Below are 124,652 nucleotides of genomic sequence, written 5' to 3' on the forward strand. Positions count from 1 at the left end.
GTTTATGAAAAAAAGTTGGAGTTCACATGACCGATGTTTTCGGAATCCACACTGACTACCGCTGGTCCCGGCGGGGTTCGAGTCCTCCCTCGGGCATGGGTATGTGTGTGTGTCCTTAGGATAATTTAGGTGAAATAGTGTGTAAGCTTAGGGACTGATGACCTTAGCAGTTGAGTCCCATAAGATTTCACACACACACTGACTGGATTGGGGGAAGTGATTCTTTTCGATAGTGACCCTTACCCCCCCCCCCCCCCGCTTCCCCGACGAGGGGACTACTTTGGAGGAGATGGTGATAAATAAGATGCAGGTAAACTAAAATTTTATTTACTACTAGACTTCATCGACCCATGGCTGTCTAGACGTCATGTTTAAAAAAGCAGCAAGTTAGTATTCACAAGACCGATGTTTTCGGAATTCACACTGACTGGATTGGGAGAAATGATTCTTTTCTATATACCTCATCACGTTTTACCTCTTTACAGGGTTCTACAACAGATACGCATCAATTGCACGGTACTTTTGTGCATAATTTCTGTTGCCCTTCTCGTAGACGGGTGACACTTGTGCTTTTTTCTATTCACTGGGATCCGTTTTTGTTCAACCGATGGTTAAAATGAGAGCTAAAAATGGTTCAAATGGCTCTGAGCACTATGAGACTTAACATCTGAGGTCCTCAGTCCCCTAGAACTTAGAACTACTTAAACCAAACTAACCTAAGGACATCACACACATCCATGCCCGAGGCAGGATTCGAACCTGCGACCGAAGCGGTCACGCGGCTCCAGACTAAACCGCCTAGAACCGCACGGCCACATTGGCCGGCAAAATGAGAGCTAACTCGCCTATAAATACTTTATAGAATTAAGCATATGCAGACTTAAAATTGAAAATAATAAAAATGTTTAGGATTGTAAGTGCTTGATCCTGCAATTTTTAAAGCGCTGTAAATAATATATCATTGACATAAAACTGTGTATCTTTTCGGACGTCTGAAGAAAGCACTCGGCGTGATTCTGATTCAGTAAAGCATTGACTAATATATGCTATTTTTTTGCGAACTAATGCAACAATATACAGTACACTGACGAGAGAGATTATTTACATTTTCATTGATAACAAAGCCTACTTGAAAGTAATTTGTTGGTAAGCCCTCCCACCAGTCCATGTAGACCGAAATCTTCGGAGAACCTGAGTGCTCCCAAAGTATAACATTTATTTTTTTGAATAATTTTGATTATAACTGTTGTTTTTGCAATCTTATTTTATGTTCCTTTCACTAATTGTGAGTTTAGTCACAGTATAACTTTACAATATATTTGACTGTCACGCATCAACGCATTTAGCTGAATGTCTGAAGCATGCTGTAGTCTTTAATCAATTAAGAAACGGTATTATTCTCATTATTTCTTGCCAGACGTTGCAGAGTCATGTTTCCCCCTTCCATCACGAAGCACAACATAAATCAGGCTTTCTCAACCGATTATCACGAATTTTTTTCTGTCTATAGATCTAAGCTTTATAAGTTTATAATAAAATCTGTTTATTTTTTACAATCAGCAATAATAATTTATAATCAGTTTCGAGACGGTCTGCACGAACTAGCGCCTACAACGATGTGTAACTCTCACTTCTGTTTGCTGTTAACTCAAGCTACGGTAAAAGTACACTGATATCGAAAATTAAAACAAAATTTTACAAGGTTGCTTTTATTTTGCCACAAAACTGTATAATCAGGTGGTAGTAAAGTAAGAACAATACAAAGAATACAGGACTTAAACAACTGCAACATGCATAGCGGTAAACAAAAATGTTCTTGGATTTTTGCAACTTAACGAATTTGCAAACACATTCCAACAACTGGTTACTGCGCTCAGATAGCGTGTGACTACCTCTGGCTGCAATACAGGCCTGACATGCTGTGGATGATGTTCTCACTCTCATCTTGAGGCCATTCTCCCTGCAGTGCTGCTCGCAAGTCTTTGAGAGTGGTTGGCGAATGCTGACGTGATGCAACCCGTGTCCCCAGAGCATTCCAGACGTGCTCTATGAGATTCAAATCGGGAGAGCGAGAAGGTAACGCCATGTGTACAGTATCTTCCGTTTATAAGAAAACATCAACCATGTGTGCTCTATGAAGTCGAGCATTGTCGTTCAGCAATACGAAGTCTGGGCCCACAGCACCTCGCTACAAACGCACACGAGGTTCCAAGATCTCGTCACGATACATGACGGCTGTTAAACCTTGCCGATTCAACGGGACAATTTCATGAAGAGGTGTTTGGGTGGTCAACATAACCTTCCCACACCATTAGGGATCATCCTCGATAACAGTCTCTTTCGACAATGGTTGGGTTAAAAAAAAAATGGCTCTGAGCACTATGGGACTTAACATCTGAGGTCATCAGTCCCCTAGAACTTAGAACTACTTAAACCTAACTAACCTAAGGACATCACACACACCCGTTCCCGAGGCAGGGTTCGAACCTGCGACCGTAGTTGTCGCGCGGTTCCAGACTGAAGCGCCTAGAACCGCTCGGCCACATAGGCCGGCAATGGTTGGGTCCCGAAATCGTGTTCCACGTTCCCTCCAGATGTGAAACCGTCGAGAATCAATGTCCAGGCCAAATCAGGATCATATGTGAAAAGAACGTTGGCCCACTGTTCGAACATCCAGGTGGCATGTTGACGGTTCCACTCTATACGTTCCCGTCTGTGAAGACGCGTCTGAGGTACACATAAAGCAGGTCTCCGAAAATAAAGGCCACACTGCCGAAGCCTTCTGTACACCGTTTCCCTCACGTCCAGTGGATGCTGAGAGGTCAGATGCCAATTGCCGTGCAGTACTGAGGCGGTTCAGTCGTGCCCTTACAGCCAAATAACGGTTCTCTCTTTCTGATGTTGCACGTGGTCGTCCCCGCCCTGGTCTTCGGGTTGTTTCGATCTCCGTAAACTGTTGCCACATCCGAAAAGCAACAGAACGATTCACATTAAGCCAACGGGACTCATCAGTTTGCGACTGTCCCTTTCCGTGGTTATCCACCACAGAGAGTTTGATAGGTGTCTTCTCTGTGCCATACTGCACCGTCTGTGACCGTGTATACAGCGATTGTGGATGTGAGACTACCCGGAAAACACTATCCCGTTTGATAGGTGTTCTGACTTCATCGTTAAGGTGAAGTCAGTTTTCCGTTGACTAGAATGCCGTTTTCCCTGCAGAACACGATCGTATGGACGCCTGCCGTCAGTTTGTATGATTACATCGTGAATTAGACACAGGATGGGGAAACAGTGGTTTGTTGCTTTGATTTTGGACACCAATGTATTTGACAGAGATTGTCTTACTTTTCCCGCTTTTGGAAAACAAGAGTACGAGCACCCTGCTAACTTGCTCAGTTTTAACGTAAGCAGTATTGATTGTATAGCTGAGATGATAGTTCAAAAATCAATGTTCATGACATCATCAGTTAGTGCTAAATGTAGTGAAATAAAATTTTACTATACGTTACCTTATCATCATCATCATCATTATCATCATCATCATCTTCTTCTTCTTCTTCTTTTCATTGCCGTTCAACCCGTGTAGACAGGCTATGTTGTTCTTGATTTTTGCCAATTTTATTTAAATTTGCGGTGCAGATGGCCTTACTGTCTGTGAACTGTGTAAACTTTGCTCCGTTTGTGGCTGTGTGTTAAATGTTTGTGTGACGTATGCTCGTAGGCGGAAAGTGAAATCCTCGCAGTTCAGTGCTACAGGTCACGTGCTGTCTTCGTGGTTTCAAAAATTTGGTGTGATGTATTATTAATCTTCTAGCGACACCCTCAGCAAAAATCTCCACTTTGATTCAGTGTGTGCATGAAAGGCATACACTTGGAGGCTATGGCCGAACGGATGTCTTGAAAAACTGTTTCTCTCGCAGTGGTAATTTGCCATGTGCTGTGTCCAGCATGTTAATTTGCGGAACGTTAAGTGTACGATATTTACCAGCTGGTCTAGTTGTTACGTTTCATCAGAGTAGAGCATACTGTGGTCCTGTTCGTGATTAAGGGCAACTTCGTATTTTTTTTCTTTTTTTGCAGGTTCTTGGTGGACAGTTACGTCGTTACTGCCTATGTTAGCCTTTCTATCGGGCAAATTTCACTTTTTTACCCTAAGTTTGATCTCTGAGTAAAACAGTACTTCATAGTAAATATGTTTGTCTGAACTGAAATTATGGAGACAACATAAAACACTTTTGAGACAGCAGTGTATTTTTTTTATTTGTAGACCAGAAATAGCACTGACGTCGTTTAATATGCTTTTTCATCACGGAGTCTAAGATCGATGGTAACTAACGAAGGCATGCACAGATTTCACAGAAGAATGTCTTTCGAACACAAGACACAACAGCAGGTTCGTTGGCATACTGCGTTCCGTAATGTGTGTTTAAGTCTGTTTCTATAAAATGAGAATAGAAATCTCTAATCTATATTTTTGCAGGTGTGATCGAAACAATCGTATCTTGTATCTTACAAATTTTAAATTGAGAGAAGTAAGCACAGGTAAACTTTCATTAGTTCTTTTAATGTTCTTAATGGCAGCCTGTTTACGACACTAGAGATACTGACTTGAGTGAAGCATTGGGAGTTAGAGGTAATGATTCGCAAAGCTCATCCGGTCAGTTACATATTCTTCCCTTACTTGTTGATGATGCTTATACAGGTGAAGATTTTCCAGTAGTAGAGCAAGGCGAATGTATTTTGAGTCTCTGTTAATTTTCATGAAATTTCATGTATCTTTTGTTTCCAAAGTTTCATTTATCATTCTCTTAGAGAAGCTGTGAATCATTTCTCTGCAGGCAGCTACGTCTGGTCGAGTACAGTAATGCAGATGGAACTGCACAATAAACTTTCACACTTACCTTTGCAAATGAATCAGTGTTGCTGCCGGAAATTGAAGTATCACACCTGCCTCTCATAGCCTATATGTGAATGTTTAAAATCTGTACATCGCAGTTTTTCCCTACCTGTTATTATAAGAAATTTCACTATTTTACTTAGACATAAATTATAGTAGCCCATCGAAAGAACCCTGGGAGTATGTATTTTTGTGTTGTGGTTCTAACCCATAAAATAAAATACAGATGTTCAAATGAAAGAAAAGACTCTGTGAAACGTGGACTGGAGACAGAATCACAGATTTTTATGTTCAGTCTTTTGTTACCTCCTGGAAAACTGTCTAGGAATTACCTCAGAATATAAGCAGAAATTTAAAGTTGAAGTAAGAATCATGTGGACTGCAAATGTTCAATGTACAGTTTATTTGGTGACTGAATATCACAATTTTAATATAGATAAAAAGCGAAACAACAATAAACAATTTACTGCGTCAAAGTAGAACTTATTCTACAAACAATATTTACAATACAATAACATTATTTGTTGCTAAATATCATGAACAAGCAGGTATAATTGTCAGATAGTCTTTAGACTAAACTCAAACAATAACAGCAAAAATATTTACTCAGACTGGCCATAAGTCCCATAGTAACTTTCTTCACATAAGTAAATCTTTTCACCAGATTTGTGACATTAAAAAACTTTGATTATAACAAAACCCAGAAGTGTTTCACTTACGGCATTCCGATATCATAGAAATGAACAACATGTTATCACAAAATTTCACCAACCTCAGACATACCACAATGAGATCATTCCTTCACTGATTTTATTTGAAATGTTGGTCAGGTTCAGCTGTTTGGAAAAAAATAGTTTATAATGTTTCGATCTGTTAGATAAGTTATGAATTAGACCTTCCACTAGCAATGCTCAGAGACTAAAATGAAGTACTGAAAAATGAGACTGACTCGGACAGTGTTTACTGTGGCATGGGAAATATAAGAGGGTTGGGTTATAAACATAAATTTCAGTTGACATCTTAGTAAATTTCACTAATTAGTGCGGCGGAACCACCGTAAAACGAAAAAATGTTACATGCTTGTCTTCAGCTATCTTCCCTCAGGTAAAACAGTTCATTGGTGTCTTGCTTGATGCGTACAATTCAGTTTTCAACGATTTGTAACTTTTTGTAACTGACCGGAATGTAACAGGTGTGAGCAGAAGAACGCTGTTATGAGTAACATTGTAAGATTGCGTAAATTTTAAAGATAAAGAAGGTTAGACGAACCATACGATAATTAATTCGTGGGAAAGGTTACTGAATAATGACACTCGTTTTCTCATTTTCTTCGATGGACAAATTGTATGGAAGTAAACATAGTTGAAAAATTAAGATACACACGAGATTTGTGAAACCTTAACCATGACTAAGCATTTTCTTGTAACTAGCAATGTTCTTATGCTCAAAATTCAATCAACTGTGACGGTCAACGCTTAATTCCAAGTTCTGTACACTCTTTTGGTGTTTAGATTTATAATGAGTGAGTGTAAAATAAAAGTCTAAACAGCGAATTAGGTTGTGGGATCGACATGTTACAACGTAGTTATGTAATTCATCACTCAGTCCGTGTCTGCAGCTTCCAAGGGACAAAAAATGTTATAATTTTCTACACAGCTGCACTGTTTATTTCTGAGCTGTTTATCGCCACAACTAAGTGTGCCGATTTCCTATTCGTAAAGACGTACAGGTACATTTGTGTACAGGATGTAGGGACGTAAGTGTCGAAAAGAGGAATGATCTCATATCCTGGCTGTCTGCATCTCCTTTGGATTGAAACACGGTGCATAGAACACCTGAAGAGATGATCTGCGATTTACTTGATGTTCCTTATCGATAGTGACAGTGACGCTTCCGTAGCTTTTTCAGCTAAGACGAGTCTAGGACGGGAACTTTCGTTTTCGTTACGTATTCCGAAGTGCGACATCAAAAGACGTCTTCGTGTCGTCTGTTAGCTACAATGAGCAACAGTGGCTCCGTTCCAACTTGGAAGTGGCAACTACCGGTGAAGCTCTACAGACGATGAGAAATTAAAAATAATTGTCTTTGCAAGAGGTGGAAAGATAGTTTGTGCCACTAGTCCCTTGGCTTTAGATAACGCTTGCATATGAGGTCATACAGGAATTCACGAATTATTAGAGTGTGTGGACAACTCGAATCGTCTTTGGACATGAAGCTACTTTGTTTTCAGTGACAAGCAGCTGTATACAAAGGCATCTGAGACTGTGTACAGCCGTGGTACACAAACTCCTAAGGCAGGTTGTTCGGGGCTGTGCCGCGTCACGCTTTGGTCGTGAGATCGATGGGCGTGGCACGGTGCGCCAGCGAGGCGTGGCCCTCCGCGTCATCGACGTCTGCGCCGCAGCCGTGCGACAGCCCCGAGTCGGAGCGGTGGCCGTCGGCGTCGCCGTCTCCCTCGGCGTCGCCTTCGTCGTCGTCGTCGGCGCCGTCGGCGCCACTTCCCTTGCTGCCGCTGAACCCTCCCGGCGACAGCGACCGCCGCTCTTCGGCTCGTATGCGGCAGCCCTTCATCGACAAGTCCATCGGGTTCTCCTGCTCCTGATCGGAGAGCAGCAGCGAAGGAGAGTGGTGCGACGACGAGCCGTCGTCTTCGTTGCCGTCGTCGTCGGCGTCGACGTCACTGCCCGGGGCGCCTCTCGGCGTAGACGGCGGGGAGACCCTCTGGGACTGCAGGATGGCGTCCAGGAAGAACCTCTTGCCGGCCGCGGCGTCGATGGTGTTATTGTTGAGGGTGGAGGCGTGCGTCGTCGGCATTTTGGGCACTCCGGCGTGGTGGCCGTGCTGCTTGTGCGGGCCCGCCGGAGGGTACACGTATCCGCCGTGCGTCGGGAAGAGGAACGGCGCGCCTGCCGCTCCCGCACCGGCGAACGCCGACGGCTGCAAGAAGGCGGCGGCTGCCGCGGCGGCAGCGTGCGGGAACACCGAAGGCGCCAGAGACGCCAACGTCGCGAACGGCAGCGGAACGAACATTCCGTCCTTGTGCGCTGCCGGAGACGCCGACTCCTTGAAGAGGCTCGCTGTCCGCGAAGCCAGCCGCTGGTCGCTCACCTCCACCGACGAATCGGAGTTGTGTGACTCCGGGGAACTGATGGACGGCGACGTCGAATTCTTGTACTCGTCCAGACCCAGAAGCATGAGGTCTTCCTTGGCCCGCTGGTGGTGGTGGTGCGACATGGCTGCAGCCAGCTGGTGGTGTAATCGCGGGTCAAAATGAGGGTGGTTGCCGGGCTGGGCTTGATGGTGGCCGAGTATCCCCAGCGCAGACGGATGCGGGGGCGACCTCTGCTGCCTCCCCACCTGCTGCTGGTGGAGGTGGTTCTGCTGCTGCTGCTGTTGCTGTTGCTGCTGCTGCTGCTGTTCTTGCAGTAGGCAGTGTATCTTGAACCAGTTGGAGCGCCGGCCGTAGCGGGAGCCGCTCTTGGACATGCCCACCAGCAGGCACTTGCGCAGGCGACACGCCTTGCAGGATGTGCGGTTCTTCTTGTTGATCACGCACTCCCCGTTGTTCTTGCACTCGGAGATAGAGCCGAGGTTGTTGTATGACCGTCCAAAGAAAGACTGAAAAGAGAAATATCGAAATTAAAACTAAAGGAATAACTCAAAAGAAATAAATAGTAAATAGCGGTAAACTGAACTTGTTAAAACTGCAAACAGCTATTAACTGATGATTTATTCACAGTACTGGTTTAACTGCGTTAAACTAGCGCCTTCAGGTGATATATAACGTCAAACAGATTAGCACAAGGAGACACCCCCAACATTCGTAACCCAATGAAGAAGGTAAGTAGTCAGCAAATAATAAAGGGCAGGTCCAGAGTGAGATTTTCACTCTGCAGCGGAGTGTGCGCTGATATGAAACTTCCTGGCAGATTAAAACTGTGTGCCGGACAGAGACTCAAACTCGGGACCGAGTCTCGGACCAGCACACAGTTTTAATCTGCCGGGAAGTTTCAAACGGCAGGTCATTGGCGCAAAGAGTGTAGGGATGAGGCACAATAACAAACTATTCGGGACGCGGGAATAAACATATCAAATATTAGGAGACCCGACTAACAACTAAAAAGGCTGTATTTGATTGTTGTCAGGGTAAAGCAGTGGAGGCGGTCCGCAGTATGCTGGCGGGGATCGCCTTACGACCGGAGGCACTAGTGAACATCGATCACGGTGAAACAGGTGATCTGAATAAATTGTCAATTAACAGCTGTTTACGGTTTTATTCAAGTTCAGTTTAACATAAATGTCATCGTCTGTGGCTGACCATGCTGTAGAACTGGATGTAAAATAGTGAATAACGCATCTTACGAAATATCAAAGGCCTAAGCCATAATATATTAATAAGTGGATATTATAATCAAGATTAACAGTAGCTAGTTACATAAAAGCCTATTACTAAGTCTGTGTAAGATTTGAGAATTTCGATAGCCATAAAGAGTACTCTCGAAGATTTAATAACGTTCACCATTGCTAGTGTAGCTGACATACTTTGCCCCCAAGAAACAACAGCAGCCAATACGGCCTTGAGTAAATCTGTCACGCAGTTAACAGTTCTGGAATAGTTAACAACTTCGTCGATTGTGAACGTGTAGCCTCAGTTTCGAGCAGAATTCCAGAAGAGAGCACCTGTTTTCAATAATTTAAAATTACATCACGTAGGCTGTTTATATATAACTACACGGCTGAGTTACGGTGTACTGTGGTGGCATTCTTTATTAAAACGAGGCTTGGAGGCATTTGGATGACTTCACATGGGGAAGAATCTTCGGGAAACTGGAAGAAGGACGAAATGTGACGGGTGTAGCCCAGGAGTTTGGCATTGCTGACGGCATTGTTTCAAATGCATTGGTAGCATTCCGAACCAAAGGCACTGCTGCCCGAAGGAGAGGGGGCAGTCGATCACGGCCAACACCAGCACATGACCACAGCACTGTGCAGTAGGCAAGAAGGGACCCAGGTCAAACGGCGGTTGCAGTTGCAACTAACGGCGAGCAGCCTCACACTTTAAAGTGGCAAGGTGACTGCATCGTAGGGGCCTCTTTGTCTGGCGATCAGTACACGGTCTTCCGTTGACACCCGTTCATCGGCGGCACCGATTGCAACGGTACCAAGAGCATAGGAACCGGACCAACGAGGAGTGAATGTGCGTGCTCTTCTCGGGTGAGAGCAGATTCAGTCTGAGAAGTGATTCTGGACGTGCCCTCACATGACGAGAGGTGTACCCAGGGACATTGTCCAACTTGATCGTTTTGGTGGTCCAAGTGTTATGGTGTGAGAAGGCATAATCTTACATGGGGGTACTGACCTCCAAATCTATCAACACGACACACACACCAGCCAACGTTGTTGTGACACTGTGCTCCTTCCCCAAATGCGTCTTTTCAGGGTCATATTCGGTCCTTACTTAAATGGATGATAATGTCCGACTGCATCAAAAAATGTGGATGGAGGAGCTCTTGGAACGACACGATATTCAGCGAATGGACTGTCCTCTCCGCTCCCCGACTTAAATATCTTCAAGCACATGAAACATGCATTCGAAAGACGTCCAGCCGCACGTTTACATGTTCCAATGACGATCGAGCAGTTGTGAAACATACCTGTGGAGGTGTGGAACACTCTACCTCAATAATAAATATAAGTGTTATTTGTGTTCGTTTCACTGCATATTTCTTTCAGTTACCTTCTGTACTGTACTGTACTATACTGTAGCAATTCTTTCCATGTATGGTCCAAGTTTCATCGAGCCATGTTCCTTGCGAAAGTTACTTTCGTTCGTAAGTTTAGTAACTAGTCTCAAAAACACGTGTCCTGGCAAAGTGAATTAATGCAACACAGACTGATGTAGAACATCTTGAGTAGCGAAACACAACGGAACTGAATAGGGCTCAAGCAGCCATTTACGATATAAGGTGGAACTAATTGCAAAGTAACATTTACGTCATCCCGTCTGATCGGTTGCGTGTGAAGCAAACATAAAAAGGTAGAATCTCGCTGTGCTTACTAGGTGAATTGTTGAAGAACATGTGTTAGAAGAAAGACGGAAACAAAACAGCAGAGGACTGTTTTCATTGTGCATAGAACAGATTGGATAAGCGTAGGGGAATTGAAAATAAGCACAATGGATAAAAATTAGTCACACATCACGCTAACACCGTCTAACACCAACTCTGTCCTAGCTAATGGCTTCAGCTCGGCGAGGAAGAGACACCAGAAGTTTCTTCACGTACCAATGGGCGTGATATAAACTGAAGTGTTTCATCTGTTGTTTCAAATATCTGTAGATAGCTTTCCGGGGGTTAAATAATTAAATAGTCGTATAACGTGACTGTCTGGGAGTTCCTCAAGAGGGATGTCCAGCTGCCTGGTGGAAGTCTTTCAACTGGACCGTACTTCAGCGATTTGCATACACTATGTGATCAAAGTATCCGGACACCTGGCTTACAAGTTCGTGGCGTCCTCCATCGGCAATGGTGAAATTCAGTATGGTGTTGGCACACCATCACCCTTGATGACAACTTCCATTCTCGTAGGCTTACATTCAATCAGGTGCTGGAAGGGTTCTTGGGAAATGGCAGCCCATTCTTCACGGAGTGCTGTACTGAGGAGAGGTATCTATATCGGTCGGTGAGGCCTGGCACGAAGTCAGCGTTCCAAAACCTCCCAAGGGTGTTCTATAGGATTCAGGTCAGGACTCTGTGCAGGCCAGTCCATTACAGGGACGTTATTGTCGTGTAACCACTCTGCCACAGGCCGTGCATTATGAACAAGTGCTCGATGGTGTTGAAAGATGCAGTCGCCATCCCCGAATTGCTCTTCAGCAATGGGAAGCAAGAAGGTGCTTAAAACATCAGTGTAAGCCGGTCCTGTGATAGTGCCACGCAAAACAACAAAGGGTGCAAGCCCCCTCCATGAAAAACACGGCCACACCATAACACCACCGCCTCCGAATTTTACTGTTGGCGCTACACGCGGTGGCAGATGACATTCACCGGGCGTTCGCCATACCCACACCCTGCCATCGCATCCCCACATTGTGTACCGTGATTCGTCACTCCACACAACGCTTTTCCACTGTTCAACCGTCCAATGTTTACTGTCCTTACACCAAGCGAGGCGTCGTTTGGCATTTGCCGGTGTGATTTATGGATTATGAACAGCCGCTCGACCATGAAATACAAGTTTTCTCACCTCCTACCTAACTGTGATAGTACTTGCAGTGGGTCCTAAAACAGTTTGGAATTCTTTTTTTGTGGTCTGGATAGATGTCTGCCTATTACACATTACGACCCTCTTCAACTGTCGGCGGTCTCCGTCAGTCAACAGACGAGGACGGCCTGTACGCTTTTGTGCTGTACGTATTCCTTCACGTTTCCACTTCACTATCACATCGGAACCAGTGGACCTAATGATGTTTAGGAGTGTAGCAATCTCGCGTACAGGCGTATGACACAACTCACACCCAATCACCTGACCAAGTTCTAAGTCCGTGAGTTCCGCGGAGCGTCCCATTCAGCTCTCGCACGATGTCTAATGACTACTGAGGTCACTGATATGGACTACCTGGCAGTAGGTGGCAGCACAATGCACCTAATATAAAAAGCGTATGTTTTTGTGGTGTCTGCATACATTTGATCACATAGTGTATATCTAACCTACCCCAGTAATCTTACTGGGTCAAGTAGACCTACAGCTTAACGAGGAATCTAAATCACCTATTGTTCCTGATGCTGGAATTTGTTCACATCATTGAGAGGTGAAGACTAGGGTAAAGTCAAGCAGATTATCAAGGAGAGTTGTGGCGTAGGCAACTATCTTATTACATCAGATGTCAGGTTACACATCCGGTGCCACTTGGACAACTTATATTCAAGATCACCCCCCACTCTCCTCCCCGTGGGGAGCCACTTGTAATTGATAAAGGTCACCCAAAGGAACCCTCCCCACAAACATCTTAGGCAATCGTGAGAGTTATATCAAGGCAATGATGAAACTCGATACAGGTCACATGATATAAAAATGGCGGGAAACATCTCCCCATCTCTCTTAGCCAATGGAAGCACAATAATACGGGGGACTACTATCGAGCTACATGATAATCTTGAATAAAACTCGCACTATTACTTAAGATGTGTGGAGAGTTCCTCTGGATGACCTTGTTCATTTCCCAGTGGTTCCCTTGGGAGAGATCAGTGGAGTCTGACCTAGAATAAAGGTCGCCCAAGTTGGTACCCTAGCCCTGGATGTGTAACCTGACACCTTATGTGATAAGATCTTCATAACATACTAGAGTAGTATGAAGAATTTCGAGCTCTGGCAGGAATTCAGCCCATAGAGCTTTCGATGTTCAACATGCGCCCTAGCACTTGTTCACCAAGTCTGACTTTGTGGGGCTAAGATCACGTAACTGAACGAAGCAGTCGAAGCGTGATGGGTGCTTGAGTGTCTGTCATACCAGGAAGACGAAAATGACCACAGCGTAATTATGAATATGTGGAAGGAAGGGCACCACTTGGTCATGAAGAATACTGAGATCTTTCTTATGATCAAGGAACTTGAATCAGCGAGAGCAACTCATACTACAAAAAAGCTCGTAACACCTTACACACACTGCGAGTTAAAACGTTCATGCGACCGTCGCTGCACTATACGCTTTGCACTGTTTGAAACTGGCCAGTGTTGCTACAAGTTGGATCACTCTACACGCTTCCAGTCAGCTACTGTCAGTGTTGTTTACCACACCGAAGAAGTTCAGTTTTGTATGTTACTGTAAAGAAAGGCCTTTTACGATGTACCCACTCCGGATGTCCATCGAAAGTTGTTCCCTTCACAGAGTTTGCGCGGAAACTGGTTAGGTCACTGATACCAGTAACGTACAACGAATCAGAAAGCGATAGTCTCTGCTGATTAGAATCTTTACTACAACCACTATTCGCGCCGTGTTACGTGACTGCCGGTGGTGCAACACTCCTTTTAGACACGCTGGAGAGTCCACTTTCATACACCAACAAATCGGACAACTTTATTCTCTGTGTGGTCATGGTCAGGACCAGACACGATGGCTCCTATCAGCCAGTCTGTCACGCCTCCACGTCGAACAGTCTTATTGCACTGAACCCAAAACTTCACTGCCACAATTTAAGTCGACGGTGGTGGGTCACGTGGCTGGATGCTACCACTTAATAGCACCCACAGCGCTCCGAAGCGACCACTGTGTTCTTTTAAAGATGTTACAAATATTGCGTCCGGTCAGCTCAGCTTACTAAAGGTATTCCCGGAAGCTCCCATTTGAAGCCCTCTGGTAAGAGGAAGACCAGGTTGCGAAGAGACAAGGAGGGGCCCCGTGCGTGCCGCTGCAGCGGTAGAAAGCTACCGCTGGAGCAAGCAGCGCCTGCTTCGATGGGATGGGCTGGGCTAGGCTGGGTCTCACAGACCGGCCGCGTCTTTCGCAACGCCCGAGACAATACGGTAAGCCACGCGCCGGAAACGGCGCATCGCCGCTACGGCTTTTGTTCGGCGGCCCTTGCCCACTTTCGCGGGTCTGTAGCGATCTTAGGCCATAGTCGAGTTGTCCTCATTCTGAAAACTCCGCATTACCTGTGTGCCCGTAAAGGGTCATCAGATTTCATATCTGCTTTGTGAAGAACGTCAAAGGGCTCTGTATAAAGGTATACTGTTTCATATTCATACAAGCTGACCAGTCACCACCTGTCAATAGCCTGAATAACCGCACATTTTTGCAGTGCAGACCGCTGCAAGACGCACAGGAAGAGAGTCACTGTGGTGCTGGGAGGTACCGACAGGGATGTAGAGCCATGTGGACTCCTGTGCTGTGGCCAGCTGCGTCTCGGTTGAGGATCCATGGCGCGAACAGACCGATCGAGGTGGTCCCACAGATTAAATCTGGGTAGTTTGTTGACCAGGGGATACGGTAAACTGATCCTGTTTTCTTGAACAGAATCAATCGGGACCCCGAGTTAGGCAACATCATTCGACGGTTGAATCGAATCGTCACTTCGTTATGATTTAACTCCATAATATACCGGGTGATCAAAAAGTCAGTATAAATTAGAAAACTTAATAAACCACGGAATAATGTAGATAGAGAGGTAAAAATTGACATACATGCTAGGAATTACATGGGGTTTTATTAGAACCATCCCATATTGATAGACGCGTGAAAGCTCTCTTGCTCGCATTATTTGGTGATGATCATGTGCTCAGCCGCCAATTTCGTCATGCTTGGCCTCCCAGGTCCCCAGACTTCAGTCCGTGCGATTATTGGCTTTGGAGTTACCTGAAGTCGCAAGTGTATCGTGATCGACCGACATCTCTAGGGATGCTAAAACACAACATCCGACGCCAATGCCTCACCGTAACTCCGGACATGCTTTACAGTGCTGTTCACAACATTATTCCTCGACTACAGCTATTGTTGAGGAATGATGGTGGACATATTGAGCATTTCCTATAAACAACATCATCTTTGCTTTACTTTGTTATGCTAATTATTGCTATTCTGATCAGATGAAGCGCCATCTGTCGAATATTTTTTAAACTTTTGTATTTTTTTTTTGTTCTAATGAAACCCCATGTCATTCCAAGCATGTATGTCAATTTGTATCTCTCTATCTACATTATTCCGTGATTTATTCAGTTTTCAAATTCATACTCACTTTTTGATCACCCGGTACTACGGAGACTTCTGAATTTTATCTCAGAACATTGGTGCATGCTCTCGTGTTGGGGAACTGTTTTATGTTTGCTCTTCTCCTCTTCTCGGATAAATCCTACCTTAGGACTGATGCCACCCTGTTAACATGAATTTAGACACGAAGACGTGTTATTTGGCATAAAATCTGTTGTTTCTTATTACTTCTCAAATTAGTGTTTTCCGCTCTGTATACACTACCACACATCTTCTTAATTTATGAGTGAAATTGTTCCTTAGCATCCTGAATTTCAGTATACCAAATTACTTAGATATAAATGTTTACTTTTTAGTGCATCGGAGATTTTTCAGGAATTTCGTTTCTTAGGCATCGCTTCAACAACTGAGCCATCAGGTAAAATTCCATACTGGCACACATTTGTTGAAACTTGTAAGGTGAGTAACTGAACTGAACGTCTTATGTTTCGGACGGCCGCTCAGAGACGGTTCCATCCTCATAGAGCATGTATAATCGTGTGATACTACTGGAACTCGAACCACACAGCCACTCTCACTTGATGCCGTGAAGCATCGGTTCATTCGTGTTAAGAGTCATTACCGTGACGCATCACAATTGTCCTTAATAGGCCTGCTTTAACCCACTAAGGTAATTGGTTTCGTCAGATATAACTAGCAGCTTCGCCACTTTCTATAGTCCGTGGAAAAATTGCTATTACGTAGTGAAGTGTACTTGACACTTGTATTGAATAAGAAATATCGAGTGGCTCCCAGTCTAGCGCAAGTACGAGGACGTGCTGGAAAATAATGCCTCCCATTTTTATCTGAAAAGTCTTAAAGCTTTTTGAAAAAATCAAACGCTATTAACATTCTACATCTTTATTCTTCATCTGTACAAATTTCCAGCCCTCTACCGCTAGAGGGCTCCGAATTCTGGCATGTAGCATGGCAGTGTGTGACGTGACTGTGTCGGTGCGTGAGGAGCAGCAGGCTGTAATCGAGCTTCTGATTCGAAGAGTTCGCCCACACATGGAGAACCCTGTCCTTCAGCACGACAGGAACCAGACCAAACACGTGCGCTGCGACATCTGCAACCATCCGCCGCCTTGGGTTCCTTGGGTTCTCCACCACATAGTCCCGACTCGGCGCCAACTGATTTTTATCTGAAACTTCCTGGCAGATTAAAACTGTGTGCCCGACCGAGACTCGAACTCGGGACCTTTGCCTTTCGCGGGCAAGTGCTCTACCAACTGAGCTACCGAAGCACGACTCACACCCGGTACTCACAGCCTTACTTCTGCCAGTATCTCGTCTCCTACCTTCCAAACTTTACAGAAGCTCTCCTGCGAAACTGCAGAACTAGCACTCCTGAAAGAAAGGATATAGCGGAGACATGGCTTTGCCACAGCCTGGGGGATGTTTCCAGAATGAGATTTTCACTCTGCAGCGGAGTGTGCGCTGATATGAAACTTCCTGGCAGATTAAAACTGTGTGCCCGACCGACACTCGAACTCGGGACCTTTGCCTTTCGCGGGCAAGTGGTAGAGCACTTGCCCGCGAAAGGCAAAGGTCCCGAGTTCGAGTCTCGGTCGGGCACACAGTTTTAATCTGCCAGGAAGTTTCATATCAGCGCACACTCCGCTGCAGAGTGAAAATCTCATTCTGATTTTTATCTGTTTTCAAAACTTAAAGAACAGCTTAGATGATTATGAAGCGGTGCAAGCAGAAGTGAGGTTATTTCTCCGTCAAAAATATCAAACATTCTACAGTGACGGTATCAACAAAGCGCTCTCTCGTCGGGAGAAATGTGCTCTTTGCCAGGGTGACTATCTTGAGAAATAATTGTGTAGACATGAAGAATAAAACTGTGGAACGTTAATAAAGTTTGTTTTATTTAAAAAGTTTGAAGAGCTATCCACAAAGAAGTCGGAGGCATTACTTTTCAGCACGCTCTCTAGTTCGATTTGATGCCAATTCGGCAGCTTGCGTTTTAGTGTCGCTTCTTATTTACAAAAAATCTTATCATTTAACAGCATGAAGCTGAGTGGACCATGTTACATGTCTTGCATGACTTAATACGGTCATTGTTGACTGAACCCAGGACCTTCGTGTCAGGAACCTGTAGCTCACGGATCCCAGCAATGTGATAGACTGGTAATCGAACTTGGCCAAGTTCCACGGAAAAGATGTATTTTCTAGAAGTTATGAACCACGAAGCTTTTTTTTCCCCCCAGAAGCTTTCCTTTTGAGACGATTTACAATCGGTGTTTATTGTGTATACTAAGAACGCGGTACTCGAAACAGAGATGATGACATCGCAGCGGATTTGAGAATATTTGTGAGTTATGGATAGGGTATCATGAAACAGGCGCCATGTACGACTTCCGTATAACGTTCGTGTGCTGACTGGCAGGCACATTTGATAGCCGTTCGTTAGCGGCTTTCACGCGAGCTGATCGAACGACAGACTTTTCTGCTATACTGACGGGCAGTTGCATTGCTTTCCGTTTTTTATACGCGAATATTTTCAAGAAAATGTACCTTCTCTTTTGGTTTTATAGCGTAATTTGGTAGTGGTTAATAGCCTTGAGGGCATATATTTCCATGGCTAGCTGTAGGAATTAGAAGTACTTCCACTACGCACAGCCACTACTTAACAGCCTTGAGGGTGTATATTTCCATGGCCACTACTACGCACAGCCACTACTTAACAGCCTTGAGGGTGTATATTTCCATGGCCACTACTACGCACAGCCACTACTTAACAGCCTTGAGGGTGTATATTTCCATGGCCACTACTACGCACAGCCACTACTTAACAGCCTTGAGGGTGTATATTTCCATGGCCACTACTACGTACAGCCACTACTTAACAGCCTTGAGGGTGTATATTTCCATGGCCACTACTACGCACAGCCACTACTTAACAGCCTTGAGGGTGTATATTTCCATGGCCACTACTACGCACAGCCACTACTTAACAGCCTTGAGGGTGTATATTTCCATGGCCACTACTACGCACAGCCACTACTTAACAGCCTTGAGGGTGGATATTTCCATGGCCACTACTACGTACAGCCACTACTTAACAGCCTTGAGGGTGTATATTTCCATGGCCAGGTGTAGGAATTAGAAGTACTTCCACTACGTACAGGGAGCTCATAGTCTGAAAGAATAAGGGAGTGTTTTCGCTGCAAGGCTAACTCAGGTGCAAACTGTTTTTGAGAACTTGGCGTTGTATCCTGAATCGGGTTTTATGTTGTGTCTGTCATCCAATCCACAGTCAATTAGGTTCTCTGACATTTCGTTGTGGACTACTTGTCCAATCTTTCTATGACACGAGTAAGTTGTTCTTTCTTGCTTGTCTACACTATTATCAATCGGACAACAACGAAAGAGTAAAAATCTTCAACAAGGCCTTAGAAAAATTTTATAGGATTCATTTTTTTCACTCATAAACATTCCTGCTCATTTCCTTCTTCCAAAATAAGTTTCGGAAACTGTCCGGTATTGAGATCATTATTATTGGTAGATTTTGTTAAGATATAGGAACAAAACACTGTCGTGTTCTCTAAATAGTTTTCTGTACAAGGATTGGACTATGGAACAATCTCCCTCAAAAAAATCAGAGAATTAAATTCCTTCGAAGATTCAAAAGACAGTTAATGGCCCACTTTTTATCGCAATAGCCATATCTCCCATACAGTAGTCTACAATTCACTCTAGGCGATCCCCCTTTTCCCACATTTTTTCCTGCGCCTTGTTGGTAGAGTTCTTCATTTAAATTCTGTACTTTCCTGACAGTCACAGTCACTGTCATTTCATACATACTCGTGCTGTACTAGTGTATATCATTCTTAATGCCCTTCACGATTTTTATCATAATTATTATTATTAGTGTCACGTATTATTTTCATTATTATTATTATTACTGTAATTGTCAATTAATGTTGTCATTATTAATGTCAGTTATTATTATTGTATTATTATCATTAGTATTTCTGTGAATGTTTTTGTAATATCTTTGGTATGTGTTGTCCTTGATCAGGTGTAAGAGAGGGCCTAATCTGATTGGGCTAAATAAGCAGTAAATAAATAAATATAACAGAATGTAGTTACATTAAGGACACAACTGGCAGTAGAGAGATAAATCTTACTGAAAAGTGTACCATACTATAGCATTTATCAACATCAATACCAGTAATATAACATCCACAGCTGGGCTAAACCCCCTACAGACTTCAGTTACGGGTTTCCATGGGCATCTCCATGTTTCCTTCCGCTATACAACAATATTATCGTCTAGTAACATCAAATTAGACGCAATGTCCTATAGTCTTCGTATTATTTTCAAATATTTTAACTTAGCGATGTGCTGTGGAGAACATTGGAGAACAACAGGGTACAAATTTCCGTTCGCTATTCAGCTTTAAGTTTACTATCATTGCAGGCAGATCTCAGAATGATTCTTTCAACGAGGCGACAGCCAATTCTTCTTCCAGTTTTCTCCCATCTGAGTCAGCTCTTTCTTGTTAAGAGATTTTGATCATTGAGCTTAAGTTCTCAACAAACTTCCTTCGCATCTTTCAGCGATCATGCATTGACTCTTATGTTGTAGAATTATTTTTGTATCCCCTGTCTCTATATTTCATAATTAAGCATATCAATTTAATTTACAATTTAAGTAATCTAGGAATGAATTCTAGAAAGCCGAATAACGCAAATTCTTTAGATTTCGTTGTCTTTGTAATTGCCAGTTCTAAAAAGGTCACAGTTCATAATAAATGACGGGAAGCCATCCAGTAAAACAGAAATGATATCTGGCGTTCCCCAAGAAAGTGTTATAGGTCCTCTGTTGTTCCTGATCTACGTAGAAGATTTAGGAAACAATCTGAGCAGCTCTCTTAGGTTATTTGCAGATGATACTGTCATTTATCGTCTTGTTAAGTCATCAGTTGATAAAACCAGTTGCAAAATGACTTAGACAAGATATATGAACGTTGCGAAAATTGGCAGTTGACTAAATAATAAAAAGTGTAAAGTCATCCACGTGAATACTAAAAGCAATCCAATAAATTTGGGTTACACGATAAATCATACAAATCTAAAAGGAGGAATTCAACTAAATACTTAGGGATTACAATGACGAATAACTTAAATTGGAACAGTCAAATAGGTCATGTTGTGGGGAAAGCTAACCACAGTTTGCCATTTATTGGCAGAAAATTTAGAAAATGTAACATGTCTACTAAAGATACTGCCTGCATTACCCTTGCCCGTCCACTTCTGGAGTATTGCTGCATGGTATCGTATCCACATCAATTAGGACAGACGAAAGAGATCGAAAAAAAATCATAAGAGGGCAGATAGCTTTGAACTATCGCGAAACAAGGGAGAGAATGCCACGGATAAGATACACGAATTGGGGTGCGAATCAATAAAACAAAGGCATTTTTCGTTGCGGCAGCATCTTCTCGTGAAATTCCAATCACCAACTTTTTCCGCCGAATGCGAAAATAGTTTATTGTCGCCTACGTACACAGGGAGAAATTATGATCACAATAAAATAAGAGAAGTCAGAGCTCGCAGGAACGACTTAAATGTTCGTTTTTCCTGTGCGCTGTTCGAGAATTGGAACGGTGGACAAATAGCTTGAGGTGGTTCGACGAACCCTCTCCAGGCACATTATTGTGAATTACAGAGTAATCAATTTGATGTTGATGTAGATATAGATACTGTATCATCTATATCAGTGACGTTTGCATGAAGAATTCCAGATCCTTTAGAGGGCTCCAGACCTTTTATACGGGGTAGTCAAAGTTTTAATTATCAAAAATGGTTCAAATGGCTCTGAGCACTATGGGACTTAGCTGCTGAGGTCATCAGTCCCCTAGAATTTAGAACTACTTAAACCTAACCAACCTAAGGACGTCACACACATCCATGCCCGAGGCAGGATTCGAACCTGCGACCGTAGCGGTCGCGTGGCTCCAGACTGTAGCGCCCAGAATTTTAATTACCGCCTCGAATAAAATCAGACTGTGACTCTGGAACTAGGTGATGGATTTAGTTCTTCTCTAAGCATTCTTCATGCAATTTTTCCCAACCGTGTCTGTAGCGGAGGCCTGTCCAGGGAACATTTCACCCCGAAAAAACACATCACAGTCGCTCTGGAAACGGTTGCCCCGCAACTGTTTCTTCGCCCAAGGAAAGAGGAATAGATCAGTGAATGCCCTGTCAAGACAATACTGAGCGATGAGGCAAAATATGATAATGTCCCGCCGATATCGAGGTCATCAGAGACGGAGCATAAACTCGTAATGATTCGAGAATGGGGAAGCAAATCAAGGGTGCCCTTGCAGTGGAGCGATTTAGGGAAATCACTGAAAGCCTAAATCTGAATGGCCGAACGCGGAATTTAACCGTCGACCTCCCGAATGTGAGTCCACTGTGCTAACCACTGCGCCATCTTGCTCAAACCGTACTGGATGAGTGGGGGCGATGAGCAGTAGTGGAATCCAGTTGATGTCGACCTACTTCACGTTAAAAGAAAGTAGTGTTAGATGTTGAAAACTGATCCGCGACTGATTTTCACTTTTTACGTTATAGCCTCCATTCTGAAACGCCCATCTTGGAGCATCAAGATCTCCCATTGCGATTCCCGGGTCTTCACAGAGAGATGGTCTGTCATTATGTTCTTCGTCTTTCAGGTTTGTTTGACAACACTAGGCATTATTGCCGCACACAGCTACCAAAGCGTGGAATTTTGCAGCGTTGTTCCCTTTCTAATACAACAGACATTTACTGCGCGATACTTCACTTTACCTTTGGGACTGAGCGGCTTTGTTTTGGTTAAGCCGTCGGCACACAGGACGAGCTGCTTAAGGTGATTTTGGATTCTCAGCGCTCTGCAGCGGCATTTGTCGGCTTTATTTGGCTCTCAAGCCATAAAGTTCGTTCTCGGAAATGGACACATAAAATTCCTACGTTATCTCTATTAAAACGCGCGTTTCCTTCCTTGTCCGTATGATAGTCATGTTGGTCTGTCTGTGGTATACATAAATAAAAACTTCGATATCCGTGAACATGTAATACGAAAAAAAAGGAAGGAAACAAGTGTAGTCAATAAGTGCACCAGCTTGTTCACCAAGTCGAACAAACTCCTTCCTGGCAGTTATAGCTCTTTTATTTGACTTCATGAAGACATTTGACACCAACAGCACTGCACTTACCGAGTATAGAACCAGATTTGCGACTGGATTCAAGACATACGGATAGCACTCAACACATCTCTCTTAACTGCACAATATCGACGGATGTAAATGTAACGTACGGAGTACCCCAAGGAAGTATGACAAGACCGTTGCGGTTGCCAGTGAACTGGTATACAAACTATCTGGTAGAAAGTGTCGGAAGCTCTTTAAGACTATGTTCAGATTTGAGATTTTCACTCTGCAGCGGAGTGTGCGCTGATATGAAACTTCCTGGCAAATTAAAACTGTGTGCCGGACCGACACTCGAACTCGAGACCTTTGCCTTTCGCGGGCAAGTGCTCTACCATCTGAACTACTCAAGCACGACTCACGACCTGTCCTCACAGCTTCAATTCTGCCAGTGCCTCGTCTCCTACCTTCCAAACTTGACAGAAGCTCTTCTGCAGAACTAGCACTCCTGGAAGAAAGAATATTGCGGTGACATGGCTTAGCCACAGCCTTGCGGATGTTTCCAGACTAGCATTTTGACTACCCTCGCACACCGGGAATACATCGGACCGTCACGCGCTCGGTGAACTTGTTCAGTTACGGAAAGGGAGGGCCTTACACAAGCTGAGGGCAGTGCGGCGCTCACAGCGGATCGGACGTGCGGGTGGCACCTTGCTGCTCCCGGAAGGAAGAGCGTGACTCAGCGCCCGCGTTGCGACAGGCTGCGCGGCTCGGCGGCCAGATTGGTTTCTCTGGCGGGGCTGACCTTACCCCGTGGCCGGAGAAATCCCCGAGAATACGGCGCGCCATTCAGCCGGAGAGAGCCGCGCCACGCGTCAGCAACCACCGGCGCGGCACCACGTCCCACCCCACGTCGTATGCGGAGGCGCACATGTCTGATTTGCGAGTCCCTGTTATGCGTCAAAATCGTGTGTGAGCTGAAACGATAACTCTGGACGTGAGGGTTCGGTGCTACAGCGCGGAGTGCTTGCTGGGCCTGTGTTCTGAGGCATTGGAAGACATACACACTGTGGGAGGAGGCCCTTCTGGGCTCTGACGCACACCCTCAACTGGCAGGCATTTAGAACCATATCTACATTTCCACTCCGCAGGTGACCTTATTACATGTGGTACAGGGTGCTACAGTCACTTCCTCCATTGCTTTTCCAATAGTGTGGCATTTTCCATGCTTTCAGTATTCGTGAACCAATTTTCAATTGTAATTTTCTTCATTCTCCTGCCCTTCCTCATAGAATGCCACCTCTCTATCGATTTCAACTAAATTTGCCACAGAAACAAAAGCCTCAAGAGCATCAGCAATGTGGGGTCTATAATCTCCTAGTTTCAACAGAGACAAGATGTGAAAAATGTGTTTTACAGCCCCTTGCGTATAGGTTCCCCTGCACGTCAGTCATATTGTGTGGGAACTGCAACGGCCTACCAAATCAACCTGCTTTGCAGGGAAGCCTATACGTCAGGCGCAAGAAACGATCAGTCATATTGCGTGGAAACTGTATCGGCGTATCAAATCAACCTGCTTTCCAAGCAGCCTGCACGTCAGGCGCAAGAAACAGTTTCCTAGGCCCCAGCATGTAGGTTGCACCATGTGACAGGTATGTTGTGTTGGAGTACTATGGTCTGCTTTATGAACCAGCTTTGCACAGCAGCAGAGGCAAATACATAATTTTCAAGCGCTTGATGTGTATCCTGTCCCTAAATGACAAGCATGTAGTAGGACTAGTATCGGTCTTCATTATTAAACTGCATTGTATGGGCTACACATGCCAATGAGCATGGCTGGGGCCAGGTTAAGATGAATGGAGAAGGAGATGGACAGAGTGATGGCGAGGAAGAGATGGACAGAGAGAGAGAGGAGGAGTGGGAGATGCGTGAGGCAGATGGAAGATGTAGGTGGGTAGTGGGCAAGTGGAAAATGAAGAGAGGGAGGCGGAGATGGAAAGAGAGAGGTGGAGGATGACCTGGTTGGAAGGAGGGAGAGGAAGACACAATCAGAGAGAGCAAGTGGAGGAAATGGATAGATGGGGGAGGAGAAAATGAAGAGAGGGAGAATGGGAAGGAGCAAATACACAGACGAGGGACGATGAGGTGAACAAACTGATGGAGGAAGAGGTGGACACAAAGAGGAGGATTAGGAGATGCGCTCAATTTATGTGTCGAACTTACGGTAATACGGTTAGTACATATAACTAGAAAGTTGCAGGCCAGGTATAAGTAAATTTATTGCTATTTCGCAACAATGATCCGCTAAATGAGCAAAATCAAGATCGATGGCCTTCTATTGCTTTCTGTCTTACAGGTAGCTTACAAAAAGTTGTGGAGTTCCTCCTTTCAAAACAATTGGTCTGCAAGCCAGGCTCAAGGCAGCCACTAATAATTACTAAACTATTTTAAAAATTTAGCATTGAAAAGTTAATTATGAAATACTTTGTCAGCACTCATACATTCCTATCTGTTAGTGCATCATTTTGGTGTAAATGTGAATTTCACATTTTTATTGTGTCAGAATGTACTTTGCTTTGCTTTGCTTTCCTCCCAGTAAATTATTTTTGAATTCATATATATATATTATGTGGCTACGGAATATCGTATCAGTTGTGAGACTGGACTTGCGATATATATATATATATATATATATATATATATATATATATATATATATATATATATATATATATATGATTAGAAGCCGCTTATAAGGAACGGTGTCGAAAGATTTCTGGAAATTTGAAACTTTGGAAATTGTTTGACATTCCCGGTGAGAATAATGGGCTATTATTTTTAATTTACTAATTTATTTAACCGGATTAGGGCCATCAGGTCCTCTCTTACATCGGACCAGTGTTTCACACATACAGCATAATTTCCATAATACTTACCTAACAAATAACAATTTTAATATGACAGACAGTGCTGTGAATGTATACAGTGACAATGTGAATAAATAACACTGACTATGAACTAATAAAGTTAATACTAGCAGTACTTGTAATACTGCAGCAGTTGCTACTATTGGTAATTACAGTAATGATTAAAATTGACAATAATAATGGCAGTAATGACAATAACGATGGAGTCACATATAAGAAGAATTAATAGGTATACAAAATAGATTTTTTCTGAAGCAGTCAGTTCCGGGGAACGGAAATTTAAGGAGACTGCACCAGCTATGAAAGCTGGTAAATGAGAAAGATCTGGTTGGAAAGAAGGTTGTACAGAGGTAACGTGTGCGTAAAGGGGATTGTTACTTTAGTAGTTGTGCCATTAACTGCCTTCTGAAGCTGGAAATATTATTCAGTTCCCTAATTTAATGCGGGAGGTTATTCCAAGTCGGGTTCCTGCTACTGGGAAGGACTTCGAGAAAGTGGCTGAATGATGAAGTGAGACAGAAAGGATTTTGCTCTGATGGAAACGGATGTTTCTGCCATGTTGTTCAGACAAGAGTTTTAAGGTTGAGAAGAGATGTGAGGAACAGTGTATGTTGATAAGACAATACAGAAGACAAAGGGTATGGAAACCTCTGCTCTTGTATGCAAGCATCTAAGATAACCGTGCATATGAACGTGAAAAATGGGCAAAGAGTCGAACATCACAGATATAACGAACACAGGCATTAATAACTAGCTCCAGGCGGGGCGAGCTTTGCTGAGAAAGACCTTGCAGGACAACATCGCTGTAATCAGTAACTGGAAGTATGTTTGTACAAGTTTCTTTCTCAGATCAAGAGGGAAGAGCTGTTTATATTTTTCTGGGTCATGGAGAGATGCTGATGCCTTCTTGCTTAGTCCGATTTATAATGGGTGGGAGACAGGAAAAACGCTCGTTATTTAGTGACTCAGAACGGAGACATCCGGGTGTTCTGATTTAATATCAAGACCAAGGCAGCTAATTCGGTCTAGAAAGAACCAAAGAATAAAGATATTGTTTAAAATCGGTACAGCTATGTAATTGGTACTAAAGAGTGCATTTTCCCCCAAGAGTCTTGCATTTGCAGATCTGTTGACAGATCTGACAATACATAAGCTGATTACAATGTCCAGAAATGAACACGCTCCAGAAACTTCTTTTTCATTTTTTCCTATTCCGAAGAAGTGCGCATAGTAAGAATTGAGAACTGCCAACAGCTGCGCTCATCTTTACCGTAAGATACCTACCACGATTATAGCGCGGAGATAACATACAATATCCCCATTGCTTTCTAAAGAATGAGAACAAAAAATACAGAGGGTCGTAATGTTTGGCCTTCAGTCGCAAAATTACTAATGGGTGTCTTATCGTCGAAAGCATCTTGTCTTCTGTGTAGCTGAGACTTCTCCAAAATACCGGTGCAAACTTAATTACGTATATAGAAAGTTCATGCATTCCGGGAATCGCGAATCTTGACGATTTTTGCCTGTTATTACGCCCTCAAAGGGCTGAAGACCTTAGTATGTGACAAATTTCAACTTGATACTTCTACCTATCCCCCAGAAAGAAGGGTCTTAACAAACAGACGGACAGATAATCTACTAAAAAAATGACATAAAAGTTTGATAACAAATGACATTTTTTTCGTGTGATATAATTACAAATTAACAATTTCCGCACTTTTCCTTTGGTTGTATTGCGAAACCTCGCTTCTCGTCAAACTTCATGATTCTAGGTTAACGGGAAGTACCCTATAGGTTTTGATGAGTGAGTTAGCGAATATCAAAATATGTGACATCATTGGCCGTACCTTTCGACGGGATTGACTTAGAAGCTTACACTTATTGCGCAGTCAAAGATTCATAAACCTTCGTATGTGCCATAAATTTTAGCTTGATATGTCGATCCTTTCCTTAGAAAAAAGGGGTCTTAACAGACGAACAACACAGTTATCTTCTAAGGGTTCTGTTCTTATTGAGGTACGTCACCTTTAAAAGACATGAGCGAACGGACCAAGCATAAGGCTTAATGCCGAACTACTTAATAGAAGCTATAAAAGTAAAATTAAATTATCTGAAATATGTGGAGAAGTAGAGATGATATTTTCAAATGTTGTGGTTACCCACAATTTATTTCAGCTGTCGTATTACAGGTAGAGTAAACGGCGGGACGCATCAGTTTTACTTTCTTCTTCTCCATAATTAGTTTTAATTTATGCGTGGCAGTATTGATGTCGTGAAACTCACCTTGCAGCCCTCGCAGGTGAAGGCGCCGAAGTGGAAACCAGCCGCAGGCTCGCCGCACACCTTGCACTGCTGGTTCATCTGCAACAACACAGATGGCTCTGCGTTACACTCCGCGCAACAGCTGCCCTCTGCAGGCGGTCGGTGCTTGTAGGCACCAATCAAATGTCGGAAACACACACCTGCTCTCGTAGTTTTCGTTCCTTTTGCAAACGGCGCGTCTTTTATTTCGCAGTTGCTGATGACTACAGAAAGCACCATTTCGAGGAAGCATGTCGCTAGAGTTACAACTCAAGACGCTGTAGATTGCGAGGCATCCTCAACTCTTCCTCGTAGTTCGAGTTTTCCGTGACTGTAGTACAAACATATAGGACATGGGTTCACCTTGAATATAAAGCTCTTTTTTATTCCTGTCTGTCACCGATGTTTTTCCGCAATGACCTACGACCCGTATCTTCTGCAAGCGTAAACATGTCAGTCTCGAGCAGAATATACGCTTCCAACGCAATGAGAAACAATACGGACTTGGATGACAGGGGCACGAAAGCGTAGCTCTAGAAGAAAAGCATAGTACTGGAAGTGGCTAACATTCTGAGTAACAGCTCAATTCTTTTCCGTCGAAACAGTGCATCAAGTTATTCTCGTTTACGAATAGTACATTAATTGTACTTCCTACAATTCCGTTTCGCGCGTTTAAAGCAAAACTACATATTTTCTCTGAAAGACTTGAAAGGAAGGAAAAAAATTAACTTCCCGCCGACTGCGACGTCAGCAGAGACGCAGCACAATCTCGTACTGGGAAACGAAAGTAAATCGACCGTGTTCTCTCTGAAGGAACCATGTGTGGCACTTGCCTTGCACGGTTTTAGGGGAGCTATGATTATCGGCATGGCTGGACGGGGATATGAATCTCTGTCCTCCCAAATGCGAATCCAGTGTCTTCATCACTGCGTCATCCGACTCGATCATTTGGCGATGGAGCAAAATTATCGATGTGATGTGTGATTGTCTAATAATCTTATTTGTGCAATCACGAGAGATACATTGGAAGCAGATGTTCGTAAATATAGAAGAGCATTCTAGACACCAGCGTTCGGATGTAACGTCCAGGAATTATGAAACAAACTTCTTATTTATCAAAGAACTCTAGCAACGACTGACTGGGATTCTCCTAAAGCGTAGAGTGCCGAGCGTGACGGGAAATATTGCTTCTTCAGCAAACTCTATACTTGGGTTTGGTTGTCAGGCAGCTCATGGGGCATTATGCCTCTTCTTTGGCGCCAAGGCAGTTTCGTTGCTATACTATAGCCAAGGGAGATGAGAAGACTGACAGAGCATTCGCAAAATCTATTTAGTGTCCCTTCTTCGTGCAGCTTTCAAACTTACTTTCGTTGATTTCAAAAAGAGTTTTCTCAGTCGTTCTCTTCTTCTGTTTGATATTTTTAAGATTCAGTGTCTAGTAAAATTATTAATACAGGAACTAAACAATTTTCCTGACTACTCAGATTAAGTTCTGTAGATCCCCATGGTATGGTTAGTGATGCCGTAGGAGGAACGTTGGTGGAAGTTCAGTATAACGAGACAGACGAAAATGGATTTTCTATTGCTGTCACCTTAGACCACATCAATATGAGCTTTCATGTTACTGAGTGAATTTTTACTTGCTTTTAGGGTGCCTAGGGAGCATCGTGTAGATGGTTATTATAAGGTACTATAAAACGTTTCCTTTTGAGGGCGCTGCTGCAGCATACAGAGAGGTCCAAAAAAAGTATCCACTGCTTAAAAGTCCATAACTGGCAAACTAATTGACGGAGTTGTCTCATCTTTAGTAGTGTAATAGTTTGTAGTTCCGGCAATCGCCACACAAGCAGTGTATAGCTTTCTTTTGTTTTTTCAGATGACAGTCACCAGGTAGTCAGTGTTTTGTTCTTAGTTGCACCTAGTTACTCGAGTAAACATGGCTGGCGCAAGGCTTATATTCGATGAAAGGAAGTCAGTTTTGAAGTGGTATTTTAAGTACGAAAACATTAATGAGGTTCAACGGTAATGGCGAAATGAGTATCAAACATAGCCACCGACACGTTTAACGATTCGTCGCAATCGAGATAAATTTGAAGTCGAAGGCTTTGTTGAAGATGTACACAAACAACGATCTGGACGACCTGTAACAGTAACAAGTCCAGCTAACTCCCGTCGGTGTGTTACAACAATTCACTCGCTCACCACAGAAGCCTGTGGGACAGTGTGCCCGTGAAACTGGAGCGAGTCGCTCAAGTGTTCGGCGAATTTTGAAGACAGCAGAGTGGAAGTGCTACATCCCACGATTGCCACACGCAATGAACGAGGACGACCCAGATCGTAGAATGGAGTACTGCGAGTGATTTACTAACATGGTGCGCAACGATGAAGAGTTTGCAGAGATGATTGTGTGGTCTGATGAGGCACAGTTCAAACTCAATGGTGCAGTAAATCGCCACAATTGCATCTACTGGACCGCCGAAAATCCGAACGTCCATGTAGACAAAGCTGTGAATTTGCCAGCAGTAAATGTGTGGTGTGGGTTGTCTTACCGGGGCTTGACTGGGCCATTCTTCTTTGACGGCAAAGTTACCGGTGAGGTGTACCCTCAGAAGCTTCAGACATCCATTGTACCTGCCATCCGAAACTTGTATGGAGACGGAAGAGTTTACTTTCAACAAGATGGTGCCCCAGCCCACTACCAAAATCGTGTTAGGGCGTATCTCGACGAAAATTTACTAGGACGATGGATAGGCCGTAGAGGTGCTGTGGAGTATCCACCACGTTCCCCCGACCTAACTCCTCCGGACTTTTACCTGTGGGGAACACTAAAGGACGTAGTTTATCGACAAAAGCCACGCACATTGGATGAACTTCGAGAATCTATCGTACATTCATGTGCAAATATCCAACTGAACACGTTGCAGTCAGTAGTTCGTGCTGCAGTTCGGCGGCATCGTTTGTGTGTGGATGTTAGTGGTGACCATTTCGAACACCCACAGTGATATCTTTAAGTTGGACTTTAAGCTACACTTTCACCAAAAATGAGACAATTCCGTCAATTAGTTTGCAAGTTATGGACTTTTGAACAGCGGATACATTTTTTTGGACCCCTCTGTATATGCAACGTAACGCGACTCCGTTGGGGGTATACAAGCAGCGACATGTAGGTAAAAGATTCGTGTGGGATTCGTGCCCTTCCAGCGTGCGTGCAGTAAATGCGGAAACGTGGTCTATGGCAACGTTATTACCAAATGCTTCCAAACACAGCCAACGTGCTGTTATTCTTTCGTGGCTGCCGAAGGACAAACGCCAGTAGGAATCCGTCGCAGAATAAAGAATGTGCGTGGGGCAATATGTCTGTCTAAAAGCACCATTGTGGAATGGGTGCTGCTGCTTCGTGATAACGCGCGTCCCCATATCACAAATGTCGTAATGCAGAAGTTACGCCGATTCAAGTGGGAGTCACTCGAGCACCCGTCCTATAACCTTGATCTCTCCCCATGCGATTTTATCACGCTTTAAGTCCCTTAAAGAACGCCTTGTACGGTCGACGATTACTGTTGGAGGAGGATGTGCAGCAGGCAATTGCGGACTTCTTCACACAGCAGGACACGGTGGTTTACCATGAGGGTATCTTCAGCCGGGTGCATCGGTGGGATGATTGTGTGTTCACGGCGATTTCGCCTGATTGGCATACCGATTCGAGACCGCACTGCCTAAAAACGGGAACTTTATGATCGCCCCTACATGAAGTCATGAATAAATACACATTTTGGCCGGCCGGTGTGGCCGAGGGTTTCTAGGCGCTTCAGTCTGGAACCGCGCGACCGCTACGGTCGGAGGTTCGAATCCTGCCTCGGGCATGGATGTGTGTGATGTCCTTAGATTAGTTAGGTTTAAGTAGTTCTAAGTTCTAGGGAACTGATGACCTCAAAATATAAGTCCCACAGTGCTCAGAGACATTTGAACCATTTTTTTGAAATACGCATTTTGATGTGTAGTGCGATACAGACACGAGTGGCTGCTGACGCAACTACATAGGCTTGAAGACGATCCGGGGATATCTAAATCAGTCACGCTGTAAAAACGTACAACTGTGATTTGAAAACGAACGGTATACAAGAATTTTATAAACATAAAAACAATTTATGTTCTGTGACAAGACATACACAGAGAGTGTAGTATTCACGTAGCAAATTACATTCATTGCGTCTTTTATTTCAATGGTGGTCCGAATCTTGTTCCACTATTTCGACTGTGGTCAGCTTTGCGGGCTGTCACCTCATTAGGGGATTGGTTACAAAAGTAAAAACTGTCAGGACATAATACTTGGAAGCAATATGATATGGTACGAAAACGTGATGGTAGAGGTTAGGAAGCTGAATGGAATACTAGGTTTATTCGGTGGGTAGTGGGATAGTTATGGCGAACACATTGAAGCAGCCAGCTAGATTACTACCTCAGTATGTAGGGTACATATCAAGAAAGCTTGACAATAGTCAAATAAGTTGTTCTGGGGTGCATTACTACAATGGATATTCATTATACAGGTGTAACAGATGTACTTCGAGAAATTAAATAGTAATCGCTGGAAACATGAACAGATGTTGTTAGCAGGAAGCCTTGTTGGGTAAATTTAGAGAACTGGTATTCGAAATAGACAGTGCAACAATTCCACTGCCTCTGTCGTATCGGAAGCACTAGGACGTGGAAAGAGAGACTGGCGCGCATACCGAGACATTGTTCCTTGTGTCCTTGCGCGCGAATGAAATAGAACCGCAAATGACTCGTGTTGGTGGACAGTACCCCTGCCGCCTCCGCAGCATTGTGGTTAGCGTTTCTCACTCGTATCCTAGCTGTCTCCATTCCATTTCCCTGTGATTCTCTCAGAGTTTTCTCTGCGAATGGCAGGGGACAAGGCGAGTAGTTGTTGTCTCCGGTCACATTACTCTATTATTTACAACTGTGGGGCCGGTTAAATAGATAAGTTGTGACACCAAGATTCTTGTTGCCAAAGAAGCGTCCGGTAGAAATCAAGCACTGCGGTGTTACTCGAAGAAGATAATTCCCATGCTCTGTTTCTCTCTAAAGTTGGAGGTCCAGTTTTCCACGTGGGTCGATGACAACCCTGTGTCCGTGGGTGTCGAGTTCACCTCGGTCGTCACATGAGTGCGTTCCTCTGTTCACGCAACGCACGAGAGCAAAGAGAAATTTTCACAGCCTGGCAGTGGTAGAAAGTATTTGTTGTTGTTAAAAATACTAAATTCTCAACGTATTAACTTTTTATGTTTATGAATACAAAATAGCTGGCTCAAATGGCTCTGAGCACTATGGGACTTAACTTCTCAGGTCATCAGTCCCTAGAACTTAGAACTACTTAAACCTAACTAACCCAAGGACATCACACACATCCATGCCCGAGGCAGGATTCGAACCTGCGACCGTAGCGGTCGCGCAGTTCCACACTGTAGCGCCTAGAACCGATTGGCCACTCTGGACGGCTGTGAATACAGTCCGGTGTTTCTCCAGCGAGTAATTTCCATCAGTGATATGTGATTTTATCATGTACAGAAAATGGGTTTCTAAGGAGCCCCTAACTTATTCACTGAACAAGGCAAATTCCTGCCAAAAGTTTCCTTAGTCGTACGAATAACTGAACGCGTGGGAGCGTCATATTTGCTGTACAGGAAGGAAATTTGAACAATTAGTGCTTCAGCTTTCTTAGTTTTCCCACTGCGAAAGTAATTTTGTAGGCGGGTGCACTGATCTGTTCAAAGATGGTTTTCTTTTTATTTCGCAGTCCATTTGTGTCTACATGCTTTTCCTTCATTTTTCGTCCACTTGGCCCAAAATACTTGTGCAGTATACAGGATGGTCACAATTAAGCCTTCGATACCTGAGTGGACCCCAAATAAAAAAGAGTGATCGTAGGATGATGGAAGTTTTTGAGGATACTTGTAAGGACACACGGAACAGAAATAACGAAGAAACCATTGAAAGAAACACATTTCAATTTCCACATGAGAGGGTAACATTTTTTACTTGGTTACCATGTTTACGTTCCAGGTTGCAAACATTGCACATTGTTAGTACTTTATTTACCAGTTTGTGGGGCAATTGGCTGTCGGCTTCTCCCAGGAGCAATTGGCAAATCGCCAGTCAATCGAACTTCAGAAACATGTTCTTCATGTGCTATACGGAAAAAGGACCTCTACGTATCCTTTAATGTGTTGATACTCGCGAAGAGCAGCGGTGCTATTGCTGTTGTTTTGATAAAACAGGTTTACGAGTAAAGCCCTCCTCACTTTGCCCAGACCCTGTCGACTGTCTGCAGCTGTACTCCACACTGATTCTACTGCCTCAGACTGACGTCGCCTTACCAGAACCGGCGCCTAACGGCGCGTCATGACACTAACACTACCAACAATACAAATCCTTCAGCGCGCAGTCCGAACATCACTCCTATAAAGTTTCGTCTACATTTCTCGAGCAGCGAAAGTTTATTCACAGCCATCTTGTACATCTATTACTGCTTACTCTTTGCAAGGTAATCAAAAAGAATAATCCAAATAGCGCCCCAGTAAACGATTTCGTTATATAAAATTTGCTTCGGCCTTTTTGGTGTAGGAGCACCAAACTTTACTCACAATTTTGGTTGTTGTTGCATTCGTAGTAGACTCACGCCTCGTCAGAGTAATAGACTGGCACAGAAAATCAACCTTACTGTGATTAAAATGATCCAAGGGTTCCTGAGAAATTGGTCTTTCCACTTGCTCTTGGTTACCATTCAATACAAGGGACACCCAACTTCCACAAAACTTTGTCGTAGTTCATTACCCGGCGAAATGTATATTAATCTCTGTTCCCATGGCTATTTGGAGATATGGCTGAAGTTTCTACGACAGAAGCCACACCTATTGTGTCTGTTGGCCAGTTTGGGAACGACGTCTTAAATAGGTTTTAGCAGCCTTGTCCCTGGATGCCATCGGTATGCCGCACGGTGGGCCAACGCGCTTCTAAACCTGGACAAAATAGAAATGATTGGTGATTCGACTTCAGTCGCGCGAAATCTTATGTAGATTGCACTAGAAGGTATGTTTACGACTTTTTTAACACGTGTAATCACGTGTTACTGCTTAAAACTAAACTACTACCAATATTATCCGAAATCTTTGCATAATTTTGAGCGAATGTTTGCTCGTTTTTAGTGGACGGTCAATTTTATACCGTGCGGCAGTGCCACCCATTAAAAATGGGTCCCACATTATTGCAGTTACCTCATAAATCATTATTTGTACAAAAAAATATTAGAGTTTTCTGGAGAACTCTTGGGGAGCTATTCAGAACAGCTATCTTTTTTTGTGTGAAGAACTCTGAGAAAAGCGTATGTTTCTCGAAAGTCGGGTGTCTTCTTGACCGAGTTCACAATATTCTGCAGTATTCCCAATAACGACATCAGCCCTCATAGTTTTGGTGCACGGAAATTCTGTAATCGAAGCTGCACCGTTGCCGATTGGTCGGTTATCTGAAGATGTGTGAGAAGCTCGGAATGAGGATATCCGGCGCCTCCGAGATTTTACGCGCAGATATTCCCGTGAGGAAACGATGCATGACTCATCTTCGGATTCATTTATCTCGAGATCCCACAAAATGAGAATTGAAGATACGTATATAGACGTCACCTAAGGTAAAAGATCTGCTTTTCGAACCATATCCCAATGGACAACCAGACAGTGGCACTTCTGATAGAGATACTGGCGCAAGCGACGAATGTGTCTATGTTTCGATATAAAAAAGTAAAATAACGAATAAAACGTTTCAGTGCAATTTCGACTTTTAACTCGTCATGAGCGACCTCACAATACTTTATACCCGACGTTTTGAGGCGTGTACGCAGTAGGCCAACGAGGGCGAACTGGATTCGGCCGAACGTTGGTTGCCAATGCTTTGGCGTTAGGCTTCTCATCCACACGAAACGACGGCTTGAGTCCAAGGCATTGGGTCTTGTGGAATCACGCTGGCTCTGATAACTTGCCGACGTTTCCTCCTTTTATTATTGTCATAAAGTAGCATTTTAATTAGAATTTCACCGGCCGATATTATGAGGGAAGAAGAGGATTTAGCAGTCGTCACATGTGCAGCGTTTATTTTACTCCTTGTAGACCTGATAGTCAGAGAAATGAGATGAAGAAACGACGCTGGTGGACAACCTCTCTTTTAGAAAGTATGGACCAGTGTGGTGGGAGAAAATTAATACCTATATTGAAGCTGAACAGAAGCTGAACTGGAATATGGGCTGTTTCATAACTTTTTTCATAATGAATTTCGAATTGTTACTAAATTGTGTAGGTCCTAAAATTTCCTCTTTTAGGAGAGATGGGCCAGCAGCAGAAAGTTAATAATCATTCCCAATTTTGTTTGTTTCTCTTTGTGGTTCAAAGTGAAAAGACGTCAATAAAGACACCATTTCCTTTGTCGTATCGTGGATATCACTTTCTACTAGCTATTATTTCCCTCCAGGCCTCTGGTCTTTTCAGTTTGTTTTTATAACCACACTACCTAGGGGCCCACAGATATTCCCCTTCACGATAAAACTCTTTCTGCTTTAATGCTGCCTACATATTCCACTCTATACCCCAGTTTAGCGACAGCAGGCATTGTCTGCAGAGGAAACAACAACTGTTGAAATTAAGTTTTTCAGGACTGCCGCAAATTCGCAGTCATTATGTTTTGTTGACTAGTTTCGCTCTTTAATTTAAAAGGGAAGTACTCTATCTTAAACTGTAAATTGCAGAATTCCTTATGATGTTCTTGTTAAATTAAAGAGCAAACATATTAAGTGCGCCTTGTGCCTGTCCTGGAAAACTTAATGCAGACCCATGCTACACACAACAAATCGCTACTGAACCAACGAACATTCGACCTGGCGTCCAACGCTTTGATGTTACCGCCAAGAGACCGAACCGCAACGAAGGCAACTGTTTCGTTGGCTGCGATTTGTCGTCTGTACGCATCTTCACACACGGAGCAATTCTGCCGGCCGGAGTGGCCATGCGGTTCTAGGCACTTCAGTCTGGACCCGCGCGACCGCTACGGTCGCAGGTTCGAATCCTGCCTCGGGTATGGATGTGTGTGATGTCCATAGGTTAGTCAGGTTTAAGTAGTTCTAAGTTCAAGGGGCTGATGACCTCAGAAGTTAAGTCCTATAGTGCTCAGAGCCATTTGAACCATTTGAACGAAGCAAGTCTCGGTCGTCGAAGCGGTTGGCTGCGGTTCATTGGCCTATAGCGAACGCGCCTTTACTCAAATCAGGTAAACTTAAAATTTTTGATCCGCCATGTTCGAGCCGCCATTTTGAATTTTATAATTCTGGCACTGGATTCGTAATCAGCGGCATCAATGATCTTAGTAGCACACAGTTCTATAAAACATCTTATTAATTTTTCTGTTATATGCAGGTTTTGAAGCGAGTTGGCCCATTGTGCACAGGCCCGAACAATTTTCACATGCTCTCGAGCACACACACAGTAAGCGTAGCCTTCTAACTGTGCCGGATCACTACTAGAACCACCGCCGCCTCCGCGCAGGCTATCGCGCGCCCCGCATCCGTAACTAGACCAGGGGTGTCCAACTCGTGGCCCCAGAGCTGCATGCGGCCTAAACCAAGTATCAGTGCGGCTCAAGAAGTGAGCATCTATCACATGACAGGGGAAAAAAATCCATAAAATACCGTTTATGTAAAGTTACGATAAACTGAGTACTTTCAGATCTGAAAATCCCGTCACACGAAACTGTGCTCTCATGTTCTTTCACTGTTGCCCAGGTGAACTAAAAGTTTGGGAACCCCGAAAGTAGACTGTGCAACCCGGAGTTGGCGAACTTCTGCTGCTGCGCCTGCGCTGTGAGAACACGCGAAAACGCCGCGCCGGCCGCCCACGAAGCCTCGGCCGCCTCGCCTCGGTCATTGTTGTTATATAGTCCGCCCTGGCTGCCAGAACAGAGGACAGCAATTTCGCGGTTTCGTAACCGGGCACGGACGACGAGACAGCGGCGGCCGCCTTCTTCCCACGGTAATAGCGATGTGATTTACGTAACGCGGCGTCTGGGTGCTCAGCATCAGCGCGCATCATAAGCCGGTGAAAGCATTTAAATGTATTTTCTTGCGCATCCCCCCCGCGCTGCCCCCTCCGCCGCCCTCGACAGTCACCATTACGACCGTGCCGGGTAATGTGGTTTATAATTCCAGGCGGTGCGGCGCGGGCGGCGCGCGGCCAGGGCTCTGCGGCGCGTCGGATTATTTGAACGGGCTCGCGAGGTACCAGTTTTTGTGCTCGCGCCCGTAACATATTCGCTCGGCCGCTCTCCTGGGTTAGTCACAGCTAATCTTCACTCGCCGGACGCCGCGCATAAAAACAATTGAGGCTCACGGCGCCTCGCCGCGTGTTTATCCGGCGGGTGAGATATGGCAGGCGGCGGCGGAATTTATTCTCCGCTCTTCTCTTTCTCTCTCTCTCTCTCTCTTTCCCTGTCTCCCCTCCCTCGCCTCTGCTCACCTCACGCTCCTTATGCATGTAAAAATTATTCACGGGCGGCAACGAGCGCTCTTTAAAAATTATTTTTTGGGGACTCGTCGGTCGTAATGTCCTCGCGTTTATACTGCGTTTCTGTTCTCTCCGCCGGCGCCGTCGTCTCGCCGCCTCATTACGTATGCCAGTGCTGGTATGCGCGCCCCGACTCGAGATTAATGAATTCGAGCGGTCAGCGCGTGTACGACAGGGGCTGCCGAGGAGCACTCTCGCAGAAATAAGCTGAACGTGTACGTAATTGCTATCACCATCCGTAACTTGTCCGAGCTTCCGGAATCTAAAAATTTGTTAAACGTATGTTAGTAGTCACTGCTGGAACCTACATTATAAAGACGAGACTCCGTACTTATTAAAATACATATTTAAATTTCCCTTAACAGGCTTGTTACGGCTTAAATTCCAAAGCAAACAGTAGCCTGAATAATGGAATTGTACAAGCAGCAGTTTTAATGACTACTGGTCTGCTCTTCGCTTTACTATAATGTGTAAACATAGCGGTGCGCGCGAAGCTTACAATTTCTTAATATGGGGCGAGAGAGCACTGCTGGGCTGACTCATTTTCACGTCGCTGTGGGTTCTAGCTCTTGGTTCTGAAAAATTGTGTGTGTGTGCGTTTACAATATTTGTGACCGAGAAAGCTGGAATCTTCTGTGCTTGCACATCAATCTCGATAAATCTTATTTTATCCATAATGATTTGAGAACACGGCAGCCGGCCCGTGAATATCACTCAAGGAAAAACTGCAATCTGTCACACTTTTTCAATTAATGATCTATTTCACCGTACATAATTTCGGGCCTGGAGCCATCTGTAGGCGGCAGCGAGGATTTCTCAAACAGATTTCACACTAGTTGGTCTAACTCACGGTCAACATGTCACCTATGAATGATGCGGAGTCCTATGCTGTAATGTATGAAGCAAAATTCCTCGATCAAAAAAAAGTAACATTTGTGCGAGAAATCTGACGATGGGACCAGGCCTGAGTTACGGGAAAGAAATAATTCATTCCAAAAGTGTGACTGGTTGCAGTTTTTTCTTCTATAAAATCTTTCATTGTCCTGAGTTTGTCATGTCAAAGGTGTACATATTAGGGCAGATGGTTATAAAAGATGTACATATGAGAGATGTACATATCACGTCAAATACAGATTGCTTGCTTTATATTTGACAATTTGTTTGAAACGTTTAGCACTATGAACATCTTTGGGTGGATGAACAAATGATACGTCTTCTTTGGCTACCAGAGGTCGTAGCATTATTGAGTAGAGCTTGGGCGAACAAGGAAGTCGGAAGCAGTTGTCGCCCGGAGAGGAAGAGAGAGTGTTGTGTCATTGAAGAGATTGAGAATGGAGATGCTCCCTGACGGATAACTAGGACAGAGGATGATTTAAGAGGCATTTAGAGAGAGACGGCATATTTGGAATAAAAGTAATTTACTTTCAATTTATTGTGCTAAAAGCGTTAGGCGAGTAGTTATTGTAACATGAAGATTTCATTGCATCTAGCAATACATATATGTTGGTATCCAGGCCGGCCGCTGTGACCGAGCGGTCCTAGGCGCTTCAGTCTGGAACCGCGCGAACACTACGGTCGCAGGTTTGAATCCTGCCTTGGGCATGGATGTGTGTGATGTCCTTAGATTAGTTAGGTTTAAGTAGTTCTAAGTTCTAGGGGACTGATGACGTCTGATGCTAAGTCCCATAGTACTCAGAGCCATTTGTTGGTATCCAGGGCGAATTATCAGTAATACGTTCAGTATTATAATTAGCTTTCTCTCTCTATTGTTAGTTAAAGTACTTCTTTAAAAGGATTCAGTATAATTACGTCATATCGTCCTACTCATTTGTAAATATTTCATGAATCTATTAAGTAAGAGATGTAGGCCTATACACTGTGCTTGGCAAAATGGTGCAATCCAAAACTGTTGCCAAGGCAACTTTGATGCCCCACGGGCCATAGATGACATGGATGAGCGACGACTGCGAGAATGAGTTCGGGCGAACAGAACTGTTGAGTAACTGAGCACCCAGATGAACCACGGGGTTGCGAACAGTGTCTTGTCAAGCGACCGTTCAGCCAACGTCGATGCGTACGGGCCTCCGCAGCAGCCACCTGGTTCGTTGTGCACCCATGCCGACTGCTGTTCAACGGCGAAGAATGCTGGACTTTGCGCGCTAATTCCGTAACTAGAGGTCTACTGAGCGGTAACAGGTGGTGCTTCCAGTAAGAAATTTGGAGTTTTATGGGGTTGTTTGGTTAAGGAGACCGGACAGCGAGGTCATCGGTCTCATCGGATTAGGGAAGGACGGGGAAGGAAATCGGCCGTGCCCTTTCAAAGGAACCATCCCCGCATTTGCCTGGAGCGATTTAGGGAAATCAGGATGGCGGGACGCGGGATCAAACCGTCGTCCTCCCGAATGAGAGTCCAGTGTCCGAGCCACTGCGGGAATTTTATGGTGAGTTCCTATGGAACCAAATTGCTAAGGCCATCAGTCCCTAGACTTACACACTGCTTAATGTAATTTAAACTAACTTACGCTAAGGACAACACTCACATCCATGCCCGAGGGAAGACTCGAATCTCCGACGTGGGGGCCGCGTGAACCGTGGCAAGGCGCCCGAGACCGTGCGGCTATCGCGCGCGGCGGGGTTCCAGATTAATAACTTTTTATGCTCCATCGGACAGATGTCCATTAACGTGTACGGTCTGAAAGCAAACACGCTACAACAATCGTCGAAAGTGTCCAGGCCGGAGGATGGAGCGTTACGGATCTGGTAGGCACAATGGATCAACACAAGTATGAATCCATCCTTCGGGAGCACGCGGTTTAGTTTTTCCTTGGCAAGATGGCATCTACTGGCAGGAAAGTGCCGCCGGCGGGATGGCCGAGCGGTTCTAGGCGCTACAGTCTGGAACCACGCGACCGCTACGGTCGCAGGTTCGAATCCTGCCTCGGGCATGGATGTGTGTGTGATGTCCTTAGGTTAGTTAGGTTTAAGTAGTTCTAAGTTCTAGGCGACTGATGACCTCAGCAGTTAAGTTCCATAGTGCTCAGAGCCATTTGAACCATTGACCCAGGAAAGTGCAACGTGTCACACAGCTCACAATGCACATATATAGTCCGAAAGGCCCCAGGATGAGTTTACTTACTCCCCTGGCCACTAAACACACCAGACTGAAACCCAGTCAATGTGTGGGGCCACCTCGATCGGGCTGATCGCGCCATGAAACCTCAACAGATAAACCTAGCGCAGCTTGCCACGGCATTGGTGTGGCTCCACCGTCCGTGTCGGTACCTTCCGGTAGCTCATTGACTCTCTACTTGTATGCCTCACAGCGGTGCTGCAAAATATGGTTATTCAGATTTTTGACACGTGGTTACAATAGTTGGACTGTGCAGTGTAGCTATGGTGATGTACTGATGTGTAGCGTAGTTCTACGTATAGGTTAAGTTAAAAAGTGACAGTTTGTCATTTGGCGAATCCAATCGATTGAATGTCATGAAACTAAAATTAATTTTGCTACAGCGCGTATTCTACATTTGTATTAGATGTCGATGAGTGGTTTACGTCTGCCATTTCGATGCTCAACTTGAGTCAAAGCAGACGGGTAATACCAATAGGTTCAATATGTCCAGTGCTTATTTCACAATTTTAATGAAATTAATTTCAGAATTGACTGTGAACCAAACGGCGGCGCTCCAGAGACGTGGAAAGGTAGCGTGTTGCAGAAGTCGGTCTGTTTCCAAATGACGGCGTCGAAGTCGGTCTGTTTCCAAATGACGGCGTCGAAGGCCGGGAAACTGGAGCGTGAGGCGCCGGCGGAACGCCCGAGGCTGCCGTCGCAACCGGCGTTGCGCAAAGGGCGCAGGGCTGGCCCCAGCAGGCTGCCGCCTACCTGCTCATCACGACGTGTGCGCCACGGGGCGAGGGACCGTTCCTCGGTGGACCCTGCGGGACTGCAGTCTTACTGTACAGCACAAGACGCGAACGCGGGCGTGGACGTGCACGTGGTTTCCAACGCGGTTGGTGGGCGCGGTACGTGCTCGGCTAAGCGATCTGCGAACGGATCGCTCTCCGCTGGCACCTGTCGACGACCTGTGACGTACCACCCACTCAGATTTTGTTTCCGAAATGGATGCTTTAACTTCACTAGCTAACCTCGAAGATGGACAGAGAAGACACTGTGAAGTCCTCAATGGATTTAAAGGTGCTTGGCTTGTTGAAAACAGAGATTTGACAAAAATCTCATTTCTTACGAGACATTGTTTCTGGGACAAAGATTTTCGAGCTTTTACGAGGATTTTGAAGTCCAAGTGAAACATGGACGATAAATAGTTTGGACAAGAAGAGAATAGAAGCTTTCGAAATGTGGTGCTACAGAAGAATGCTGATGATTAGATGGGTAGATCACATAACTAATGAGGAGGTATTGAATAGAATTGGGGAGGAGTTTGTGGCATAACTTGACAAGAAGAAGGGACCGGTTGGTAGGACATGTTCTTAAGCATCAAGGGAACACAAATTTAGCATTGGAGGTCAGCATGGAGGGTAAAAATCGTAGAGGGAGACCAAGAGATGAATACACTAAGCAGATTCAGAAGGATGTAGGATGCAGTAAGTAAGGGGAGATGAAGGAGCTTGCACAGGATAGGGTAGCGTGGAGAGCTGCTTCAAACCAGTCTCAGGACTGAAGACCACAACAACAACAACAACGAGGATTTAAATTTTGACAAGGAATCAGAATCAGGCCTGTAAATTTCATGAACATACTCAGCAACATTATCCAATTTTGTAGTTCTAACTTACTTGGCTCTGACATCTTAGGGGTTTTATATCAAATTTTCGCTTATAACTGATAAGTGGAGATGCACTTATTTACTGATCGAATAATACGTCTGGAGAGATTTGTATTTGTATTCATATCTTTGCGCTTACATGGCAGCACGCTTAATCACAGGCATAGTATTTTCTTTCGTGTTATTATTGCTAATCGTATCAAAAACGAGGCCTTTTTTTCTTTTTAAAAAAATGAGTTTTGGTGTGACGGTACCTTGAAACATCAGTTTTGTAGCATGCAAACTCTTTTGTTCTCTCCCCCCCCCCCCCCATGCCCTTTCTGACGTCACAGTCGTCAACGCCACCTAAGGACCTAAGGGAGGGAAGTCGTGTGTACTGGCAAATTGTTAGTGAGGTGGAGGAAGACAGCAGCAAACGAGACTCACAAGGACCGCGTAGAAAGAACAGTATGGATTGGTCCCACGTTGTTCAAACGCTTTGGTACTTGTACAATAATTGAGACACTCCTGGCAAGATTGCAATGTCATTTATAAATTTTTCTACGTGCGTTCTCCTATAGAGAACTTTAGTGAAATTAAAGAACTTCAGCCTAAGAACTAATTCGTACGAATAGTAACCTATTTTCACAGAAACACATTGTGTACTCAAAGTTCTTGCAAGGACAACAGAGCAGTGCACTGGAAGGGCAGTGTTTAAAGGGTAAACAAAAAAGTATACTGACTAATTTCCAAAGGTTGTTCAGGGACAGTTTCGGAGTATTTTTGTAACAGGAAATTTGATCTCATTACCGAGTAATACTGTAATTATCTTTTATTCGTTTTTTTTTGCTGTGTAAACACCTTCATAACAGTGGTAAAAGCATGTCATGTTCAATCATCAAAACTTTCAACACAAATCACAGAGTAAAGCAACGATCCACAGGAGTAAATGTACTATGATGTAGCTGCCGTCGCTGAAGGAGTATTGTTATCATGCTGTTCCATTGCATTCAGTGAACCCATACTGAGGTCCACATCAGCCGGCCAGTTCTTCATCAGTACAGTGTACAGCTATCCACAGTGCTGAATATCACTGTTAACATAAAACCTGCACTAAGAGGAAAACCAACGCGAGAAGTACTGAACGCAAACTTGAGATCGAAGAGTGGACTGGACATTTCTACTGTCAATAGCAAGATCTGCGACTGAACAGAGCAATTTTGTTTCCATCGACATTTGCATTGTTGTATAGATATTTTTAGGCCAGTATGAAGATAATTGGGGGATAATAAATCATACAAAATGTAGTTCCTCTGTAAATAACAATGGAGACGGCGGGTCCCTTGTACAAAAATGTTCAGAAAATATCCCTAACAACAGTTAAAATTTTATCAGAGTCTGGGTACATTATGTATCCTATAGTGCAAAATCTAGTATTCTAAAATAATTAATGGTAGGTGTAACCGGCATGCCACTAGCATCGCATATCACAAGTAGGGTAAATTTCATAGATGTCTGTGTCTCATTAGAGAGACATATTAAGATGCGGCTGATGTTATTTAAAGATCAAAATTGCGCTGGACCAGGCAACGTAATACCCGCGTAACTGCCAAGGGATATTTCCATGGATCTCGTGTCACACATTCAGCGCTCGCAACGTCTTTTGGGAAACACAGGAAACGCGAAATGCATACGCCATGAAACAAACCGAGGAGAGAGATTCTCCTGGTGCTGTACGAAACCGGCATCAGACAATGGCTGGCGCAATTAAGTCGGGTTTGCGCCACCGATCACCGCGGAGGGGAAGCCTTCTTTATTATTTTTGCTCTTGCTCGCCAATAGGGGGAATAAGCAGCAGCAGCGGCGGCGCTGGCGGAGTCTTCCTTCCTGCGTTGCGTAAATAGGCGGACTGGCTAGCGGGCTGCGCAACTGCGGCGCTGTGGCCGGACGTGCTCCGGCGCACACCCAGCCCGCGCTGGTGGCTGAGTGACAGGCACCCTGCCCGAAAACCTACGAGGAGAGGGTGGGGGGGGGCCCTGTCAAATTCGACATAACCGCTTCAGCCTGGTGGGTAAAATTCACGGGAATGGTTGTCCCATCCGAAAATCTCCGCACGTCACGAGTTAACCGGCTTTGGCCGTGAAATGATAATCTGTGCAGGACCCACGGGCCATATCATATCGAAAATTACGCATGAATTCCGATGTCAACGATATGCAGTATCATAACACTGTTTTTACACGCACATAGGACGACCGCAAGTGTCTGGCGAAGCAGAGATCACGTAGCCACCGCTTACAGGGCGATCGACGGTCTATTGAGAGTCTGATCGTCGTCGATTTGAATGTGGGGCGTCAGAAACCCATTCCTACAAGAGTTGTACGGAGTAAAATGCAGAGCACGGAATTTAGCAGCAGACTGGTGCGGTTCTAGGCGCTGCAGTCTGGAGCCGCGAGATCGCTACGGTCGCAGGTTCGAATCCTGCCTCGGGCATGGATGTGTGTGATGTCCTTAGGTTAGTTAGGTTTAACTAGTTCTAAGCTCTAGGGGACTAATGACCTCAGAAGTTGAGTCCCATAGCGCTCAGAGCCATTTGAACCGTTTTGACATCACATTCAGTGCCTGCCCATAACCTTTGACCATTTAGAGTATTCTCAGCATCCGAAGATCTGCATCTACGTCAAGCCATCTGATGGTGTGTAGCGTTGGGTACCTCTGATACCTCTAACTGATCCCATCCCTCTCCCTGTCCCATTCGCTAATGGCACGTGGGAAGAATGATTGTCGCTAAGTCTCTGTATTTGCTCTAATTTCTCGAATTTTCTTGCTGTGGTCATTTCACGGGACGTTTGTGGGAGGAAACAGTATGCTGTCCGACTCTTCCCGGAAAGTACGCTCTCGAAATTTCAACCTCTCGGTGATGCACAACGCCTCTCTTGTAACTTCTGCCACTGGAGTTTGTTGTGCATCTCTGTAACGCTCTCTCGCCCACTAAACGGTCTCGTGACGAAACACGGCGCTCTTAGTTGGATCTCCTCTTTCCCTTCTGTCTACCTGGAAAGGTTCGCACAGTGACGAACAATACCCAAGGATCGGTCGAACAAGCGACTTGTAAACTTCTTTGATGGATGATTGAAAAAAAGAAAGGCTTCGCATTTTTTTATTCTGGTCTCAAGACCGGTGTTACATGACATGCTTATTATTCTATCGACTTCACTGACACAAGTTGCAACCCTTTTCTGCTAGAGGGCTTCTAGTTGTAGTGTGTAACATGGCGATGTGTTGGTAGCTACGTCGGGGTACTGCGAGACTCTCACAAATCTGAAAGCACGAATTCGGAGCGTTCGTCCGCACATGGAGCACCCTCTCATTCAGCACGACAATACCAGACCGCACACGAGCGCTGTGATGTCTCCAACAATCCGACGGCCCTGCTTCACTGTCAACAATCATCCTCCATACAGTCCGACTTGACCACGTCCGATTTTCATCTGTTCCCAAAACTTAATGAACACCTTCTAGGACCTCATTTAATAGTGATGAATCGGTGCAAGCAGAGATGAGGTTGTGAGTCGGTCAAAAAAGTCAAACGTTCTACAGTGGTGGTATCAACAAATTGGCCTCTCGCTGGGAGAAGTGTGTTCGTCGATGTGTTTGTTGCCAGGGTGATTATGTTGAGATATAATTATGTACGCACGAAGAATAAAGATTTAGGATGTCAATATAGTTTTATTTAAAAACGTTCCAGTTTTCACATAAAAAGATCGGAGGCTCCGAACTTTTTATGTGAAAACTGAAACGTTTTTAAATAAAACTGTATTGACATCCAAAATCTTTATTGGTTCAAATGGCTCTGAGCACTATGGGATTTAACATCTGAGGTCATCAGTCTCCTGGAACCTAGAACTACTTAAACCTAACTAACCTAAGGACATCACACACATCCATGCCCGAGGCAGAATTCGAACCTGCGACCGCAGCGGTCGCGCGGTTCCAGACTGTATCGCCTAGAACCGCTCGGCCACTCCGGCCAACTAAATCTTTATTCTTCGTGCGTACATAATTACTTCTCAACATAAGTCTTCTAATGAATCTAGGTCTGGCATCTGCTTTTCCTACTGTTTATGTGCTCATTCCGCTTAAGGTCGTAATTTATGTAATAGTACTTTATTACGTCCAGTATCTCCTAAAAATACAATATTCACGTTACCGGTTTCAGCACTTGATTGCAGTCTGCAGCTCTGATTAATTCGCAAACAGTTTCGTCGTGGTTATAACAAACCTGTTATCGAATTAACAACATTTGAAGATGGTAATCAAGTGCTGAAGGCGGCAATGAGAACGTATTTTTAAGCGATATTGGACGTAATAAATCATCCCATGGACATTTTTTTTAAAATGTCACATACCTCCGTTTAGCAAAATGTTTCCTTTTAAATAGCTTTACTACTATTCTACCGATCGCATGAAAGGTTTAGCCTCACATCGTTTTCGACTTTTCGTTTACAGCGACAGATCTCAGATAAATCAGAAAATGAAGCCTAACTATTCAACCTCACTAAAACTTTCGCGGGTACGTCTCCCTCTATTCATATTTTACACATGGCGAACGTTTCGTACAGTCGTGCGAGTGGCTATCACAGTTGAGTACTTAAATGCATCACCCGGCCACGGTGGCCGAGCGGTTCTAGGCGGTTCAGTCTGGAACCGCGCTACCGCTACGGTCGCAGGTTCGAATCCTGCCTCGGGCATGGATGTGTGTGATGTCCTTAGGTTAGTTAGGTTTAAGTAGTTCTAAGTTCTAGGGGACTGATGACCCTAGATGTTAAGTCCCATAGTGCTCTGAGCCATTTGAACCATTTGAACTTAAATTCATCATCCCGATGAAATCCAACTATCGGCCGTAGGTCTATATAACAAAATGAGGGCAATATCATATACCCGGAAGAGATTTACTCAGAATATCTAATTGTACATCAGCCTGTAATATTTGAAAGTAGCGCTATACATATGCATAGAATCATTTTAATGAATTTGAGGTAGAAGTTACAAGACAAATTAATAATTATAGCTACAAACTTTAGGTAAATGATTCATGTCAATGTTTTGTGAATACATTTAGTAATGTTTCTTCACAATCCGATTTAAAAACAGTCATTTATTTTTCTATTTCTTTAGTTCATGAAATTGCAGTCATGAAAGGCCGAATCTGGTCATGACTCTAAATATGAAATCAAGAAATGAATAAAGTATTATGAAAGACTCCATTACTTATCGATCTTCCTATGTCCCAATCACTGTTGCGAACGCGACAAATTGTGGCCAGGTCTGTAGGTAAGCAAAGTTTATTGGTTCTCATCGGGTCATAATCTACAGTATAGTTGTCTTCCAGAAGTGCAAGAATAAACAGTTTATGAGTCAATAAGCGGTATCGTGGATATCGACAGATGGACAATAATGACCTAAAGTGGCCATAGTAAGGGCTGACCAATGAATGGCGCAATACTAGCTAGCATACAATTACCAGTTCAACGCCAAAATATTTTTTTCTGAAAATAGGGTTTTTATAGCTGATCATAGTGAACGATAAATGTTGAATATTTCCATTATATAGGATCTATGGGAACCGGAACTAGCTGCTGTAATGTTGAGACAGTTCCGACTTTGTTGCTCTCATTATAAATGCAAAAATGCAGTGTAATTAACAGTGCTCACCGTAGCGAAACGGAGGTTTATTAAGTTTCACTGGTTGTCCCACCTTAAATGTGGGTTCGATTTTATTAATGCGTCTTTGTCGTGGTAGTGTTCTTTTTTGCTTCGTAGTGCGGACTACGAGGGCTACAGTGCTTTCAATCTATGCTTAAACACAGTGAGGTCACACAAATCTCTCACCATTTTTTCAGTCCTAATACATACAAGCACCGCGTCTTGTCCAGACCTAATAATTATGGACTGTATATGTGCTACAGAATGTTAACAGTGATGACAACAGCACGTATGCAGGACGCTCTTTTAGCAATGCTAAAGAAAATAGCAGCCGACTCAATTACAATATATTTTATACTCTGTGGTAATGAGCAGCTAATAATATAAGAAAAATATCTATGTTCGTCTACCTTCAGGTGCCATAGGGTCTAAATATAGCCTCTCTTTTATCTATACCTCCATTGGTTTTCTAGCTTTTTCCACTGATTTTACAGCCTCTGTTTTGTACTTCAGTCTTCACTTTACTTTCTTCTTATTCATTTATTTCTTCAAAGCGAGTGTTTTCAATCTCTTGTCACCAAAAATGTACAGTGACTTTGCCTTTCTTTACGTATCATCATACTTTTCCTTTACCTTTCCTGTCACATGACTGTCATTTCTCCGGCTGAAGAAAAAACTTGTAATTTCCTGAAGTTCATTATTTTTCTCCTCTGTTGTATCTATACGTCGTTTATCACTTGGTCGTGTCTCTGTGAGTAGCCAGGTTTCGATTCTTACCAGTATAACAACTAGCTTTTGACAGAGAAACAGTAAGGAACCTGCATTCGGCGTAAGCGTTGGACATGACTTACTGAGGAAGTGTTTTTTAAGAACACTCGCATTGCACACTTCAGAATGTACCGCTGTATTTGCTGTTATTTTTTTTTTATAAAAGAAACACTAAAACCATAAAAAAATGAGAATTCGGTTTAAGCGTGGCAAAATGCCAGCACAAGTTATTCACTGCCAAACACACACGAATCTACATTTGTTTTGCGCGCTGTAACACGCATCCTACAGCCTGCTCACGCTCCGTTGGTCAATGGACCGCCTCCCTTCAGGCGCTGGGCATCAAAACTACGCTGCTAGGCGGTCAGTGCCAAAGACGCAGCACCTCTGAGGCGAAAGATAATGGAAGCCAGCCAAGTAAGCTGCACTGCGCCACGTTCTGCGGGATTATCGAATCACCATTCTTCAGGCGTGCTCCAGGCTTCACGCAGGATCCTCTCCGACGGCATCTCTGGATTAAGCCGTTTACTGTACTTACCGCTACATGCGGACTTCTCAGTAACAGTACAGCAACAAGCAATGGGAGTCTTACTCGGGTTGTGGCTGAGTGAACGCAGTTAACGTTTTGGCATAAACGACGCAACAGATAGTGACAAATGAAACATAACATTATTAAAGAAGTGATACCTTCCCTATGGGTTTTTAATAGGTACAAAGCTCCGAAAGTAACCGAATGAATTGTTAACTCAAAGAAATGTAATGGTAAATAATCACTGTTCTTTATTTTCTTTGCTTTCAGTTGCAGAAAAAGTTTTATTTGAGTGAAAATCCATAGAGTGTTCACGTAAGTATTATCTCGCTTACTAGCGAGCATCTAACGATTGCGTTATTTTCTGATGCCTACAGGGACGGTGTTTCCACTCCTTCATCTTTGCTGTCATAATTCGTCCTAATTTGCTATTCTTCGCTTATGGTTTTAAGCTGATGGCACTGATGAAAACTACCATTTTCATGTTAAAATGCAATGTTAAAAATTAAGTCTGCCTACGAACAGACTTCCACTCTGTTACGTGCCTTTTGCGTCGCTAGACGGTAAGATTAGAGGGACATACGATTAACATACCTATCTGAAGGTCGTCAAACCGAAGACACTGTTTCTCCTCCTCGGTTGTGCTCAGCGGCTACCTTTCACCCTCTCACCAAGCAATATTCCTGTGGATCCAACATGGACCTTTGTATGACAATCACACGCTGAAGAAGGGAGGGAAGAAGATAAGTGTTTAACATGCCGACGACGACGAGGTCATTAGAAACGAAGCACAAACTCGGATTAGGAAAGGGCAGGAAAGGAAATCGGCCGCCCTCTTTCGAAAGAATAGTCTCGGCATTTGTCTTGCGCGATTTAGGAAATTAAAGGAAATCCTAAATCTGGTGGCATCCTCCTCCCAAATGCGAGTCCAGTGTGCTAAGTACAGCACCATCTCGCACGATCATACAGGGCTGTACGCTGTTGCAATAGTTCGTAGCGTTTTTCCATGAATTTAATAAATACAACAGATACACAAATCAGAGATTTAGTCATCAGTAATGTGTTCTTCTTCACTATTTACAACAGTCTGTCAACGCCTTTGTAACTTTTGGATTCCGCGATTGTGCAAATTAGGTGGTTATGTGGCGAAGAAATCGTCGAGGCATTTTCGGAGTGCATTTTCATCCGAAAAGGAAGATCCTTGAAGGTTGTTCGACAGAGAGCGGAAAAGGTGAAAATCTGAAGGCGCAAGACCAGGTGAATAAGGTCGGTGCGGAATGACTTCCCAACCCAACTCCCGTATAGTGTTTTATGTCAGTCTGGAAGAATGCGTGGCGTAGCATCACTTCACGCAGTCTTCCTGGTCGCTATTCAAGGATTGCCCCTGCAAGACGTCTCAGATTCTGACAATAGATGTCAGCACTGCCTCGGAGAAGCAATTCGTAGTACGCCACGCCGTCGCTGTTCCACCAGATGCGCAATATTATCTTTTCTGGATGAGTGTGGGTCTTTGTACGGTAGTTGCTGTTTTTTTTTGGGGGGGGGGGGGCTCAACCATTGCTTTCTTTACCTTACGTTAGCATAAAGACACAAATTCTCGTCACTAGTAACGATACAGGATGGAATTCTCGATGTTGTTCACGATCCAATTGATGATGAGCAAGCAGATACCCACATATAGCCTGCCGCTGGTTTTTGCGATTTTTGGCTTAGAGGATGCGGTACCCATATACCCGATTTTTGAACCTTCCCCAGTACATGTAAATGTCGCACAATGGTGGAATTATCACAGTTCTGCCAGTTCGCGAGTACATTGATGTGGATCATTATGGATTAATGCGTTTAAACGATCTTCATCAAACACCCAAGATTTTCCTGAACATGGAGAGACACAAATGTCAAAACGATCCTCCTCAAAACGAGCGAACCATTTTCTGTCGTCCAGTGTTGATATCCCCATACACAGCGCAAATCTTTCTGGCTGCCTCCGCTGGTGCTACACATCTATTGAATTCAGTCAGAAGAATACGTTGGAAAAGTTCTGATTTCTCCACTTTGCTTTGTTTTATTGCTAACCTGAAATTACGTTATCTCTGCTAGTGGATTTGTTCAAGTCGAATTGCATGTACACCTTTTTATGGTTATACAGCAAGTGACCTGCAAAGTATTCGCAATAATTTGCTTAGAGAGTTATTAATTTTGGAAACAATTTTCTGAGAGTAGTAGTGGCGAGCGATCTGTACTTACGTTTTCCATCCTGTCATGAAACAGTGGTGTGTTTTGTTGTTGTTCAATTCTAATTATATACAGCTATTTATCTCGCCTTTGCACTTCGTCCTCACCTGGCGTCATAAATTTTCACACACAGAACGAAGTTTGGGAGGAAACTTAATGTCGCCATACTCATCGAGAGTCGCTGTGCTGTTGTCGCCGCTGTCTTGTTTTGTTTTTGTCCAGTATTGTGCTAATTTTGAATGTTTTCGTGAAGCGTCTACTAGGAGAGAAATTTATTTGATTGTATGTGTGTGTGTGTGTGTGTGTGTGTGTGTGTGTGTGTGTGTATGTATGAGTGTTTTTGGGAGAGAGAGACAGAGAAAGACAAAGAGAGACAGAGAGAGATAGTTGAGGGGAGGAGAAAGTTGATAAGATGATGTGTGGCGTGTATGAATAAACGAAGATGTTTGATGCACTATTTTTTCTTTGAGGTAGTGTCTTTGCATAATTAGTTAAGCGTTGCAAACGGTGTTTTTGCTGCATGGTATTATGTATTCGTTCAGAACTTTCTTTCCTTGTGTTACTGTTTTTGTATGTCTTACTTCTCCTCTGTTGTATGCTCATAGTACAGATTTTTGATTTCTCTGAGAACGTTGAGATCAATTTCTATATTACTTGGCTGATGGATTTTCTCTGTGAGATAATATGCAAAAGTGGAGTGCGTACGTCAGTTCTTAAAACTCCGGTGCTTAAATACCTAGTTTTTAAGTTCTTTCTTTTTCACCAAACGTCTGTATGACATATGAACATTAAAACAGGTAGAATGAATTTTTAATCTGCAGCGGAGCGCGCGCTAATATGAAACTCTGTGTCAGATTAAGACTGTATGCCGAACGGGGACTTGAAACCATGACCTTTACAGTCAACGGGGATCTACTCTACCAGTTGAGCTACCCAAACACGACTCACGACCCGTCGTCAGCGCTTTACTTTCGCCAATACCTTATCACCTACCTTCCCAACAAAACAAAAGTTCAAAAAATTATTAGCAGTTGCGGATTCTTTTGACGTCAGCTGAAAGAGGTATTGTAATATCAGCTATTGGTGACACGGGTTTCCCGCCTATCGCGGGCAGTCCCCTTGAACATCTAGGCTTCCCGTGCACGCTTCCCGGTTCGATTGAAATCGCCGTGTACCGCACTGTCTACGTCCGTACTACTCGCAACGTTATTTAGATTTCCCGTAACAGGGTTAATGAGACTATCGTGTTCAATCTTAGTATTATTATCGTCGTTTAACAGAAGTTCTCGTGTATACTTTGCGGGACTAGCATTCCTGGAAGAAAGGATATTGCGGAGACATGGCTTAGCCACAGCCTGGGGGCTTGTTTCTACAATTAATTTTCAGTCCGCAACGGAGAGTGCGCGGATATGAAACTTCCTGGCTGAGTAAATCTGTGTGCCGGACTGGGACTCGAACCTGAAACTTTTTCCTTTGGAACGTAGGTGATGAGGTCTTGTTGGACGTAAAGCTGTGAGTAGACGTTGTGAATCTTGCTTGGGGAGCTAGTCGGCACAGCACTTGCCTGCAAAAAGCAAAGGGTCCAGGTTCGAGTCCCGCATTGGCACCCAGTTTCATCCTGCTAGGACGTTGTTATTAAAAACAGGTAGGTAACATCGATCAGAAGACATTTCGACATCCATTTTTTTTCTGTATAAGTATATGAGTCAGAACTGACAGCGGAATAATCGAATCGTTCCCCCACGTCCGACTGGTGGTTCACGATTTCGGAATCGGTGCAAAGTGGACCGCAACGCGCTGCCGTAATGCTCGCGCTTTCGAAAATTTTCCGGAGCGCCGTCGAGGTGACAGCCGAGTTCGTCCCGTTATGCGCGCGCCGCGAAAGCCAGCCACTCAGCCTCCATGGCGTCTCCCGCATGATTGAATCGACCGCAGGCAGCGCCGTATGGCAGGCGGCCGCCCGACCTCACGCCGCGAGGGGGCAAAAACCGGGAGGAAAGCCGGCGGGAAACAATACCGGCCGCTAACAGTTCTTTCTCCCCGCGGCCGGCCGCTAAATTGTGTGCCCACCGAGGCTCGGTGCGCTCACCCAGTGTCAAAGCTCGCCTCGCTCTAAAGTGGCGGTGATGCGGTTGCGGCCTGCGGCACCATTCCAGTTCCTGCTCGCGGTGGTCCTCCCACGCGCACGCGCGCGGACTCCGAGGGATTTTACGAAATTGCGCGGTGGCCGACGCGGTTGTAAGTGCGCGCGCTTCCCGGGTATTTCCCTTTAACGACACACTGCGCCCGCGTTGTAACCGCAGCACTCGGCTTAACGCAATACAAGCACCGCATTAGGCGCGCAGGCGATGCTGCCATTAACTGATACACTTGGACGGGCGCCGCTAACAACCGGCCAGCGCGGGAAAGGTTAATTTAAGGGCTCGCGAGTCCGGCCCGGCGCCGCGCTACGCCTCGGCCTTATCCTATTAATATATTCCACCACAAGAGCTCGTAAGTGCGTAATCTGATTCGCCGCCCGACGTACGTGCCCGCGCACTTGCAAGTTATCGAAATTAAAAGGATTCGTGCTCGAACCGTTTCCGTCACAAGTGGTCGTGCGGCGCTGTCTAACGCGTTAATGGTGACCTCGACTCAGGTAACTGAACACAAGACTCGCTTGTGTTTTATACTGTAACACACTGTGATGACACTGAGAATTTCGAACGTTACTAGGAATTTTAGAAGATTGGCGCTGAAGCAAGCTCTAATCAAGTGGAAAGTTTATCGTGCGTCTCTCGTCCAGCGAAGAGTCCCAAACGACTGGACAAAAAGCGGGTGACTCCTGCGTACAACAAGTGGAAAAGGGCTGACCAGTAAAACTACAGACCAACATCCTTAACATCGGTTTGCTGCAAAATTCTCGAACACATTTCCCTTTCGAATACAATAGCTTTCCGTGAGACAGAAAAGCTTCTGTCCACAAATCGGCGCGGATTCAAAAAACATCGCTCCTGCGATACTCAGCTTGACCTCTACTTGCACGATAGCCTCTGAACCATGGGTGAAGCGCAGCAGGCAGATACCGTATCCTTAGATATCCAAAAAGCGTTTGACACCGTGCCATACTGCAAGCATACGAGATACGTGAGTGGCTCGAAGACTTCTTAAGGAACAGAGTCCAGCACATTGTTCTCGACACCGAGTTTTCATCAGAGACCATGGTATCGTCTGGAGTACTCCTGGGAAGTCTGATAGGAGCGCATTTTTTGGCGGCTGGAGTGGCCAAGCGGTTCTAGGTGCTATAGTCTGGAACCGCCCGACCGCTGCGGTCGCAGGTTCGAATCCTGCCTCGGGCATGGATGTGTGTGATGTCCTTAGGTTAGTTAGGTTTAAGTAGTTCTAAGTTCTAGTGGACTGATGACCTCAGAAGCTAAGTCCCATAGTGCTCAGAGCCATTTGAACCATTTTGAACCACTGCTATTATTTTCTGTATACATAAATCATCTGGCTGACAAGGTGAGCGGCAATCTGCGACTGTTTGCTGATGACGCCGAGGTGTACGGGATGCTGTCGTTGTTAACTGACTGTAGGAGGATACAAGATGACTTAGACAAAATTTCTGTTGATATTGTGAATGCCAGCTAGCTCTAATCATAACGTAAGTTAACGCACATGTACAGGCGAAACAAACCTGTAATTTTCGGATACAGAATTAATGGTGCGCTGCTTGACACAGTCACTTCTATTGAATATCTAACGTTTCAGAGCGATATGAAATGCAACGAACATGCATGGATTGTAGTAGGGAAGGCGAATTGTCTACTTCGGTTTCTTTGGAGAATTTTAGGAAAGTGTGGGTCACCTGTAAAGGAGGCCGCATATACGACACTAGTGCGAACCATTCTTGAGTACAGCTCGTTTGTTTGGAAACTGCACCAGTTCGGCTTATAGGAGAACATCGAATATTTCAGAAACGGGCTGCTAGATTAGTTATCGGTAGGTTCGAGCAACACGCAGATATTATGGCGATGCCTCGAAGTCTCAAACGGAATTCCTAGAGGGAAGACGACATACTTTTCGAGGAACACTAATGAAAAAAAAAATTGAGAACCGGCAAGTGAAGCTGAACGCAGTACGATTTCACTGTCGCAGAAGTACGTTTCGCTGAAGGATCACGAAGATAAGAGAAATTAGGACTCATACGGAGGTACACAGAAAGTCGTTTTTCCCTCGCTCTATTTGCGAATGGAACAGTAAAGGAATGAATGGTAGTGGTACAGGGTACCCTCCGCCACGCACTATTCGGTGGCTTGCATACAGACAGCTCGGGAATCTAGTTCGGTAGCTCAACGGCTCAATTGCAAGTTGCACGATAGTGACACCTTTAAATAGGACGCCACTCAAGGCAGACGCTTTACTTCGTGTTCTGAGGCTCCAATTGAAAGCATAGTACCATGAAAGAGTAGCTACGATGACATACGTATAGCCACTGTGATACGGTCCGAAAACTCTGTATCATTGTTTCGTACCGAATAATGGATTAGAAGATGGTATCTAGTTTTAAGATGTAAGCACTGTGTCGAGCGTGAAGCAATTTTAGAAATTTGAAAGATGTAAATGATTTCACCATGTGACGACATCCACCCTATAGGACTTGGGCAGATGATAATAAAGACTAAAATTCTATTCATTTGTCGGGCCTAGAGATTTTCCTGTTCTGTTTAATTCATGGTGGTTGCTGAGAAACGATAGATGAAGTCGCTTCCATGCCCTGGAGCAATATAATTAACCTCATGACGACGCGATGTTTACAGCCAAGTTTATGGTCCTCAGGCCGCCTTACGGGCTGTGCCGGAGGGGGCTTCGTATAGCACTTGTCACTTTCTCCTTTTCCTCTTCCAGGAAGACTACTGGTAAGACACTGTATGAGCTAGTAGCTCGCTAGTTTTGCCTTAGCGTTATTTTCGCGACATTTATACAGGGAAAGGAATATATTGGTTGACTTTACCAGGAGTGCGCGTCCTCGGCAGTTTATCAGTAAACCACGCCTTTCTTATAGCGTCTGCCACTTGCATTGGCCACTTTCTCGTTTCCTAAACGAACCCATAACGAATCCCATCGCTTTCTTCAGTTCTTCTCAAGATAACAATGCACCAAACAGTAGACTTGTCCATACAGAGACGACTGGAAGTTGTTTTGAATGCCAACGGGTTCCCCACATCGGGTTATGCAGGGTAACGTGCAATGTTTGTGGTATTTCCGTATTTTTGTCCAACCCCTGTACAGCTTCTGTGCTTTTTGGCCCACTGAAGGCCCGCAGTTTTATGTGGGGTTGTGAGCTACGGTCTTATGAGAGGAAGTTCCCTTCATAATGTTCACTCGGAAACTGGTTGAGACGGACTTGCGTTCAATGACAACAGCAGTTCCTGTCGGATTTGGAAGCGACTGTCATTGGCAAGACGTAGCATGCGTCTCAGTACAAGTACACACGTTGGACACCAACAAAGCAGGCAAGTTCATTCACGGTGTGGCCATGGACAAGTCTACACATGGTAACTCCTTTCCGACATTCTGTCAGGGCTCCACATCAACTCGCCTCGCTGCACTGATTTCCATACAACTGGGACGTTCACACCGCTTCACTGCCGTGGCTTACGTCAGCGTTATAGGATCGCGTGACCACTCAGCATCTACAGCGCTCAAAAACGACTAGAGGTCCCCTTTTTTTGTTAAATGAGCGTATGTCATCTGTTTCCATACTTGAAGACGTGACGTCTACGGGCACCGTGACCACTTCTAATGTACTGAAGAAGGAGAACACGATCTGCGTCACTTATCATGTTTATTCTGACAACTGGCGCGACCTTTTTGCAGGTCGTCTTCAGAACCTCGAACTGCTGACGAACTGCGATTTGTAGTAATTAGATACGAGTGGATCAACCATAGAACTTATAGACAGATGATTTAAATATATTTATTCATTTATTTAGCACACGGTATTACACGGGTGAGCCAGAAGTCGCGATCGGAAATGTTTAATTTTACTGCATTGAGAAAAGAAGCTACATGAAAGATAAAGAGGAATATAAACGACTCCCTAGCTCTCGTAGAAACTGTACTTAACAGAAAAAAGATACACGCGGAAAAGGAATAACAGAGAAACGAACGTTCGTACATACGTCTTACATATTTCAAACTCTCTCTGCATGCTGTCCATCTCTTAATCCATTGATGCTGCCGGCTCTAAGTGAATAGTAATCTTTCTTCATCCAAATACGCATCGAGCTTCAGGGAATGTTCATCTCCGTCGACTGCTTCTCTGTCTATATTTCTGGTGAACGTAGAACTGATCTATTTAAGCGTTCAGTTACTGCATTATCTTTGTTATATTCCCTGGGTCTTCCACTGTGTGGTGCATCTGTCACAGACACAGGTGCAAAAGCCTTTCTTTCCAGTTTAAGAATATTAGCCTCCTCTGGTTCAAAAATGGTTCAAATGGCTCTGAGCACTATGGGACTTAACTTCTGAGGTCATCAGTCCCCTAGAACTTAGAACTACTTAAACCTAACTAACCTAAGGACATCACACACATCCATGCCCGAGGCAGGATTCGAACCTGCGACCGTAGCGGTCACGCGGTTCCAGACTGTAGCTCCTAGAACCGCTCGGCCACCCCTGCCGGCGCCTTCTCTGGAACTTCTACGTTGAAGCGATTTTTTAAAAAAGATTTCCCTAATTTCATCATATGTTTCACCCACTCGTTTCTTTTCATGCAACCATACGCTAAGAAGAAGACGTTCTTCTGTTCGGAATTTGCTTGTATTCAGCATCATAACACAAATGATTGCAGTAGTACCACCTCGTTAACAAAACAGATAGCTACCGCATGCTGTAGCATTTGCCAGAGCCGCGCGGAGTGACCGCGCGGTTTGAGGCGCCATGTAACAGACTGCCCGGCCCCTCCCGCCGGAGGTTCGAGTCCTCTCTCGGGCATGGGTGTATGTGTTGTTCTTAACAAAAGTTAGTTTAAGTATTGTGTAAGACCAGGGACCGATGACCTTAGCAATTTGGTCCCTTAGTCATTCACACACACACACAAACACACACACACACACACACACACACACATTTGCCAGAACGACAAATAAAAAAACACGATCACATGTGTTTTTTTCATGGCGTGTCGCCTTGCTGTTGTAGTCGGAAGTGTGGCAATTATTGTCTGCAGTGTTGTAATTTAAGTGACCTCTACCAGATGACGGACGCACTATGAGCAGGAATGATTATTATTATTATTATTATTTCAATACCCATGTAACCGAGAAACTGTTTGTTAAATTATTTTAAAACTTTCCGACCATGGTTTGTGGCCCACCCTGTACATGCAAATAGGGTTACAGACACAATAAAGAGAAGCAAAGTAAAAGTATTAAAGAGCTTCCAATTTTCACAAGCTATACAGATACAGAAGAAACTATGTATGTCGGCGTCAAGAGATTCAATACGTTCTAGCGCCGGTGTAGATGCCTCCGGAAAGTCAGTCCATTTTCCGTTACAAGAACGTAAAGGATACTTGCTGCGATTATGCTGCACGCATTGCCTCGGTGCGGCACAATCACAGCTCGGAGATGTTACTTTTATGTCATGCCCAGTGCGCATCCGGTTTAGAGCCGCATACTGTGTTCGATTTAATTCAGCTGACGAAGTGTTGGGGGTTGTAGCTCTGGAACCATTATCAACAGCGTAAATTGTAAAATTTAGTGCCCATCCCGTTAACTTTCTCGCGGCGACTATATTTGCATGGAAGGAACATTTACACGCATGAGCAACATAGCGACTGCAAAACTGAGAACAATCGCCGGCAGTCATACGAGAGAGTTCGTTGGTTTCGCAAGAGGGGCAGAGAGGGCAAGGGGGGGGGGGAGGGAGGCGGAGGCAAAACGATGTAGAGGACAAGTTGCGATACAGCTGTCTCATCGTAAGGGGCGAGCGAGCAGCGCGCTGGCCGGCCCCTCGACCCGGCGGCGCCTCTCCCGCGGCGTAATGAAGGCGCTAATTGTTGCGGAGGCTGCGCCGTTGTTTGCAGTAGGCGCGGGGCGGGCGGGCGCTCGCCACCTGCGCCCCTTGTGCAACGCACCGCGCGAGCCCAAATGTCGCAGCCGCCGGGGCACGGAATGTCATCGGGGCCGGGCAGACGCATCGCTGTCTCCGTGAAAGGCGGGCCGTGAGATACCGGCTATTAGCGCCCGCCGTGACTCTCGGCTTTCACTCTCCTGCTCCCGCAGCGTGCACGCTGCCGTTTGCTTTGACACGCCTCGCTTCTCCTACAAATGTGAGCATCCGCCTGCATCAAAGCAGTCGGGTCGGCGGGGAGTACAGGAACGGCGTGCCTCCGGACGGGGATCCGCCGGCTTTCGAATCTTCCAGGTCGCGCTCTGATTACTGTAACCTTCCTCCTCGCTGCAAGGGGAACTACGGCCGCTCCGCGTGGCGCGTGTCTGTCGCAATGGGACCCCACCGTATGTCGAGCAGCGGTGTTAGGACCCCCGCGTCCACAACAGACATACACTACCTCATCAAAAGTGTCCGGACACCAATTGGTAGGCATTAATACACTGACGGAAGAAAATCGCAACACCAACAAGGAGTTGTGGGACGTAGAAGAAAGTTGGTACGCGTATTTCTATGTCTGAAAGATGCTGTCTATTCCAACTTCGTGACAGCTACTTGCGCCACTATGGAGACGCAAATCCGGTTTGCTTTAGTTACGTTTGAGATTGGACCCGCCAGGGTAGCTAAGAGGCCTAATGCGCTGCTTCCTGCACTCGGATAGGCGCGCCGGCCCCGGATCGAATCCGCCCGGCGGATTAACGACGAGGGCCGGTATGCCGGCCAGCCTGGATGTGGTTTTTAGGTGGTTTTCCACATCCCGCTAGGTGAATACCCGGCTGTTCCCCAAGTTCCGCATCAGTCACACGACTCACAGACATCTGAAAATGTTCGCACTATTTCATGACTTACACTAGACGCAGACAGCTGGGGTACGCTACTTCCGTCCCGGGGGGTTCGGGGTGGTGTCAGGAAGGGCATCCGGCCACCCTCTGCAATTAACACTGCCAAATCCGTAATAACAAAGCCGACCCCGCGTTGGAGCGGGACAAAGGCTCCGAGAAAGAAAAAAAAAGTTACCTTTGAGATTGGACTGGTGAGTTGACGATAACTGTTCTGGTAAAAGCTGGTTCTGCTTCAGTGCCAGTGATGGCCCTGTGTTGGTTAGAAGAAGGCCAGTTGAGGGTTTGTAACCAACCCGTTTGCGTGCTAGACACACTGGACCTGCACTTGGAATTATTGTCTGGGGTGCGATTTCGTATGAAAGAGGAGCACCCTAGTGCTTAACCCATGCAGCCTGACTGCCAGATTGTACGTCAGTCTGGAAATACGCACTGTTGTGCTGCCATTCATGAACAGAATTCCAGGGAGTGTTTTCCAACAGGATAACGCTCGCCCACATACCACTGTTGTAACCCAACATGCCCTACAAAGCGTCGACACGTTGCCTTGGCCTCCTCGATCACGAGATCTGTCTCCAATGGAGCACTTATAGGATCTCATCGGACGACAACTCCAGCGCCGTCCACAACCAGCATTAGCCGCCCCTGTGTCGACTGGCCAAGTGCAACAGTCACGGAACTCCAGCCCACAAACTGACATCCGGCATCTGCATGTTTGCATCCTTGCATTCAACATTCTGGCGGCTACATTGGTTATTAATGTACCAGCATTCCACATTTGTAGTGGCTACGATCCTACAATGTTAACCACTTAAGTATGTTACGTAGACAATTAAATCCCCAGAATTTCATTACTCTGCATTAATTATTTGTTTGGTGTTGGGATTTTTTTCCGTCAGTGTATGAGGTATGTCCACACTCCCCCTTTATGGCGGATTGAACTCTTCTGGGTTACTTTCTGTGAGGTGTCTGAATGTCTGTGGAGGAATGACAGCCCGTTCTTCCTAAAGAGCCGAAACCAGAGAAGGTAGTGGTGTTGGACACTGGGGTCTGGAGCTAAGTCTACGCTCTTACTCATCCGAAAGGTGTTCCACTGTGTTCAGGCCAGCGGTCAGGCCAGCCCATTTGAGGAGTGTTATTGTCCACAAAGCACAGCCCGCTTTATTACAGGGCGTACTGCTATGTTGATACAATCTACCATTGTCCCCGAACTGTTCCTCCATTGCAAGCAGTACGGAATTATGGAAATATGTTCGTATCATTCTGCATTTAGCGCAATAAGAGGGCCACGCCATAACCACGAAAAATACTCCCATACTGTAACAAACCTCCTCCGTACCTCTCTATTGGCCCTACAAATAATGACAGGTAACGTCTTGGAATTCACCAAATCCAAACCCTTCCATTGGAATCCCACAGGGTAGCACGTTACATCTCATTCACCCGTTAAAATAAAGTGACAGGCCGAAGCGGGGATAAATGAGATTGGTAGCTGCTGCCTTTTACAAGATTTTTTAGTGAAAGACTAAAACTAAGTGTTAAACAGAAACAGGACTATCACAGTGTAACAAACTACCATGATATGTGGTTCCATAGAAACATCAGTCATTGTGCTGCAGCTAAGACCTGTAAGAAGTGCTGGAACGAAATGCGAAAATTAAAAAATTAAAAATATTACTATGATTGCATGCAGAGCTGAGAAGCTCTGGCACAAGTATCACAGCCGACGCTGGTAAATGACTTTGGCCAGTTTTGTTGATAAGTGTGGAATTCCTCGCTGATCGCGACGTTATTAGTAACAGGAAAGAATGCAGTTAGAAAGGAAGATAAAACAAAGCATCAATTTTATATGAAGCCTTTGAATACATTTTAGAAGTGGTTTTCTTGGTTATGTGCGTTCAGAGAACTTCTTCTCATATGCAGTAATGTAATTTTTCCAGACAAGGCGTCGGTTATTCTGTAAGTCCCCGTCTATAACGCCGTTTTCTGGAGCATGAAATCGAACCGAGTCAAGGTACGGCTCTCTTTGTTAAGGAAACCTGCGGTTTACGGTTGAAAGGTCTGGAAGACTTTCAGACGCTTCTGGTCAGTATTGTTCTGAAATTATTTATTAAATGTCCGGGCAGCAAAGCATAGTATGAAATCAGGAAGAGTAGGTGAAAACACGTTGCAGACATCTGAAGTGGATATATGAATTATGCATTGATCGATGTATGTGGATGCGACATCTGTTGAGGCATCGAGTACTTAGTGCTCGGCAAGAGAGCTTTTAGAAGTTTTCTACGCTTGTTTGGTTGTTTTCTTTTTAATCACAGCGGACACCTGAACAATCATTAAATACTAAATTAGAATATATTCTTAGTTGTGGCTGCAAGTAAAATTAGCAACATGTGCTATAACTAATGTTAAATATGAATTGAAGAAAGTATGTAATATGAGCTTTCTGTTTATAATTCTCGTGTTATTTAATACAATCTCTATCTTGCACATTTATTTTATTTACGACGTTAGCAATCTGTAGTTACATGATGACATGCTAAGAAACAGAAAATTACTTAATAAACAAATTAAAAATTGTTGAGGAACAGAATAAAGCCTTATGTCGTTTATAATTGTCTTCAAACATGTTTCCCAGCAATGTGTAGGAAACGAAGGTGTGACAATGTAGCTAAAAAGAAAAATTTATTTGAAGAACTGGTAGTTTTATAAATAGGTAGTAGGTGATCAGATGATCTACAAGGAAGTAAACACTATGCTATTGCTGAAATTTGACAGATGACAACAATTAGAATATTACTGGCTTTTTAAGAGTGCATCTGTAAAGGTCACACATAGGTATGAGGCACTGATAAATAGTGGTGGTCGTATTTTGGAGGATACAGCTAACAAAGATTTCCCTTCTCTTTCGTGTTGTAGAGGACAGTCCCCAAATCTTTATTACATCCTCAGTATAGGCTATGTGAAAAACAGCTCTACCTGTAATGGCAGTAATTCGACATTTGAGAATACTGCCTTGTTCTATCAGAACATAATCCACAGAAAACAAAGAGTAAGCCATGGCTGCAATTTTAGGACAGACGACACTAACCAGAAAACTGAAAACTTCGGCAGAGTATATTATCTGGAAAGAAGATCACACATGAACATTAGTGGTTTTTAAAAGAAAGGAAAAAAATACTAATGCTGTCTGGAGTGCAATTGCGAGGTAAGGCAAATATAACGTAAAACATACACGCGGATAGGAAACAGATAGGCATATGTATGAGGCTTTAATCATAGCTTAAGATGTAGCTGGGCTAGAATGTCTAGGAAAGCTTTCAAAACTCTTACAACTAACGAAAAACAGCTTTTACAGCAGCATTTTTAAACAGTTCGATGTGTTATTGTGTTTGCTTTCCTTAGGAAGCGTTGAAGCAATACGAAGTACCCAGGTCTTCACTTGGCAAAACGACAGTAAAAATAGTAAAAAACACTGAACTTGCAACGAGGTCATGCTGGTTTTTAAAATGGCTATATGCCATGAAAAAACAGCAATTAATTCCAGAAGTTTTAATCACCGAGTCAACAGAGAATGGTCATAATTTTAGGTTGCGAGCTGAGTAACACGATAACGCGTAAAAGGCCAACGAAGATTCGCGAGGTCCCCGATGTCGTCTTATGCTTTAGCAGAGGCAACAACTCTTTTTCGTTTCACCCAGACCGCAAATCTGAATTTCTTCCGTGAGTATATGCGACCTGCTTCCATAAAGTCCCGACCTTTCGCCGCTCACTGAAATTAATTTGTGGAAATGTCATAGTTTACAGCCGCATAGGTAGAAAGTGGGAAACTACTCCAAAGCGAAACATTACAAGCCGCGGAACAGGTTCCCAGTAACTAATGGATATTATAGTAGTCACGTCGTGTCGGGACAATATGTCGGTGATTTACCGCCTGGGATTCCCTGTGCGACTCGTCGGCGCGGGGGCAGATCAAAGTCTGGCAGTCTGCGTAAGCCACACGTGGCTCGAGAAATCCAGGTCCGCCTGGCATTTTTACATTCGTGTGGACGTTGCGTCTCTTCCCTGCTGTAAGCACACGCGCCTCATTCGTGTGCTGTGCACTTGCTTGTGACTTTTGGGCAGGAGAAAAGGGGGAGACCGTTTCTACAGGCACTCTGATGTCATTTCAAAATCCAATGAGGAACTAGTGTACTAATAATGTGCGCATTTACGAGGGGTAGTCATTCCGAAAAAATAAAGTTACGTGATTAATGTGTTGTTTGTCTGCAGGTAGATGTCAGCTGTCTAGGCACACTTCGAAATCCTCTCGCCACACCCCGATGCAGGTGCCAAATTAAAATGACACAACCCATCTCCGATTTATCGCTTGGCCGCGCCATTTTATTTTGCTTCATATAGCGATGTGCTTTGTTACTGCGGCGCGTGAATTTCAAATGGTTCAAACGGCTCTGAGCACTATGGGACTTAACTTCTGAGGTCATCAGTCGCCTAGAACTTAGAACTACTTAAACCTAACTAACCTAAGGACATCACACACATCCATGCCCGAGGCAGGATTCGAACCTGCGACCGTAGCGGTCGCGCGGTGCCAGACTGTAGTGCCTAGAACCGCTCGGCCACTCCGGCCGGCCCGCGTGAATTTCAATGTGTACCAAGACTGGAAATATGTAGCTGTACATAAACAAATAAAGAATTATATAACTTCATTTTTCGAGACGATAAATGGTTCAAATGGCTCTGAGCACTATAGGACTTAACATCTGAGGTCATCAGTCCACTAGAACGTAGAACTACTTAAACCTAACTAACGTAAGGACATCACACACATCCATTCCCGAGGCAGGATTCGAACCTGAGACCGTAGCAGTCACGCGGTTCCGGACTGAAGTGCCTAGAACTGCTTGGCCACCGCTGCCGGCCGAGACGATAATTAAACTCTATTACTACCTCTCGTATACCTCAAACAACAAAGGAAATATTTCACTTTACAATACAAAATAGTGTATAGATGGTTATTTTGAATGAAGAGATGTTCAGGCGCAAATTATTCTCTTCAAAATTCATCGTTAAAGAGCGGTATCGTCTGACACTTTTCGATGGGAATGAGTTCGTTTTGTCGCAGATTGCATATTGAGTCTTCCACATTTGCCCTCCAGCGATATACGGTCAATCTAATCACGGGCTATAATACTAGAGCGTGCTAAAAAGTAATGCCTACGAAATTCTCATGTGAAAACTGTTAATGACTTTTAAATAAAAAATCGCTGTTAATAGTCTACATCTTTATTCTTCACGTCTACGTATTTGCAGCGCTCTGACGCTAAAGAGCTCCGAACTGCAGCGTGTAACATGGTGCTGTGTAAAATACATATGTCGGTACTTGACAAACAATCTGCTGTAATCGAGTTTTTTATTCGAGGAGTTCGTCTAAACATGGAGCATCCTCTCCTTCAGCATAACAACGCCGGACCACACACGAACAGTACGCACATGCAACAGTCCGACGCCTTGGGTTCATTGTCACCTATCATCCTCCATACAGTCCCGACTTGGCCCCATCCGATTTTCATCTGTTTTCAAAACTTCCTAGGACTTAAATTTGATAATGATGTAGCGGTGCAAGCAAAAGTGAAGTTGTGGCCCCGTCAACAAAATGGAACATTGTGCAGTGACGGTATCAACAAACTGATCTCTTGTTAGGAGAAATGTGTTCCTCGCCGGAGTGACTATGTTGAGAAGTAAATATATGGACATGAAGAATAAACATGTAGAATGTTAACAATGTTTGTTTTGTTTAAAAAAGTTTACGAGGTGTCAAACAAAAAATTCAAGGGAATTACTTCTTAGCACGCCCATGTGTGTAATTTTCGTAGGCTATTGCAACATCTTTTGTATTTATTAACCCCATCGGCGTACAAGTTACAAAGAACGGACACAGATACACTGCATAATATTTTTCAAGATTAAAAACAAACGAACTGCCTTTTCGTTCTACAAATTCCGACCAAAGTTTTCTTCCGCATGTAGTGTTTTCAGTTAAATGCAGGAAATGCTGGTCCCTCCACACTGTTCCCGATGCATTGAGGATAAGTTAAAAATAAATAAATGAATAAAATAAACAAAGTTTATTATAGGGAACGAAAAGCAGAAAATAAGGTGACAGCTACAATGATAACAGGAATACTCCAGCGCATGTCGAGTAAATCATCATCGACTTCACTCTTTGACATACATGCCAACAACATGAGAGGCTAACACATTGTGACAGTGACGACATTGATTAGCAACGAATTAATGCAGTTACGATCATTCCGTTGCGACCAAAGTTGCGGGAGACTTTCCTTCTCTGTGAAGTAATTGTCGGATCTGAAAGGCCTGTGTGTGTTCTGAACTTTTTTTCGTACCATTCCCCAAACCCATATACATTTACAATATTAATTAGATATATAACGTATTTTGGAAGTGACATGTGGTATAAATCATTTTTGAAAAAAAAAAAGAAAAAGAAACTGATGTATGCCAGACTATGACATACTGTCGAAACTAGTTTTCAGCAGGTTTGTGGTGTTTGTACTTAAAATTGTCTTTACTAGTTTTGCTTCATACGTCTGGTTTGATACTGACCTTCATCTCTTGAAATCTTAAATAGTTCTGTTCTTCTCCGCATGTCTGCTACAAGCAATTCGTTTAGCATATGCTATTTTTGTCCACCTAGCACCTGGCGGAGGTCAGTGGTCAGTGAAGTTTGCCTGAGAGGGAGTGCGCGAGTAATGTGCAGCCGGTTCCATCCTTGTGAAGCTACAAATTTTCATCGCTGTCGGAGGAGAGTTGGATACACACGCGAAAGTTCCTAACAGGTAAGCACCTTCAGTTGGACCTTGGCCTGCACGGCAGTGCGTGATTCCTACATCTGCTTCCAACGCTGCTTTCCATAATAAAAGACTAAGTTTGCATTTTGCTGCCTCAACGGTTACCTTCACGGTAGCCTCCAACAGCACCACTGAGTCAGGTGGCGGGGTGGAGTACGGCGATTCAAATCCCTGTCCAGACATCCAAATTTAGGTTTTCGTGATCTTCCTCAGTTACTTGAGGCGAATGCAGGCATGACTCATTTGATGTGTCACGTACGATTTCTCCGCCGATCCTTCCCCAATCCGAGCTTGTGCTCTGTCTGAATGACATTGTCGTCGACGGTATGTAATCTTCCTTCTTCCTCCTTCCACTAGCGCCAGCCCGACTGATTCTAGATGCCACAACAAATACACAGTTCCCTTGAACCTAACCGTTACCTACGATATTCTTTCGTCACCTGTTCTTCCCTTCAGACAAGCTTCTGTCTACAAATCAGCACCGACTTAGGAAGCATCGTTCGTGCGAAACGCCGTATGCTCTTTTCTTGGACGATATCTCACGAACCACGGATGGGGAACCACAAGCAGATTCAGCATTCCTAGATTTCTGGAAGGTGCTTGACCCGGTGTTTAGCTGCAGACTGTTAACAAAGGTCAGAGTGTGCGGAATAGGTTCCCAGATTTGCGAGTGTTCGAAGATTTGTTAACTGAGACCAGTATCGTGTTCTGGACGGCTAGTGCTCATCAGGCACGAGGATATAGTCAGAACCGCACCCAGGAAGTGTGTCAGGACCGATCATGCTCTCACTGATCGAGATGGCGCAGTAGACTCGTATTCGGGAGGGCGGCGGTTCATATACCAGCCTGACCATCCGTGTTAAGACTTTCCGTGATTTCCTTCGTTCGTTCCAGGCAAATGGCGAGAAGGTTCCTTTGAAAAGGAGCTTGTTTTTAATGACTGCACTGTCGGTGGGACGTATTCTTCCTTCCATTGTTTCGCTGTTGTTTTCTATACACATGAATGGTCGGACGGATAGGGTGATTGGCAGACTGCGACAGTCAGCTGATGACTCTACCGCGCTGGAAAGTGTCGTCGGTGAGTGACTGTGGGAGGATACGGGATAACTCAGAATTTCTACAGTATTTCGTGTGATGACTGACACCTTGCTCCAAATACAGAAAAATGTAAGATGGGTAGCAAAGAAGAGCAGTACGTTCCTCTTGTTAAAGATTCATTTGGTAAGTGTGGAAGCGTCACGGAGATACTCCGCTAACTCCAGTGGCAAACTCTGCACGAGAGGCGTTCTGCATCACGGTATGGCCAACCGTTAAAATTCCGAGACTGTACGTTCCTAGAAGTGTCACCCAATATATTCATTCTTCCTGCGTGTATCTTGCGAAAAGACAATGAACATAAAATTGTAGAGATTCGAGCCCACACAGAGGGTTACCAGCAATAGTTCTACCCGTCAACCAATCACAACCGAAGCAGAAGAGGGGTGGAGGGGGGGGGGGTGAGTGACAGTGGACTACAAAGTATCATTCGCCACAAACCGAAAGGTGGCTTGCGGAATATAGAAGTAGATGCAGATGTAGAGAGGGAATGAATAATAGTGGAACGAGGTATCCTCCCCCATGCAGCGTACGGTGGCTTGCGGGGCATGTAGATTAGATATAAATGTAGCAGCTCTTCGTTTTCTGCTTTGTCCGCCCACATAACTTTGAACTCCTTTCTGTAGCACTTTTTGCGGTTTCCTATGTCTATTTCAATGGAACAGATGCGGCCTTTATCCTAGACGCTCATCTTATGAATGAAATTCTGTTGTTTGTATCATCCAGCTTGGTGAAACACTGCTTTCAAAGGGCGTTACTAAAGATCCCCTATTAAACATTATTTTTCTGGCTAAAAATACGATATTGTTGTCATGCATGTATATCTGACTAAGTAATGTTAACATTCCGTCGCTGCACGGAGTCCATCCGAAAAACTAAAAGTTGGAATTCCAAGGAACGAACAAGTGCCCTAGATTGTTACAGTCAATTTCAATTTTGAATTCGTTTTAAAATATTACGTAACATTTTATAACGTACAATAAAATAATACATTGACGTAGATGGTTAAAATTTTCTCGAGCTTCCAGCCGCGTCAGGTGGTTAAGTACCGTCGGCCACTTTCAAGTGGCGAGTGTAATGCGGTTGTTGCTGCCGTCCTTAGATAACCGCCTGTGACGTCATTGGTGCCCACTGCTACAGTACCACACATGGTAAGTTTTCGTTGCATACTTACCACGCCCGTTTCAACCATCCGATGGCCGGGTCCTAAGCTGCGCTTATACACATATCGCCCGTCCTTATTGACGGTGTTGGTTGAAAAAATTATCTCAGTCGCTTCTTTTAAAGCGCTATCCCAGAAGCCATTCGTCCTTTTAATAATTTTTCAGAGCATTTTATACTACCGTAGGCATAAACACCTTATCACACAATGGTCGAGGAGCATTCGGTCGGAAGCTCCTGGGTGTTCAACCACTTGGCGTGGATGGAAGCTCATGAGAATGTTAGAAGTATATACAGGGTGTTAGGTGTACGTATATTGTGATCATTGGTACCTTAATATGTTCCCACTCCAGTGTGTTAATTATTTTTCCTCTGCGTGTAACAGTCTTCCCTCAAACAGGTCATATAATTTACTGTCTGATGTTTTATGCATGGTTGTAACTGTACCGTTAAGTGGAGTACATCTGTCGGTATAGACCAATTGTTTTGTACCCATGTGTCCACACTTCAACACCAGTCCTCATGACCAGGGGGAAATAAGTATTAATAGGTTGCTCTTGCTACAGCTACTTGGAGGTACGAAGCAATCTAAAAACGTACTAGACCTAAAGTCTATAATTATTAGTCTTCAAAAGAAGTAAATACTGTTGTAATGTTGTTCAGTACACGGTCCTCGATCAGCAATAAAAAACATCTGCACTTCTACCCCTAACCCTGTATATCGCCGTAAACCTTGGATCCTTACATGAACAAGACGGCGTTTGACTTTCTACATATTTATTTAATACCTAACGGGAAATTTAATAAAATGGTTGATATAGCTGTATAGTTACACACTGCATTGAAAAAACGTCGTTCTTCTTCTCATCCTTATCCCACGGTTCGCATTTGACTGGGCTACAGTATTTGGGAACAAGCATCAAGTACGCGCTGCTGCGGACGCCATGTTGCTGGAGAGGCAGAGTAGAGCAGAGTAGAACGGCCCAGCCTCCAGACTCCAGCTTCCAGCCACGTGGGCGGTTCCCGCAAATATTTGCGCCGCCACTTTGCGTTCGGCGCGTGGGCACTGGGCGAACAAACAGCGCGCACCCCTGCCTAATGTATTTCCCTGCCCAGTAACGGGCCTTTCCGTTCCGCGCATTTCTTCCTCGTTACACGCTTACTTGCGGTGGGTGTGCCCGTGTGGATTTTTGTGTGAATTCTGTGCCTGTCCCGGGAATTGAGACATCGTGCGCGTCGAGCGCGATCGGTGTTATTGTATAACGTGCCGCAAGATAACGGGACTAGAATATGCACGAATGGTTCCGTTCCGTATCTGGAAATTGTTCTGCTATTCGGTACACGAGGCATTTGCTGGAATTCTAGATACCTGGTTCGATTCTCACTTGCTAAAGTAGTTTTCTCAGCATTTTATTTTCGATAACTGGGAAGAAATGTGAAGTTCTGAATTTTAAAAAATCTTTTATCGATTGTCCGCCTGCTTAGCTGAGTGGTAACGTGCTTGCCTCCCATGCACTGGGCCCGGGTTTGATTCCTGGCCGAGGCGGAGATTTTCTCCGCTCGGAGACTGGTTGTTGTGTTGTCCTCATCATCATTTCATCCTCATCACCGGCCGCAAGTCGCCCAAAGTAGCGCCGACTGAAATAAGACTTCCGCTTGGCGGCCGAACCCGACTGGGATATTCATTTATTATTTCATCAATTAATTGGCCTTCGGGACATGCACATACAGCCATCTCGATGCAACATCCAGTCGCCGACCGGAGAAAATCTCCGACCCCTTCGGTTAGTAAGTCGTAGTGCAACTTTCGAGGTGGACAAATAAGGTTATTTCAGCGTTCTGTGAAGGGACCTTTTAACGTTCAACTGTCCAGTAGAGGGAAACGCTGAGACTGATGACGTAAATAAGGCTATTCGAGAGATGTTGACTATGAGCTACCATTGCGTTTCAAGTTTCCCTTCCGTGCTCACCACCGTAAGTACTATGAAGTGGCAGTGTGACAGTAGCGCAGGAAGAAAATCTTATTTCCTATCTGACTTTTTTTTTTATTTCTCTGTGTCGCTTCCTGTTTATAGCACACACAGCATATGAAGCGATCCAAAAATTTCCATTTGACAGCGTTGCTGCAGCGTATATGCAACCCAGCGCGACTGCGATGCGTGTACACAACTACTGACAGATAGGCGAGGGGTAAGAGCCGTGGCGGCTGGCGCTGGTTATGCTCCACTTGCAGGCATTTGAACCCCGCTTCCCTTGAACATGTTCCCATGCCTCGGGCATGGATGTGTGTGATGTCCTTAGGTTAGGTAGGTTTAAGTAGTTCTAAGTTCTAGGGGACTGATGAACTTAGAAGTTAAGTCCCATAGTGCTCAGAGCCGTTTGAACCATTTGAATGACGCCATCTCGCTCTTGCGGTAGTTGCAGTGGATGTTTCGGCTGCAATTTCCACCAGATTTGACGTGGTTTCAACGCCATCACCAAAGGAAATTTGTACGTCGATAATGTTTTGAGTCCGATGAATAGGCTATGGCAACGGTGGTTATTTTCTAGGTATCCCAGAACTTACCTACTGTGAAAATCTGCATAAAGCATCTACTGTGTGTTGCTAAACGGCTAATATGGTTCATGGTGCACGCTTTCATTTGCTGGTTGCCTGTCTGAAGGCTTATAGGGGCAATGAATTTGATTTTCTGTATTCGTATAATTATTGACAGACTTACAAATTTAAAATGATATCATCTTCTTCTCATTAAGTGGTGTAATCGTTTGTTAAAGTTTTACCACAGTAAGACATGAATTACAGTTAGAACCAGTTTGAATGTCTTGAGCAGCTTAAGTCACGGCGCGCAGATTATTCGGACTATATTCAACCAGTAAGTGAGGACGAGAGCACTTAGCACCTTACAGCAAACTGTACTCACAATTTCAGACCTGTTGGAAACATTTTCTCGCTGACGCTCCTCACAAAGCGATGAAAAGAAAAAAGTTTATGGTTTATACATTTTCGTTACTACATTTTCACTCTGCATGCGGTTAACCTTCAGTATCAGGCACGGCGTTTTAATTTATTACTTCTTTACCACCAACACTACTCGAAACACATTATGCAGACAGTATCTACATGAACCACTGAATATACCTGCAAAATTACATCCCTGTACGAAGCATAGTAGGGGGATACGACGTTTTATATATGGAATTTTGATTATTTACTGCCACGAACTTAAATGAAGACTATGCAAAAAAATGAGTGTATTTTGTACCTATGAAAAGCACAGTATTCCTCTGTCAGGCCGAGAGGTTTTCACCTTGTCATCGCAACAATAGTACTGTGCGACAGCCGACACAGAAAGCCAAGCGCTTTCGTTCCATATAACGCTGAACCACTTTTACGTAAGATTTCTCTCTCGAGGTATTTTCCCATAACCGAGATATATTCTCGCAGCCACGTTGCGTAACAGCAAGTCAGCGGAACGGCCGGGAGCCACGCGGGGGAAAACAGCTGAGCGCGTATTTCCGGACACGCGGCCGCAGCGATACGTGCGGTGACGGAGGGGGTAGGGGGGGGAAGATGTTGGGTGGGGAGGGGGTGCATGCTCTACTGCCTTCTGCTGCCCTCCGTGTGCTATCAGACCCCGGCAGTCCCAAAAATACGAAGAGCCGAGTGAGAGATCCTAATTACCGCACAAGAAGCCGCAAGCTCTTAAAGTCGACCATAATGGGTACTTCGAGCCGCTAAAGGGAGAGGAGACCGCAGACAGCGAACAAACAAAGAAGTGTCATGTGGAAATATGAATGTGTCAAGTAAGCAGATTCAGAGGGCGATCTCTCAACACTTTACAGACCAAGTCCGGGCATAGCTCGGGTCATAACTTTGTTCTAAAAAGGCCGCGCACGAGTATAGGTCGGTCCACGATTTTCTTGACATGTGAGCCACCTATCGTTCGAAAACTGGACGGATTTCGTATGGGAACAATTTATGGACGTCACACGACGTGCTCCTTGACTGGTGCTGCCTTCTGTTGTAAGTTTCTAGAATTATTTATAAAAAAGCATCAGTGAAGGAAAGTGAATGGAAGTGAAATCAGCACTTTTAAATCTTCTTCATTTCTTAAAATGTGCCGCGCTTCACCCTGTCAGGCTCAATGGACATGCACCCTTATGCATCAGAAAAACACAATCGGTACTTTGAAGGGCCGAGTACTATCTCAAAGCTGTTGTTTGGTGTGCAGTGTCTTAATACGATTCTTTTGCCAAACTGTTAATGCTAACCAGTATGTTCAGAAACAGTTTTATGCATATGTGGACCAACTCATAGAAGAGGAATGACTGTATAGATATTTTCGGCAAGACAGAGCGTCAACACACACTGCTTTGACAATTTTGCCAGAGTGCAAGAGGTGTTCGGTGAGAAGAGGATAATCAGCAGACGCAGCGCAATCTGCTGGCCACATGGATCACCCAACCTTTCTCCCTGTGACTTTTAGCCATGGGACAACTTGAAGAGTCAGCTCTGTTCAAACGACTCTCATCCATTGGAAGAGCTGCAGCCGGCCGCAGTTGCCGTGCGGTTCTAGGCGCTACAGTCTGGAGCTGGGCGACCGCTACGGTCGCAGGTTCGAATCCTGCCTCGGGCATGGATGTGTGTGATGTCCTTAGGTTAGTTAGGTTTAATTAGTTCTAAGTTCTAGGCGACTGATGACCTCAGAAGGTAAGTCGCATAGTGCTCAGAGATGCAGCAGAACACTGAAAACATTATTGCTGCTGCCCCTGTGGCAGAATTGCTACACATGCCTCACAGTCTGATAAATCGAGTACAGCCCTTCATCTAGGTCAACGGCGACCATTTCCAGCCACGCGGTCTCAGGCGTCTTGTCACCGTCTGCGCCGCTCCCCCCGTCGGAGGTTCGAGTCCTCCCTCGGGCATGGGTGTGTGTGTTGTCCTTAGCGTGAGTTAGTTCAAGTTAGACTAAGTAGTGCGTAAGCTTAGGGACCGATGACCTCAGCAGTTTGGTCCCGTAAGACCTTACCACAAATTTCCAATTTGACCATTTCCAGCACCTTTCGTGATGCCCATTAAGACAGATCAACCCCACCTCACCTTATCGTAAATATTTCAAGGGCCGGTTTTGTTTTGCACAACTTTTGCGTTGTTGTATCCCGTAGACTTGATCCGTTCCGTGTCCACGGCAGCGTGCGACCGTTCCCCACTGACTTGCAGCTAAGACGATAAACAAGTGTTTGGAACAGGATGAAGTGGAACGAACGATTTTATCAGCAGCTGTCACCTGAGCGCAAGTTGTGGCAAGAAACAGCATTATCTCATTAATCGACGTACTCTGAACGGTCGATGTGACTGCACTTGGCTGTGATATACGCTGGTCATCTCGTCAACTGAGCAGGTTCGTGAAGAACGAATGCCGACATGCAACAGCGCTACACAGGGCATTTATGGTACCACGAGTTTCTCTAAAAGAAGTACCCACGTTAATATTCAATAACATTATTCGTAGTCTCGCGTAAACAACCTGTTGCGACAACTCTCCACGAGTTTGAACTTTGCCCTCTGGACGAACGGGAGTATTTGTCACAAGCACTGGGCACCGCACTCGCGATGAAGAGACTGGAATATGCTAATACGCAATAATCACGATTATGCGAAATACACACAGGCTTACGTGTGGAGTCCCATACAAGTAAATGCACTTATGAAGCTATATGAAAATGGATGGAGTGTACCGCTATTCCTTAACAACATCTTACGGTGGAGTTGGATAAGATGTACCTTGTACGCTCTATGCGACATTTATGTGCTGTATCTAAGTGAAATATGGACATTAAACCGGTGTGGAATTCGGTCGTGCGTTGCGTTACAGCGGTTGCGTGCAGTAATAGGAGGAGTATTTGTGACACTTGCTCGATTTGTTGTAATAAGATTTCCTCCTCAATCGTAGAGCTACTGCGAGTTTTCGTCCACTCATAATTCTTCCGATACCAGCCTGACTGAAGTGCGTCACAGGTGAACAGTGACCATCGAAGATTCATGTTGTACAACCTACTCCAAACTTCTGAACATTAGGGTCGTGTATAAAGCCTTATATCTCTCTACAGATACCTTAGAATTCAGAAGCACGGTAGTGCTAACTGGTGGTTTCTTTTTAATGCGACCACCGACGATAAATGTCAAACTCTGGTGCACCACAATTATGTTCCTCGGCGTTCTGTAGAGTGACAATTACACTGTGCCGAATTTTTCAGCAGCGGGTTAGTGATACTGATATTCTTTTTAGATTTCGATTATGTGTCTGAAACTTGTGATGCCACATCGAGTGAAAAAGTCGTGTTGTGGGATTAACCTTGAAGTCTTTCGCGATTGACTTGTTGTATAAACCGGTCGGTCTGTTTTTCGCGCCAGTGCGCGATAAAATCCGATCTTCCGACAATATCCACGTCAAGAAGGCAGCTGACTGTTGAAAAAGTAATGCAATCACACTTTCGTAACTGATGTATTGAGCACCACTACTTATTTTTTTTAATGAAACTGCCGCCATTTGAGTAAGTTCTTTATTATTCACCTATTTCTCGCTATTCCGATTTGGGCTTTATATCCATTATCAGGTGCCAAGGTGAAAAACAGTAATTAAATATCCGACATGTCTGATAGTTAATGGCTTTTTCACCTTTGCATTGGGTGATGCCTATAAAGACAGAATCGAGATAGTCTGAAATAAACGAATAATAAAATAGCTTAGAGTAAGATAGCGGCAACTTCATTACAAACAATACATTGTGACTTTGGTCGCCATCGAAAGAGAAATCATTAACTACTATTTCGGTTACATTTGTGTGATTTCGTCATTCCTCCGGCATTTAATTACTTCCCTGACGAATGTAATGGTCGATATTATCGAAAGCTCAAATTTTCGTAGGGCATTAATGCGATAGGTACACCGAACGGTTTATATAATATTTTTTGGTATTGCTAACTTCAACGGACAGTTATTTTTGTAAAAACTAAATCCCACGATTGAGTTGACGAGCTAAAATAAATTAATCAAACTAAATTTAAAAATTGTGGCAAACATGAGAACTCTATCGAAGGAAGGAAATTCGAGGCTAGTAAGACAGTCGTGTCTCTTTGTACTCTTTGGAACTAATTTGTTAAGAATGACGAAGCCGACCTTGTGACACCAACCGTTAGAGGATTTTCACCACAGTGGACAAGGGCGTTAGCCCAACCGTTCATACAGAGTCCAGTTGCTAGAAGCATTTACCATTCTCGGCCCCACTTGGAACGGATGACCTCATCGGCAGCTGACCGCACTCTGCTATCTTGACGACCGGTTATGCTGCGGGCCACAACAGAAGGACTTGAACTACGTGGTTATCCAACATGTCAACACGGAGTAATGATGGTATTGCGGTTTTTTCGGCCGCTCATTGTAACATATTACAACTACAAGCCATCAGTACAACTGTATAAAATGTACTCGGTGCACGTTTCGAGTTAAACCTCAGTGAAAATCGGAGCATTCGATTCTTCTGGCAGTAGTTACGTGTATCAAACCATTCGAACCATTTCCCACAACTGTACCGAACATCGTGTCAGATAAAGTACAGAAATCTAGAAAAATCTTGTGTTGCTGAAGACAGCCTAAGTAAAAGCACAAAATATTGTATGAACAGCCTGGGATTCCAGCACTCACTTATGACTACAAGCATCAGTTATAAAAGAGGCTGGGGGAATTAGAATGTGGGTAAACAATTTTAACAGAGGTACGGAATTCGGACTCAGATGCATGTGAGAGTACGGTTTTGTGTATCTTTCTTGCTCAATTCTTCAGGAGCAGGGTGAGTTACTTCAGAACTTCGTCTTTTTTTTCAGCCAAATATCTCAGCAGGCTGGGAGTGGGGCAGAGTAGATCCCAACTGCCAAAATTTGCGATAAAATTTTCAGTCAAGCAGTCGCCTAAAAGCCCAGGGGAAACAGCCCGAAATCCTCGATCAGATTGGGAGATTGAGACCATTTGAATTTATTTCTTCCATTGTTTCCGTAGAACTTCATTTTTTTCTGTCAGCCAAATATCTCAACAGACTGGGAGTGGGGGAGAGTATATCTCAACTGTCAAAATTTGCGAGAAAATTTTCATTCGAGTATTCGCCTTAAGGCCCAAGGGATGCCTTCCGAAATCCTCTATTAGACTGGAAGACTGGAACTATTTTAATTTACTTATCTCAAGTAACATACACAGGAGTACCATATACGTCATGATGGAAACAAAGACTCTACGAGTGACGTTTTGTCGTTGGCGCCAATGTTATCTCTGGTAGGGTGGCACTACTACATCAGTCAAATCTCTTTGATTCCTTTACTTCTTCGACAGTTAATTGCTTTCCTGGTTCTGACAATGGTGGATACTGTAGGAATCTCAGATTTTCATCGAGAATTAAAGCAACAGACGCAACAGGAACCTTTAATACAACAAACCCTTCGCCAAAGACATTGTGGTTATGTCAATACAACTCACTATTAATTTATTAGTTTTGCACACGATGAAGCGCTGCACCGCTACGGTTGGTGATTTTAGTGATAGAAAAACATCTGGTAAAATCCATAACGGACTATGGTATATCTACTATCCACCTAGGAGGGGGGGGGGGGGAGGGATGAGGTTCTCCTTAAGGCGTCCTCTCACGCGACGTGAAAACGCACTTGGACGAGGAGCTGGTGACGTCACAGCGTGGAATTCCACGTTCAGCTACACTGTGGAGCGTAAAATAAAGAATTTGGCATGCCAAATTTTTGCCTCGTGGAGAGGAACGTGGCCAATGAGATGCGACATAGTTCTACGTCACAAGTGGAACTTACGAGCCGCCATATTGTATTGACTTAAATTACGTTTTATTTTTTATTTTTTTTTAGGTTTTATCTATCGCAGAGTACGTGGTATGAATATCAGCTGTTTCAAAGCATTAGAAAATTGTGGGTCTCTCGAAAACATGTCATTATAGCTACGATTTGTTATAATAAAATGAGAGGAAACTACATATCGGCAGGTAAACGCTCCCTATATTTGTCATTCTTACTGTTATAATTTGTTTTCTATGAGAGTATACCATTTCATTGCTACGGCACAGTGATGATCTATTAAAAGCGTATTATTTTGATACGATTTGTCGTCTTCGCTTAGGCTACAGCCGTGTGACGTACGGCTTCTTTCTCTGCCATCTGTGGGTTTTGTGACGTGCAAAATACGGTACACCAGATTTAGCAGATTTTTGAGAAAATATTAACAACAAAAATTTAACTTCTTTATCAGGTGAGGAAGCATCATCTCACACTTCGTTATCATGTAAGTAAAAGTTCCGCGAGCAATGGTCGTTACGTAGTCGGTTCAGGTGTAATACGAATTGTATACGTCTGTAGTCGAAACGTGTAGGATACATTTCGTGTGACAGGTGACACGTAACGTGTACCATGATGCCTTGTACCAGCAGTTCCTACTGTTTATGCTCTTCTCGCCCGTATTTCCACACAATAGCGCCTGCGAACTGAATACCGATCGTTTTGATGTCTTCGAGTCGTAGCATGCTGTTTTGTGCTTATTTATTTCAGTAAACAGAAAGTGTCCATAACGTTATAGAAATTTGTTTTGATAATCCTTTGAGACGATATGAATGCTCAGTGTCTCTCTCTTCTTTCAGCCCTCAGTCCTTTTCTCCCTCCAGAAAAAAAACTACCACAGAACTGGGGTTCAGCGGGAGAGACGAAAGCGAATCTACATATTTTTCGTCACGTCTAAATTTCTTTCATTCTTTAAAAAAATGAAGTGATTTACAGTTAACCAAAAGGCTGATCTACCAGTAAAACACAGAGAACAAAAGAAATACGAATTCGTTACTGTTAGTTGTACTGACAAAAATATTTGTAGTCGACACGAATCTTTCTACTTGAACACGGAATGTTAGTGGATATTACTGATGTAGTCGCACATGAATGTCCCTCGAGGATGTTCGCGGATGACGCTGTTGGGTGTAGAGATGTCGGAAAGCTAGAAAATTGTAACAAAATGCAGGAAGACCTGAACAGAATCGATGCTTGGAGTTGGGATTGGTAGTTAACTTTAGATATGAACTAAAGTAACGTATTGATCATAAAAAGGCGGCAAGATCGTTTATGTTTGATTAGATGATTGTCAACCACTGGACACTGACCCCTCCATTAGATGTCTGAGAGTATGTGCGCGGAGAAATTTAAAGGGAACGACCGCATGTTAATAGGGGAGCAAAATGCCACACTGAGGTTCAGTGGCAGAAACCTGTGAAGTGTTGTCCATTCACGCAAGAGGAGCCTACAAACCTCTTAGTCCGACCCACGTCTTAGTGCAGCTCCCCTGTCTGGAATCTTTACCAGGTACGATCAGCAGAGGTACTAGAGAAACGAGTGTCGTCAACACTTCGTTTAGTAATTGCGAAAGCGTCACGAAATTGCTGAGCCACCTCCAGAACCTTTGAGGATAATGGTCTTGTTTATTGATGAAAATCCGACAGCATACGTTCTAGAAGAGTCAAAATATATCGCGGCGGTCTTTTTGCGCAGCACTTGCGATTGTAATAGGTGAGGGGGAAGTATCCGCCACACAACGTGAGAAGATATGCACAGTGTAAATGTAGATTCAGATACTGTGCGCTACACAATCTACGTTAACTCTTTAATGAAAATCAACAGAAGGACAACATATCGAATAGCGAGCCACAGCTAACACGTCATCGAGTGGATGATTCCTCAAAGCGACTTCTACCCGTTTTGGACGCAGGATTTCGAGTTTGTCTGCTACTGCTGTAAGGTAGGCTGAGCACTGTGATAGCATTTGGAAGAACAGCAGAGACATACCGAGTAAACTCAAAGCATCAGGCTCACAGTCAGCCTACATAGTCGGAATTTGGTAGACAGAATTGTCTTCATAGCTTTCTTCCTTTCCCTTGGTTTCACGAACTTACACGTGTAACGGAGTAACTATCAACTTTACTGAACTTTTTCATACAATATATTCCATTAATAAACTACGGCGCAAACAAAACAAAGAATTATGAATTGTTGGTAGAACAAAGAACTGCGAGAGGCTTGTCTACGACCCCTGTATCAAAATAGATGACACTTCTGCTATTGGCTTCATTCGTAAACTAAACGTTATTTCATGTGAAACTAAACCTATTTAACATGGACAACTCTGCTATTATTACAAAATGTGTGTCATGGAAGCACATAAACCTGTCACAAGCTTTACTGTGGGTGCTTAGCCAGAGTTTCCCTCTGTTTCGGAGTTTTTAAATTCAAATTGCAGTTCTTATACGTATTAAAGAATCGCTTTGCTGACTATTAACGTAGAAATCCGCATTTAGATTACCAGGATATAATTTGCGTGTAGATTTCACTTGGGCGTCGTTACAGTATGTAATGTTAGAATAATCTGCAATTCAGGACATCATTAGTGACCATATTTTTTATTATATTTATTGATCTGCTTATTTTGGCAGAATTAGACTCATCTGGCCCTCTCTGACACCTGTTTCGGCATTGTACATATTTTGCATGTTTTCACAATGACATATAATTAAGTTATAAAAAGACTTACTGTGAAATATACCGGTCGGGGCTATACTCTCTAATAAAAGTCATGGTACAGTCGCTAATACTTCAGTTAGGCCTCTAATTACGTGTCAGCAAACCTGGCATTTTTTCCGGACATTTATACAACTGGCGGGATTGGTGTTGTGGTGTTTTTCTTAAGTTTTATTCTTTCAGTTACGTATATGTGTAGCCTACTAATTTGTCCCCATTCTTCCATTCTGATCCTCCATTTTCTTTGTAACTTGATGTTAGATTGGGTAGAGATAAGTGTCTCTTTTTAGGTCCCGTACCTCAGTCGGTAAAAACTGGACCCTTACGGGATCACATTGTTGTCCATTTGTCTGTCTCTCTGTTAAGAGCCCTTTTTCTCAGGAACGGTAGAGGTATGGAGTTGAAATGTATGTCAAATACTAAGCTCTACGGGGTAAAAAATTTAAGCATCGAAGCGAATGCAATCAAAAGATGTGGCCATCTATGTCACATATTTTCATACTCGCAAGCTCATTCATCAAAACGTACAGACGAGCTGTTTATAATCATAATTAAGTTTGTACGGAACACTCAGGGCGCGTGTCCTACCCACACTTGCCTCTTTTTTTTTGCAATTAAAACTGCGTAATACAATAGTGACTGTATGGGTATAGTCTTCAATCTTGTAGTTTAATACTTAAAAAAAAAACACACGTTTATGATCCGGTCTGGATTACTCGCTGATCATGTAGGTGCAGGAAATATATGAATCAACAAATAAGATTCATTGGTAGCTATTGTACAATTCATCTCAATTTCTTTTCATTTTAATTACCATATTTTTCAAGTTTCATTATATCTGTAGCAATTAAAAGAGAAATAACGAACACCAAATTTTCTTGTCGTCTTAGAACTATATCTCTAGAACTGGGATTTCTCTCCTACCGCTCTGTGCAATAAACACACATTGTTTAATTCGAGTACGTGCCGATTGTTACAGGGTTTCTCTGGTAGTTGTGGCTTGATCAGTTCATAATTCTAGCCAAACACCCTTTTCCAGTACATGTGAAATTTCCAGGAGTCTTGATTAGAAAAATGAAAAGCGTGTAGACTGCTTGCAAAATAATAGGCGAGAATAATAAAGTAGGCGACAAATAATAATTATTCCGTGCTAAAAATTTAGCAGCTGGTGTCAACTTCTCTTCCATTGGCATGGAAGCAAGAATACGCAGAACAGTTTTACTTAAGGCGCGACATTGACACTTTGCGTGGCAACGGTGGTGTGTAGTGTCTTTGAATGTGAGAAACGTGTCCAATTCGGCGCTTGAACTCATGATGTATATCTCTCCTTTCTGTCGTTATCACGTCATAACGTGTCCGCTGTCTTCACAGATTTAACAAATTTATTTTGTTTTATGCCCGAGAGTACTTTTTCTACGCCACAGTCACCAGTCATCGCAAGGGAGGGAAGTCGTGTGCTCCGTCTGATAATGTTTGTGTAACATGTATTCTAAGGCGGACATTGGGGAGCTTCGCAGAATTTGTCTAAATGAACGCTGATAACCACCTAAAAGATGGACTCTGGTGTTGGCCGGTGTACTAGACCAAAGGCCATTGGTCCACCGTGCAGATTCGCTTTGGGGCTGGTTCTTCTCTCTGTTTTGGGAGCTAACGAGCTGCACGTTACGCTATACGAGCAGGTCAGTCTTCCAGAGCCTATTGTAACAACATTGTATTGAATTAACGACCGATCGATCATGTAATGAGTCAGATGAGTCTCTTATCAAAATATTTACAGGTACGCAAATTTTTAGATGTATACACAGGATGTTTCAGAATTACACCGACAAACTTCGAGGAGATGTAGAAGGTGTGTTAAGGAACAAGATGAGGATATGTACCTGTTTCCAGAAACGCGATCCAACGACGCTACAGAATATCAAAGTTACAGGCGCCGGCGCCTGTATATGTATGTGTATAAACGGTGATTCCGTGATGACGTTACACACTTTCAGGGGTGATGGAGAAGCATAAGTGTATCAATTTGAGGGAAGCGACCATGGCGCGGAAACGAACTAGTCGCAAGTTATAAGAAAAAACGTTCTGCCACCCCTGGCAATGGAATACATTTGCCGGTACTGTTGTTGCTAAGACTGTAGGGTAGGCAACTTTCAGAGCTGGTAGTGTGGACCACAATAATAAAAAAAATCCAGTAAACATGGTGTCTAAAATAAATATCTGAGGAGCCATGAGCAGTGGTTCATCTTCGCTACTGTGAACCACATCTCCTCTATTGCGCAAGTGCCCATAGCTCTTAAGATATACCGAGCGGGGTGGCGCAGTGGTTCGACACTGGACTCGCATTCGGAAGGACGACGGTTCAATCCCGCGTCCGGCCATCCTGATTTAGGTTTTCCGTGATTTCCCTAAATCGCTCCAGGCAAATGCCGGGATGTTTCCTCTGAAAGGGCACGGCCGACTTCCTTCCCTAATCCGATGAGACCGATGACCACGCTGTCTGGTCTCCTTCCCCAAACCAACCAACCAACCAATCTTAAGGTATACATTTTGGAGCCCGTGTTTACTGGCCACTTTTTCTTGTTTTAGTCCGTAATACCACGTCTGAAAGTTACCTATCCTACAGTCTTAGCAACAACAATACCGGTACATGTATTCCAGCGTCAGTGGTATCAGAGCGATATTCGCTTATAATTTTCGACTCGTTCTTTTCCGGACCAGAGTCCCTTACCTCAAATTGATACATTTATCCTTCTACATCATCCCTGAAAGTTTGTACGATCATCACAGAATCACCTTATATATACAATTATCTATAGGCGCCGGTGCCTATTTCTGTGACGCTCTTTAGATTCAGTGGATGACGTATCCGGGCACGGGTTTCTATTCTCGTTTTGTTCCCGATGACACCTTCTACATCTCCGCGAAGTTTTTGGCTGTGATTTTGAAGAATCCTATATAGGTGTGTTATCAGATGGAGTTATGGATATCGGTTACGTTTAGTTTTTACGATGCAGGAACGCAGCAGAAAAAAGAACCCGTGCTAACCACTGGGCGAAAGAAATACTCTACCGACCAAATGGCTTGACACTCGCTGATGGTATGTGTGTATTCAAGTAACACATACAGAACTCGGAACGTTTCGGAAACTGTTTGCAGTGTTTGGTGTGACGAGTACGTGTTAGTTGCGAAGGAGGCGGAGCAAATACTGCGCCGAACACATTTCCGCGTTCGCTTCGCGATGTCCGCCGTCGGAACCAGAAATTCGTTTAGCGACCCGTTGGCAGCGGCGAGCGCCTTATCTATTGACTGGCTGTAAACAAACGCCGCGGGGGGAAATGAGGTTAAAAATGCAATTAAAGTTGTTGGCGCGTCAACAAAAGGCTTCTGCCGTGTGAGTTATGGCGTGTTTAATATTCGCGTGCCCTTATCGACGGACTGATTTATAGAGGGGAGCGTATTTTAATGCTTCGGACGGCGTCGTAAAATCGACGGCACTAAAGTGCGGGTCCAGGCCGCGGAGCCTCGGCCGGCGAGAAGGGGGGAGCAGTTTTTCAGCCGTCTTCTAAAAGTCGAATTATTGTCAGAACGTCTGTTTCGACATTTCGACGTCGTATATTACCGCGTTTCGTAAGGGCTCAAAGGGGAACAGCCGGGAGAGGACTATCGCTACGTCGACGTTACCCATTCCACACGCACACACACAGACACACACACACCTCGCAACCCAATTTTCGCAGAATATCGACCGCTGTGCGAGGCACTATTCCAGTAATATACGACACGGCGGTTCACTCACACCCCATCTCCCCTCATTGTTCTCCCTGTTTTTTTTTTTTGCGACTGTCTTAAGCCTCCTCTCTCTCTCTCTCTCTCTCCCTCTCTCTCTTTCTCTTTCTTACAGGCATATGCCTTGTCCTGCCACTTACGCGTTACGAGATTGTATCGTATGCTTTACGCTTTCTTCGCCATCAAATTGATTCGGAGCACCATGGCGGGGCGAGGAAACGCTTCGATCTTCAACGAGTCGGCACCCCTCCTCCGTCCCCTCGCGCCGCTCCTCGCTGCCCCTCCCGCCTCACTCCCCCCTCCCCCTCTCCTCTCTGCTGCTCCGCCGCCCCCGCAAATGCCGGCGCCTTGCTCTCTGAGATGAGATCTGTCTTGCTGCTCTATTGTGCAGATAATCGGTTGGCGCTCCCCGAACGATTACGAGATACGCGTGCAACAGTTCCCGGTACGATAATGGGTTGAAACCCGGCCGCGCGGCGCGCGCCTGCGCCTCGCCGCCGTGAAGTGAACTGTAACTGCTGCCTTTTGTTTCTTTAAATATGTACCGCTGTCCGGACCGCCGGACCGCCCGCCCGCCGGCCGTGGGAATGGGTCGCGGAAGTGAGGTGAGGTGTGCGGAGCGCGCGCGCCACTGACCCGAGGCCGGCTGTGCGCCGGGCGCCCCCCGCGTGCGCCGACACGGCGCTGCTTCGATCCTCGGCGGCCGTTAAGTGACCGCCACACCGGGAGCACCTCTCGCTCCCGAGGCGTACGTTCCAGACTCGCCGAGATACGGAGCTTCACACCCGAAGCACTGAACAGTCGATACTACACCGAAGCGGCGAACAAAGTGGTATAGGCGAAGCGTTCAACGAAACATCAACGATATGGGCTTTCGAAACCGAAGGCCCACTCGTCTACCCTTGATGACTGCACGGGGACAAAGCTTTACGCCTCGCCTGGGCCCGTCAACACCGACATTGGACTGTTGACGACTGGAAACATGTTGCCTGGTCGGACGAGTCTCGTTTCAAATCGCATCGAGCAGATGGACGTGTACTAGTATGGGGACAACCTCAAGAGTCCACAGACCCTGCACGCAGCCTGGTGAAAGTTCTGTAATGGTGTGCGGCGTGTGCTGTAGGAGTGATATGGGACCCCTGATACGTCTTGATACGACTCTCACAGGTGACACGTACGTAAACGTCCTGTCTGGTCACCTGCATCCATTCATGTCCATTGTGCATTCCGACGGAGTTGCAAAATTCCAGCAGAACAATACGACATCTCACACGCTCAGAATTGCTACCAATCCAGAAAGCCTATAGATAATGTATAAACTGCTAGCAATAGGAACAGAAATCCGCATAAAACCCTTAAAACCCACATAAGTGTGTGTGTGTCTGTGTGTGTGTGTGGCGGGGGGGGGGGGGGGGATAATTCTTCTGTTGTAATGGACATTGCATTGGCGTTAAGGAAAGAGCCACCAGAATGATCGATAGAAATAATTTCTTGAAACGATACTACTGGAGTATACACATTATTTTAGCAGCAGTGAAACACTGCACAGCCGGCCTGTGTGGCCGAGAGGTTCTAGGCGCTTCAGTCTGGAACCGAACGACCGCTACGGTCGCAGGTTCGAATCCTGCCTCGGACATGGATGTGTGTGATGTCCTTAGGTTAGCTAGGGGACTGACGACCTCAGATGTTAAGTCCCATAGTGCTCAGAGCCATTTGAGCCACACACTGTACAGCAGAACTACGACGTAGGAAGTGAAATGGCGAAGGAGAAAATGAAAAGATATAGCAAAAATTGCATGAAGCAGAAGAGTTTGCATAAAGCCATAGAATGAAACTAACGATTACGTATGATATGCTGGTAATAAATATGTATCATAAATGAAGCAGCGTCTCGTCGACAACAGTGACAGTTTAGAGATTGGATCAGACAAGGATGGGCAGAAATACTGGCTCGGTCTTCTGCAAGAAATCATTTCGTAACCAGACCCGTTAGGATTCGAACGCAACTCGTTTCAAATAATAACCCAGAATTTAACAACTGCTTCACAGTTTATGATATATGACTATCGCATATATACCAACCGTGCACAGGCAGCGTGACAACTCGAGTTAGCGACCAAATGGTGTAAATTGCCCTGAAGATGACCCCATCGCGGGTTGAAACCGGTTGCCGACAAAATAGATAACGCAATTGTGACTGTCATTTTGATTGATCAACTCTAAGGACACATAACGTTTTTTAGTTTTACATGTGATTGTATGACCATAAGTAGAATAAACAGGTGTTAAGATAAATAATTATGTTCAATAATTACAATGATTCCATATTCCCTTTTTTTCTAAACATTAAGCAATGAACGCGAGAAAAGTGTTGGACTTAATTATATTCAATATTTCGGGAACGTAACAGCCATCTGCAAGGTCGCTTGTTTCCTTTTTCTAAAGACCCAACTTGCTCACCAGTTTGTAAAAACAATGCATTTCGGAATTCCCTCTGAAAATGCAGTATGTAGTCACCTTCCGCTGGCCAGAATTTGCTTTGCGTTGCTTGTGGTATTCGTTCTGACAGATGACGCCATCACAAACACTCGACTGGCTTGGCTGTTGGGAGACGACTCAGTGTCACGTTCGTGACTGATCACTTGCTCGTGCCATTCTGCGTGCAGGGACGCAAGTGATGAATTCCACCCCACGACGACACTAATAATTTGTCCCTACTATTATAATTACTCAATGTTTTATGTTGATGGTTTGTCAGGTTGCACATGTTGGACATTCTCTCTGCTTTTTGTTAGATGGCGGCGTTGCATTATTTCATTCCTGTAGTGCTTTACACAACTGTTGGAGCCAGTATGTGAGGCAACAGAAAGTATGGTAAACTTGCTTTATTTTTTCGGGAGATTAATGGTCAGCACGCATAACACATAAATTGACTAACAGGTGAAAATACTCCAGCAACACACTATAGCTGCCGATTGTGTTGCAGTTGTCATTATGGATAGCACTTACGCAAGCACAGATTTCTATTAAGTCAAACAGAAATGCTTAGGTGCTACAGAGTTTCTCAAAAGAGATTCAGAAAGAGCGATTGGAAAAAAGTACGGATACTGCATAAACGTCAATATTCCCCTCCCAAACTAAAATCGAATTCCGTACTTTTTGATAATGAAGCTGGAAAAGGCTGCAGAAAATAAACACACGAACGAAAACCTACAACCGCAGATGATGTAGAAATTAAGAATTAGAAGCAGTGTAAATAAGCGTACGGCATTGTCGGACGGGAGTCCCCCATTCGGGGAAGTTCGGCCGCTGAGGGGATGAAATGATGATGAGGACAACACAACACCCAGTCCTTGAACGGAGAAAATCTCCTGCCCCAGCCGGAAATCGAACCCAGGCCCCTTGGCGTGGCATTCCGCCGCGCTGACCACTCAGCTAACAGGGGCGGAAAGAAGCAGTAATAATTAATGTCAAACTACGTCCAGCACTTTCTGTTTCCTTGCAGCCAACTATTTATTCAACGCTTCATTCCCGACCTCGTGATGTGTTATGACGTCATTAACCACAAATAGGTAACGTCATCTGTTTTCTTGCAGGAAATGTCCACTGCAAACATTTCCTTATTAACAGGGTGTTTGAATTGTTGCTTTGTTTTAAATATGAACACATCAGCAATGCTGCATGGTAAAGCACTTCATCAGGAGTTTCCGTGGAGTAGGTAAGTTAACCTAAAACCGAAACTTAATTGTATCACTAAAAGTGCTTTGGAAATATGATACTCAGTAGCTCTTGCGGGCACTTTATGTAAACGCAGAACATTTTCTACGTGAGGTCGGAAATTACTTGATGAAAACACCCGTCTTCTGAAGAGACTGTCTTTGCACAACATTCCAAAACGCACATCACCCTGTTGGATGGTCAGTTTTTGTTAATATGACTGCAACACTGTCCGAGAGGGTAATGTGTAATAGCAGAACGAGTAACACAATTATTTAAAAATACTCATGCGAAGCATATGGCGGTAACGAAGCTGAAAATTAAGACTGCATCCGAACTGAAAGGAAGCTGTATGTGTCTGCGTAAGTAAGACGACAAGTAGCAAGTGAAAAGCACCGCATGCTGTTAATAACTCACCATTTTTTTCATCGAAAAAGTTTCTGTAGTATAAATATTTTTATATATTAATATATTAATGCTCATGTATGAAATATTATATTTAACACAATGTAAATTTTCCGTGTTTAATAGAGTTTAGAAGAATACAATCGGTGGAACATTTTTGTGGTTGTGGATTGTTCATTTTATCTCACGTATTGGACACCAAATATTACATTTATGTTCGGAGCACAACTAACGAACACTATTAAGAGATTCGCATAGGAGGGGAGATGTTTCAGAAGAAAAATACATTTAACTTAGTGAGGGACGTACGACATAGAAACTGTATTTAGGAGCTTCAAGTATTTAGTATGCGATCAGTTAGATTTGGAAGAATTGTTCTAAGAGTTCATCAGCAATATAGAACATGGCATGGAGAGCGCACTGGCCTCTTGGAATATAAGGTACCTTATAAAAAGAGATCAAGGTTTTTGTTTAGATTCTGCGGCGAATCATGCTCTCTCCGTTGTCGACACCGAGGGGCAGAGTTAATGCTACCTTACCCTTGGTTATTAATTTTCACTGTCGGTAACTTCTGACGTAGGACATCTTTTGTTGTGTGGTGGCGCGAGTGTTTAGTGTGTGTGTGTGTGTGTGTGTGTGTGTGTGTCTGTTTGTGTATCTTTTCGGAACTACACCGCAAACCGAGGTTATATACAGCCTTGCACAGTGTTTACTTGCTGCAGTTTTTCCTTGATGTCAGGGTGTGCTTCTGTCGAAATATCAGCTGTGGTCAACGACATCACCCGACAGCAGTCCCCGTAAGTTATTTGAAGAAGAATTTGGTCTTCATCCGAAAAAATGGAAGCTATCTGTTCAGTCAGATAAAATCGATTTCGTCTTTCTTGCTGCAGGACTACTACATATGCTCAAATTTCGTCCTGGCCTGATATTGGTGGACGTACATTTCATCCACAACAACGCATCAGCGTACAATGTCATTAGGATTTTTTTTCCAGATGAGTCCAAATGGCTGAGAAACTAGTTTTCGCGAGTGCTTCCGCCCAACGTTCCACAAACACTCGTAGTTAATTCTTCGAATGCTTCAGCTACTTCTTTCAAATTTATCGCCTATCGAAAAATACCGTATTTTGCACTCCCTAGACGTTTAGTTTAGTGGTTGCAGTTTCCGTTATGTCTTTAACACGAACCAGATTTAAGAGAAGTGGCTTACTATGCAGCTCAGCCATCCATGTCTTAAATATTGAAAATAAAGAAGCAGATTCCTTACAATTCTCCACCAACATTGCAAAAGTTTTCGTTACTGATAAATCGCCCAAAACAATGAATTTTATAACAGTACCATATTCTATTTTATATATTTCAACAAAAAATGTTCAGTGTGTATATTTTAGGAACAGGCTTTACAATAACAGCTATAAGTCACAAATTCGTTGTTAACTAGCTTAAATTATTTTAATACAGCAACTCGTTTCGAGGTGTAACTTCCTCACTGGGGAAAAGTGGCAGTACACCTAACTATCAATATGGTAGTTTTCTATCTCGGGAACCGTGGTGCTGATTACAATAAACATAGTGGCGTAATTTTTCACGATTTTGGAAACAGAAGACAACAAAAACAGAGACAGCCACAGATATGAAAGAAGCAGAACGCAGCTTGATTCCAGAGCAACGCACAACACATGAGTGCATTAAGATACTTCAATAAAATCTTCTTTTTTTACAAGCTGCGTCACTTCGAACAAGACACTCGAGCTTCCGATAAATGTCACCGCCATCATCATCAGGAGTTAAAATCATTGAGTGCCAAGGGTGACCCTGTGTTTTGGTTATATAGATGCAATGGCAGCGTCTGGAACCTTCCAGGGACGGTCGGAGTGACGCATTCACGGTAGGCAAGTTGGACAGCTCCTAGCTGGAACTATATAAGCAGAACACCCAATGACGATGGTGGAGACGCCTGTCGGAAGCTCGAGTGTTTTATTCGAAGTGACGCGGCTTACAAACCGAGAAGATTTATTGAAGTCTGCCACCGCAAAAGACTCCTAGGACACATTATGATATAGGATGTCAAATCAGACTCCATTCAGCCAACTAGTTTCCAAACTTATTTTATTTGGCTACCAGTTTCGGGGATTTACTATGCCATCTTCAGGCCCCTGACCTACGCGTAGGAAGATTCCACCTCGGTTCTGGTCAAAACAGAGGCCAGAAATACTGGTATTAGTAGATTTCTGCTTCCTAAAGCAATCTATTCAACCATCATCCAGTGTTGCTGCCCTGTTTTGACCAGAACCGAGGTGGAATCTTCCCACACGTCGATCAGGGGCCTGAAGATGGCGTAGTACATCGCCGAAACTGGTAGCCATATAAAATAAGTTTGGGAACTAGACGGCTTAAAGGTATCTGCTTTGACATCCTGTGTCGAACAACCCGAGTCCCACAACCATCTCTGGAAAGATGGACTTACAGAGACATTGTGATGTTTTTGTATTGCCATATTTTGTGCGGTGATGAGATCGTACCTCGAAACTAGTTATATTCGAATAATTTGAAGCAAGTGGACACCAAAAGTCAGTGAATGTCATTGGTATTAGCGTCACATCTCTGGTACGCGGGCGAGCGCGCTCGTGGTGTAACCTGCACCGATCGGCGGCTCAGGTGATCGGCTCCGCGTGCGGCTGGTGGTCCACTGCGTTACGTCAGGGCGGCCGGCCGGCGCCCCTCGCCTGTGACAAGGGAGACCGCACTGCATTCGTCAGGCTTTTCTTTTGCGGCCTGGCCGCCCACCCTGAGTGCCCCCGGTAATTGTCTGGAAAGTGCCTCCCGCGGAAACAGGATCGGCGCTGTGATCTCTGACTCCCGTTACAGACAGCTCACGCCGCTGTGGGCCTTCCGTGACGCTGCCGCCGCCGCCGCCGCTGCTGCTCCTGCTCGCCAAGTTGTTCACGGAAACGCTCAGCAGCCGACACGCATCAGTGGCACTCGGTTGTTGTATATTATCAATCCTGTGCTGTCCTAAGTGAGGGCAAAAAATGTGTTCCGGGACAGAAAGCAGGCCGGCATTGGTCGTAGTATCGTCTGTCTTTTCTATTGCAGAGCTAGGTGTCAGCTAACAGCGCAGCTACCGTCAGTGCCTTATAGGGAGTCATGTAGACTCAACGTATTGTAACAGCACACATTCCAATATAATTCAGGGGTGTACAATCATGCATGGTTGACCAATATTGGTACATGGCTGAGTTATATTGGAATACGTGCTGTTACAATTATATATAGTAATCTTCTCTGTATATAAAAGGCAATGTCCTGACTCACTGACTCATCATTGCCTAGCCTAAGCCGCTAAGGATAAAATCTTGAAATCTGGGCAAAGGTAGGTGTCGTTTAAGAAGGGATTTCTCGTAATTCTGACGCTAAGGGGGCAAAATATCAGATGAAGTGTTTCTTTGAAAAATGTCGCTATTAAGGCAATCTTGAAGCTATTTGGTTTCTCGGTTTCAGCATTTTTGGAAATTTACGAGTAGGGATAAAGAACTACTTAACTATTTTTAAAGCTTATCTATGAACATTGGTATTTGGCTTCTTGGATAAAGATAAAAGAATACACGTTTCATTGTTTTTGGAAAGTGCATCACGTAGGGGGTAAAATAGGGGATGGGACTTTTTATGAAAACATTTTATTATAAAATCAGTTTCAAAGCTAAATCTATAAAATTTACATTTGGTTTCTCAGTTAGAAATAAAAAAATGTGTTTAACTGTTTTTGGTAATTCAACCCCTATGGGTGTGAAACTATGGATGAAAGTTTTTGTGGAAATATTTCATTGTGCAAGCAATTTTGAAGCTAAATGTACGAGAATTTGTATGTGGCTTCCCTGTTAGAAATAAAACATACACGTCACTGTTTTTGGAAACTCAACTACGAAGCGGATGAAATAGGGTTAGACTGATTCACTGACTCGTCATCGCTCAGCCCAAACTGCTAAGGATAGGAGCTTTAAGTTTCGAGACGGTGTGCGTCTTATGCTTCAGCATCGTTTAAGATGGAATTGTCTGAAATTTCACTCCTAAGGGGGTTAAATAAGGGATGAAAGGCTTTTTTAAAGCATGTCGCTATCAAGGGAATTTGGACGTTAGAACTACGAAAAGTGTAATTGGTTTCTCAGTCAGAATAAAAAAAATTACATGTTTCAGTATTTTCGGAAATTCAACCATTAAGGCGGTAAAATACTGCGTGAAAGTATTTTTTGAAAATGCGTAACTGCTGAAGAACTACTAAAGGATTTTTAAGGCTACATCTATGGTAAATCTTATTTGACTTCTCCGTTAGAAATACAAAACTACGTGCTTTAGTGTTTCTGGAAATTCAACCTCTAAGGGAGTGCAATGGAGGATGAGCATTTAAAGAAAATATTTCATTACATTAAAAGAATTTTTAAAGCTTAATTTGTGAAAATGGTATTTCACTTCTCGGTCAGATATAAAGAAATATTCGATAGGGAATGAAACTTGCTACGAAATATCTCCACAAGAAGGCAAAAGGGATGATTAACAAAAACTTTGGACTCGAAAAGACCATGCTTAAATGGCCTTAATTGGTGAAAAACTTAAAAGGTGTTGCAATTTGTGATCAACATAAAAATTCGTTTAAATAAAATTATTAAAAAATTCTCTGTATGCCATACAGTCCGCGCGAGCGAAGCAGCAGACGCTAAGATAGTTACATATATAAAATGTAGACTAGCAATGGCAAAAAAAGAAAAACATTTCTGAAGAGGAGTAATTTGTTAACATCGAATATCGATTTGGGTATTAGAAAGTCTTTTCTGAAAGTATCTGAATAGAATGTAGCCATATAGGTAAGTAAATGAAGGACGATAAACAGTTTGGACATGAAGAGAATAAAAGCTTTTGAAATGCGACGCTGCAGAAGAATGCTAAAGATTAAATGGATAAATCACGTAACTAATGAGGAAGTACTGATTAGAAACGGGGAGAAAAGAAATTTGTGGCACAATCTGATTACAAGGAGGGATCGGTTGATAGGACACATTGTGAGATATTAAGGGATCATCAATTTAGTACCGGAGGGAAGTGTTGGAGGTAAAAATCATAGAGGGAGACCAAGAGACGAATACAGTGAGCAGATTCAGAAAGGTGTAAGTTGCAGTAGTCATTCCGAGACGATGAGGCCTGCACAGGTTACAGTAGCATGGAGAGTTGCATCAAACCAGTCTTCGGACTGAAGACAGTAACAACAACATAATTACGTCTACATGACTACTTCTGACGCACTAATCATAGCTGCACTGTTAGCTGAAATCTAGATCTGCAATAACAAAGACAGATGATATGAAGACCGATCCTAACCTTCTCTCTGTCCTGGATGACATCACGGTCGCGGTGCACAATGACTCACATGGAATCGAACATGAAGAAAATGTGTTCTTCTCAAGGAAGGAACAGAGCTGTGGCAGGATTCAGTCCGTAGCGTCGTTACCCCGCAGAAACGGAGCTCGCCAATGCGACTCCCGTCTCGGACATAAGCGTGGTTTTTAAAATCTGCTATATTGGTTGTTTTCCGTTTTTTTGTTTTATCTGCTTTTAATGCTTTACATTCTATAGGTAGAGCCGGCTCGTGTAGTAATGACAAATGCAGAGTCAGGGAGTTTTCAGCCAAATACCAGGCTAATTGGGGCGGACGGAGCCACAAATGGGAGTATTTGGGAAGGGTTTTCCATTCTCACCATCAGTCTTACAAGCAAGGAAAATGTCTCCACAACCTTGACTGGAACCATTTCTAATTTCATTCTGGACCTATATCCCAGATAAAAATCTGATTGCCTACCTTAAATGTAAGGGATATATGTGGATATTAAATACCGTAAAGTCGAGCTGCTCGATATGTGCAGTGTATTTTTGTGGCTATCAAATGCCTCCTGTGCTTTTGTAAACCATACATATTATAAAAATGGCCGTATGTATGCGTGTGTTTTCTACATCTCCTCCTAAACCACTGGACCAATTTCAACCAAACTTGCCACGCATTTCCCTTAATATCAGGGTAAGAACCACCTCCTATCATAGTTCAGGAGATGTGACGTTATAAAGACTGAGATGCGTGAAAAACTGCCGCTTCACGCTTGAAGTTTAAATTTATTACTTCTTTGCTACTAACTTTATTCACAACATATTTCGCAGACAGTATACACATACGCCGCTGAATGTACCTGCACAAATATGTCGTCGTTTTACGACACATATATCAAGAGATATGACGTCATAAAAATTGAGATGCGCAATATGCATTAATTTTAATACATTTATTATTTACTAATAAGCCACTCCTACAGTCAAGTCAACTTAAGTAAGTCCCTGACATCGGGCAGCACCTTTGGCAGCTTTCAACAGTAAAGCGCAAACGGCTGTAGGTGAAAACAAAGGCCGTTTGTAGGGCTGTGAATAGGGGTTGCCATAGAGGATTTTACAAAAGCGGGTTGCAGACACTTGTAGTAGATGAGCCCAGCGTGCAGAATCTGTTCGGGATGCTATAATTATACATTGGTACATTATGCCTATTTCTTTGTACGACTGTTTCATAATTTCAAAGACGTTTTCACCAATACATGTAAATGACTTTTGTTCGATATTAAAATACAAACGCAGTTAATTTTTTTTCGTTTTAATAGAAAATTGGCAAAATGAATACCCGGGCAACGCTGAGTCTGTCAGCTAGTGTAATATGAGAGAAACCAGTACATACGTCTGCTTGAGAAAATATAATATTTACTTTCGGAATTTGGGATTTGACCACAGTAAGAACCGGAGTCTGGTTATAGAAAGGGAGACTAAATTCTTTGGGATTTGGTGTTACAGTTGTATCCAGTAGATCAAATGGCCTGATAAGGTCACGAACGACAAAGATCTTAAAAGAGTGGGACAAGAGTTTAAGGGACTCTATAGTAAAAAGAAGCTCCAATCATTCGTCCCCTTTTGAGACTCGAGGCGCTCTTACAAACAATACTAGAGGGAAACGTCAACGGAAAAAGAACTGGAGAAAGAGCACGACTGAAATACTTCAAATTATGACAGATGTCGAGAATGGAATTTTTACTCCGAGGCGGGGTGCGCGCTGATTTAAGACTGGGCAGCTCAGTCAATACAGTATTTGTCCGCGTGAGGCAAAGATCATGAGCTCGAATTTCGGCTCGGAGCACTGTTTTAACCTGCCATAAAGTTATAAACTGTGTTGGACTGTAGCTCCCACATAGAAATGAAGAAGGAGGCAACAAAGACGTGAAGACTGGTGATAAGACAGCTGCCAACCAGTATTCGGATTGAGGACTAAAGGTGGAGGATACTGTCGACGTTACAGATGGAGTACTTGCTTTGCAAGGAAACCATATCCGCGTCCAGTGAGCCAGCCACTCTGCCAACTCGCTCGGTAAATTTTCGAAATAGATGATGTGATAGCCACATGGTGTCGAGCCTATTGCAAATAGCAAAGAATAGGAAGACAAACAGACCACTCAGATAGCACCTTCTCCAATCCTGTCTTAATCTTCCTAGATTTCCTCGATCTGACCCCTTCAACCTTTATATTTGTTTCCTTTGTTTGTTTACACCAAATTCAAGGTTAATTCGGCTTATTATTATATCAATATCGAGGCATGTAGAGAATAACAACTAGTTCATTTGGACAAAAGTTTAGCTTAGGTGTAGTAGCTGCCACATAATTTACAAAATGTGGTGCACTGAGTTGGTTTTAATGTCAGAACAGTAAGCCGAATTTTCGGAAGATGAAAGGAGTCAGTTTTTCTTTCTCGGAACTCTGTCAAAGCTTCGAGTAGATGGCAAGTTCCATGTAAAGAAAAATTCGTGATCGCAGTGCGATTTAGATTCCACTGGGCCATATCAACATCACTGAGGCAGTTCGTTAACTGATCGGAGGAAGATGAGGCAATACGACCATCACTATGATCATGGAAATTTATACAAGGGAGGTGAATTAAAGGTTATCTTCCAGACGGCATCGAGATCATTGTCGACAAAATTCAATTGGAGAGGAACGGGACAAATGAGACTGCCAGAGCCAATGAAGGTACAATTTCCACACACTTCTGAAGTGAATACAAAATCTGGGTAGCTGGATTGTGATCTGGATGAAATTTGGGAATCTGTATCCACATTAACCAGCACCTATGCGCGAGTTAGGTGAGAGGGGGGGGGGGGGGGGGTAACGCACTATGACTGAATAGCAACCATTGAGTTATGGTGATAAGTTACAGGTCCGCACACGCGGGTATTGAAATCGATTACCGGAGAAGACGTTTCGTGCGGTTTATCGTTGCACTACCTCGCGCATTCTTTTCTTGTAAAAGCATGCTTCGTTGCCCACTAGTATTTGACATAAACAGTGTGCTGTACATGGTATCTTGTTGTATAAATTACACTACAAACAGAAAACTTCTGGAAGGCACAAAATGTTGGCGTTCGCCTTAATAAAAGTAGACAGATACGATTAAGTAGCTAAGAAGCCATTGCCGGCCAGTTTAGTAGTGACTTTAAACGGGAAAAACCAACAGAATTTTTTTATGAATAAGATAACAGACAGCAATTGTAGCTAGTACCGTTACTGTGGGTAATATTACAATCTACGGCCTCGTCGTTATTGAATAAATGGAACGTATCGATACCAAGTCAGATAAGAACAGTGAAGAAATCGGCAGACAATTTCTCGAAGTCATCACACAAGCAGATGACGAATGAACACAGCGGAAAATGTAGATCAAGGTAGGTTGGAGGGAGCTTGAACTAAAATAGCTTGCAGTAACCATACGGTATCTTAATCTCTGAGCCACCTCGGTCAGTTAACATAAGCATATGAATAAAAAATGAAAACGGACACAAGCACCAGAAATAACACGCACAAATGCGAAGAAAACACTGTTAAAGCCTTCTTTAACTGTCTGGTTGACTGAAACACAAGCATAACTCGAATCTAATAAATTCAGTTTGAGGCTGTCCTGCCTAGAGTCGTGATTTTACCATCATTACTGATGTCTTCATCTAATGCTTATTAATAAAATAGTGGTGTGTAGCTTTGCGCTAGATATAAGGGAAAGTCAGACGTTGCGAAAGTGTGCATTCGAAATGAGATCTGCTGAAGACTATTCCAGAGCGAGGCAACTTGCGCACAGCTTGTAATGTGCATTCGCCTCACTCACAGAAACGACGCCACGGCTTCGGCGAACTGCTCGTCTTGCCCTTGCCTTTTCTGTCTGTTAGTGCACATGAATACTGTCCTAGATCTCCTTTAATGTTCATGTTACATGTCACAGCAGTTCTTAATCATGTGCATAATTTATTTTCTTTCTTATGAAATTATTATTTTTCTCTGTCTTGCTCCGACTTGTTTAGAATTGTGTTTTGATTATTTCGTGGAACAGGGAGTGTCTTGCAAGCTAATCGATAAGATTGCTTTTGAACACATTCGGTTTGGTTTATTCACAAAAGGATCTTCAATAGTTATTCATACAGTGATCGTTGGGGATATTCTCACAAATCAGGGAAATGCGGATAGTAGATAAAAACTAAGCAACTAGATTCCGAGGGACAACCTGCTGAACAGTTCATACACTGTAGTAGCCCTTTGTGTTAATCTCGATACTATAGAATCCTAGACTCCATGCATGAGATGTGGCCAGTTATATGCTCATAGTTTAATTAGACTCAAAAATATTTTCTTTGTTTTATATGTTAATGTAACGGAAGAGAGGCATTTAGCAATACATCATTACATATCTCATACTTAGTACTACGCCCCCACTAATTATGAGATCGTATACGGATTTTAGACCAATAACTCTCTCTGTTTGGAAATAGCTCACAAGAAAAGGAAAAAAAAGAATAACGTCCTAAAGTATCCTACTAGCATTAGAGACCAACAGGGTTCGTAAATTAATTACGTAGAACTTCCTACTAACGGCTTCTTTTAAATTATCTCTACAATCGAATCGAAAACGAGGTCTAATTGCACTTTTCTGGAAGATTTTGGATTTCTAATTGAACTGCTGTCCTTCCATGAACCATTTACTTCATCAAACGGAGTTCATGCAGCCCCGTAATATTTAATGAAATTAACAGTAAAATAACCAGTTTCTCTGAAATGGTGGCATCGAGGGTTATCTCCAGAGCGAGTCACAAACGGTCGTTATTATGTTGTTTGAAGATGAGGACTTGTATTCGGCGCAGTACCCTTATGTATGTACATGTTGTTTATTTTAAATCTGACATGCTGATAACCAGTGATTTCATGATCATCACATGCATATTCGTGATGTGACAAAATACATAGCACAGATGGAGGAGGTTATGTTGATTAGTAGATCATAAGATCCGAAATGGTAACGTAGTCTCACCGAAACTAGTTATCGAAATTAGTGCTTTATTAGCGATCTTGGCTTTCTGAAGTTTTGCTTCTTAGTCAGCTACATTGCAGATCACCTCCATTCTGGCACAACGTTAGGAATGTATACCAATGGAACTAACTTTTAAAGAAAAACACTACTATTTGATCTAGCTCTGCACTGATACTTTCGCATTAACGCAATACATGTAGCATAACAAATACCTTCCCTTGTAAATACATATTTTCATTAAGAATAGGTTCTAGTTTCTTTCTTGCAATGTCATTTTAAAATAAAAGTGTATGTGGCTGTAGTTGATTTATATTTTTAAAGTAATGTTAATTTCATACTTATCTCTTTACTTTTCGTATGGGTGCCATACAGGATAGAATCTGCCGCTTCTTTCTTGTCGTCACTGAGTTTCAAGTGTAGAAAATGAAATACTTTTGATTTGAAACTGTTTATTAAGTGTATGTTTTGCCTATGACATACTTTTGCAAATAGATACACGCAGTCGATATAACGTTATGAACGAAATGGACTCGAAAGTATGAATACAACCTCTAAAATATTAGCGCAGCGCTTACGTGTTCAAACACGTCACGCTTCTTTCCCTCTCGGGCTCGCGTACCGTGACGCGCTATTTGGATCGGAACAAGTGTAACTAGAGCGAAATCGGCTGACGACTCCTGTAAGTAAGTAACCTGCGTTCGCTTCTGAGGAATTGTAATACCACAACGAAACAAGGACCCTGATTTCGGTGAGGGTAAAAGTCTATTGGAGGAAACCTTTCTTGCTATGAAACTATTATAGATCTTTTCGTTACCTCATAATTAACGGTTCATAGATCATAAATGTTCCAGAAATGATACATTAACGTTTCACAATTACAGATGTTACAAAAAAAGTACCTTTCTCCGTATGGTGGTGTCAAATACGTAACACAGCTCTTGGAGGGAAGAAGAAGATATGAATGACCAACCTCCTGATAGAGTAACGACTCACACATTGTACTGGACAGATCATCTTCAGGCTGGCGTTGCGTGAATATTATGGCAAGTTTTTATCACGAGTTCAGTATGCGAACGACGTACCACTTCTGACCACCTACTTCATTTGTAGCGTAGCAACTAACGTACAAAACAGCCTCTTCTGGTGTAACGTTCTTGATGGAAAATTATCTGAGTATTATTTCTTATCTTTTCGATTTTTTTCCTCTTTTGTGACAGAGAGAATTTTCAAAGGTTAATGGCGCATGAGAGAGCCTTGCACCACGGGTTTCCGTTAGTAGTATTTATGGACGAATAGATTTAAAGGAACCGTTTACCTGCTCGTAGTGTCAGAGCCACTTCCTGTGTGAGATACGCATCCACACTGCATTATCTTCCTCCCCCAACGATATATACAGCTCCCACTCAGAGGTCGGGGCCACCACGGATGTTTTGACTTCCACCATATTCACCCGTGCGTAATTTATTGGGCGGCATTCCACGGGATAAGAAAGTATTGAGTCTCTATTAGGTCCTCGGCGTCAGTAACTCAGCCGTGAATGGAAGTGGACGGTGGTCGGCTTGCATTTCACGAATGCAGCAATCCCGCTCCGGCGTTACTTCTGACTTCCTACGGCTCGGATATTATAACGACGATAAATGCGAGAATAAATTTTAGACACTGAATACAATAAAGAGGACAACAATGGGGACATTTATTGCTGCTGATACAGTAATAACAACCTCTATTGTTATTGTAATGTTCACTTACCAATAAATAACTTGAGCGTGTAACTACAGATTTACAAGTTGACCTCAGAGCCCATTGTGATGCCGCGCAACGCTCTTATTCCGAACCCCCGTTCCCCCCTTTTCTCTGCTCTTCGTCTCGGAACGAGAGACGGAGTTGACACTGTGTGACAATGGAGTACTTGTCAAAGATAATAACTGGTGTTTGTCCAAAAGCGAGAGCGCAGGTCGGGCAGAGTGTTTAATGAAAGGTGCGAACTGACGGCGCCGGTGCGGCTGTCACTGCGGCAGTCGGCAGATCGACAGCTAAAGGCGAACAGGAAGGGTAAGCAACGAATCCAGATAAGAAAGAAATACTTTTCGGCTAACTGCAGTTTACTCGCCACAGAAAAGACGGCTTTAATAGTGATTTTAATTCCAAAATAATGCTGCCTAATGTGCAATAGGACTTTATTCACATTGCCTCTCACCGTGGAAGTCTTCACACTTTTAAGAAATCCAGACATTCGCAAATTGTCACCAAGTAGAAATACGTACAGGTGTTTCAAAAGGAGGAGGAAATACGTCATACTGACCATTTTAAAGTGAAAATACGACACAGACATACGCTCTGTTCTCAACGGATTTCGAGTACCAGCTTTTTGTAACGCATGGTCTACTTCGCACGTTGAATTTCTCAACTAATTACTGTTTGTGGTGTTGATTATGAGTTAGGAGGCCAAATAGTACAAACAGAAAGTACAGTTATTCGGAAGTACCTTAAACAACACTGTAAACACAATCACAGGTTAACAACAGAGCGGTCGCAAACACTAGTTCATCTACATCTAGATCTACATCTGCATTTATACTCCGTAAGCCACCCAACTGTGCGTGGCGGAGGGCACATTACGTGCCACTGTCATTACTTCCCTTTCCTGTTCCAGTAGCGTATGGTTCGCGGGAAGAACGACTGCCGGAAAGCCTCCGTGCGCGCTCGAATCTCTCTAATTTTACATTCGTGATCTCCTCGGGAGGTATAAGTAGGGGAAAGCAATATATTCGATACCTCATCCAAAAACGCACCCTCTCGAAACCTGGACAGCAAGCTACACCGCGATACAGAGCGCATCTCTTGCAGAGTCTGCCACTTGAGTTTGCTAAACATCTCCGTAACGCTATCACGCTTACCAATAAATGGTCAGTGAAATTTTGGAACTTTACTAGTGTTTATTCCGTCGTACGAGAATCTGCTGTTTTCATCATTTTTATTTTTTCGTTTTACCTCGTTGCAGGATGCCCTTCGTTGTGTCAGAGTCGTCATTTAACTTAAGGGATGAAAGTCGTGTGCTACATCTGTCTGTGATTCGTGTAAACTTTGTTGTGTACGTTATCGTAAATGAACTGTTTATGCATCGTAGGCGGAGGCGTCCAGCGCATGGCTAAACGAGTGTGGAAAACAGTCTCATTACACCGAATGTCCGGTGTGCCAGACCATCTGTCGTTAATGCGCTGCATGGATTCGCTGCAGGTCTGTCTCACCTCCCGACCACTAAAACTAGGGCTTAGAAGCAGGTAAAAGAATTTTTTGTACGGTAATTGCTTATATAATAAATTGACAATAAAGCATAACAGTTATTGAGCTATTAATTTACTGTGACGTGGATCGTCCCTATTCCTAACGGTTTAACATTGCTGTCTCGTGTAAATGACTCTAGAAATTCTAGATACCAGTAGGGCGACATAATTTTGCATACGTCTGCAAATTTTTTAAAGTTATTCCATGAAATCTCACTACTGAGAGTAGAGAATATGTTTAAACGATGTTTACTCATCAGAATGGTCCACTGTGTCATCTCTTCAGATTTATTCTTCTGAAAAAAAAAAAATCATGTCTGAATGCAGAGGAAGATCTGTAATAGCAGGTAGGTCAGGTATATTCTTCTGAAAAAAATCATGCCTGAACGCAAAGGAAGATCTGTAATAGTAAGTAGGTCAGAATTTAACGCCCTATTCACGTCGAGATAATTGAAGACGGATCTCCAGTTCAGTTGAGCCAAGACGAGGGAGGGTTTCAGCCATAGCAATAGTAATTTCGCCATCATGTGAAGCGAAAACAGCTTCGGAATAAGCGCACCTGGGTGGCTAGACAGGGATTTTGAGTTCAGTGCCTTAACCGCTGCACCTATCGTTTGGTAATCTGTCTCCTTTTCGTTCCAATTACAGGGCATTACAGCTCAGGCAACTGCGGGATCATTAGATCGGATTACACGCAAATATTAAGACAACATAAGAATAGGGTTAAAGGTGATGACCCTGTAGGAAGGGAAATTTGTTAATCCTTAGATCTCAACAACCACCGAAAGCTGTTTTGAATTACAAATACGGAGGCAGCAACAGAAGTTAATGCTGATAACAATTCGTGCATGGTTTCAACAACAGATAAAAATACCGCTTGTGGTTCCTGGATAGTTTCATTAGAATGTGGAAGAGTTTCTTAACAAAGCAAGTGTGTCATCGGTATTCCTTGCATGTCAACAATGCCTAAACGGGTTCGTCCTATGTGCAGGACGCAGTGTTTCAAGTGCAAATATTTATCTGGTGTACACATTTACGAAGGACAATGGGTCTTAACAGAGAATTAGAAACGAAGACTGGCACGAATGCGTGTAAGGGTGCAATGGTAAGACTGCTAAAGCTGCAAATTTCTTCCTGTTACGTGAGGAAAGAGAAATTCTATTATTTTTCGTCCATTAGTCGTTCATAAATAAATGAATGTAGATTAGTAAGGTTGTTTTATATTTCATCCGTGATGTATGCTGTTCATGGGAGTGTTGTTACAAGCATAAGTCCGTAGTAGGAAGGAAGAAAAACGGGAAGAAAAAACGACATTTCAGGTATCCATAAAAAAGACGCACATTAGCGTTAACGGTTTCTGTCACGTGTAAATCACTCGAGGAATTCGTGATACTCGTCGGATGGCATACTTGTCTGTGTGGTTACAAAATCCTTAAAGTTATTCCGTGAACTCTCATTATTTATTATTATGTCACCTTTCAAGCGGCACACAGCCGCCCATCAGAAAGAAAAAGAAGAGAAGAGGTTAGCACGTATAATAGAGACATTTTTGGGCAATGCGTCCTACGCACGGCGCCGCATCGGGACGGCCCCTACGTCTTGGCAATACGTGCGGCAGAGATATGCCTGGACCGCGGGAAATGCTTAGCTTTCTTCCCTCGCTCCTGCTCTGGACATCCTCTGATTAATGTTTAGACTCAGGCAAAAATTTCTTGTTACGACACACGCAAGTACGTGGTCTGTGGCAGCGAACAAATGTACTGATCCCCAGCGAGTGCAATCGCAATTTGAAATTCAAGCTCCACAGGGATGTGCGTCGCCATACCCCATACGGTGATTCCGTCGCTGGAAAAGTCTTGGCATTCTACGCAGTCGCAAACTAAAATGTTTTTAGTGTGGTTCTCTCTAAAGCATTACACACATTTTTGTATACGGTAAACATTTGATTCCTTAGTTGTTTTTTCTGCTACCGATTACTTTTATGTGTTTTATGTTTGCTTTAACATATTGAAAAGTGTTTCGTGCACGTTCTGCTAATTTTCAGGAGTCTGTAAATACAGAAAATTCTTGCTTAAAAATGAAATGTCTTAAACTTAATTAACGTAGGACTTTTTATTTATTGTTCGCTGCTGGTGCGGCTACTGGGGTACTTTGGGTATTTGGAGGGAGGAGGGAGGCAGTAGTTGGCCAGAAACTGATGTCACAGTGGCGTCACTGGACATCAGTTTCTGGCAAACCATTGCCCCCGCCCCCTCCGTCCATATACTCTAACAACCACACATCCCTAGAGAACAATTAACAAAAAGTTTAATTTAGTTTAAAACATTTTATTTTTAATTAACACTTTTCTGTACGTGTGCCTGAAGATGAGCATAAAATGCACGTAACGCGTTTCAATATATTAAATTAAACATAAAACAAATAAAAGCGACTGGTAGCAGAAAATACAATTAAGTAATTATTCCAAACAATCACAGTTTCCAAACGCAGTCAGTATGGCCACAAGTAATTATGGTAAAGGTTAGTTTTTAGAACTGTTATTATTTTACTCGGACTAGTACGTTTTCTTAGGGACATTATGCACTATTTTCGCAGGTGAGGCTGTGTAACTAAAACTATACCATGATCTCTCGTTTTCTCGGCGCGATTGAGTAATAGTGTGTTCTGCCAAGTTGTTGTTTCCGTTTTACGAATAATATTTCGAGGACCAACCCAGCTGTCTTCTTCAGGTGCTACGAGTTTTGCTGTTGTAGTACTCGCTGCCTGGACCCCAACAGCTGCGCTGCTCGTCAAATATTGTGCTAAAACGGAAATAACAACTCGGCAGAACACGCGGAAGCACGCTGTCAGTAAAATATACTGTTATTTCGGTACAAGTGGTTCGATCATTTTTCTTTGAGTTTTTCCAATTATTCTCGAGCAAAGCATTGTAATTCGTAGAATACGTATTTCAAAAGTCTAAGAGCAATACAAATGGAAACTATAAAAAAAATGTCGATGTTTCGAATCACACGTTAGTCTTCTTATTTTTGCTGCCACAGATGGGTGGAAGCATAGATTTCTCGTGGAGTTGTACATAACCGAGTTTCAAATTCACACTTAATCGACCCTCCATGTTACATTTTACACATATAAGGGAAAAATCTACATCTCATCATTAGTATAAAGTAATACTAATTTGTCGACATTCTTCGGACCTTGGCATATATCATCAGCAGAAAATTCATTATCAAATTTTGCTCACCGCGACAACCCCACGATAATTTTGTCATAATTTTCAACAGGAAGATAAATGTACTAGAATAGCTCTAAATATTCACGATGTTGTGAGTCTGCTGCTAAGGGCCAGGCCACATACGTGTATCCTTTAATTGTAAAGGACTGTAGATTAAGCGGTTTTTGCAAACAACTGAACAATTAAATTCTCAAACGCAAACGATCTCCTATTTGTGATAAACAACGCATTTCGGTTGACTACAAGATATGACTTACTGTTTGACTGAACATTTATCATCTGACATTCAGTGTAACTGAAAAATATAATATATTATCTACACTACATGTACCATGGAAAAAAATTCTTTGAAGAATGCTGTCATGGGCTGTTGAAGAATTCCATTTGCATTACGCTTTACCAAAACAAATTATGTACCCATTTCGAATTAGCGAAATGGTGAGAACTGTAGATTCCAAGAAATCTTCATGATCACCAAACTGAATTTTCCCGTTTGCGTGATAATTTTATGCATTTTTATACGCTCAAAATGTTCCTTCTCGAATCGGGGAATTACTGAATTACTGAATGAGCAATAATGGCTGCCAGTGTGCATGTCAAATGTTGACTTTGGAAGCTCGGTCATGCCGCCCAACAACTCAGCACGTTAGGGACGACGTGCCGTTATTTCCGATAAAATTTGTTCTAATTTCAGTTAATCGGGGGGAGGGGGGGGGGAGTTTCCGTTAGCAGATTATTTCTTCATTGATGTGTAACGGGTAGCGTTGCATGAGACTCGGCGCGATGCGCTGCCCAGTCAGAAGACGCTCAAGCGAAGCTAGTTCCTCCCTCGGCCGACAGCTGTCGCGGGTGGTTCTGTTAGCTTTGTGTGGCTCTAGAAGAATAAAATTGCGACGAGTTTGCATTTTTCGCGTGGGTCGCGCCCCCTGTGTGTTCAACATTGTCGGCTTCACAGGAACGAGTTATGCTAAATAAACGTGCTCGTTAATTTGTACTTTATAATAAAATCGCCAAGTGCATTGTATAAAGGTCGTATCTAATTAAAAAGTAAATATCGTTCAACAGAATATTATTGCACATAGTCGAAACTGGATATTCTAGAACGAATTGACTATATTCTTGCCATACAACTTTCTCAGTTGAATTATGACACGCGATTATTTGAAATTTTCGAAGCAGTACTCAGGAAAACCACTTTATTTTAAAAATTTTTTTTTAAATGGAAGCGTCTAGCATCCAAGAACCAATATCACCCCTGATTGGGGCCCCGTGTAGTTGAACTGTGTAGACTTAATCCACCATCAAAAATATTATTGGCATGGCAAATACCTCAGGACAATTTTAAACAGTGTCAAGAGAGTTTCATTTTTCTTTGGAGTCTATGAAGTGTTTGTTGACAATCTGAAGGGATGAAAGACAGCACAATGCAAACAAAATATTACATCAGTTCTCTGCGTTTTTCATATCATAGAAACTACAGACTTGCTTACACGTTCAGAGTGTCACTGCGAGTCGTATGTATAATCCAAGAATTGTTCAACTACACTAACATCGAATATCTGTTTTTGATGTGAGCTTGCGGAAAATACGGATAAAATGAGTGACGATGAAGACGTACTGCTGTAGCTGTTCAGTGGAAGTAAGAGCGCACGCTGACTCGTATTCGAGAGGACGTCGGTTCAAATCCGCATGCGGCCATCCTGATTTACGTTTTCTGTAATTCCCCTAAATCGCTTAAGGCAAATGGCGGGATGGTTGCTTTGAAAGGACACGGTCGATTTCCTTCTCCATCCATCCTTAATCCGAGCTTTGCCCTGTCTCGAATGCCCTCGATGCTAATGGGATGTTAAACACTATTCTTCCGTCCCTTTTTCCTCTTCAAAAGGATTACATTACCCATTTATGTTTTAATTTAGCAAAACCGAAAGTATGGTTTTTCTTCAAATGAACTGCTAGTGAATTACGTCTATGATCTAAAAAGTCCTACTGAATTTTTGCAGCTATTGTGCTGTGATGATCAACACTAAAACCAAACTTAACGTACTTTTAAACGGTTTTTCTCTGCTGGTTTGTAGTTACTGATATTTATAGTTATTGGAAACATTTTTCTTTATTTGTCAAGAATTATGCATCTAATTTTCAGTAGGCTACCGGTTCTCTCCATCCTGTCCCCACATGTTCTTCTCACAATCTTCAGCACCGCCAACGCCACATAGTCCAATCTTGGCTTTACCCTACGATTTTTTTAATGGAAGCATCTCCGAAGATAAATGGCAAATAGCACCCAATAATAATCTTGAAAACAGACTCACATATCTCATGAACAGCTTTCAGGTAGTCTTGGCGAATATCTTTCCTCGACTAGTCTATAAAATACTGCATTTTAAATTTTTACAGTTTTTTTTCCTCTGGTCGTTTCACTTATACACAATTCTGGGCTTTAAATGGCGTTTCTGACACTCTTCGTTGCTTTTATGTCAATGCTGACCTGCAGTTTCTCTGTTTTTCAGGAAGCTATATTCGATGCCGATATTCTTTCTCTTACATTTTGTTCCTTTCCAGACTTCTAAATTTTGTATCTCCTATGCCTTACGAGATGACTTGTTTGCACCAGAAAGAAATGTGCAAGACGCCACCCAGTACAATTATAGTCTTAAGAACTGTGAATGGCCGCTTCTCTTCGTCATCCTGCTTAACTTCCTGGGCTGCTCATCGGATCTCTTCACGCTTCTATTTTTAGTGCAACCCAAAATTTTGATGGTTATTTTTTTCAGATCTGCTAATCGCAATTCTAGAAGATCTTGGTGTAGTTTCCAATGATATTTTCTTCAACTCCTAGTTCATGAATGTTATTTAATGAATTCCTTTGTCTCTAACAACATTTTTGCATTAATTTCAATTGTGGCCAGGGGAAGCTAGTTGAAATTCCTTTGTAGAGCAGGGAGAGTCTCTGTTGGGAATATTTGCGAAGGGATATCCAGATGCAAAATTTGTTACACAACCAGAGGAATTCTTCCGGAATCATTGGTCAGATGGGAAGGATTAGAGTTATTTTCATTTGTTTGTGGGATGATCTATGCCAGAAGACAATATGAAGATCTTGTGTGTACATATACCATTAATTCTTAAGAGAGTGTAAGAGCGTCGATGACTTTCTATACATGTATTTAAATTTTTTGATATCTTTCAACCTCCACCCAGTCGGCTGGATAGAGCTGTTCGAGGCTGTACCCATTATAGACTCAAATCTTTCGAGCTAAGTATCAGAAGAGCTGATAGTGGGGCAAAAATAATTCGAAATAGAAATATTTGGGAGAGTATTTGTGGTTCCGATAGTATTTATGGTTCCGATATTTACGTTGCAACCAGTAGAAACTTTTCGAAAATCTCGGGCGACAGCGTGGCGTTGGAACTAATTGTATTATTCGGACAACACGTCCCAGCGAAACATAAGATCTAGTCCGTGTTTGTGTATCTCCTGGTGGGTGTAAAATATTGGAGTCGACGACTTGATCGTTGAATGACGTTTCAAACGATTAGCTTTATCCATCTGTAATCATATTAAACTGCGAACTAGTTAGATACCCATGCAACACATCATTAACGTAGTTTACGAAAATAGTGTGACAGCGTTACTATACAGTAATTTATTTGTCCAATTAGATGCGTTAAGAAAACAGTTCCCCCTTTTCTTACTACGTGCATCGACACTTCAGTATTCAGTGAGTTGCAAGGTGTCATACGTTCCCTACATCAATTATTAAACGTGGATGGCCTCTCTCATTTTTCTCAGAAGCATTCAGCCGAACATAATTTTCACAGAACTTCTAATCAGCCGTAGAGAAGCGTATGGAGTCTTGCTGTTAAACTTGTGTCGTTTCCTTGTGTGCACTATTCAGTGTTACTGCGTCACATACTGGCGTTTTTATTTGTAGTTCTTCTACGATCATCAGAAATTGTGACTCTTCGGTTAAACCCCGAACGAAGGAAGTGTTTATGAGGAAATAATTTATTTTTCCTCAAAGTTATTTCCTCCTCCTCATGCAGGTGCGGTTAAAATCGAGTGGATCTGTCGTTTTCTGTTTTTATGTCGACTAAAGATTATGATAAAAGATTCAAGCTTTTCACAGTATATCGCACTGAAGCTGCTGCTTAAACAGTCCAGATATTATATGAGACGTATCAATCGCCTGAAATATATTAAGTAAAACCTTAAAAAACGTGTGGGATAAACAATCACCATGCCCATCGAAATGTTAATTTCTTTCAGCTGTAAAACGACGAGCTGTTGTTTGCGTGTACTCTGATTCCACAATCTCACTGGCTGCTATTCTTGGCGGTTCATACCCGTCAATGTACTGCGAGAAGCCCTAATTTTTAGATCTGTTCAAGTAAAAACTTTATCCATTGGCCCACCATTACGTCAATTTAAATTTAGAAGTTTTTTTCCATAATCTCAGTTTCCTTTAAAAATTGGCAGCCGATATTTCACTGTTTGCCGCCTCGTCGTTCATACTTGTAATTAATAAATACGAATTTCTTGGAGGGAGGCCACGGTCGTTCTCGTAGGTAGGGAAGCAGTAGCGTCATGCTACGACGCAGAGTCACAGCGAAAGGTAATGTGCAGGAAATGAATAATTTTCTCAGTTGATGTAGACCTTCCACTTTCAAAGGTGGTTACGTCGTTCTTTCTCCACCGTTGGCAGAATGACCTGAGCGTAGCGAGTAAATTACAACTCCAGTTTGTGCTATGAGCACAAAAGATGATTCCTTTTCTAGAATTCAGCATTATAATTTTAAAAGTAACGTAAACCGTTGGAAAAGTCGCTGTTGTAATTATAATTTTTTGTGATACTACAGTGAAAAAAATATTTATTTACGTTAAAAGAAGCGTATGATTTTAACCAAAGTAATTAACGTACTATTCGCTATGCGACTGAAATTTTTGCCACATGTTTATGTATGCCAGGGAGTTATATGTGAGTTAGTACCAGGTTTTAGAGGCCGTTAAACGTGTTTTAGCGCAGTTAATTAGCAACACAATGCCTTTAGAATGAGGATTAACTCAGTTTTCGATTACTAGGCTTACGAACTACGTACAGTACGGTACCAGATACGTGCAATTCACGTTCCGTTAGCTTTAAAAAAGTATTTAAAAGATAATTCTATTATAGACGCGTAGTTGTTGGCGCGATTTGTCGCTACTGTTGGCATTAGTTCAGCGTAAACGAGAATTACAGTTTCGGTCCTTAAAATATGCCCCCACTTTTCATCTCATTTGTAAACTACGAAGACAACAAGATAAAAAGAAAGCACAATGTCACTGTTTGTTGATGTAATATATTTTTAGACGACTTTCGTTAAAAACAACAGCTAAGTTATGTTTAAGTCAAGTTTTCTGTTGAGATCAGATTCCGTATTATGGAGTGGCAGCGCAGATTTCCATGCGTGTGCCAACAGAATGCTATGGTAGCTTCTTACTATTTTCTCTGTCGTACGTTGTATGATAATGTACCACATGGAATACCAATCTCTGTCTGGGCACATTTTAATGTCTTCGCTATTTTTATGTTTTCCTTCGAAGAAATCAGTTTCACTTCCCACTGTGTAACCTCTCTGAGGACTTGATGTCCAACGTATTAGGCAAATGAGGGGAAATTTGTCTGCCTATTTATAAAAACACAATAATTTCATAACTACAGTGGAAACGAACGTAAGACGATAGCAATATCCGTTACATACTGTCAATATGTTTCTGAGGAAGAGACTACTGTCATCTAGCGATTCAGAAATACAAAACAGTGAAACATTTCCCAATTATAATTTGTGTACTGCTTTTAAATGAGTGTTAATAATGCGTTAAGTAATTGAAAGGCTTGAGGAAATTACGGCAGGAAGCAATGTATCGTAGCGACTTTGCTTATCTGTGCCGTAGTTGCTATGTATGCCGAAATGAAACAACAGGAAACAGCACGAAACTGCATACATTAAAAGTCATTTAATACTGAATACGATTACTGCTAGAAGATCTACAAAAATGTCCCGGAAATGGATCCCGTACGTTAGACGGCTACGCACAGACGAGCAGTGTTATTTAGTTGTGCTATGTTGAGGATGTCTCATTGAAACTGGAATTCTTTCACTTAGAATAAAACGTTACACGCTCATTTCGCATTCGCATGACAGCTTTCGTCACTGGAAATAATTACATGAACTATGCAATAAACAGAATAAAATTCTCATCAGCAAACACAACATGATAATACTGAAGCGGAGGAAGTTATGCACAACATATCTTTTATTTTATTTTTAATACTGGAACATGCGTTATAAAATATTCATTAAATAGTAATACAGAACAAAAACAGGGGGAAAGCCGACTGTAAACTTTTGTAGGTTACGTAACTGTAATAATGTTTTTATCAGTTCTGTAGCTGTTGTTACCTTCCTGAGAGGCCGAGAGCGTCTGTCACTCTGAAGAAAAGCTATGCTCAAACAATTGTCAGTTTCACTTGTCCTGTTAAGAGAGTCGGTCACCATAGGTAGATTCCCGTAACAATGGCCTTACATACAGAGGATAAATATCAACAGTAAGTTCGTGGCAGTAATTAGTAATGAGTGGAATACAAAAAAATAATATTTCTTGTACATGATATTGTACAAAAATTTTGTTTCTGTTCGACAAACTATACCTCCTGATGAGGTAAGTCGTACCTGCGCCACCCCAAGTCACGCATAGTGTCAACAACCATGATGAGTGCAGTATTTACGTATTTTTGGTTTTGTTATCAGAAGGTTTGACAGCACTGCTAAGTTAACAAAAACACCGTGTAATTAATGTAATAGGCTACCAAGTGTAGATGACGAGCTGACAAGTGATATGCGCCTGAAGGTGTTTAAACGCATTGTGAATAATGTTAAGTTTAGTCACTAGAAAGAGAAGAATTTTACTGATTTATTTGTTTATTTAATCTCTCTGGGACAAGTTAGCAAATACGGTTCCGGCGGCAATTAGACGCACCATATTCTGTTTATGAGGTGCGAAAACTCAAGATTTACTTAAAAAAGACAGGAAGTGGTGTGGAACAAGCGAGTTGACTTGAAGGCTCCTAGACAGAGAAGCGCGTTTAAAGGCGACCCGCCGAGCAGCGGTGGCGCCAGCGGCCGAATTCCGAGCACGCTCGTCGCGGACTCCGCTTCCGAGGAGGCGCGCCGCCTCGGCCCTGACTCACGGTGCTGCGAATTCTTGCCAGCAGGACGGCCTGCGGTTTCGGAAGCGTGACTGACGTGCCGCATCGCTCGCAGTTCGCGAGGCAGCAGTCGGCAAACTTCTGTGTAACGCGGAATTAGGGCAAAGTTGGCTAAGTCGCACATGGTCGTAAATTACAGACAATTTTTAAAAGAAACGATAAATGTCTCCCGGTTGTGTGACCACGCCATAATGTAAAAAGGTCTGTCGTTTCGGCCACTACTTCAACTGGTTTACAGAAAGTTGTCGGCATCACACTGACGTGATCCAAGAGTTTTTTTTCGAAATTTCACAACGGACGCGGAGGTCTATGCTCCTAAAATTGACAAAAAAATTAATCTATAGTTTTTAAAGTTTGTTATTTAGATATGTAGGTCTGTAATTAAATATCCCATCGGCCGACGTCGAAACAGCTGCAACGTATTTAGATAGTTTACTCCGGGTCTGGCAGACACGGCTACTGTTGCAGCATCAAAAATTAGAGCATGAAATTGTTATAATAATGCCTGATAAATGAAAAACTTGCGTCTGAGTGTAATGGAGGACTATAGAAATTTGAATCAAAACTCGTTCCAAGAAAATTCTAATCGTATCGTTTTCAACAGTGCCGATGCAATCCCATCTCGCTTATAACACTGTAGAAATTGTAGGACGCTTACTTCTAATTGAAATATTAATGGAGTGCATGATACTGAGATGTTTAAAGCCAAAAACTAATAGAGTCACAACAATAAATGGCCCTTTTGGAATTTGGATGACTGTACGAATTTAGAGAGGGATAGCTCTGTAGCCCAAGGATAAGAGCCGAACGACAGTACAGAAATGAAGATTTTTGAGAGGAATGACTCGCTGTAGCGGGCTTGACCACTTCCGCGATGATGAAACAAACAATGTGCTCGAAAATCTTTATCACAAATGAAAAAAAACTACGGAATGGGTGATTAAGAGTTTATATTCGTTTTACAACCTAAAAAGCCTCTTTCTTGTTGCAGTATAATATTTATTTATGTTCCAGACACGTTTCGCCTTTTGTATTGAAGTCATCTTCAGTGGATTTTTTTGTAAATTGTACACTCTTGTTTTTACTTGTGCTAATTGTTGTCTTCGGTCCGAAGACTGGTTGGATGCGACTCCCCATGCTGCTCTGTCCCGTGCAAACGTCTTCGTCCCCGAATACGTACTGCAACCTACATTCCTCAGAATCCGATTACTGTATTCATCTCTTGGTCTCCCTCCACGCTTTTTACCTTCAACACTTCTCTCTAGTACTAAACGATTAATCCTTTGACGTTTCAGAATGTGTCCTACCAACTGATCCCTTCTTCTAGTCAGGTTGTGCCACAAATTTCTTTTTGTCCCGAATTCCGTTCAGTATCTGCTCAGTAGTTACGTGAGCTAGCCATCACATCTTCACAATTCTTCTATAACACCACATTTCAAAAGCTTCTATTCTCTTCTTGTCTAAACTATTTATCGTCCGTGTTTCACTTCCATACGTCGCTACACTCCATGCAAATACTTTCAGGAAAAACTACCTCACACTTTCGATGTTAACAAATTTCTCTTCCTCAGTAACACTTTTCTTGACATTGCCAGTCTACATTTTATATCCTGTCTACTTCGGCCATCATCAGTTATTTTGATGCCCAAATAACAAAATTCATCTACTAGTTTCTGTGTGTCAGCATCAGTTGATTTAATTCCACTAGATTCAATTTTTTATGCTTATAGATTCGAAATATTTCACACCATAATATTTTCATTTAATAAGTAGTCGCTTTATAAGTATCCCCTGACGATGGATTCATTAAAAAGAAAGGCGAAGCGCTTCTGCAACGTAAATATTATTTTACAACGAGAAAAATGCGTTTGATGTTATAAAACAAATATTTAGGCAATTGCTGCGGAAAATCTCCACACCGACAAACTTGTAACAGAATATTGACTGAAAGGACGACCACGGAGGAAGTTAGGTAAGATGTTAATGCGAGCATGCCACGACAGTACAATACACGTGGAGCTTTGCTTACCTTGTGGTGCTCTCCCGACGGATCGCCCGGGCGTAACACGCGAATCGCCGCCGTCTTGGAGGCCGTAAGTACCTCCGTCAGTTTCAATATCCCACGGACATCAGTCGACCACTGCACTGTGGACTTTCGAGAGTACGCGTGACCCAGTCTTCGCACACGGAACCGTCTACGTATCCTTTATTTGTTTTATTTCCTTCTCGTCCCTAGCTAAACTCGCGCAGAGCACAACAGGTGCCACTATGTACGTCACACGGGAGGCGGTGGCGCAGAGAGGGAGAGAGACAGACTGCCGACGGCCAGGGAGCTCTGGTGCGTGCCTCGCTGGCTGTGTCGCGCCGTGGGCGTCGGTCGGCAGGTGGCGCGCGCGCGTCGACTCGGCGGGGTTTTCGCGAGGCGCAGCGCGGCGGGTCCCTGCTGGAGCGGGAATGATGCGGCGCAGGCCGCGAGCGGGGCACCCTCTCCAGCTCCAGGCCGCGGGCGCACACCGCGCCGCAGCGCTCCGACTGTGGAGGGGCGCCGCGACGGGCCATTGGCGCGCGGCCCCGCCGGCAGCCGCTATATTAAGAAAGAAGAAGACACCGCGCGAGCGGGGGGCGCGGGGAGGCGGCGGCGGCGGCGGCGGCGGTGGCGGAGGGGGAGGAACAGGAGGAGGAGGAGGTGCTGCTCGCAGAGGAGACACTACTGGCGAGCAGTAAAATGATTACACAAGTCTGCCCTGTCTTAGCACTCGGGGGCATCCCGCTCGGTCACTCTGCGTGACTTCGCGGAGAGCTCGCCGCTGCGCGCCGCAGAAATCTTCTCCCATGTAGCATGCGGAAGACGAACACGTGAAAGAAGAAGAGTGCGCTCGGGATAACCTGAAGAGAGAGAGAGAGGAACAGAGAGAGGGAGAAAAGGGTCAGAAGGGAGAGAGAAAGATACAGTGATGACAATGAGGCAAGGACGCTTGTGTTTGTCGAGGCGCACAAAAAAAGGAATACCGGCGAGGACCTTCCGCCTTCCTGGCTTCTTGTTTTGGGTAACAGCTGACCAAATACCGGTTCTTTCCCGACTGCGGGTGGCTTCGGTTGGAAACTGCGTCACTGTTATACTGGTCCGCGCCCTCCCCGCCACGGTTATGGCCGCTTAAACCGATTCCATTTCGTTGTAACGTGCCTTAAATTATTTCATTTAATTATTAGAGTAGGCAGGCGTAAACGTCACGGATGCCCCATAATAAGCGGGAGCAGTTGTTTATTTCGATATGGCTTCAGCGTGTGGGCACGTCGTTGAGGGGAAAGGGAGTGGCTGGGAAACGTAAGGTTTACGAGGGAGGATGAAATATTGCTAAGGAATTAGCCATTACTTTTATTACGAGCTCAAAGTACAAACGAAACTTTCGTAAATTGATGTATGCTTTATGATATCGGTCAACTAATAAATTAGTTTTATCTATCTGTTTCTGAAAATATGTTAATGTGTTTGTAATATTAGAACGTTATTAATATAGAAGCGTCTGTGAAATCAGTAGACATAATATCAGAAGTTATATTGCAAATCTTAGTTGAATTCAGAGAGCTGTGTCGGGGAGATTTCGATGCAAGGTCAGAACTGTAACATGGAACAACACTGAAACAAATTTTGCTGCTGTACTTATAGTATACACTATACATAAGTTTTAAAGTGACGTCGGAAGAATAACTGAAACACCTTGCATAATATCAATCTCTCTGAGAAATATAATAAACAAAACTTTCTGTGGAATAATACACCTCTACGGAGACTTCAGTAGCTGGATAAGAGACGAACACTTTACAGCGATGCCAGTAAGTCCTTTGACAATAACCACGAATTTCTTTGAGGACGTCATATAGACCTGAAAGAATATATTCCTTGCTACTAAATGAATTTTATTTCTCACTTCAGTGTCGAAAGCGGCAATTCAAAATGAGATTCGGAACTTGCACGACAAAGCTCTTTTCTTGCAGTATATTGTGTGTTCTGTACCATAAAATAGTTGTTTCTTCAATTTTGTAACTTTTCTCTGTGGACAATATTATCAGTAAAACCTAATCAGAGTGTTCGGGTTTTGCCCGATGAAGGCCCGTGAGCACTGCACGCTTCCGAGAATCAACGACTGTGGCACATCTGGTTACTACTTCGGTCAACAGATGGCGTGTGTGCCGTTATACCGCCGCTGGCCGCTCGCTGCTGCGCGGTGACGCGTCTTGCTCAGCACTACACGAGCTAATGTAATGAAATGATAATTTCCTTTCGATGTACGCTGACAGTATCGAATCGGAAAAAAAATTAAGCAAACGGTGAAATCATCTTCCGATTGAAGGAGTTTTATGCGTCTCCAAGAGCTTGCAACACCGGCAATACAGCGACGAGATGAGTATTTCAAGACGATATGTGTCCTTTTCCTGAAACATCGGGATTTTAAAGATGTTATAGCGTAGGTTTTTCATTTCTTCTGATGTGACGAGACATAATGTGAGGAATATGTTACTTCACTTATAGTTATATATAGTCTGCCACAAAAGTTTATGTCAAAACTATGCAGATTCTAGCAGATCCAAATTTTGAATACAAGGATTTTATGATCGGAAATAAATATTTAGCTTTCCTATTGTCATTAAGGACTTGGAAGAGCAGTTGAACGGAATGGACAGTGTCTTGAAAGGAGGGTATAAGATGGACATCAACAAAAGCAAAACGAGGATAATGGAATGTAGTCAAATTAAGTCGGGTGATGCTGAGGGAATTAGATTAGGAAATGAGACACTTAAAGTAGTAAAGGAGTTTTGCTATTTAGGGAGTAAAATAACCGATGATGGTCGAAGTAGAGAGGATATAAAATGTAGACTGGCAATGGCAAGGAAAGCGCTTCTCAAGAAGAGGAATTTGTTAACATCGAGTATAGATTTAAGTGTCAGGAAGTCGTTTCTGAAAGTATTTGTATGGAGTGTAGCCATGTATGGAAATGAAACATGGACGATAACTACTTTGGACAAGAAGAGAATAGAAGCTTTCGAAATGTGGTGCTACAGAAGAATGCTGAAGATAAGGTGGGTAGATCACGTAACTAATGAGGAGGTATTGAATAGGATTGGGGAGAAGAGAAGTTTGTGGCACAACTTGGTTGGTAGGACATGTTTTGAGGCATCAAGGGATCACAAATTTAGCATTGGAGGGCAGTGTGGAGGGTAAAAATCGTAGAGGGAGACCAAGAGATGACTACATTAAGCAGATTCAGAAGGATGTAGGTTGCAGTAGATACTGGGAGGTGAAGAAGCTTGCACAGGATAGAGTAGCATGGAGAGCTGCATCAAACCAGTCTCAGGACTGAAGACCACAACAACAACATTGTCATTAAAAGATACATCTTACAACTGAAGGCCATAACAACTGTTCTAAGCGACATCTTCCAGATGAATTATAATCTCTTTGATCCTATTCCTTGAACCAGTTATTTGCACTTGAACCGTTACTCTCCACACTGCATTTATCGGCGCGTGCATTTGACGGATGCTTATTGATGGCTATTAAGTCACACGATCCAACATCATATCCTGAAATATTACCGTGCGAAAAATTCTTTGCAGAGAACTTCAGTCAGGTCTGTACGGCAACTTTTATGTTGTAAGTTTTTATTAACGGCGATAATTTTTATTTCCGTTGTGGATGACACCTGTTACGATACTTTCCTCTGTACGTAAGTCTGGTTTTCGCGCACTAATTCCTCCTGCACGTCTGCATATTCCTGTAACGAGTAATGCTCCATCTCCGACAATCATTCATGAACTGCGAACAGTGTCAAACTCAACCATGGACACATCAGAGATGACTGAGAACTATTTTTAAAATTAGTGCCATCGACGTCGATGCGAGAGACAGTTTTACGTTGTGAAACATATGCAGTTCAGAAATACGTCACGCACATACAGCGCCCTGCCAAGGCATCGCACAGCTTCCAACCACTAGTTCCTGTTCTCAAAATACACAATTCAGGATACTCTCTGACATGTGGCTGGCTTTGCTTCTAAAGGTTGCTGACTGACTGTTAGAATACACTTGAGACGAAATGTTTAGTTACATTATTCCTTAGAATACAAAGCATAGTCATGGCTGTCTAAGCACGGGTTGGAGATCAACAGCCGGCCGACGTGGTCTAGCGGTTCTAGGGGCTCAGTCCGGAACCGCACGACCGCTACGGTCGCAGGTTCGAATCCTACCTCGGGCATGGATGTGTGTGATGTCCTTAGGTTAGTTAGGTTTAAGTAGTTCTAAGTTCTAGGGGACTGATGACCACAGATGTTAAGTCCCATAGTGCTCAGAGCCATTTGAACCATTTGGAGATCAACAGTGCTGTTGCAAATCCACGCATCCATCTATATCAAATAGTTGCTCAGTTACCGTTAAATTTAACAAACATTATGGATTATTTAATTCAGAACTTTTTCATAACAATTTAGACATGCTAAAAGCACGGAAGATTATGGGCGTTAGTGAAGTCTGCACTCTTCTGTAGCTACTGAAATAAAAGAACCGAGACGTGTACCAAATAAGAACTAAAAGGTTAAAAACAATATGATAAAGAATTAGTGTTTCATCTTAGATAGTGAAAAAATTTCTCAAAATTGATGATAGAGACGTTCAGGTCATGGACGATTTTTAAGGAGTAAAATGGTTCTTATATAGAAAAAAGAAACTATCTTTGTACAGTAAAGACAGTGGAGGAAGCAGCGTACTACAAGTGCGACAGAATGCTGATAAATTGAAGGTGTTGCAGGTATGCTAGTAAACCAATGGCCCAAGTGCTCACTGTACGTTATTTTTATTGTCGTCTAAGAGACGCCCTTCACAAATCTCAAGTAAATTTTGTGAATTTTGGCAAATTTTTAAAATACTTCGTTCTAATATCTGTTAAATAAGTAACTTTATTGCTTGATCTGTACCAATCTACAGCGCAACAAGAAGCAGTTTCGAACAGAAAGTTAAAGTTTCAAAACAAAGATGGCTAAACGATTTCGTATTTTTTCTGCTGATAAGTGTTTTAGCAGAACTTCGCTGAACATGGGTGAAAAAATGAAGCGTTGCCGCAGGTTTGGATCTTGTATACTGCTGCGAGCGAGAATTGTTTGCGTCAAGGTAAGAGATGCATTTTTTGGCTAGTTCTTTCCTATCTATCGGAATGTCACGGAACAAATAACATTAGCGATGTAGAAACTCACTGTGGCATCCTATACTTAAGAACATGAAACTAGGAAGTGATGAATTTGTTGCAATGTTTTGATCATTATTAAGGGATGATCAGATATTCTGAAGCCAGCGGTGAGGAAGCAGCAACACAAGCCTCTCATACCATATTTGCTTTGGTATCAGGGGAAAAGTAATGAGACTAAGTTGTACTAGAAGTTATTCTCAAGTGTCTGAGTAAGTAACGATGTTTAGCTATTGATGCAGTTGTACCTCTGGATTCACACTCAACCCATGGTGTAAACGATAACTGTTTACAACGTACCACAGTGGTGTAAGGAATATCGAGACGAACAGTTTGATACAGGGCACTTGGGACCTATCAAGCCGGGAAACAACCTCAAAGTCACCTTCAAAAGCCACCTAAGCTATAGCGCGCGCGCGCCGCAAGGTATTAAAAATACCCTCTCGGGCTGTTACGCTACCGGTTTAGTCGCTCTGGCGTTTTCTATTACGTCAATATTATTAATTTAAAGTCCCCGTGAGGGTAATAAAAGAAATAAGGCTTTTGTAAAAATTATGCAGAAAATAAGTTCGTTCAAAAGTAGAGACCTAAGCTCAACCCTCACAAGCACCGAAGTCTCGTAGTAAGAAGACCAGTGAAATACAAAGATTTAATTGTTAATTTTAGGCATTTAAAATTAATGAAACATTTAGATAAGATAAAATTTGCATAACACTAATTTTACGACTTGTTAGTGCAAAAACCGGGTGTATTTAATATTCTAAATCTTCATTTGACCGAGGACAAAAAATGAGTAGGTGTTGTTTCCCGGCTTGATAGACCGCAAGTTTTCTGTAACAAATTGGTCATTTCGATTTCCCCTACACCACTGTGGTACCCTGTAAATAGTTATCGTTTACACTCTTTATAGTCGTAGTTCAAATCCTGGCACTCAGACGGATCGTAAAGTTGATGGACAGCACAAAAATGGTTACGGGAAATGTAATTATCATTCCAATTTAGCGGACAAACACGGTTTATTGTTGGTAGCTATTTTAGAACAGAGCGTCTTGACGAAGTTTTAGGAGAAGCCTAGCATCCGAACTGTGTTTTTCTTTTTTCACCATCTTCTTGTATGTCTTCTTGTAAATGACCTGAAGAGACTTTTTTTATGACTACCATTCCAACAGAATATTACGAAAAGGGTTGTGAAAGTTTTGTCATGTGAAGGCCTATTCCTGGCGACAAGCTGAAAACACAGCATTGGTTTGCCAATCCGAAAGAATCAGATCTCACAAATGAAAATACTAGTTTGTCTAGTGACTGGAAATGGAACATTTATTATCAAGCCCTCTGAAAATTAAAAGAGTGCAGACGAATTAACACAGTACGTCCCGAAATGTTCAATATCGGTTTTTCAAGAAAATTTCATTTACTCACCAGTTATTTAAGCGATGAAAAAATAATAGATAACAATGGAGCTTATTGTAATTCGAATAAGTAACTTTTTGGATCTTTTCATTCATTGCATTATCGGCATGGATTTGCAATTAGCGTCGAGCATTTCGTTCTTGGTCGTCCACTCTTATTCCCTCTTGGGTCTTGTACATATTGTATATTAGCCATCTCTCCCTGTACCTTATCCCCGTTTTGCTCAGAATTTCGAACATCTTACACCATTTTACATTATCAAACGCTTTTTCCAGGTTTACAAATCCTATGACGGTGTTTTGATTTTTCTTTAGTCTTTCTTCCATTATCAACCGCAACGTCAGATTTGCCTATTGGTGCCTTTTCCCTTTCTAAAGCCAAATTTACCATTGTCTAACACATCCTCAATTTTCTTTTCCATTTCTCTATACACACACATCAAAAAAAGTTTTGCATCACCTCGGTTCCGAGAGTTCCGGAACATGTAAAGAAAATTGGGATAGAGATCAATATAAACATCATTTCCGCCCTTTTCATTGCTCATGGAAACTACACATTGCGTGTTGTACCGCCATATGGTGGTCCAGATGGCTGTAAACTCCGGTACCTCTAATACCCAGTAGCACGTCCTCTTGCATAGATGCATGTCTGTATTCGTCGTGACATACTATCCACAAGTTCATCAAGGCACTGTAGGTTCAGATTGTCCCACTCCTCAACGGCGATTCGGCGTAGATCCCTCAGTGGGTCACGTTGTTCATAAACAGCCCTTTTCAATATACTCCAGGCATGTTCGATAGGGTTCATGTCTGCGGACATGCTGGCCACTCTAGTCGAGCGACGTCGTTGTCCTGAAGGAAGTCATTCACAAGATGTGCACGATGGTGGCTCGAATTGTCGTACATGAAGACGAATGGCTCGCCAGTATGCTGCCGATATGGTTGCACTATCGGTAAGAGGATGGAATTCTCTTATCGTACAGCCCTTATGGCGCCTTCCATGACCACAAGTGGCGTACGTCGGTACAACATAATGCCACCGCAAAACAGCAGGGAACCTCCACTTTGCTTCACTCGCTGGACAGTGTGTCTAAGGCGTTCAGCCTGACCGGGTTGCCTAGAAACACGTCTCCGACGATTGTGTGGTTGAAGGCATATGCGACACTCATCGGTGAAGAGAACGTGATGCCAATCCTGAGCAGTCCATTCGGCATGTTGTTGGGCTCATCTGTACCGCGCTGCATGGTGTCTTGGTTGCAAAGATGGACCTCGTCATGGACGTCGGGAGTGAAGTTGCGCATCATGCAGCCTATTGCGCACAGTTTGAGTCGTAACACGACGTCCTGTGGCTGGACGAAATGCATTATTCAGCATGGATGCGTTGCTGTCAGGGTTCCTCCGAGTTATATTCCGCAGTAGTAGGTCTTGGGCGGCCTAAGCGAGGCATGTCATCGACGGTTCCTGTCTCTCTGTATCCCCTCCATGTCCAAGAGCCCTGGACACTTTTCTTGTTGAGAGCCCTTCCTGGCACAACGTAACAATGCGGACGAGATGGA

The 124,652-nt window shown here is 43.4% G+C and overlaps 1 protein-coding gene across 1 annotated transcript; it reads right to left on the bottom strand.

Annotated features, from left to right (window-relative positions):
* Window positions 1–5,298: 5,298 nt before the first annotated feature.
* LOC126175256 (knirps-related protein-like) lies at window positions 5,299–116,891 on the bottom strand. Its single transcript, XM_049921898.1, has 3 exons — window positions 116,482–116,891; window positions 27,994–28,071; window positions 5,299–8,515 (listed from the first exon to the last, which is right to left on the bottom strand). Exons 2-3 carry the CDS (start codon window positions 28,069–28,071, stop codon window positions 7,217–7,219), a joined length of 1,377 nt encoding a protein of 458 aa, XP_049777855.1. The 5' UTR covers window positions 116,482–116,891; the 3' UTR covers window positions 5,299–7,216.
* Between the last annotated feature and the right edge of the window lie 7,761 nt (window positions 116,892–124,652).

This window comes from Schistocerca cancellata, chromosome 3, assembly GCF_023864275.1.
Source record: "Schistocerca cancellata isolate TAMUIC-IGC-003103 chromosome 3, iqSchCanc2.1, whole genome shotgun sequence".
Taxonomy (NCBI): Eukaryota; Metazoa; Arthropoda; class Insecta; order Orthoptera; family Acrididae; genus Schistocerca; species Schistocerca cancellata.

Excerpts from the sequence above, each read along its gene's own strand:
- LOC126175256 (XM_049921898.1), bottom strand. The coding sequence starts at position 28,071 with ATGAACCAGCAGTGCAAGGTGTGCGGCGAGCCTGCGGCTGGTTTCCAC. Across the intron at positions 8,516-27,993 it reads TCACCTGCGAGGGCTGCAAG|TCTTTCTTTGGACGGTCATA; the intron begins GTGAGTTTCACG and ends TTCTCTTTTCAG.